The sequence below is a fragment of the Haliotis rubra genome, unplaced genomic scaffold (genome assembly GCF_003918875.1).
Source record: "Haliotis rubra isolate DU_JTF1 unplaced genomic scaffold, ASM391887v1 Scf567, whole genome shotgun sequence".
NCBI lineage: Eukaryota > Metazoa > Mollusca > Gastropoda > Lepetellida > Haliotidae > Haliotis > Haliotis rubra.
Window position 1 is genome coordinate 560,284 of NW_025767265.1, and position 144,179 is coordinate 704,462.

Genomic DNA, 144,179 nt, shown 5'->3' on the forward strand with positions numbered 1-144,179 from the left:
CAAAATAATTTAACACCAACAAATACTTGTGACAAATGTCTTAACAAGAATATTAAAAATAGAAACATTTTGATATTATCACATAGCAAATCGATCGAATTCTGTTAATAACCATGAGAAAATACAACACAAAATCAACAGGAAATATTCATGTTTCCACTGGCTACTGAAGGTGTGTATTGCTCAGCCAACAGTCACTGCTGTCATGTTTCAGATGTGCTATTGTTTTCTTTTTCACATTTGTTAAATTTTTAGCAGATGGATCAATAAATAAATGAGTAATTGAGTTATATTATGTTTCAAACTGTTGATTGTGTGTGTAATACAATACTGGGTTGTTTGTGTTTAGACAAGTTGCAGCAGCTGACGGTGACACATGGCGGACATAATGTGCCCTCCCTTCCCTCAGTTGTGCTCCACACGACATCATCTCAACACGCCTTTGTGTCTGGAACAACAATTCCTGTACACCGAGACCAGTTACTGATACATGGTCTCTGCTGTACACCCTACACTGCTTGAGTCAACAAAGCGGCTGGTATATGTTGGAGTTAGACATGGATACCAGTTGTTGATAGAATGACAACCGTCAAACACACCAAACAGCCTCATGTCATTAGACATATAAACAAGTGAACAATATATCATCAAGACATGTTTCATCACAACAATAAGGAGTCACATAACTGGTAGTGTCAACTGAATCTCAGTGACCTGTCAATATCTTCCATGACTGGACAATCAGTGTGTGTCGTAGTGTGACAAAACAACAAATACACCATATTTAACATAATAAACATCATTGGAGCTAAGATGAATAAAAATGGGGCTCATAAAATATAGGCGCTTAAGGGGTTTACCACAAGCTGATAAAATTGAGAACAAATGGAAACTTTTTCCTGTTCAAAAAAAGAGAAATATACACAGGACGATACAAAGTTTGACATAAATGTTTAGTTTGAGTATCGGGAACTTACAAACACGGCTTACTGAATGGTGTAACGGATCAACGGGTGCATATCGGAGCAGGCTGCTTAATATGGCTAATACAGTAGATGAAGGTATCATCACTTGGCACATTGAAGGTGGTATCTTAAGGTGGGGCTTCTGTACAGGGGGTACATGGTCTGGGTACACTTGCTGAATCCCGCCTCATCTCCGCCACTCATGGAGTGTTGTTGATATCAATATGGTTATGGAAATACAGCTTCAATATTCGTTGTACTCAACATTATGAAGGTGTTTTGGCTGCACACAGTGTCATTGTTTTGGTTTATGCAATAAGTGCAAATGAGGTGAGAAAGCATGAAAATCATGCATAAAAAATGTTCGTATGCTATGTGATAAACCGTGCAAAGCACCTGAAAAAGAATCTACATGTGGAATGGTTTGCATTATCTGTAAAGGTGAATCCTGCGATTTGACCCTTAAGGTTTCTTAAAAACAAATCACATAACCTGTCAGAGAATATTGTTCTCCTGCACACAAAACATGAATATACACTGTACCTTGAAGAGTAGTAATTAGGACCCCAACTCTAAGCTCCTTCATCATTTGTTATCCTGTTCTTGGGAATACAACTTAAGATCAGGGTGCCGTTCCACTAACCGATCTTATCTAAGATCAATCTTAGCAAGTTACGCCAATTTTACAATCGTCTTAGCTAAAAGTTACCCCCGTTCCACTAACCGATCTTAGGCCGATCGTAGCCGGTCCCGATCTTCCGATCCGATCCGATCCAATCCAAGCTTAGATCGAGACTCTTTTGTGCGATAGATAGAGGAATCCGAGGCACGAGTTATCTCCCTTTGCATAGTCTAGCAAATGATGGAAGTAGTTTACGAACCAACTGAGTGAGTGAGTGAGTTTAGATTTACGCCGCACTCAGCAATAGTCAAGCTATATCGCGGCGGTCTGTAAATAATCTAGCTAATTAAGATGCATAGTGTTCACTAACATGAGCGTTCATGTTAGTGAACGCTATGTATCTTAGCTATAAATAATCGAGTCTGGACCAGACAATTCAGTGATCAACAGCATGAGGATCGATCTGCGCAGTTGGGAACCGATGACATGTGTCAACCAAGTCAGCAAGCCTGACCACCCGATCCCGTTAGTGGCCTCTTACGGCAAGCATGGGTTATTGAAGTTCAATATTCTAATCCGGGCCTTCATGGGTATTTTTCCAACCAAGTGTAAACGTGGAGAAAAAACCTAGAGCAAAATATTAGGGTAGTGAGCACCTTGGTTTCAGGTGCAAGTGTGTGTGAACGCTGGGTATCATGCATTATATAATAATAATAAATGTATATTTATAGTGCGCCTATTCCACATCCTGGGGCATGCTCAAAGCGCTATGTACAGATAATTTACACGAGAGTATTTACAGCCGAGATTATAAGTAATATACTGAGAACAGGTTTTAAGTCTGAACTTTAAAAATGTCAATAGTGTCAGAGCTTTTAATATGTGCCTGAATCTTGTCAATCAGAATGAACAAGCCGTGAGGAGGCTATAACGTATGTAGAATCTGTCAGTGGTCTTGAATAACACGCGGCATGCCTTTAGAATCCCCAACCAAATATGCCCAGTGAAATCAAACATATTTGTATCTTTTTTGCTTCAGAACATTGTTCACTTCACAGCTGTCCCATGACGTTGCAATATTGTTGTACAAATGTGTTACACCGACTCGCTCAGTTGTGTTCCCATGACGACAGTGGTCAGACTGGCCTGACATTTGTAAGGCTTCAGTGCAGTGTTTGTTTACATCACAGAAATATACAAATTCATTTCATGGGGGATTTTAGGGGACGCTCGCGGTGAAATGCTCGCTCTTATTTTTCACATAGAATAGGAAAGCCACCATTTTGGTTTCTCTACGATTGATTTTAGCTATCCTAAATTGGTCATGAGCAACTTAGACATTGAATCTTAACTTTACGATTGACTTAGGTAAGATTGGTTAGTGGAACGGTATGCCGATTGTAACGTCACGCTAAGATTGGGATTTTAAGGGGTTTACGATTGGCGTAGGGATAAGATCGGTTAGTGGAACGGCACCCTGGTAACTATTTGAGATCTGCACTGTTTCATATTTCAAAACAATTGGAATTTCTGGTCTTGTCTCCTGAAGATGAATGTTCACAATGAGGTTCAGTGTTCCACAGTTTGTCCTGTCATGGGGCTGGACTATTGGCTCTGATTGCCCACTGTCTGGTTCTGTCATCATGATCTAAAACCTTCCTGGAAGTCCAAACACTGTTCTGGACAATTCTAGAATTGACAGCTGATTTCCTGAGAGGGCGAGCAACCTTGAGCACACGTGGTGTGAATCTGTCTCGAGCATTTTTTAACTTCCGCTTTGGGATGGACCTGAGTGTGATTCGTCTGATGGGAAACTGGCGTGGAGTCTGTGTGGAGGATTCTGTTGAAGGCTCACATTGTGGGAAGGAAACTGTGGAATGTGGAAGTCGGGAATGTGAGGCACTTTGAAGATACCTTGTGGCGTCCGCATCAATGAGCTCTGGTTGAAAGCAGCCTGGAGCTGTGCTTGTGCTGAGAAGATTTCTTGGAGAAGAAGTCGTTCTGTTGCCATAGAGATCATCTGGAAAGGCTTCTGTGGGGAGATCTTGAGGGAAGGCTGAACTTTTGGTTTGAAACAAAGACACCAGATGTGTGTGAGATTGGGCAGAGAGTTGATTGTTTAAGTGCTGTGACACAGTGTGGAGTCCAGATGAATCACCGGTATGAGGCACTGTATGCTTGTTGAGATCAGTGAAAGACGGGATATTGTTGTTTCTGGAACTGTGTTCGGTTTGGTTGGTGACCTTGGAAGTGTTTGACTGGCTCAGACTGGACTTGACGGAGCTGGGGTCACATGACCTGTCACGTGACATGTTGATATGGATGGTGAGACAGAGGCAGGTGATGGTTGGATGATCCGAGGGGCGTGGACATGGGGGACAGTCAGGCACACAGCTGCACAATAAACACGCACGACAGAGGCCACACTGGAACCGAGAGCAGCGTCAGAATAAAGGTCAAACATGACGGACAGCAGACATGGCAAACTGGCTGAACAATGTATGGAAATGGAAATCTCTGAATCAGTAATATATACACAGTATGTCATTACTACGATTGTTTTCATGCTGCTTTTAGCCACATTCCAGTAAAAACCCTGTTTTCAGATGAAGATGATGGCTGGTTTATCTTCCCTGAATCACAGCAAATATACAAAGTGGCATATAAAATTAACAATATCATGAAGGTGAAAATAAATATAGTGCAGATGGAGAAAAAAAAAACAAGTAAGAAAGTTGAGGGTTAGGGGCTCGAAATTTTAATCTGTCAGTAAACTGCAAAAAGAAATATTGTTTTTTATCTTCTGTAATTTCAATGCAACATTTTTTTTACAGATTACACTGTCACATGCTTGCTGGATTAAAGTGCTGGAGCCTGCACTAAAATGTTGCACAGATGCAAGAAAACAGAGATTGAAAATACACATGTCCACCCTGACTTCATACAGGACAGAGAGAGATGTTTATTCTTCCACACCGTGTCGATGCTGACATGAAGACAACAGTAAGCTGTTAACCCATCGTAGCCAGTGCAGGTGCTGCTGGTGAAACAACATACAGACACTGAAGCAATAACACCACCATGCCACACCCCTCTGCTACACCCCTCTACCACAGTGTGTTACTCCCCTGTCACACACTCTGCTATACCCCTCTGTCACCTGTCACACCCCTCTGCTACCCCCTCTACCACAGTGTGTTACTCCCCTCTTACACACTCTGCTATACCCCTCTGTCACCCGTCACACCCCTCTGCTACATCCCTCTACCCACAGTGTGTTACACTCTGCTACACACTCTGTGCTCTGCTACCCCTCACACCAGTGTGTTCTCCCTCTTACACACTCTGCTATACCCTCTACCCAGTGTGTTACCCCTCCACACTCCTGCTATACCCCTCTGTCACCAGCCACACCCCTCTGCTACCCCCTCTACCACAGTGTGTTACTCCCCTCTTACACACTCTGCTATACCCCTCTGTCACCTGTCACACCCCTCTGCTACCCCCTCTACCACAGTGTGTTACTCCCCTCTTACACACTCTGCTATACCCCTCTGTCACCTGTCACACCCCTCTGCTACCCCCTCTACCACAGTGTGTTACCCCTCTGTCACCACACACACTCTGCTACATACCCCTCTGTCACCTGTCACACCTACTCTGCTGTCACCACCACACCCCTCCCTACCCACCACCCCCTCCCACACCCCACACCTCTGCTATAGTCACCCCTCTGTCACCTGTCACACACCCCTCCACAGCCATCTCCCTCACCACACTCTGCCATACCCTCTGTCACCTGTCACACCCTCTCACACCACCCTCTGCTATACCCCTCTGTCACCCACACACCCTCTGTTACCCTCTACCACAGTGTGTTGCCTCCTCACCACACACACTCCCCATACCCCTCTGTCAGCCATCCCTGTGTCACCCCTCTGCTACCCTCTGCTCCCTCTACCACAGTGTGTTAGCCCCTACACACTCTGCTGCATACCCTCTGTCACCTGTCACACCCTCTGCTTACCCTCTACCACAGTGTGTTACTCCCCTCTTACACACTCTGCTATACCCTCTGTCACCTGTCACACCCTCTGCTACCCTCCACCACAGTGTGTTACTCCCCTCACACACACTCTGCTATACCCCTCTGTCACCTGTCACACCCCTCTGTTACCCCTCCCCACCACAGTGTGTTACTGTCACCCTCTCACACTACACACTCTGCTATACACCCCTCTGTCACCTGTCACACCCTCTGCTACCCCTCTACCACAGTGTGTTACATCCCTCTTACACACTCTGCTACACCCTCTGTCACCTGTCACACCCCACTGCTACCCCCTCTACCACAGTGTGTTACTCCCTCCACACACACTCTGCCACACCCTCTGTCACCTGTCACACCCTCTGCTACACCCTCTACCACAGTGTGTTACTCCCCTCACACACTCTGCTATACCCCTCTGTCACCCGTCACACCCCCCTCTGCTACCCACTCTACCACCACAGTGTTACTCCCCTCTTACACACTCTGCTATACCCCTCTGTCACCTGTCACACCTCCCTCTTCTGCTACACCCCTCTACCACAGTGTTACTCCCCTCTTACACACACTCTGCTATACCCTCTGTCACCAGTCACACCCTCTACTGCTACACCCTCTACCCACTTACACACCCCTCAGCTACATCCTCTGCCAATGCACTTCTGCAACACCCTCTGTCACCAGTCACTGCCCTCTGCTACACCCCTCGAGCACCACCACATTCCCCTCACACACTCTGCTGCACACCTCTGTCAATGCCCACTGCCACACCCTCTGTCACACCCACTGCCGCACATTCTGTCACACTCCACTGCCACACTTCTACCACTGCAGCACCCTCTGTCGCACAGCCACTGTCACACCTTCTTTATAACCTCTGTCAATTTGTCATGACTCCTTTCTTAAAGACTCCCTATTACTAGGTAGCATTCTCTTCATTAATCTTATGGTATCTTTCTGTTACCTTTCTACTTCATAGGGGAAAGATTTCGTGAGACTTAAGAGGATTTCTTGTCAATTTGTTTACATAATTCTGTTATGATTCCTTTCATTTTCATAGGGAAAGCATTTCCTTTATACTGCATACTCTTTGTTAATACTAGTTTATGACTTTAGAGACTTTATTTATAGGAAGCATTTCCCGAGACTATACTTCTTTTCAGAGCTCCTTAGTTACTACTTTCAGAGACTTTACCTTATTAATTTACATCGCGATTGCACCTTTAAGCATTCTTTGAGATTGCTTTAGGATACCTTTGTTATGATCATTATTGTTGTGATTTTTTATTGACGCCGGATTAAGAGACTTCGAGCTGAGACGATTGCTATGACGCGAGCCATAGACGATTACATCGACTATATAATTTTTCTATTACATCGATTGTTGTGACTTTGTTACATCGACGACCTTTATGACCGATTGTATATCTTTTCTAGAGCACGATTGTTATCGATGAGATCCACAGCCTAATTCCACTGCTACAGATCTCTGCCAATGCCTTCTGCAACACCCTCTGTCACACCCACTCGCTACAAGCGCCGTCAACACCCACTGCAACACCTCTCTCTTCTGCCTCTCACTGCACACTTCTTCACCGCCTCTTTCACCGCTACAAACTCTGTCTGTTATACCCAATCTCGTAACACCCTCTGTTTCACCCTCAATCGCATCTGCCACACCTCTGCAACACCCTCTGCCTCGCAACTGTAAGACGCACCCACTGCTTAGCACCTCTGTCAACACCCCACTGATGATGAATCTCTGTCACACCCACTGCAACACCCTCTGTCACGCCCCACTGCAACACCCTCTGTCAACCTCACCGCCACACTCCTCTGTCAACGCCTGCCACTGCAACACACCTCTGTTACACCCACTGCACACCTTCTGTTACACCCACTGCTACACCCTCTGTCAACGCCCACTGCTACCACCTCTGTTACACCCACTGCACACCCTGTCTCACCTACACCGCTACACCCTCCGTCAACGCCACTGCCACACCCTCTGTCAACGCCCCACTGCAACACCCTCTGTTACACCTCCGTCTGCTACACCCCTCTGCGCCGCACACCCACCGCTACACATCCTCTGTCAACGCCCACTGCTACAAACTCTGTTAACGCACCCACCGCAACACACCTCTGTCACCCACTGCTACACCACTGCGCCACCCACCGCTACACCCTCTGTCAACGCCACTGCCACACCCTCTGCCACACCCACTGCAACACCACCCTCTGTTACACCCACTGCCACACCCTCTGTCAACGCCACTGCTACACCCTCTGTTTCGCCCCACTGCTACACCCTCTGTCACCCACTGCCACACCTACACCCTCTGTCAACGCCCCACTGCTACACCTCTGTCAACGCCCACTGCTACAAACTCTGTTACACCCACTGCAACACCTCTGTCAATGCCCACTGCCACACCCTCTGTCAACGCCACTGCTACACCCTCTGTTCTTCCACCCACTGCTACACCTCTGTCAACGCCCACTGCTACACCCTCTGTCAACGCCACTCACACCACCGCTACACCCCTCTGTCACCTTACACCACTACACCCTCTGTCAACGCCCACTGCTACACCCTCTGTCAACGCCCCACTGCAACACCCTCTGTCGCCACTGCTACACCCTTCTGTTACACCACATCGCTACACCCTCTGTCAACGCCCACTGCTACACCCTCTGTCAACGCCCACTGCCACCCTCTGCAACACCCTCTGCTACAAACTCTGTTTCACCCACTGCTACACCTCTGTCAACGCCCCACGCTACACCCTCCATGCCTACTGCTACACCCTGTTACACCCACTGCAAAAACTCTGTTACACCCACTGCTACACCCTCTGTCAACGCCCACTGCTACACCCTCTGTCAACGCCACTGCTACACCTCTGTCAACGCTTCACTGCTAACACCCTCTGTCAACGCCACTGCAAACACCCTCTGTCACGCCCCACTGCTACACCCTCTGTCAACGCCCCACTGCTACACCCTCTGTCAACCACTGCTACACCCTCTACCACACGCCTCACTGCAACACCTCTAACAACACCCACTGCAACACTCCTCTGTTAACCCCACTGCTACACCCTTTGTCCACCACCGCTACCCTCTGTCAACACCAACTGCTACACCCTCTACCACACCCCTCTGTCAACGCCCACTGCTACACCCTCTGTCACGCCCACTGCTACACCCTCTACCACACCCCTCTGTCAACACCCTCTAACACACCCACTGCTACACCCTCTACCATAACTCTCTTTTACACCTTCCACCACGTCCCTCTGTCAACACCAACTGATACACCCTCTACCACATCCCTGTCAACACCCTCTGTCACTCCTTCTGCCACACCCCTTACACCCTCTGCCACACCCGTCTGTTACAGCATGTCACACCCCCACACTCTCTGCCACACCCCTCACACCCTCCACCACACCCTCTGTCAACACCCACTGCTACACCCTCTACCACATCCCTGTCAACACCCTGTCACCCCTTCTGCCACACCCCTTACACCCTCTGCCACACCCCTCTGTTACACCATCTGCCACACCCCTCACACTCTCTGCCACACCCCTCATTCCCTCCACTACAACCCTCTGTCGCACCCACTGCCACACCCTTTGTCAAACCTTCTCCCACACCCCTCTATAACACCTTCTGCCATACCCCTCACATCCTCTTCTCCACACCCTCTGTCACACCGTCTGTGAGTAAGGGAAGGTTGTTTCAATCGATAAATAAAAGAAAACATCAGTTTTTTAAACAAATTAAAGACATAAGAACCGAATGAACAAGGTATGTTGAATGAAGATTTATAAATTTTCATAAAACAATACCAAAACCCACAAAATTATATATTTGGATACACAAGCATCTTTTACTGAAGAGTACCTCCAAGGAGAGAACAAGTGGAAAAGAGTAAAATGTACAATTTGATAGTGTGACAGGAACATACGTTCATATCTGTTTTAACAGGTACTAGTCTGCACAACTACCTGTAGATATTTGATCAGTGCCTGAAATAAAATCACACTGAGCAGATGGGCAAATTGAGAAAAAAAATAATATATATTAAAAAATGAACACCCAACTACAGTTCATTGCCATATGTAATTAAAATATATATGTTTGTCTCAATTGCAGTCTTCTTCATCTATGGATTGATCAAATTAGTAACCAAACCTTCCAACTAGATCTATCAAGTCTCCTCATACAACTAGTAATGTTGGGGATAACGAGCAGAGTGATACCAGGTGTCTTGCTGAAGAGTGACACCACAGGGCTGGGTGTTATACTTACTGCAAGGGAAGTGTGTGGACAATATTCAGGGGAGATCACTCAAGGCCCACGCTGTGTTTGGTTGCCGTACTCATAGCAGCTCTGACAACAAGAACAGGACTATATGACAGCGACGCTATCTCTAAACTCCCCACAGTGAAACAGAGGAACACACATAACTAGGACTGCCATAGAGTCGGCAGACTAGCATGACCACAACATACACCTGCAACACAAGGTCACGACATGCAGTACTTTTATATTCTTTCAAAAGAGAATAGATAATTGTTTTGTTACTCAAAGATGAGTTATTGTATAATCTTATCCAAATTGTTGTAAATGTGTCTCAAGTGCCTAAACAATGCCCACAATACACAAACGTCACATCCCAGATAAAACATGTGAGTAGCATCTTCTTGTAATTCTTGACATAAGACATCTCAAACAAACAGAACATGCCAACACAAACATGTCAGACAACACAACATCATACAGTCTGTTGCGTTTGAGGTGCAATATGACTTTGAAGATGTTATTCAATTTTTGGGAAAAATCATGCTATGGTTAACTGAGGTGCTGTGAGTGGTTACCATGGTTACCGCCACCTGTGAGGATGCAGTGTGAAGTGAGACATTCCCTGATATAGCATACAAGCCACTAGCTGGCATCATGACATTCACCTGATCACATCATGACATTCACCTGATCACATCATGACATTCACCTGATCACATCATGACATTCACCGGATCGCCGGATCACATCATGACATTCACCTGATCACATCATGACATTCACCTGATCACATCATGACATTCACCTGATCACATCATGACATTCGCCGGATCACATCATGACATTCGACGGATCACATCATGACATTCACCTGATCACATCTGATCATCTTATCAATATCATACATCTATGGGTGAAGTTCTGACTGCCCCACCACAGAAGGCTTGTGTGTGGATCTTTCACCAGACATTAGAAACTTAGCATGGATAATGACCATTGTGTGAGACCACTAGTTTTTACATAATAACCTCAATGAGGTTTTTACATTTTGTCCTGGTCGTATTCCCTTGTGGTGCATGTAGATGTTGTGCTCAGCAATAAATGTTCTAAACATTTCATTGTTGAAGATCTCATTACTAGCATTCAAACCTGACCATTTAAAAAACAATTCACATTTGCAGGTCTTAATGTTTGCTCACTTTTGAGAATGTAGAAACCATGACACTATTTGTTGACTTTACCAGTCAAGACAGCCATGGAGTCAGGTCTTCACCCAGAGATGTACAGGAATATAACATTTGACCTTAATAAGATTGACAGTCTCCACACACAATGAAGTCTGTCTGCAATGTGAACACAATTCATCAACGTAAACACAGGACTGCAAACAAATATTCCTTCAGCCGGATGTCATTATGTTATAAATTCATAGCTAGTTATCACATCTCAAGCTGCTTCCTGGAGGTGTGGAACTTAATCAGATGTATTATAGGTTTCAGAGATGTTATCTGGCTGCTGGATTTACAGTGCTGGCAGGTGCTTGCTCTGTGACAGAACCTTCAGAAACCCTTCACTGTGTTCTTACCATATGTACAAACTTTGTAAAACTAGTTTGAGTGATAGATAGTCCCACTTCCCAGTGTTCCATACTTACTGCACACACGCCTTCAGCCCCACTGCTTCCACAGCACTGGCATAGTAGAAGCTCAATACACCCCATCCTCTGTAAAACATAGAGAAACCCAGGTGAGGCCCTGACAACTCAATACACCCCATCCTCTGAAAAACATAGAGAAACCCAGGTGAGGCCCTGACAACTCAATACACCCCATCCTCTGAAAAACATAGAGAAACCCAGGTGAGGCCCTGACAACTCAATACACCCCATCCCCTGAAAAACATAGAGAAACCCAGGTGAGGCCCTGACAACTCAATACACCCCATCCCCTGAAAAACATAGAGAAACCCAGGTGAAGCCCTGACAACTCAATACACCCCATCCCCTGTAACACACACAAACAGAGAAGCCCAGGTGACCCAGGTGAGATGCAGGTGAGGCCCAGACAACTCAATACACCCCATCCCCTGTAACACATAAACAGAGAAGCCCAGGTGAGATCCAGGTGAGGCCCAGACACTCAAAACATAGAGACATGCATCCCCTGCCCTGGCAACACAGAGACCCCGCCCTGTAAAACAGGTGAGACCCAGGTGTGGCCCAGACAACTCAATACACCCCATCCCCTGTAAACATACAGAGAGAAGCCCAGGTGAGATCCAGGTGAGGGCCCAGACACTCAATACACCCCATCCCCTGTAACACATACAGAGAAGCCCAGGTGAGATCCAGGTGAGGCCCAGACACTCAATACACCCCATCCCCTGAAACACATACAGAGAGAAGCCCAGGTGAGATCCAGGTGAGGCCCAACTCAATACACCCCATCCCCTGCAACACACACAGAAGCCCAGGTGAGACCCAGGTGAGATGCAGGTGAGGCCCAGACAACTCAATACACCCCATCCCCTGTAATACACAAACAGAGAAGCCCAGGTGAGACCCAGGTGAGAGATGCAGGTGAGGCCCAGACAACTCAATACACCCCATCCCCTGTAACACATACAGAGAAGCCCAGGTGAGATCAAGGTGAGGCCCAGACAACTCAATACACCCCATCCCCTGCAACACACACAGAGAAGCCCAGGTGAGGCCCAGGTGAGGCCCAGACAACTCAATACACCCCATCCCCTGCAACAAACACACACAGAGAAGCCCAGGTGAGATCCAGGTGAGGCCCAGACACTCAATACACCCCATCCCCTGCAACACACACACAGAGAAGCCTTCCAGGTGAGACCCAGGTGAGGCCCCAGACACTCAATACACCCCATCCCCTGTAACACACAGAGAGAGAGAAGCAAAGGTGAGACCCAGGGTGAGGCCCAGACACTCAATACACCCCATCCCCTGCAACACACACAGAGAAGCCCAGGTGAGATCCAGGTGAGGCCCAGACAACTCAATACACCCCATCCCTGCAACACATACCACAGAGAGAAGCCCAAGTGAGACCCAGGTGAGGCCCCAGACACTCAATACACCCCATCCCCTGCAACACACACACAGAAGCCCAGGTGAGATCCAGGTGGAGGGCCCAGACACTCAATACACCCCATCCCCTGCAACACACACACAGAAGCCCAGGTGAGACCCAGGTGAGGCCCAGACAACTCAATACACCCCATCCCCTGCAACACATACAGAGAAGCAAAGGTGAGATCCAGGGTGAGGCCCAGACACTCAATACACCCCATCCCCTGCAGCCACACACACACAGAAGCCCAGGTGAGATCCAGGTGAGGCCCAGACACTCAATACACCCCATCCCCTGCAACACACACACAGAAGCCCAGGTGAGACCCAGGTGAGATGCAGGTGAGGCCCAGACAACTCAATACACCCCATCCCTGTAACACACAAACAGAGAAGCCCAGGTGAGACCCAGGTGAGATGCAGGTGAGGCCCAGACTCTCAATACACCCCATCCCCTGCAACACACACACAGAGAAGCCCAGTAGAGATCCAGGTGAGGCCCAGACACTCAATACACCCCATCCCCTTCAACACACACAGAGAAGCAAAGGTGGAGGACCCAGGTGAGGCCCCAGACACTCAATACACCCCATCCCCTGCAACACACACACAGAAGCCCAGGTGAGATCCAGGTGAGGCCCAGACACTCAATACACCCCATCCCCTGCAACACACACACAGAAGCCCAGGTGAGACCCAGGTGAGGCCCAGACAGCTCAATACACCCCATCCCCTGCAACACACACACAGAAGCCCAGGTGAGACCCAGGTGAGGCCCAGACAACTCAATACACCCCATCCCCTGCAACAACACACACAGAAGCCCAGGTGAGACCCAGGTGAGGCCCAGACACTCAATACACCCCATCCCCTGCAACACACACACAGAAGCCCAGGTGAGACCCAGGTGAGGCCCAGACAACTCAATACACCCCATCCCCTGTAACACACAGAGAAGCCCAGGTGAGACCCAGGTGAGGGATGCAGGTGAGGCCCAGACACTCAATACACCCCATCCCTGCAACACACACACAGAGAGAAGCAAAGGTGGAGACCCAGGTGAGGCCCAGACACTCAATACACCCCATCCCCTGCAACACACACACAGAAGCCTAGGGTGAGACCCAGGTGAGATGCAGGTGAGGCCCAGACAACTCAATACACCCCATCCCCTGTAACACACAAACAGATAAGCCCAGGTGAGACCAAGGTGAGATGCAGGTGAGGCCCAGACAACTCAATACACCCCATCCCCTGTAACACATACAGAGAGAAGCCCAGGTGAGATCCAGGTGAGGCCCAGACACTCATCACACCCCATCCCCTGCAACACACACAGAGAAGCCCAGGTGAGATCCAGGTGAGGCCCAGACAAGCTCAATACACCCCATCCCTGTAACACATACAGAGAGAAGCCCAGGTGAGATCCAGGTGGGGCCCCAGACACTCAATACACCCCATCCCCTGCAACACACACACAGAGAAGCCCAGGTGAGATCCAGGTGAGGCCCAGACAACTCAATACACCCCATCCCCTGCAAGCACATACAGAGAGAAGCAAAGGTGGAGGACCCAGGTGAGGCCCAGACACTCAATACACCCCATCCCCTGCAACACTCACAGAGAAGCCCAGGTGAGATCCAGGTGAGGCCCAGACACTCAATACACCCCATCCCCTGCAACACACACACAGAAGCCCAGGTGAGACTCCAGGTGAGATGCAGGTGAGGCCCAGACAACTCAATACACCCCATCCCCTGTAACACACAAACAGAGAAGCCCAGGTGAGACCAAGGGTGAGATGCAGGTGAGGCCCAGACAACTCAATACACCCCATCCCTGTAACACATACAGAGAGAAGCCCAGGTGAGATCCAGGTGGGGCCCAGACACTCAAAACACCCCATCCCCTGCAACACACACACAGAGACAGCCCAGGTGAGACCCAGGTGTGGCCCAGACAACTCAATACACCCCATCCCCTGTAACACATACAGAGAGAAGCCCAGGTGAGATCAGGTGAGGCCCAGACACTCCAATACACCCCATCCCCTGTAACACATACAGAGAGAAGCCCAGGTGAGATCCAGGTGAGGCCCAGACACTCAATACACCCCATCCCCTGTAACACATACAGAGAGAAGCCCAGGTGAGATCCAGGTGAGGCCCAGGACACTCAATACACCCCATCCCCTGCAACACACACACAGAAGCCCAGGTGAGACCCAGGTGAGAGGATGCAGGTGAGGCCCAGACAACTCAATACACCCCATCCCTGTAATACACAAACAGAGAAGCCCAGGTGAGACCCAGGTGAGGATGCAGGTGAGGCCCAGACAACTCAATACACCCCATCCCCTGTAACACATACAGAGAGAGCCCAGGTGAGATCAAGGTGGGAGGCCCAGACAGCTCAATCACACCCCATCCCTGCAACACACACAGAGAAGCCCAGGTGAGGATCAGGTGAGGCTCCAGACAACTCAATACACCCCATCCCCCTGCAACACACACACACAGAGAAGCCCAGGTGAGATCCAGGTGAGGGCCCAGACACTCAATACACCCCATCCCCTGCAACACACACACAGAGAAGCCCAGGTGAGACCCAGGGTGGGGCCCAGACACTCAATACACCCCATCCCCTGTAACACACAGAGAGAGAAGCAAAGGTGAGACCCAGGTGAGGCCCAGACACTCAATACACCCCATCCCCTGCAACACACACAGAGAAGCCCAGGTGAGATCCAGGTGAGGCCCAGACAACTCAATACACCCCATCCCCTACAACACATACAGAGAAGCCCAAGTGAGACCCAGGTGGGGCCCAGACACTCAATACACCCCATCCCCTGCAACACACACACACAGAAGCCCAGGTGAGATCCAGGTGAGGCCCAGAACCTCAATACACCCCATCCCCTGCAACACACACACAGAAGCCCAGGTGAGACCCAGGTGAGGCCCAGACAACTCAATACACCCCATCCCCTGCAACACATACAGAGAGAAGCAAAGGTGAGATCAGGTGAGGCCAGACACTCAATACACCCCATCCCCTGCAACACACACACAGAAGCCCAGGTGGAGATCCAGGTGAGGCCCAGACACTCAATACACACCCCATCCCCTGCAACACACACACAGAAGCCCAGGTGGGAGACCCAGGTGAGATGCAGGTGAGGCCCAGACAACTCAATACACCCCATCCCTGCTAACACACACTAAAACAAGAAGCCCAGGTGAGACCCAGGTGTGAGATGCAGGTGAGGCCCAGACACTCAATACACCCCATCCTGCAACACACACAGAGAGCCCAGGTGAGATCCAGGTGGGAGCCCAGACACTCAATACACCCCATCCCCTTCAACACACACAGAGAGAAGCAAAGGTGAGACCCAGGTGAGGCCCAGACACTCAATACACCCCATCCCCTGCAACACACACACACAAGCCCAGGTGAGGATCAGGTGAGGCCCAGACACTCAATACACCCCATCCCCTGCAACACACACACACAGAAGCCCAGGTGAGACCCAGGTGGAGGCCCAGACAGCTCAATGCACCCCATCCCTGCAACACACACACAGAAGCCCAGGTGAGACCCAGGTGAGGCCCAGACAACTCAATACACCCCATCCTGCAACACACACACACAGAAGCCCAGGTGAGACCCAGGTGAGGCCCAGACACTCAATACACCCCATCCCCTGCAACACACACACAGAAGCCCAGGTGAGACCCAGGTGAGGTCCCAGACAACTCAATACACCCCATCCCTGCTAACACACAGAGAAGCCCAGGTGAGACCCAGGCTTGAGATGCAGGTGAGGCCCCAGACACCTCAATACACCCCATCCTGCAACACACACAGAGAAGCAAGGTGAGACCCAGGTGAGGCCCAGACACTCACTACACACCCCATCCCTGCAACACACACACAGAAGCCTAGGGTGAGACCCAGGTGAGGATGCAGGTGAGGCCAGACAACTCAATACACCCCATCCCCTGTAACACACAAACAGATAAGCCCAGGTGAGGACCAAGGTGAGATGCAGGGTGAGGCTCCAGACAACTCAATACACCCCATCCCTGTAACACATACAGAGAGTAGCCCAGGTGAGATCCAGGGCCCAGACACTCAATACACCCCACCATCCCCTGCAACACACACACAGAGAAGCCCAGGTGAGATCCAGGTTGAGGCCCAGACAACTCAATACACCCCACATCCCTGTGAAAGAAGCACACATACAGAGAAGCCCAGGTGAGATCCAAGGTGAGGGCCCAGACACTCAATACACCCCATCCTGCAACACACACAGAGAAGCCCAGGTGAGATCCAGGTGGGAGGCCCAGACAACTCAATACACCCCATCCCCTGCAACACATACAGAGAAGCAAAGGTGAGACCCAGGTGAGGCCCAGACACTCGGCCACACCCCATCCCCTGCAACACTCACAGAGAAGCCCAGGTGAGATCAGGTGAGGCCCCAGACACTCAATACACCCCATCCCTGCAACACACACACAGAAGCCCAGGTGAGACCAGGTGAGATGCAGGTGAGGGCCCAGGACAACTCAATACACCCCATCCCCCTGTAACACACAAACAGAGAAGCCCAGGTGAGACCAAGGTGAGATGGCAGGTGAGGCCCAGACAACTCAATACACCCCATCCCCGTAACACATACAGAGAAGTAGCCAGGTGAGATCCAGGTGGAGGCCCAGACACTCAATACACCCCATCCCCTTCAAGCACACACACAGAGAGAAGCAAAGTGTGAGACCCAGGTGAGGCTCCAGAGACACTCAATACATCCCATCCCCTGCAACACACACACAGAAGCCCAGGTGAGGACCCAGGTGGGGCCCAGACATCTCAATACACCCCATCCCCTGCAACACAACACACACAGAAGCCCAGGTGGAGACCCAGGTGAGGCCGAGACAACTCAATACACCCCATCCCCTGCAACACATACAAGGAGAGAAGCCCAGGTGAGACCCAGGTGAGGGCCCAGACACTCAATACACCCCCATCCCCTGCAACACACACAGAGAAGCCCAGGTGAGACCCAGGTGAGGCCCTAGACACTCAATACACCCCATCCCCTGCAACACATACAGAGAAGCCCAGGTGAGACCCAGGTGACAACCCAGACACTCAATACTACCCATCCCCTGCAACACACACACAGAGAGAAGCCCAGGTGAGACTCCAGGTGAGGCCCAGACACTCAATACTACCCATCCCTCTGCAACACATACACAGAGAAGCCCAGGTGAGACCCAGGTGAGGGGCCCAGACACTCAATACACCCCATCCCCACACACAACACAGAAGAGGTGAGATCCCACCGAGATGCAGGTGAGGCCCAGACACTCAATACACCCCATCCCCTGTAAACACATACAGAGAAAGCCCAGGTGAGACCCAGGTGAGGCCCAGACAACTCAATACACCCCATCCCCTGCAACAACACACAGAGAAGCCCAGGTGAGGCCCTGACAACTCAATACACCCCATCCCCTGTAAACATACAGAGAGAAGCCCAGGTGAGACCCAGGTGAGGCCCTGACACTCAATACACCCCATCCCCTGCAAAACATAGAGAGAAGCCCAGGTGAGGAGACCCAGGTGAGGCCCAGACACTCAATACTACCCACCCTGCAACACACACAGAGAAGCCCTGTGAAACATAGGTGAGACCCAGGTGAGGCCCTGACAACTCAATACACCCCATCCCCTGTAACACATACAGAGAGAAGCCCAGGTGAGACCCAGGTGAGGCCCAAACAACTCAATACACCCCATTTCCTGCAACACACACAGAGAAGCCCAGGTGAGGCCATGGTGAGACCCAGACAGCTCAATACACCCCATCCCCTGCAAACACACAGAGAAGCCCAGGTGAGGCCCAGAAAACTCAATACACCCGATCCCCTGCAACACAAAGACACACAAGGACCACTGGACTGGGGGTATGGTGAAAAAGAGCTAACAACAACTCAATACCCATCAAGTTTACTGTGCATTAGACAATCTTTTGAATTCTGATTATTTGCATGAAAACACATACAGAGACCTAAGCCCAGGTGAGACCCAGGTGAGGCCCAGACAACTCAATACACCCCATCCCCTGAAACACACACAGAGAAGCCCAGGTGAGACCCAGGTGAGGCCCAGACACTCAATACACCCCATCCTCTGAAACACATACAGAGAAGCCCCCAGGTGAAGCCCTGACAACTCAGTACACCCCATCCCCTGCAACACACACAGAGAAGCCCAGGTGAGGCCGAGGTGAGGCCAAGACAACTCAATACACCCCAATCCCCTGCAACACACAAAAGGGATCAGCCCAGGTGAGGCCCAGACAACTCAATATACCCCATCCCCTGCAACACACAAAAGGGATCACCCCAGGTGAGGCCCAGGTGAGGCCAAGACAACTCAATACACCCCAATCACCTGCAACACACACAGAGAAGCCCAGGTGAGTCCCAGACAAATCAATATACCCCATCCCCTGCAACACACACAGAGAAGCCCAGGTGAGGCCGAGGTGAGGCCCAGAAAACTCAATACACCCCAATCCCCTGCAACACACACAGAGAAGCCCAGGTGAGGCCCCGACAACTCAATACACCCCATCCTCTGCAACACAAAGACACACAAGGACTACTGGACTGGGGTATGATGAAAGAGCTAACAATTTATCAATACCCGTTGTCAAGTTTACTGTGCATTAGACAATCTTTTGAATTCTGATTATTTGCATGAAAACACAAAAAAATAATAAAGTTCAACAGTGGTAATGAAACAGTGAACAGAAGTAAAACTGAAAACAGTATGTGTGTTTCTATTATGCAAAGAATTAAGAGAAATCCACTCTTTATGTGTAGAAGGTGCATCTGTGTTGTGTACAAGGAGCTTGTACAAATAAGATTAGAAAGAGCATCTGTTACTTGTCACATGTTGGTTAACAACTGTAAAGATACAACCAGTATGGCCTTGGGTGCCGTTGTACAAAACAACCTTAGCGCTAAGGCTACCTTAAGTCTATGTTAAAGTATGGGAGTTACGGTCACCTTAGCGCTAAGATCGCTTTATACAACGGCACCCTGGTCTCCACTGCCACTGCTGTAGGTGTTTTTGCTGAACAGTGTTCTACAGTGTCCTTGTACAGTGTTCTACATCCCAGTGTCCTTGTACAGTGTTCTACATCCCAGTGTCCTTGTACAGTGTTTCTCAGTGTTCTACATCCCAGTGTCCTTGTACTGTGTGTTCTACATCCCAGTGTCCTTGTACCTGTTCTACATCCCAGTGTCCTTGTGTTCTACATCCCAGTGTCCTTGTACAGTGTTCTACATCCCAGTGTCCTTGTACAGTGTTCTACATCCCAGTGTCCTTGTACAGTGTTCTACATCCCAGTGTCCTTGTACAGTGTTCTACATCCCAGTGTCCTTGTACAGTGTTCTACATCCCAGTGTCCTTGTACAGTGTTCTACATCCCAGTGTCCTTGTACTGTGTTCTACATCCCAGTGTCCTTGTACTGTGTTCTACATCCCAGTGTCCTTGTACAGTGTTCTACATCCCAGTGTCCTGTGTTCTACATCCCAGTGTTCCAGTGTCCTTGTACTGTGTTCTACATGTACTTGTACAGTGTTCTACATCAGTGTCCTTGTACTTGTACTGTGTTCTACATCAGTGTCCTTGTATCAGTGTCCTTGTACATCTACATCAGTGTCCTTGTACTGTGTGTTCATCACATCAGTGTCCTTGTACTGTGTTCTACACAGTGTCCTTGTACTGTGTTCTACATCCCAGTGTCCTTGTACTGTGTTCTACATCAGTGTCCTTGTACTGTGTTCTACATCCCAGTGTCCTTGTACTGTGTTCTACATCCCAGTGTCCTTGTACAGTGTTCTACATCAGTGTCCTTGTACTGTGTTCTACATCAGTGTCCTTGTACAGTGTTCTACATCGGTGTCATTGTACTGTGTTCTACATCAGTGTCCTTGTACAGTGTTCTACATCAGTGTCCTTGTACTGTGTTCTACATCCTAGTGTCCTTGTACAGTGTTCTACATCAGTGTCCTTGTACTGTGTTCTACATCAGTGTCCCTGTACAGTGTTCTACATCCCAGTGTCCTTGTACAGTGTTCTCATCAGTGTCCATGTACAGTGTTACATCCCAGTGTCCTTGTACTGTGTTCTACATCAGTGTCCTTGTACAGTGTTCAGTGTCCTTGTACTGTGTTCTATCATCCCAGTGTCCTTGTACAGTGTTCTACACACATCCCACTGTGTTCTACATCAGTGTCCTTGTACTGTGTTCTACATCAGTGTCTTGTACTGTGTACAGTGTTCGTTCTACATCCCAGTGTCCTTGTACTGTGTTCTACATCAGTGTCCTTGTACAGTGTTCTACATCAGTGTCCTTGTACTGTGTTCTACATCCTGTCCAGTGTCCTTGTACAGTGTTCTACATCAGTGTCCTTGTACTGTGTTCTACATCAGTGTCCTTGTACTGTGTTCTACATCAGTGTCCTTGTACAGTGTTCTACATCCCAGTGTCCTTGTACAGTGTTCTACATCAGTGTCCTTGTACAGTGTTCTACATCCCAGTGTCCTTGTACTGTGTTCTACATCAGTGTCCCTGTACAGTGTTCTACATCCCAGTGTCCTTGTACAGTGTTCTACATCAGTGTCCTTGTACAGTGTTTTACATCCCAGTGTCCTTGTACTGTGTTCTACGTCCTAGTGTCATTGTACAGTGTTCTACATCAGTGTCCTTGTACTGTGTTCTAAATCAGTGTCCTTGTACTGTGTTCTACATCAGTGTCCTTGTACAGTGTTCTACATCAGTGTCCTTGTACTGTTCTACATCCCAGTGTCCTTGTACAGTGTTCTACATCCCAGTGTCCTTGTACAGTGTTACAGACAGAAGTTGACATGTTGTGATTCAGTGTCAAACTTGGATAGTTGGAAGTCACACACCATGTTGTCATAATCAGATTACATAGGACCAATTGTACACTGTATTATGTAATGGCAAGGGAACACTCAATTAATATTTTCTTAAATCCTACATCCTCCAAAAAGATGACAGATTTGCAACAAAGGGGTGTGTTTTTTCATGAAAATCATATCATCAAATGTTGTAGTTACATTTCTTTTAGCTAAACTCTATTTCAACAATTTCCCCTGAATGGTATGCTTGTTCTCTCACATCACAGCCACCTTCATGCAATGAATTCTTTCCAACAGTGCCTTAGTTCTATCAATCATTTCAAATAAACTGTAAGAAGTAATACAAGTAGACAAATATTCCTAGTGTGACATTTCCAGCCTACTGCAGTTTCTCAGAATCACAACACCTCCACTAACAATCAAGTGTGGCCTGCGGACCACAACACAACAACAGAACAGACAGGTGCCCTCTGTTTTCTACCTGACAGCAAGCCTGGGCATCCTGCAACAGAGGGGATTAGCAGCAATGGGTAAGTATGGGTCATTGAAAACCAAGTCAACTTGACAGGTAAAATGGGAAGTTGTTCTAATTTGTACAAAATGGTATTACCTGCATGTATACTTCCTTGTATGTATATTTCCTCAATATATAATCTGTATGCAGATTACCTCTATGTACATTACCTCAATATATAATCTGTATGCAGATTACCTCTATGTATATAACCTCAATATATAATCTGTATGCAGATTACCTCTATGTATATAACCTCAATATATAATCTGTATGCAAATTACCTATATGTATATTACCTCAATATATAATCTGTATGCAGGTTACCACTATGTATATTACCTCAATATATAATCTGTATGCAGATTACCTCTATGTATGTTACCTCAATATATAATCTGTATGCAGATTACCCCTATGTATATTATCTCAATATATAATCTGTATGCAGATTACCTATATGTATATTACCTCAATATATAATCTGTATGCAGATTACCTCTATGTACATTACCTCAATATATAATCTGTATGCAGATTACCTGTATGTATATTATCTCAATATATAATCTGTATGCAGATTACCTATATGTATATTACCTCAATATATAATCTGTATGCAGATTACCTCTATGTACATTACCTCAATATATAATCTGTATGCAGATTACCTCTATGTATATTACCTCAATATATAATCTGTATGCAGATTACCTCCATGTATATTACCTCAATATATAATCTGTATGCAGATTACCTCTATGTATGTTACCTCAATATATAATCTGTATGCAGATTACCTCTATGTATATTACCTCAATATATAATCTGTATGCAGATTACCTCTATGTATGTTACCTCAATATATAATCTGTATGCAGATTACCTGTATGTATATTACCTCAATATATAATCTGTATGTAGATTACCTGTATGTATATTACCTCAATACATAATCTGTATTCATATTACCTGTATTTGTTACCCTTAAGATATATTTGTCGAATTCTGATTGGTCAATGGTCAAAGCATACCAAGCCATGTAGGCGGATTTGCCAGGGTGTACGAACCATACACCCCATCAACTCTGTCATGTGACCCATTACACGGGTTGTACGAATGACCTTGACCTTAGATGGAATGTAGCTGCCAAACGGCTGATTGCTTCGAAATTTTAGAGTTGGCGTACATAATTATGAGCAAAAACAGAGTAATAAAATTGTTGTCAAAATTTCTTATTTGTTTCAATAAATATATCCAAAAAATAAACTGTTTCTGTATTTAACTTGTCGTTTAACAAAACCTCAAATTCGATAAGTTTATCATAAACTAAGCTATCCTAAGTTATCTCCCTTTATGATTGTTCGGGAAAAATCATGGCGAAACGTTTCACGTCTCATTCTGCCGATGACTGAATGTTGTTGTTTAAAGATGAGCTAAATAAAAAGATCTTAAGGGTAATAAATTTGTCACACAGTGTCTTGAAATGGTGTGCGGTCCCGTACACCCTTTCAAAACACTGTGAACTAATAGTATGCATATTACCAGTAGCCTATGATCAATGATAAGTAAAAGGAATGACAAGTGTCTATGGATGATCAACTTCTTTATTGTACAATAGTGACGTTTCAGAATAGATGTTTTTCATGCTTGAAAACGTTGAAAATATCTATACCGAAACGTCGCTATTGCACAATAAAGAAGTTGATCATCCATACTTGTCATTCCTTTTACTTACAAAATGCCTCTCAAACAGTGTATAATAACACAAGTTACCGGATTGCCAGACTACAGATACATAGCTGTGATACACCACTCACTGCCAGTATGCAGTAATATGGCCACAAGCTGTAGTATACACGTCCCACTGTAGCCGTGCAGGCTGTAGGCAGCCTTTGGTCAGCATGGTCTGTGGCAGCCAATGACTGGAGTACAAGTAATATGTCCAGTGTGCTATCATGGCCAGATTATAACAGCTGTCTGTGGCAGCCAATGACTGGAGTACAAGTAATATGTCCAGTGTGCTATCATGGCCAGATTTTAACAGCTGTCTGTGGCAGCCAATGACTGGAGTACAAGTAAACTGTCCAGTGTGCTATCATGGCCAGATTATAACAGCTGTCTGTGGCAGCCAATGACTGGAGTACAAGTAATATGTCCAGTGCTATCATGGCCAGATTTTAACAGCTGTCAGCGGCAGCCAATGACTGGAGTACAAGTAATATGTCCAGTGCTATCATGGCCAGATTTTAACAGCTGTCTGTGGTAGCCAATGACTGGAGTACAAGTAATATGTCCAGTGTGCAATCATGGCCAGATTTTAACAGCTGTCAGTGGTAGCCAATGACTGGAGTACAAGTAATATGTCCAGTGTGCAATCATGGCCAGATTTTAACAGCTGTCAGTGGCAGCCAATGACTGGAGTACAAGTAATATGTCCAGTTAGCTATCATGGCCAGATTTTAACAGCTGTCTGTGGCAGCCAATGACTGGAGTACAAGTAAACTGTCTAGTTGCTATCATGGCCAGATTTTAACAGCTGTCAGTGGCAGCCAATGACTGGAGTACAAGTAATATGTCCAGTGCTATCATGGCCAGATTTTAACAGCTGTCAGTGGCAGCCAATGACTGGAGTACAAGTAATATGTCCAGCGTGCTATCATGGCCAGATTTTAACAGCTGTCAGTGGCAGCCAATGACTGGAGTACAAGAAATATGTCCAGTGCTATCATGGCCAGATTTTAACAGCTGTCAGTGGCAGCCAATGACTGGAGTACAAGTAATATGTCCAGTGTGCTATCATGGCCAGATTTTAACAGCTGTCTGTGGCAGCCAATGACTGGAGTACAAGTAATATGTCCAGTGTGCTATCATGGCCAGATTATAACAGCTGTCTGTGGCAGCCAATGACTGGAGTACAAGTAATATGTCCAGTGCTATCATGGCCAGATTTTAACAGCTGTCAGTGGCAGCCAATGACTGGAGTACAAGTAAACTGTCCAGTGTGCTATCATGGCCAGATTTTAACAGCTGTCAGTGGCAGGGAATCAGCATTTAGAGTAGCCTCCCCTGGTTGTTTAGGACTATGATTGTTCAAGGAGGTTTTTGATGGAACAGAGTTTAAATCTGCTCGTATCTCTAGAACAGTGACACAGAAGCATGTCAAGGACTTTTAGGACCTGACTCATGCCTGGTATGCTTCCAACACTCTCCCGGATTCAAGAGAGGCTGCTTCAAGTCATCTGACTGCTACAAAATTCGGAATGAGTTCTCAAACACATCACAGGGCATGTTATTTATCACTGCTGGAATCCACCTATTTAACCCAATATATTGCCTTGTTTGATTGTAAAACTAAAACTGTTGGCTACAACTATATTTCTGATAATTCATTGATCTTGTGTGATCATTCACAGACATCACACTTTAGTTCTGTATCTGCTGATTTGAGTGTTAACCTCTGCATTTCAAATTGCAAAGCCCTTGCAACAATACCTACCTTTCTGTTGGGGCAAATGGAGTCGAGACATGACGTCATGTTGGGACTCTTGCAGCAGTTACAACATTCTGCCAACTCAGCACAACACCCGCAGCTCTGTGCATCCTCATCGGTCTTGGCGCACCACGACCCACACTCACATATACCCCGCGACTGAAACACATACAAACACATGCATCTTATTCAGAAGGACATACTGCACAACTCCTAGACCAACGATATCTAAAACTGTCCCTGGACCACTGATAATCACAGCTCCAGGATCACTAATATATAAAACAACACATGGACCAATGATATATACTGTAAACGTAGTATATTTCGCGCAGGTTTTATTTTCGCGCTTTGCGCTTTTCACGTAACACAGTTCCTGGACCACTGATATAAAACAGCTCCAGGACCACTGATATAACACACATCTTCAGAACCAGTGACATATTATACAGCTCCAGGACCACTGCTATATAACACAGCTCCAGGACCACTATATATAACACAGCTCCAGGACCACTGCTATATAACACAGCTCCAGGACCACTATATATAACACAGCTCCAGGACCACTATATATAACACAGCTCCAGGACCACTATATATAACAGCTCCAGGACCACTATATATAACACAGCTCCAGGACCACATATATATAACAGCTCCAGGACCACTGATATATAACACAGCTTGAGGACCACTTATATATAACACACCGCTCAGATCACTGGTATATAACACAGCTACAGGACCACTGATATATAACACAGTTCGAGGACCACTTATATATAACACATCACTAAGATCACTGGTATATAACACAATCCAGGACCACTGATATATAACACAGCTCCAGGACCACATATATATAATACATCGCTAAGATCATTGATATATAACACAGCTCCAGGACCACTTATATATAACACAGCTCAAGGATCACTGATATATAACACAGCTCCAGGACCACATTTATATAACACAAGTCAATGTCATTAGAAGACTTAGCATTCATGCTGACCATAAGTAGCTTGGTGCAGTTATTTACTTTCAGCCTGTTCCTATGGTCTGTCACAATGACAGGGCGCTGAATATAAAGGGCAGGGCGCTGCGCCCTGCCAAATATGCCTTGGGGAAACACTACCACTGATATATAACACAGCTCCAGGACCACTGATATATAACACAGCTCCAGGACCTATAATGTAAAACACATCACTAAGATCACTGGTATATAACACAGCTCCAGGACCACTTATGTAAAACACACCGCTCAGATCACTGGTATATAACACAATCAAGGACCACTGATATATAACACAGCTCCAGGACCACTTATGTAAAACACACCGCTCAGATCACTGGTATATAACACAGCTACAGGACCACTGATATATAACACAGCTCGAGGACCACTTATATATAACACATCACTAAGATCACTGGTATATAACACAATCCAGGACCACTGATATATAACACAGCTCCAGGACCACTAATATATAACCCAGCTCCAGGACCACTTATGTAAAACACATCACTAAGATCACTGATATATAACACAGCTCTAGGACCATTTATATATAACACAGCTCCAGGACCACTTATGTAAAACACACCGCTCAGATCACTGGTATAGAACACAGCTCCAGGACCACTGATATATAACACAGCTCCAGGACCACTGATATATAACACATCACTAAGATCACTGGTATATAACACAGCTCCAGGACCATTTATATATAACACAGCTCCAGGACCACTTATGTAAAACACACCGCTCAGATCACTGGTATATAACACAGCTCCAGGACCACTGACATATAACACAGCTCCAGGACCAGTTATGTAAAACACATCACTAAGATCACTGGTATATAACACAGCTCCAGGACCACTGACATATAACACAGCTCGAGGACCACTTATGTAAAACACATCACTAAGATCACTGGTATATAACACAGCTCCAGGACCATTTATATATAACACAGCTCCAGGACCACTTATGTAAAACACACCGCTCAGATCACTGGTATAGAACACAGCTCCAGGACCACTGATATATAACACAACTCCAGGACCACTTATATATAACACATCACTAAGATCACTGGTATATAACACAGCTCCAGGACCATTTATATATAACACAGCTCCAGGACCACTTATGTAAAACAAACCGCTCAGATCACTGGTATATAACACAGCTCCAGGACCACTGATATATAACACAGCTCCAGGACCACTTATATATAACACATCACTAAGATCACTGGTATATAACACAGCTCTAGGACCATTTATATATAACACAGCTCCAGGACCACTTATATATAACACAGCTCCAGGACCACTTATATATAACACATCACTAAGATCACTGGTATATAACACAGCTCCAGGACCACTTATATATAACACAGCTCCAGGACCACTTATATATAACACAGCTCCAGGACCACTTATATATAACACATCACTAAGATCACTGGTATATAACACAGCTCCAGGACCACTTATATATAACACAGCTCCAGGACCACTTATATATAACACAGCTCCAGGACCACTTATATATAACACATCACTAAGATCACTGGTATATAACACAATCCAGGACCACTTAGTGTTTCCCCCAGGATTATGAAAGGGCAGGGTAGACTCAGAGAAAAAAGGGCACTTTAAAATTCAAAAGGGTATTCAGCAAACAAAAAAGGCACAACAATTAAGGGTTCAATAATTTACTGTGGATGACATAATTTGGGTCTGTTTGGCATGCTTTGATGCAAAGTTCATAAAATTATTCGTCCATATTCTCCGCTTCTTTCGTGCCAAGAACTTGGCCACACACTTCCTCAAGTCAATGTCATTAGAAGACTTAGCATTCATGCTGACCATAAGTAGCTTGGTGCAGTTATTTACTTTCAGCCTGTTCCTATGGTCTGTCACAATGACAGGGCGCTGAATATAAAGGGCAGGGCGCTGCGCCCTGCCAAATATGCCTTGGGGAAACACTACCACTGATATATAACACAGCTCCAGGACCACTGACATATAACACAGCTCCAGGACCTATAATGTAAAACACATCACTAAGATCACTGGTATATAACACAGCTCCAGGACCACTGATATATAACACAGCTCGAGGACCACTTATGTAAAACACACCGCTCAGATCATTGGTATATAACACAGCTCCAGGACCACTGATATATAACACAGGTCCAGGACCACTTATGTAAAACACACCGCTCAGATCACTGGTATATAACACAGCTCCAGGACCACTGATATATAACACAGCTCCAGGACCACTTATGTAAAACACACCGCTCAGATCACTGGTATATAACACAGCTCCAGGACCACATATATATAATACATCGCTAAGATCATTGATATATAACACAGCTCCAGGACCACTTATATATAACACAGCTCAAGGACCACTGATATATAACACAGCTCCAGGACCACATATATATAACACATTGCTAATATCACTGGTATATAACACAGCTCCAGGACCACTTATATATAACACATCACTAAGATCACTGATACACTGTACAACCAGAAATTATTGAGAATTTAAAGATTGTAATTTTTATAATTTATTTCACTCATTACTCACGTATTAATGTGAATATTAGCAGAACAGAACTCCAGATTCAAAGACAGGTGAACAGTTAGTATTTTGTCAAGTCACCATGGGCAGCAATGCAGGCTTCAATGCGGCGGGGTATACTACTGATCAAAGAAGTTAGAAAGTCGTGGTCCATGCTGTCCCAATATCGGACCACCTCTTCTTTCATTTCAGCAATATTTGTCCGATTTTTTTTATTGACACTTTCCTTCATAAGTCCCCAAACATTTTTTATTGGATTTAGGTCAGGGCTATAGCTTGGCCAATCTAATAATGTCATATATTGGGTCCAAAACCTGGTCCGTGAATGCTTTGAACGATGGTTTGGGTCATTGTCCTGCTGGAAAATCCAAAAATTTTCCATAGAACATGTGAATATCTGTGTACCGCTCACTGTTCATATTCCCTTCAAATACACAGAGGGGCGTTGCCCCTAACACAGATATGCCGCCCCACACATTACATTTCGGACTGTACTTTAGGCGCTGATACAAAGGTTTTTCAGTTTGTTTGGTCCAGAATTTCAGTGTATTAGGAAACAGCCACACAGAACTTTCATCTGAGAAAATCATATTGTCCCAGTTAAAATTTCTATGCTGTAAGCACCAGTTCAACCTTCGCTCCTTTTGTTCAGGTTTCATGATCGATGATGGAATTCCTCGACTTTTCCGCAAACCCATTGGATGCAGCTCAGTTCTAATTGTCTCCTTACAGACAGCCACAGTTCCTCTATCAATCATATTCAGCCTTAAGTTTTTCTAAACTCCTTCGTTTGTTTTTAGAAACAAGAATACCAAGCTGCCTCCTGTCACCGACAGTCAATTTTCTGGGCCTACCTGCGCCTCCCTGGTGCTCAATGCCATATCCATTTGCAATATTTTTCAAAACACGATAAACAGTGGACAAAGGGATGCCTGTTCTACTTGAAATCACTTTAGCTGATCTGATGTCCTTGTTAAAATACTCTAAAATCAACTTCCTCTTCTCTACATCATCCATACTGAGGATCACTGAAAATGTCGTCTGCTAGCAAGTAAACAAAGGGGGATAACTCTTCACAAACTAACGAAAAAGGATTAACGAAGTTGTCTCTCTTGAATGAAACAAAGCACTTGATAGCTGGTCAAGGTTGTTTATACTAGAAATCCAATTAAACATATTCCTAAAATTCTCAATAATTTCTGGTCATACTATATAACACAGCTCCAGGACCGCTGATATATAACACAACTCCTGGACCACTGCATCCATGAAGATCCGGGTTAGAATTGATCTTCAGTAACCCATGCTTGGCGTAAGAGGCGACTAACATGGTCAGGTGGTCAGGCTCGCTGACTTGGTTGACACGTCATCACATCCCAATTGTGTACATCGATGCTCATGCTGTTGATCACTGGATTGTCTGGTCTAGACTTCATTATTTACAGACCGCCATCATATAGCTGGAATATTGCTGAGTGTCGTGTAAAACTAAACTCACTCACTCACTGCAGGACCACTGAGATATACACAGCTCCTAGATAGCAGGTATATAAGATAACTCCAGAATCACATGAATCACTGATAAATAACACAACCTGTGAAATATGGGACTAACTTCCCACTGGGTACTGAGTCTACTGACAGTGTTTTGTACACACTACATTCTGTGGTTGCCACTTACTGACACCTACTACTCCCCTCTGGATCAGGGGAATGGTGATGTAATGTTTACAAGACACACAAGACTATGTCTCAAAATATGTCAAGCGTACATTTAAATAGAATGGCATATCTGATTATCCTAATGAATTGGTGAGCAGCATTTAATAATGAGTCTTGAAATAGAGATACACTGAATACTGCTGAGAGATACTGGATCTCACACGTAACTGACATGTCAACATGGAGACTGGAAGTAGGAAGTAGGGAGCACTGACCACGAGGAAGTATCTGACAACAACGATGATGACGATCAGCACCACGTAGCCGACGACGGCCAGACACACGATGGCGGCCACAGGGAGGGCCAGCTCACTCTCACCACCAGTAGGGGCAGGGTTCGAGCCCGACTGAAACAAACCATGACTGTATCACTTCATAAATAGAACATGGACCAAGGTGGAAACAATTCTACAACCTCACAGTAGACAAAACAGTCCAGATTGACAATAGTGTAAGGATCATTACGGAGACATCACCATAACAGTATATTAAAGGAGTTATTATCCATGTGTCTCTTTTGTCATCCATCAAAATTTCAGAAAGGCTGACAAAACAATTCAGATATACCCTCTTGTCAAAGTTACTTGACACATTCTCTAAAAACATGAAATCACTTCATATTTCAGGATAGAAGACACAGCGACTGACAGTGAAGTTTTATGTCTCTGTTATCAATGGTCCAGTCAAATCTTGGGACACCAGAAAGGGACTGAACACTTTGCAGCCACGTTGGGAAGGGAGTTCTCTAGTATGACAAGTACACATTGGTTTCTCACATTGGACATGCTGATCCTGCATACAACACATGTGGCACCTCAGTGCGGCGCTAGCATCTTGGAGAAACAGTTATAGCTGTGAGCTGTCTGTATCACCCAGACATCCTTGGTTTTGGGACACTACTGGTGGAACATAGTCAGAGCCGCTAGTATCTCGGACGGCACCTGTCACATAAAACACATGAGTTTGTTATGATTAGCAATGAAATAAAAATTATCAATAATGACATCCATTGTATGTTACCCAAGATAGATGTCTGAAGACACCCTGTTACATGACACAGATGTCTAAAGACACCTTGTTACATGACACAGATGTCTGAGGACACCCTGTTATGTGACAGATGTTTGAGGACACCCTGTTACATGACACAGATGTCTGAGGACACCCTGTAATACATGACACAGATGTCTGAAGATACCCTGTTACATGGCACAGATGTCTGAGGACACCCTGTTACATGACAGATGTTTGAGGACACCCTGTTACGTGACAGATGTTTGAGGACACCCTCGTTGTTCATCACACCAACTTCTAAATGCCACTCAAACAAGATATAAATGTTACCTGATCTTAGTGGAAATGTTACCTTATCCAATTAGCACAATACTTTTATCTGTATTTGCAATGTACGTCATCATAATGCTCAATTTGGTGTTTGTTTTGATGGACAAAGCTGGGCATGATTTACAGAAAAAGATAATTAGGGAATGATATGAATGACATACATGGACGCTTCATTCTTCACAGGAGTGATCATGCGTGTTAAAGGCCCACTGATGCAGAGCAATTTCCGTGGACTGGTTGTTGCTTTTGTTATTGTTTTCTCCCGTGAGTACCCGGATGATATCCCAGAATTCATGACTGGTTCGTTACCTCTGCTGTGCCACAACCATGCGTAATTGATAGAAAACGTATAGATGAACAAAGATGAAATCTGTTTTACTCGATAATCTTGATGTTGTTGTAAAATTATGTAGACTGTGATGAATAATTTGGTTTCTTATAAAAAAATATTCACTTTGATAAAAATGCTGATTTTGATGTAAAATTTTGATTTAATAGTAATGTTGACTTTATGAAAATGTTAACATAAATGGATGTAGAATTTGATTTAAGAAATAGTTTGACCTTGAATTTGTCGAGAAGCCTGATATAATAGCATTGTTTGAAAGTAAGGTTAACTAAGTACATGGAGAGTCTTGGGGAGAGTAGTGAGCTTGGGTTCACTACTAGTCAATCTGAATGTTGTAGTAAATGGCATTATTTTGATAACAAATGAAAACATTTTAAGTTTAACCATCTGCCAGTGGTAAAAAATGTTAGGACTGAAATAAAGAAGTCAATGTACGTCTTTATATTTTGTCTTATAATCCTAATTAGTTTCTTATCATATTTGTATGCATTTTGGAACTTAATAAAATGCACACGATCTGCTTATACTTAGTGAATTTATAACATGACTGTAATATCTAGACGTGTATCATATTTCACACACACGCCCTAAGTGCGATCTAGTGTATGTTCTCTGTCTCATTACCTTTCACGGCAAAAGAAAATGATTCTGTTGAATGCCATAACAAATAGATTAAAACAAAATGCAAATATTAAAATTAAAACAGACTAAAGTTATAGCAACAATATCAGGCTATTACCTTGTTAGGGGAATGTATCCATCAATATCCACATAAAGTAATGAGATGCCATTCATCTGCAGCTGACAAAGAATCCTGTTCCATGTCATGTGTCTTTTTACGGTCTAATATGCGAAAAAGTGATCTATCGTTTCAGGTTTTTCACATTGGTGTATCCCATTGGTCACCCAAGATAGCACACCTGGCAAGTAATTGCATGATGTCTGCCATTAGTAAGCCAATAATGAGCTACCAATCAAGGTTTTGGCGGTTAATCTTTTGAAGGAAGGATGTTATTTCTACAAAGAAACTTTATGACAGGGTGTATTCAGCATAGATTAGTGAATCTACATACATAAACACTACCTTTTGACAAATCCTCTGTGCAGGATAAAAGCAATTAATCAATCAGCGTGTTATCGGCTAATCCTTTGATCGATGTTTGTTTTGAAACTCAGCTGATGATTCCTCTTGCTGCACTTCCATGCGCATATTACATAAGATGTAATACATTTGCCACATCAGACCTCCATTTATAATGATGAGTATTTACTCCAGACACAAGGAATGCCAAATGTGAACCTTTGTCGGGTAATCTGAGTGGTGTTATCACTAATTATACCTGCTATAAATTCATTAACTGACCATCAAGTGAATGATGACAAATAACGTGCAGATTTACCACCAAACAAGGGTTACAGCAAGAGAGTAGTTATCGCTGTATTGCATGCAAGTTTGATTGTCTGAAAAAACCCTTATGGGCCGACACTGTTTTTGACGATACGAACGGATCGAACTTCATTGTTACATAAGAAATATATATAAACATTTGCTGTGTACTTTTTTAGAAACTGTATATACCTATGTACCTAAGTACAATTTCAGATTTTTTTTAGCAATGGCAAAGTGGGGTTGTTTAGTTTATGGATTCAAATATATCAAATGTGTGTTTTGATATCATAGCATACGTAACAGACATCATATTTTTACATGATTAAATATCGAGGTAAAAAACACAGAAATAGGATCAAATTGGATCAGTCACTATACCATCCAAACTACTGTAAATCTGAAAATGCCTACACTGCTGGGATACTTTATTACAATCAAACAAGAACTACCAGGGATATTTTCAAATAACGGCATCTGATGGGCATCCGCCCTTTCTAATGTCCCACTGATTAGGTTGAAGAAATTCTGCCAAGGTGGACAGTAGCCAAGTCCCTGTGTCCGTACGGTCGAGGGAGCAGGGGCTGACCAGTTTGCAGCTAGGTTTCGTAATTAGACTGTTGGCTGGAAACATTAAGCGCTCTGCATCAGTGGCCCTTTAACCCCCTTGATGCCGAGGTTTTTTTCAGGCGCACATTTTCATACGCTTTGAAAAGCGAGAATTGCGCTCGCCTGGTCCTGGATCTACGTACGGCTATAAAATTACACAGAAATGTAGAATATTAAATTTCCTATCCGTTGGTATAAATATAAGTGCAACTACCTTGGCATTGAGAAATAGACCTTGCTAAATGTTGTCCTAAGTTTGTTATGCGTTAAAAAACAGTAAATTTCTCCGCTTTTTATCGCGCGCCGATAAAAACACTGCGCTACGAATTTTTTAATGTGGCATCTTTACGGAATGTGTGAGCGAAGAAAATACAGCGTGATATCTGAACGACATAAGTGTATATGAATTGGGTTTATGTGCTTGTGCATAACGTTATACGCTCAACATTAAAAATGACTCGCAATAAATGTCAAAAATGGATTTTCTTCTATGACGTCAAACGACGACAGAGAGGTCATACACGTATAATGATAAGGGGGCATAACTCCGTTATACGTAACACTAGGTCAATGTAACTCAGATCACTTGGAGAGAATTTGTTGTGGATACGGACGCTATATTTTCGTTATTTTATGTTCATGGTGAACCAAACTATTCCAATTCAAAGTTCCCCAATGTGAGCGGATGCAGTTTGGTAGTTTCACAATTTATAAGAAAAGATGACAACGTATTACATGTGAAAGCACGTAATAGCGATTTGAATGGCCCTATCCGATATATAAGTTAGTTCTTAGATTCCCATATTCTCCTGTTTGTATAGATGTAATTTGACTAATTTTGCATCGTTATTACCAGAGTACTAGCCATATCTTCAAATGTAACGAAATTGCTGAAAATAATCCAACATTTTAGTTGACGTCATTGCTTGTTTTATGCATTTTGCAACGTCGGAAAAAGACGACATTGGTATGCTGATTAGTATATATCTCACTTAATTTCCATTAATTGTATAAAAGGTCTAGACTTCTATGTCAGAATTTAACACTCTTTAGACAAAACATAAAATGACTGATTTTTCCATTTAAATAGTGTCCTGAATATATCAACAATTAGACGGTTTGACAGGGTATCTTATTGTGAACAACAGGCGAACCTGTTTGGCATCAATTTAACGTAAATAAAAATAATATTTCACAACACCCGAATATTTTGTTTGGGATAAGAATTTTGTTTGTTTATGATTATGTAGCTATTTCTCTTCATACGTATGTAATGAAAGATGAAAAAAGATAGCTTTTTATATATGGAACTATATATTAGAATATGGATGTAAGATTTGTCCGAATTAACACATGAGATGGTATATATATTTTTCAACAATTTTCCTATAAATGTAGTTAGAGTTTGATAACCTGTCATCACACTATTATTTAATCGAATATGAATTGAATATATTATCGAAAACAATGATAGAGAATCATAAAACGTTTCCAACAAACGCGCCTTGCCGATCAATATGCATCATTCTTTTGTCTATAAAACAACACAAAATTATGCAATGAACAAGACAATTCCTTTAAATATGTGTGCATATACATTTCATACCATATATAAATCATTGTCATTAATATTATCAGTTTTACATATAAGGTTGAAATTAAATCACCGTTCATTAACCTCTTCATATGAAATTGCACTATTAGTCCAAATATATTGAATATTGTACATCATAGGAACTAAAGTAGTTGCAGTTATGGCTACGTTTGATCTTCTAACACTTGTGTAAAGGTTTAGAATATGGTGTATTGCACTAAATATGTCAATTTCTTATGTAAATATGATTCAAACAATCAAAAACTTTCAAAGAATAAAACACCGTAAACCCTATATGCACGTATGATATGATATTGAACAAGGCTAAATGTAGATACTGAAGTCAGTTTCATGAAAAAGTATTTGAACTATACGCAAAATATACACCATAATACTGACAGTGTAATCGGAAGGATATCGCGATTGTGTTTACTCTTGTTCAACCGACCTTCACCTCAAAGAAATTGCCTAATATGTAGAACAATGTTGACGTATGACATCACTACCGCTGACCGATTTCTTACAAAATGGCGGCTTTGCTGACAAGGGTACACAGGATTTTGCGAGGACCCTTCCATTGATTCAGGGATCGTTTGTACATAAATATGAGATGTAAGTAATCAGAATGATTCTGACTATCTGTGTATTGTTATATGTTTTTATCGTTTTCACTATAAGTAAGAGAAAAGGACAGAAATGCAGATAACTACTGTTGTCGTTCTGTGTGATTTGGCGTCAGTCAGGGCGTCACGCTGCACGGAAACTTTGACAATTTCTTATGAATTATCAAATCATTGCATTGTATCTATTTATAATTTCATATTTCTTGCTACGATACTCTTTCCATGCATATTCCAAAGGTATTGAGCCATCCCAGCGGGCACACAACGTTGAATCAACGTTGAATTTTGGTGGTTTGGTTGATCAACCTTTCATAAACGTTGATTCAACGTTTATCATGCGACTAAAGAAAGTTAGTCGAAATTCGTTTAGTTGTCAACGTTGTTTCAACGTAAGGAACCAACAAAATGTCAACTAATTGTTTCCTTGGCAAATTTGATACATAATTCATATTGGTAATAGGTATCCAACTTAGCAACTATCATTTCGGAACATTATTTTCATAAAAGATCAAGATCGAGCTAGTGACAGATATAATCTTATATATTATTTGATTGTGCATCGATCAACGGACGGAAATATTACGTAAATCGCAGTTTTAGGTATAAAGTCATCAGTTATCCAAATTGCATTACATTTGATATTTTCCCACAAAACTGTGAAAATTGTATAATTCCCGACAATTTGCTTTCAAACACAAGCCAGATGTTGACCTTCCGATCGCCTCGTTTGGCCATATCCGGACATGCGCACAATTATCGCGCGCGCAAAGGCAGCTGATCGTTGTCAGTTCACTTTGGCGAAGTTCAACGCAATATCGTTCTATTTTCACCATCTTCACGGCATGCTGGTGTTTATTTGGTAAGTATGTCCTTCATGTATAATGAAAACGTAGGAATGCCGTTTAAATCTGGCAGTAGCAAGAAACTCAGAATTAGGGCTCATGTTTTATCTCACAAGGTTACCGGTATGTACATGTTTCTCAAAATTTAGTGGAAGCCTGTGTTTTCCATGAACTTGTTTTGTTATTTTTCAATATATTTGCATGCATATATTTGGCATTTTATTATAGAATCGAATAAGATTTCCTTTCGTACCCATCACCTGATCTGAATTTTGCAAATATACATTTTCAAATAATCAATGAAGTACATCAATATAAGGAACCGTTCATAATTAAATATATGGCTGCTGGTGGGGTGTTGATTGTAAGGGTTGGAGGGTGGGGTGGGGTGTCACCCATTTTGTTCAGGGAGCTAAGGGGTCAGCATTTTTGTACACACGCACTATGTTTAGAAATTATGGAAGGGGAGAGGCGTCACAGATAATGTACATGACATGCAGGGTGGGCCGTCTCTTATTCTGTACATACTCATACACTTTTAGGGGGGGGGGGGGGTGTGTGTAATTCACATTGTACATGAAAATCAACATCACCCCAAAGCCATACATTATGAACGGTCCCTAAGGGCAGCTATACACTATACAAAATCGGATAGGATTAATCAACATTTTATATTGCATCCCATTATTATGAACATTTGTTCGTTTGAATAGATCTATCAGTAAATGATGCATTGAGCACGCCCTGAACCCTGTCAACATATGTATATTATTGGGGTGAGGGGGTGGTGGAGAATGGCGTAAGGAAATGCAACGAAAATTTTCACTTTAAAATGTCTTTTGAAAGTCTTTGTTAAGGATGAAATTGTATATAATTTATTTGAACATTTATTTATTTACAAAACTGTAACTTCACTAATGATTCTTTGATGGGACAATTAACAAAACTGCACCCACAGACTTTCATTCTTACACTTGTTTGGAAGGGATATGATAATTCATGTCTCTTAAAGGTTAAAATCTTACATACAAAAGAAGTAATTTTAATGTAAGGAACATTTAATTATGAAATAAGATTATTTTAATGGAATTTGCAGAAATCTCATCTTCGAAGACTGGGTGGCAGCAATTTTGTGGATCACATAAAAGGAGCAAGGCTAAGGTAACACGTTTTTAACATTTCACTTGTTTCCAGTATATCCACCACAAAGTTTAAGAGAAAGATGATAATGCTCTTTCATTACCACCTGTTTTGAATATTTGTGATAATGTTTGGTCTTTTTTGGTGATAATAGTTGGTCTTTATTTTCATTTATATATATAAGGTTTAAAATTTAAGAGAAAAAATGACAATGATTTCTCCGGAGATGTTTAGTTTAATGAGCACTCCCTTGCTTGGCCATATTGTTTTTCGCCGTAAACAGCTGGATGCAAGATAGCACTTGCGAGAGGACAGAAGTCATACATTTATAGATACAAGAGATGTTTATTGCTGGGAAACACACTCTTCGGTATTTGGTCAGCTGTAGAATTTGAATATGATGTTTTTATTATTGTCAAAGGGTAGGTTTTTCATTATTTGCAATCTAATATGTGTGCAGTGAAACATACTGAGATTTGGAAGAGTCCATTAATTAAAGTACAGGTGTTGTTAGATATCAGCGTTTTATGTACATGTTCCCTTGTTAAGATCATCTATCGAGTATATTAGAGAGAAGGTATATATTTGTAGTGTTTTAAATCAGAGTTATTTTCAGTGTATGACCTACATTTCAATATGTTTTGGCCACCTGTCACCCCTTTGGTCAAATAGAGTAGGATTTCCATTTCTTGGAATTGAGAGTCAGAGATGCACTGTTTCCAAGAATTTGCGTGTGTGCCAGCGATGTTTGTTTACGAAAGTACATTTAAGTCTTTTGAGTGTAGATTGGAGTTGTAAGAGATGTTATTCAATGTCTTATTGTTCATGGTATGATAGATAATTTCTGGCAATGTAGAGTTTAATCTCATTATTTTATTGTTCATGATTCAGAGAAGCATAGTTATGACGTCGCAGATAATACGCACACATAATTCATTATATGAGAGATTTTCTAAGCGTTCCTATAAGAGATTAAGTGTAAACATTTATGAATTATAAAAAAGTTATTTATCTGAGTTTTATGAGTGTACAAATGACAAAGAGAGAGAGAGTAGATAATAGAGAATATATTGTATACTTATGAGAGCTCATTATTGTTTTCAGAACTCCATGATCCATACTTCCTTGTGTTTGGGAACAAATGGTGTTGGGAGACCTCCCACAATAGACTTGTTCTTTGACCTGTGAACCACCACCCATTTTGTTTTCTTATCATTTAATGTAAAATGGCTTTTGTTACAATTTATGACTCCTGGTAGCAAAATTGCTACATCAGTTCAACTCCTATTAATTTGAAATAATCATTTCGAGAATCTCTAAAGAAAACTAAATCTGACAGAATGACAACAATCTTCCATTGTTTTGCAGGACAATGTCAAACAATTTGATGTCAAGAATGAATGTTGATGGGCAAAAGCGGCAAGTTTTCTTTAAGAATACAAGGTTGTATTCAATCATCTCTGGTAAGTTAATTACCAAGTGCAGCATTTTCATCATGACCATAGCAAATAATATATGACAGTAAAGCATCGTCTAATTCATCCTACCGGTAATTCATAGTCTAATTAAATAATCAACTTGCAATTGAGGATTTTCTTTGAAAATGTTTAAGAAAACTTCCATTCCTTCGGTTGAAGATATAAATTGTTTACACTTTTCTTCATATTTTGTATTGATGCTGTTCATATGTTCACATGCCAAGTTACAGTAATGAAATGAACCTTTCAAGTGATTGATTAAACAAATACTTGAATCATTTAAGACAATATATCTTCCATATAACTTATTCATGTATTTCAATATAAAATTTCAGAATGTGTCCTATCTCAAGGGAATGAGATGGGAATGCATCCGAAGCAAATTTCAAGAAAGAGTTAGGAACGTTTCTGAAGTATCCACCTGACCGCCAGGCAGGGAGTGGCAGAAAGAAGTGGAGCTGATAATTGTGTTTTTGGAGTTGTAATTGTGTTGAAAAATCTGAACTGTGGTATTGAAATTGGTGGCGTAAATGTCACTTTGATGCTATATGCAGATGATATTGTGTTATTAGCACAACAGAGATCACCTACAGACTATGTCATGTGTGATGTTTTACATTATGCATTAAACCACGTTTTCTGTGTGCGTGTGTGTTCATAAAGATTTCATGAAAAGTGACTTGTTTTATGTGCTGTCTTCAGGTATAGTTCCTGGTCATCTTGGATGCCTTTCATGGTGAAAGTAATTGCATTGTGTTTATTCAGGGGTCTGTCTAAGAGCTGAAATTCAGACAAAATGTCTTCTCGGGACAATTTTCACCTTTTCAAGGTAACAATACAACAGTAAATAGTTTTTCTTAATTTGGAATACTCTTTTTTCTTCTTTTGGAATTATACGCCCAACTGACATAAAACTTAAGTGAACATTATATTGAATGTGGAATTTTAACCAAGTATTTTATCAGGTAAATATTTTTACTGCAATTTTCTGTTTGAACACTGTTTATTGCATGTAGCTTTTGGGTATTTTAGCTGGATGCAGGAGTTTGGTGCTACTTTATTGTAGTTAAAAGATGAAGTCGCGAGTCTATTTACAGGAAAGCGTAATACCTCCCAGACACAACCACGGAACAACCCATTTTCAACGTTAATAATATGTTAGACTTCAACATTGATTCCACGCCGGATATCTACGCCAAAAAACTTTCATATACAACCTATTTTCAATCTATTTTCAACGTTGAGGATCAACCTATTCTCAACATTGATAATCGGTCAAACTTCAACGTTGATTCCACGTCGGATATCTACGTCAAAAACTTTCATATACAACCTATTTTCAATCTATTTTCAACGTTGAGGATCAACCTTTTTCAACGTTGATAATCGGTCAAACTTCAACGTTGATTCCATCGCCGGATATCTACGTCAAAAACTTTCATATACAACCTATTTTCAATCTATTTTCAACGTTGAGGATCAACCTATTCTCAACGTTGAAACAACGTTGATGTGCCTGCTGGGATCAGTGATCATAAATATGTTATTTTTCAAATTCAATACTCCCAGTAGTTATCCGATTTTCACATTTCAAAACATACAGCAAATAACGCTGTGAATCGCGATTTCGTACTGTGTCAAAAAAGGCGACATTTTCGATGAAGCCAATTTTGAAAGGTCATTTTCAGCACTTGAGCTTTGTCTAAAATACTAGTGGGTGTTATCAAGAAACAGGAAATTTCCCGCAGAATTCGAAACTGTGAAGTGTATTTGTGTGCGTGGGATATATTTTGATTTTTATTGGACTTGAAATTGAGGATTGAAGGGGAAGGACATATATGTCCCTGTGGCATCCAGGGGGTTAATGAGGTGCTAATAACTCGTGAACTGAGGACTGATCACACGTGAAGGCTCTTGTGGTCCTGTGGTAAAGCGTCGGCTAAACTCGATCGTCAATATTCTAACAAAATGTAAACCGGCGATATGTAAAACGTGCGTCTGGTAACCCTAACAGCGTACTAGATTAGTCCATAACTGACAGTTTGTAAACCACACTTATTTTACGTGCTTACGCCATTAGTAATAAGAAAATCGTTAAACTGTGGTGCCATGGAAAAAAAGACAGCACTTGAGACATCCACAACCAACCAACACACATACACGTGATGTTTTAATCAACAGCTTACCACAATTTCTTCCTCCAATTCGTGTCGGCACACGCAAATATTCACCATAAGCGCTTCTCCCTACAAAATATGTGTCACGTGACATTGTTTATGCCGTACGCGAATCTAATGTCGTGCATCATTTGCGACATATGATCACTGAGTTTATAATATCAATATGTCCTCTGCTATCGACGTTTTGTATTGCCACATATATCAGTTACCATGTCGGGCAAACTGTGTAATAATTAAATGAAACAGATACGCCTAATGTCAGTGTAGCCAGGACAACTGGGACGTATAATGAAATCGTATTCTCTTTTATCGTTAAGTACACAGTGACACACATTGTACCCGTGTGGAGAATCGAACCCGGGTCTTCGGTGTGACGAGCGAACGCCTTAACCACTGGGCTAAAACCCCCACCCCTGTGGACCAGACAATCCAGTGATCAACGGCATGAGCATCAATCTACGCAATTGGGATACGATGACATGCTTAATCCAAGTCAGCGATCCCGTTAGTCTTCTAACGGCAAGCAAGGGTTGCTGAAGAGGGTAGGACAAAATCCCACCCGGACAAAATCCCGCCCAGACAAAATGTCTGCACACTGCGGACAAGATCCCAACAGTGTGAAAAATGACATCTAATTTATTTTTTTTAGATATTTTTATTTTTTTCTCATAAATAGGCAGTATTGACCATAAGAACTAATAACATGAATTATATAGCAGTCATAGTCATTACATTTTGAAAATTTTGCTTGAGAATAAATGATTTGTACACAAAATCATCAGGTGAGAGTCCAGGTGATGAAGGAGTAAGCATACACTCCGAAACGTCGTTTTATTCACAATAATGAAGTTGACATCCATAAATCTTGCCTTTCTTATGCATTCCACTTCTAAATGTCCTTCAAAGATTTGAGTTTACACATACTTTACAGCTTCAATTGTTTTATTTATTTACGAGCTAGGTCTACTCAGCAGGGAACACTAATTAGGACTGTTCCATTTCAGCCATGGGTGTTGTCTTGATTAATCCCCGTCATTATTGTCTAAGTTATGGCTGTCTAAGGTATGGCTGTCTAAGTTATGGCTGTCTAAGGTATGGCTGTCTAAGGTATGGCTGTCTAAGTTATGGCTGTCTAAGTTATGGCTGTCTAAGGTAAGGTATGGCTGTCTAAGGTATGGCTGTCTAAGTTATGGCTGTCTAAGGTATGGCTGTCTAAGTTATGGCTGTCTAAGTTATGGCTGTCTAAGGTATGGCTGTCTAAGGTATGGCTGTCTAAGGTATGGCTGTCTAAGTTATGGCTGTCTAAGTTATGGCTGTCTAAGGTATGGCTGTCTAAGTTATGGCTGTCTAAGTTATGGCTGTCTAAGGTATGGCTGTCTAAGTTATGGCTGTCTAAGGTATGGCTGTCTAGGTTATGGCTGTCTAAGTTATGGCTGTCTAAGGTATGGCTGTCTAAGTTATGGCTGTCTAAGGTATGGCTGTCTAATGGCTGTCTAAGGTTATGGCTGTCTGCTAAGGTATGGCTGTCTAAGCTATGGCTGTCTAAGCTAGTTATGGCTGTCTAAGTTATGGCTGTCTAAGTTATGGCTGTCTAAGGTATGGCTGTCTAAGGTATGGCTGTCTAAGTTATGGCTGTCTAAGTTATGGCTGTCTAAGGTATGGCTGTCTAAGGTATGGCTGTCTAAGGTATGGCTGTCTAAGTTATGGCTGTCTAAGGTATGGCTGTCTAAGCTGTATGGCTGTCTAAGTTATGGCTGTCTATGGTGTTATGGCTGTCTAAGGTATGGCTGTCTAAGGTATGGCTGTCTAAGTTATGGCTGTCTGCTATGGCTGTCTAAGTTATGGCTGTCTATGTTATGGCTGTCTGCTATGGCTGTCTGCTATGGCTGTCTAAGGTATGGCTGTCTAAGGTATGGCTGTCTGTTATGGCTGTCTAAGGTATGGCTGTCTGGTATGGCTGTCTGTCTAAGGTATGGCTGTCTGTTATGGCTGTCTAATGGCTGTCTAAGTTATGGCTGGTCTAAGTATATGGCTGTCTAAGTTATGGCTGTCTAAGGTATGGCTGTCTAAGTTATGGCTGTCTAAGTTATATGGCTGTCTAAGGTATGGCTGTCTAAGTTATGGCTGTCTAAGCTATGGCTGTCTAAGGTATGGCTGTCTAAGTTATGGCTGTCTAAGTTATGGCTGTCTAAGGTATGGCTGTCTGTTATGTCTGTCTGTCTAAGTATAGCTGTCTAAGGTATGGCTGTCTAAGGTATGGCTGTCTAAGGTATGGCTGTCTAGCGTATGGCTGGTTATGGCTGTCTAAGGTATGGCTGTCTAAGTATGGCTGTCTAAAGCTATGGCTGTCTCTAAGGCTGTCTTCAAAGTTATGGCTGTCTAAGGTATGGCTGTCTAAGTTATGGCTGTCTAAGGTATATGGGTATGGCTGTCTAAGGTATGGCTGTCTAAGGTATGGCTGTCTAAGGTATGGCTGTCTGCTGTCTAAGGTATGGCTGTCTAAGGTATGGCTGTCTAAGGTATGGCTGTCTAAGGTATGGCTGTGTAAGGTATGGCTGTCTAAGATATCTTCTTTGAGTGGCATTTTAGAAGTTGGGAAGTACAATATAGAACAAACTTTATGGATAACAACTTCTTTTTATTCGTGAGTGCGGCGTTTTGACAGTGGTCATTCTGTTAGTCCCGATTTTCACAACGACACTTCACACCTTAACGGATCAGTGATCAAGACGCTGTCAAGATGCACAGACAGAAGCTGCAATGGACAGATGACGACCATGAACGACAGGCTGATCAGAACATCGGACCACAACCACGCTTCAACTCCCTATGCCTATGAAGTTAACGTGTTCAGGACGCGCCTCGTGGATCGAGCCAGAGAAGATACCACAGCCATCACCAAGATCTACGAGGACGAACTCTGCAACATGAGAAGAAGTGCCGGCTCCTTGCCTGACGACATCCTGCACCACATCCCCACCTTCGCCAACATCAGGACACCACTCTACCGAGAGAGAAGAAAGGATCTACCCAGACTGCCGACATCACAGCCTGAGGTCCAGATGGGGGATGAATGGACAATAACAGATTCCGGTGAAGACTTTCTGATTGCTGACATCGAAAACCAGGGAAAGAGAACTCTTATCTTCACCACCGCGGCCAACCTGGAGTTCCTGAGTAATGCAGATGTCATCTACGGCGACGGCGCATTCTACTCGGCTCCACATCTCTTCTACCAACTGTACACTCTCCATGCAGAAGTTCAAGGACATATGTTTCCCTTAGTGTACTGCATTCTTCCTGACAAGACCAAGGACACGTACGTCACCATGTTCCGCCACATCAAGGAAGCAGCAGCCGCCCATAGCTTCAACCTGCAACCCAGTGTCATTCAGATCGACTCTGAACATGCCGTTTCTAACGCAGCAATTGAAGTTTTCCCCTACAGTCCAGATCCGCGGATGCTTCTTTCATTTTGCCCAGGCCCTGTGGAAGAAGATCCAAGCACAGGGACTCGCTTCGACCTACAAAGAAGATGCCGAGTTCAGATGCCGAGAAGATGCCGAGAAGCAAGGCCCTAGCACTTGTCCCTGTAGGTGATGTTGAAGATGCGAGGCTGGACATCATGGCTGTGAGCCCTGGTGGTGAACAGGTTACCAAGTATATGGACTATGTCACGACACAGTGGATAGAAGGCGCATGGCCTCCGCCGGGAGAAGGAGAAACTACAGAGCGGTGACATCGGATTAATGGGCTACATTGATTGTATTGGACGCTTGCTCGGAGTATGGTGATCGTGCGTAACATGTGCTGAAAATGTGTCAATGTTTCATTTTATTGAATGCAGATATATACTGTATATTAGATATGATATCCTTGTATATATTTGAATCTGAATGCAATTTCAATTTTGTACAAAAGTACAAAAATAAAGAGAGTCAAACCAACACCCCTTGTGTCTTTTTTTGGTATGATCCAATGTTTTGATAACTACTTAATAGCTAAGATCACAGTGCTCATCCGTCGAGTGCATTTTACTACTCTGGAAGAAATTCGACGGATCGATACGCGACCGACACTACCACATAATGCATCATCCTGCAATGTTTCTTGAACATCCCCACCTAATACTACTCTTATTTGTAACCTTCTTTGTGTTTAAAAATTAATCTAATGCTATTTTAACTCCTCCCTTATTGCTCTTCAGTACGTCCATTTTGGAACACTGATAAATACTGTCATCATCACAGACACATTAATACTATTTAGCAATGCAGCCACTGGCCTCTGTTACGAAAACTTACTAATCAAAACATGCAAATCAAAATATGCTGATCAACTTATCTCACTGGCGTCTGTCTAGGGGTGGGCGATAAGATACCGGTAATCGAGCTTCACAATATGATATATTGGGGTACATTTTTCGCGAACCGGTTTCGTGATGTAGTCCAAACTACTAATAACATTTGTATTTCCTTTGTACTATTATACATTTATAGTTTTGAGAATGTTTATTGGTCATGTAATTGCTTTATTAAACCATATAAATATAAAAAGTATAGATTGGTACCGGCACTCGTTGTAACCATAAACAAACCAAAATAGCAGACGCCGCTGCAGACGCTTTTTCTCGAGTTCCAAACCTCAGAGCGAAGTCTTCAATTTGGAAACATTTTCAATAATTGATCTCTTGTACAATTACATCTGAGTCCTGATAGTGGCCAGAGGCATTGTTTCAAAAGAAAGGAAACAGAAATTTCATTACCTTAACCCATGTGTTACACTTTCACAATATGTTGCAATACATATTGCAATACGCCAATTCATATCACAATATATTGCAATACGAAAATTTAGCAATACCCAACCCTACTTCTGTCATGAAAACATGCAAATAAAAAACATGCTAATCAACTTATCTCACTGGCTTCTGTCTGAGTAGTATTAGGTGGGAATGTTCAACAAACAATGCAGGATGATGCATTATGTTGTGAGAGTGCGTTGAATCATGTTATTAGTGCTTATGATCAATACTGATTATTTATGAGAACAAATTAAATAAATTGTATTTCATTTTTCACACTGTTGGGATTTTGTCCGCAGTGTGCAGACATTTTGTCCAAAGAAATTTTGTACTAAGGGATTTTGTACGGTGGGGATTTTCAAATCCAAAATAACGCCAATTCTTACACGTTGTCAGTACTGTGGTCGTTTTAACCACAGAAATAGAGAAGGACTGTTTTAAGCAAGTCTTGACTCTTTTAGTTAGATCACTAATATTCATGCAAATATTTACAGATTTCCCACGCAAATTCCTTTTGTGGCAATTATTTCTTTGTTATTTCGTCTTATAAATATCTTAACATTCAAATAGTTAATATATAATTTGTGTTATTTGAAATACCTTGATGAACAAAAATTGTTGTGTGTTAGGTTCGAACCTATTTCTATCAAACAGTGGATATAAAACATTAAGATAACAATAATCAGAGTTACGTCCCCCTCTGTATCTCCAAGATGGCGACGCTTAAACTTTTTTCCGCGAGTCGGAATGGTATAACTTGTTTTTGCTTACTACTTTCATTTGTATTCATATTTGCAACATCGGCTTGTATTCACAATATGCCATTTAATATAGTGCGTATGCTTATATCCATACCGAATTTCTTTAAGAGCTATAGATGTTGCATATTCTGTAACCTCGTTTGACCTTAACGTTCTGAACATAGGCTACGCCATAGCAATAGTTTTAGTTTTCGTACACAGTGCATCTGTAAAGTGAAGTTATCTTGTGACGCATGCTTTTGTTTTTAGGCATATCAAGTCCCTATGTTTTTCATGTACACGCAAGCTGGATGTCATGTTATTTAACCCCAAGGTCCCGATATTTTACAAATGAGAAACTGAGATCACGTGTAAACAAGGACTACTTACTTGTGTAGTTCCGAGTCATGCTGTTGATCACTGGATTGTCTGGTCCAGAATAAATTATTTACAGACCCCCACCATATAGCTTGAATATTGCTGAATGCGGCGTTAAACAAAAATACAACAACATGGAATTCACGTGTTGAGCAACTGTTGATTTCTTGTTTAGCCCAGAGTCTGTTACGTCATACGCTGAGACCAACCTGTCTGGGACAGAACAGATCACACTGGAGTAAGTAGATTTTGTCAAATTTGAACTGAACTAATGTCAGCCTATAATTATAAGCCAGATTTAAGTTTTAACTGTTTGGTAGAATTGTTTATCTGTTAACCATGTTGAATAGTTTAGTTTGTTGAGCATATTCTTCTGATATTGTCGCAATGTAGTGTCTGTATCACTAAATTATAGCACTGTATTAGTTGTCAACATTATCAGCGTGTTCATTAAAACGTATATGTATCACATTTTTACTCATAAACTGTGAGATGAAACCACAGGGTATTATTAGTAGACCAGCGGTATTTTGCCTTCGGTTCGGTATATTGTAATGCAATCCAAAAATTTGGTATTTTCGGTTTTCGTACTGTCGTTTTATTAATCATTTTAAACCTTTACTAAAATGTTTAGAAATTGAATCATTTGGTAAAAATCTATGCATTTCTTTGCTTGACTGCCGCTATTTTCCTGGAAGTAAGTTCGAGAGAGCCTGAAGGCGTCTACTTACAAAGTCTGCAAGACAGCAACTGCAGATACCAGATCAGTAGCTGGGTTCCGTTTCTTTTTCAGTTATTTCAAATCAGACGAACAGCGGAACATTGTAATAACTTATAAAAGACAACTTTTTCATAAAGACACGCCATCAGCCGAGTACTTATGATGTTTGCTGTGATGCAACACACCGCATTATATAGCGCAAGTAAACACTGCCATCCGAAAACGTATGATGTCAGAAAACTCATAATAAAACAATCTTCCTCGATTTCATTTTATTTGATTGAATTTAATCCCATTTTCATTCATTAAAACTGTTTACAGTAACATCGGAGAAATCGTGCCTGAAATGACATCCCCTCATTCTATACGTGTACCATTTCCACTTACCTTGTTCATAAGGGTCCGCTTCTCGCGCCTACGGCGTTAACACCAATTTCACATTATTCTCAGCAATCATGAACAGATTACTGCCCCGTTATCCACCGACCCCAAGACCCACGTTATTGACTCATTGAAGTCATATTTCACAATTAATTGCCAACATTTTGTTTTTACAATCAAAGTGGCAGGTACCGTGGGAAGTCAACGGTGACTTGTCAAACTGTCTCCAGCCACGTAACTCAAAGTGCTGAACCTATGTTAATTATTATGTTAAATATGTTCGTAGAAAACATGCATAATACTAATACCACAGCGATATATATTATCTCTGTTAAAATTACTGCTTGAGATATAAATTATTCTGGTAATGGAATAGAAATTCTTTGATGTTATATTTTCAGATCGTTTTTAACTGAATCACCGGTAGATTAGAGCAAAACATGAGTACACAGCTGATTGCTATTTCCAGCTTAGTTGAATAACAGGTAGCATAACAGGAAGGACAACTGAATTATCATGTCTAGTGATGTTTAATTTGATTGCAGGTTTCCAATACACATATTTATTTTCATTTACAAAGTTTGTTTTTTCACCTACAACGAGGATATGATATAGTTTTGACTGGGCACAGTACACGAAATAGCAGTTCTGTTATGTCCATGGAAAATACAATTTTACTTGGCCTTTATTCGGGTTATGTATAACGCGGGTGTCTCATAACTCGGGGAGTCATCCATGGACCCCAAGACCGGCGTTATGGTGAGGGATGACTGCAATTATGGGTATGGATCTGGTGGCTTTCCCATCACAGTTCTTATGCCTTATATCTATGTCAGCTATATCAGAACAATGAACATTTAACGACCAATAAAAAGAGAAATCAGCATTTTCAAACTAAAACATATTTGTTTCAGAAAGGAGAAATACATTTCTGAGTGAACTTTAAAAGATATTTTGAATGAATCTGAAAACTGAATAAAACAAATTTCTGGAATGTGCCAAGATTGTGTAGCAGTACTTCCCAAGGACTGTGGAAAGTCTCTAAATGTTTAACCGACTGAAACGAGAGATAGACAATGATTTAGAGCAAGGACAATGATCAGTCACACAAACTGTAACGATCTTATGACAACTGTGTTGTGTTAATTAGTTTGATGTATTCATCTATGATATGTCATCAACAGAGTCACGTTCGACAAGATGGGACATGGTTATTTCACTGCAGTAAATGCTGATGTGATGTTAGTGACTTTAAATCATACTTGGCTACTTGCTATTTTGCCACACAGCTGTGAGCTCCAAGGTTCCAGTGATATTTTAATTCTTCTATCTTGTCATGAAATGACAGTTTTGTTCATTGAAAATAACAAAGATTATGATTATTTGTTTCCCATGTTATTAAACAATGTAAGGTTTGGCGCTTGTTGTCAATTTTCTGCATTATGATAATGTCTCATATACCGAACCAAAACAGACTGAACCGAAGGCCTTGTACCGCAATACGTACCGTACCGTGGTAAGAGCGTACCGTTTCACCCCTAGTTCATTGTTTTAAAAAGAGAATTATGATGAAATAAATCAGTGGTTGTTTGAAATTATTTTGTGTAGTTATTCATTATGAATGTACACTTAGTCACCTGTAACTTGTGGATGCTATGAAAAACATTTACACAAAATAAACAAGTGATTATCAACTGACCAGGTTTTGGAGTGACCCTGGGAATGATCTTCAAGGAACCGGCCACCATCAACTACCCCTTCGAGAAAGGTCCCCTCAGTCCCAGGTTTCGTGGGGAGCATGCCCTGCGGCGCTACCCCTCCGGTGAGGAGAGATGTATTGCCTGCAAACTGTGTGAAGCCATTTGTCCTGCACAGGTAACTGAACCAGCTTCTTCTGTCTTGTGTCCATGGTTATCAAAGTAACACTTCCGTGAGTTGTCCGATGCTTTGTTGTTGTCATGGAAACCCAGCTGGTAATCATCAACACTGTTTAATGTTTACTAAAGACATGATAAGGCTTGGGTATTGGCTGAGAGGTCTGGAGGGTCGAGGTAGGAAATGGTGAGTCTGATGGCAGGTAGGGTAGGTTTGTGTTTTGGCTTTGAAGTCTTGAATCTCGTCTTAAAAACTATCAAACTATCAACAAGACCCTCAAGATTCCAAAGGAAGACCCAAATTTGCTTCGTAGTTTTCTTCACCTGATGAAGGATTAATAATAACAAATACCAGTACTCTGAAACATCGTATCCCTCATATTACACAAGTTGACATGAATAAATTTTCACCTTTTATGTAGTATATTACTTCTAAATGCCATTCAAAGACCTCATGTTTAGTAATGCCCAAGGGAGGTAATCCATGTGTATATTTTGGGTTGATCTCAATTGTTAGCTGATGCTTGTTTAGGTAAAGCTGCTTTTACAAGTATATTTCATTATTTCTTTTTTGTGCTGGTTTTGCAGAGGTAGAATTGATAGAAATGTAGATCTTAAATTTAAGTAGATGGGTTGTACATGTACCTCAGATTCATTTGTAGATATGAGGAATATCACACTTCTCTGTATATTTTTATTGTTAATTATTGTAAAGTTTAAAATTGAGATGTTCTTATGAAGGCATGAGTAGATTTTATGTGTGGGTCAAGAAGTGCTGAGGAAGTTGAGCATGCCATGTTTGGTTTCAGGCCATCACTATAGAGGCGGAGGCGCGGTCTGATGGCAGCAGGCGTACGACGAGATACGACATCGACATGACAAAATGTATCTACTGTGGCTTCTGTCAGGAGGCCTGTCCTGTTGATGCCATCGTGGAGGTGAGTTATCTCCCTTGCTGGGACCATTCGGTCGTCTTCCTATAAACTGACCTTGATTGTTGTCTTCTTATAATTATGTAACAGTTGGTCAGCTGGAACTATACTTAATGATTATCTATACTGGATGCTATGTGGTTATGATATGGAGGGGGGGAAGGGGAACTCAGACAGGAGTAGTTGAGTACAGTGAGCAGGAATCTCTGGTTCAGCATGGAGAGTTATCACAAATTTCAACATTGTTATCATATGTTATGTTAGCCATGGTAACCATGGTAACCATGGTGACCGTAATGACCTTGGTGATTTATTATGTGTGCAATAATTTCTCTGGGATAAATGACCTGGTGTAATCTGGGATGCAGTTCTGTATGTGGGCATGTCAGACAGCTGTCATCTGATCAGCTGATCCCAGACTGGATGTGATACTTTTCATGGTGGCGTTGAACCCAACTCACAAGGTATTGGGAATGATGTCTGGTGTAGACATGAAACTGAGCACTTTTTGTGTGTCTGTTTGCAGGGTCCGAACTTTGAATACTCCACCGAGACCCGAGAAGAGCTGCTGTACAACAAGGAGAAACTCCTCAACAATGGGGACAAGTGGGAGGCGGAGATAGCCGCTAATCTACAGGCCGACTATTTGTATAGATAGACACGAGGTTGAGAGACATTCTGAACCATGCCAATCAGCTGACGTCACACACAGAGGCTCAAGACAACGTAGAGGTCAACCAGGAAGTCAACATTCGGGCAACACAGTGTATTGGGATGACCTGCACTTCACTACAATTGTCCAGTGTACATGTACTTTGTTTTGTGTTTTATGCCTTCATTGCCCTAAGCCTTTGTGTACAAAGTGTTGCTGGTTGCCATGGTGAAGCAGAACGAATGAGAGACTTTGCCGCCATCTTGGAGCTCCGTGTGAATACAGTTGTAGTGAGCTTATTTATGTTGAAGATTAATTGTGTCTCTCTGTTTGTACATAAAACCTGCGATGTAACTCAGACTCTTGACAGTGGTGGAGACAGCTGTGGATCGTGACTGGAGAAACACAAATAAAATATATTATGTTCGGAATGCCTCATTTTTTCATACCACAGAAAATTGTTGACATCGACCTGAGGTCTTATCACAGCTACTGCAGCTATATAGTATCCATGTATTTCCTTGGAAGTGAAGGGAATACCAACAATGTCTGCACCATGCCAATCTGAAAATATTCTCATGTATAGTTCTCGACACACCATTCTGAAGAATTCTCACTGATAGCATTCACCACACCATTATGAAGAATTCTCAATACTAAAGTACTGTCCGAAATAGAAAAAAACTGGTGTTTTTTTTCACATTTATATCTACAATTGTTGTAGTTAATATGTGAAATATCTGTTAAACTAAGTTCGGTCTAACTACAGTCTCAGTGGTAGGGAGATAGGAAACGTAAAAAATGGACTTTACTGAGGAGAGATTAGTGCAGAAATTAGCAATACAGTTTTTTACTAAGTCCAAAGTTTGGAACAGACCATGGCTTTATGCGAATCAATGTGCGATGATATGGTATTACCAAGGCCACTTTTTAAATGCCCAATTTGAAATTAGACTTAGTTTCATTATTAACGATAGTTGGCGTAATGGTGATAACTTGAATGCTGAAACTATTAAGGATGTAGCTACTCTGGAGTGACTATCACCATAAAAAGGAACAGGTAGGAGGGATCGTCTCAAACCCCAACAATGACTGGTGTCGCAGACGGTGGTTAGGGTCGGGCTGGGTAGATATCTGGATAGAGATACCAGCTAAGATAAGATAATACTTTAGGATTAAACTGGGGAAGTACACGGCATGTCATAACAATTTACAAATAATATCCAGTCTATCTATCTTCGTGTGGTCATGCCACCTATATATTTTGAGACATTCAGTACGATGGCTGATTTAAGCTTTTCTTTGGGTACCATACTCTTTCCCATAAACCTTATGAAAGAAAGACGCACAAGATGTTAATCAATAGATGAGGCTTATTCAACACACATGAAAAAGCATAAATATCTTTGAGATGGTCCCTTGTACCTCATGCATTAATGCCAGGTGAGTCGATGGTCTGACGTCATACCTGCCTGAACGACCTAATTGCCATCTATAGTCTGATCTATTGTTTCTGATCGAAGTTTTGCCCGATTTTACGAGTAAACATGCTTTTCTGGATATCCTATTAAGCATCCCACTGAAGCCAAGTTAGGCTGATGTGGGTTAATTGACATATGCTTTTTGCAATTGTGTAAATTTTAGGGACACAGAGTAACAGCCTAAAAACTGTTTTTTTCCATTTCCAACAGTAATTTAGCATTCAGGACACCATTCTACTACAGCTATTTAGTACCCATTTATTTCTGTGGTAGTAAATGGGTGTGATACCATACCATTCTGAAGAATTCTCACCAACAGAATATACCATACCATTCTGAAAAATTCTCACCAACAGAATATACCAAACCATTCTGAAGAATTCTCACAAATAGAATATACCATACCATTCTGAAGAATTCTCACCAACAGAATATACCAAACCATTCTGAAGAATTCTCACCAATAGAATATACCATACCATTCTGAGAATTCTCACCAACAGAATATACTATACCATTCTGAAGAATTCTCACCAATAGAATATACCATACCAATCTAAAGAATTCTCACCAATAGAATATACCATACCATTCTGAAGAATTCTCACCAATAGAATATACCATACCATTCTGAAGAATTCTCACCAATAGAATATACCATACCATTCTGAAGAATTCTCACCAATAGAATATACCATACCATTCTGAAGAATTCTCACCAATAGAATATACCATACCATTCTGAAGAATTCTCACCAATAGAATATACCATACCATTCTGAAGAATTCTCAACACTGGCATTTACCACACCATTCTGAAGAATTCTCACCAATAGAACATACCATACCATTCTGAAGAATTCTCACCAATAGAATATACCATACCATTCTGAAGAATTCTCACCAATAGAATATACCATACCATTCTGAAGAATTCTCACCAATAGAATATACCATACCATTCTGAAGAATTCTCAACACTGGCATTTACCACACCATTCTGAAGAATTCTCACCAATAGAATATACCATACCATTCTGAAGAATTCTCACCAATAGAATATACCATACCATTCTGAAGAATTCTCACCAATAGAATATACCATACCAATCTAAAGAATTCTCACCAATAAAGGGATTGAGTGAGTTGGGTTTTACGTTGCTTTTTACAATATTCCAGCAATATCACGACGGGGACACCAGGAATGGGCTTCACAAATTGTGCCCTTGTGGGGAATCAAACCCAGGCCTTTGGCGTGATGAGCGAATGCTTTAACCACAAGGCTACCCCACCACCCCTTCACCAATAGAATATACCATACCATTCTGAAGAATTCTCACCAATAGAATATACCATACCATTCTGAAGAATTCTCACCAATAGAATATACCATACCATTCTGAAGAATTCTCACCAATAGAATATACCATACCATTCTGAAGAATTCTCACCAATAGAATATACCATACCATTCTGAAGAATTCTCACCAATAAAATATACCATACCATTCTGAAGAATTCTCACCAATAGAATATACCATACCATTCTGAAGAATTCTCAACACTGGCATTTACCACACCATTCTGAAGAATTCTCACCAATAGAATATACCATACCATTCTGAAGAATTCTCACCAATAGAATATACCATACCATTCTGAAGAATTCTCACCAATAGAATATACCATACCATTCTGAAGAATTCTCACCAATAGAATATACCATACCATTCTGAAGAATTCACACCAATAGAATATACCATAGCATTCTGAAGAATTCTCACCAACAGAATATACCATACCATTCTGAAGAATTCTCACCAATAGAATATACCATACCATTCTGAAGAATTCTCACCAATAGAATATACCATACCATTCTGAAGAATTCTCACCAATAGAATATACCATACCATTCTGAAGAATTCTCACCAATAGAATATACCATACCATTCTGAAGAATTCTCACCAATAGAATATACCATACCATTCTGAAGAATTCTCACCAATAGAATATACCATACCATTCTGAAGAATTCTCACCAATAGAATATACCATACCATTCTGAAGAATTCTCACCAATAGAATATACCATACCATTCTGAAGAGTTCTCACCAATAGAATATACCATACCATTCTGAAGAATTCTCACCAATAGAATATACCATACCATTCTGAAGAATTCTCAACACTGGCATTTACCACACCATTCTAAAGAATTCCCAACAATATGCACCACAACATTCTCAAGAATCCCCAACAATATCATGCACCACACCATTCTGTAAAATTCCTAACAATATCATGCACCACACCATTCTGAAGAAATCCCAACAATAGCACGCACCACACCATTCTGAAGAATTCCTAACAATAGCATGCACCACACCATTCTGAAGAATTCCTAACAATATCATGCACCACACCATTCTGAAGAATTCCTAACAATAGCATGCACCACGCCATTCTGAAGAAATCCCAACAATAGCACGCACCACACCATTCTGAAGAATTCCTAACAATAGCATGCACCACACCATTCTGAAGAATTCCCAACAATATCATGCACCACACCATTCTGAAGAATTCCTAACAATAGCACGCACCACACCATTCTGAAGTATTCCTAAAAATAGCATCCATCACACCATTCTAAAGAATTCCCAACCAATATCATGCACCACACCATTCTGAAGAATTCCTAAAATTAGCATCCATCACACCATTCTAAAGAATTCCTAAAAATAGCATCCATCACACCAATCTGAAGAATTCCCAACAATATCATGCACGACGCCATTCTGAAGAATTCCTAACAATATCATGCACCACACCATTCTGAAGAATTCCTAACAATAGCACGCATCACACCATTCTGAAGAATTCCTAAAATTAGCATCCATCACACCATTCTGAAGAATTCCTAAAAATAGCATCCATCACACCAATCTGAAGAATTCTCACCAATAGAATATACCATACCATTCTGAAGAATTCTCAACACTGGCATTTACCACACCATTCTAAAGAACTCCCAACAATATGCACCACAACATTCTCAAGAATCCCCAACAATATCATGCACCACACCATTCTGTAGAATTCCTCACAATATCATGCACCACATCATTCTGAAGAAATCCCAACAATAGCATGCACCACACCATTCTGAAGAATTCCTAACAATAGCATGCACCACACCATTCTGAAGAACTCCTAACAATATCATACACCACACCATTCTGAAGAATTCCCAACAATATCATGCACCACACCATTCTGAAGAATTCCTAACAATAGCACGCACCACACCATTCTGAAGAATTCCTAACAATACCATGCACCACACTATTCTGAAGAATTCCTAAAAATAGCATCCATCACACCATTCTAAAGAATTCCCAACAATATCATGCACCACACCATTCTGAAGAATTCCTAACAACAGCACGCATCACACCATTCTGAAGAATTCCTAAAATTAGCATCCATCACACCATTCTGAAGAATTCCTAAAAATAGCATCCATCACACCAATCTGAAGAATTCTCACCAATAGAATGTACCATACCATTCTGAAGAATTCTCAACACTGGCATTTACCACACCATTCTAAAGAATTCCCAACAATATGCACCACAACATTCTCAAGAATCCCCAACAATATCATGCACCACACCATTCTGTAAAATTCCTAACAATAGCATGCACCACACCATTCTGAAGAAATCCCAACAATAGCACGCACCACACCATTCTGAAGAATTCCTAACAATAGCACGCACCACACCATTCTGAAGAAATCCCAACAATATCATGCACCACACCATTCTGAAGAACTCCTAACAATATCATGCACCACACCATTCTGAAGAAATCCCAACAATATCATGCACCACACCATTCTGAAGAACTCCTAACAATAGCATGCACCACACCATTCTGAAGAAATCCCAACAATAGCATGCACCACACCATTCTGAAGAAATCCCAACAATATCATGCACCACACCATTCTGAAGAACTCCTAACAATATCATGCACCACACCATTCTGAAGAATTCCCAACAATATCATGCACCACACCATTCTGAAGAATTCCTAACAATAGCACGCACCACACCATTCTGAAGAATTCCTAACAATACCATGCACCACACCATTCTGAAGAATTCCTAACAATAGCATCCATCACACCATTCTGAAGAATTCCCAACAATAGCATGCACCACACCATTCTGAAGAATTCCCAACAATATCATGCACCACACCATTCTGAAGAATTCCTAACAATATCATGCACCACACCATTCTGAAGAATTCCCAACAATATCATGCACCACACCATTCTGAAGAATTCCTAACAATAGCACGCACCACACCATTCTGAAGAATTCCTAACAATACCATGCACCACACCATTCTGAAGAATTAACAATAGCATCCACACCATCTAAAGCATTCCCAACATATCATGCACCACACCATTCTGAAGAATTCCTAACAATAGCATGCACCACACCATTCTAAAAAAGAATCACACCAACAATATCAGCATCCATCACACCATTCTGAAGAATTCTCCAATAAATGCACCATACCATTCTGAAGAATTCTCAAATTCCCACCAATTCATGCACCATTTACCACACCATTCTAAAGAATTCCCAACAATATATACCACAACATTCTCAAGAATCCCCAACAATAGCATGCACCACACCATTCTGAAGAATTCCCAACAATATCATGCACCACACCATTCTGTAAAATTCCTAACAATATCATGCACCACATCATTCTGAAGAAATCCCAACAAAGAACGCACCACACCAATTCCTAACAATAGCATGCACCACACCATTCTGAAGAATTCCTAACAATATCATGCACCACACCATTCTGAAGAATTCCCAACAATATCATGCACCACAATTCTGAAGAATTCCATCATGCACCACATCATTCTGAAGAAATCCCAACAATAGCACGCACCACACCATTCTGAAGAATTCCTAACAATAGCATGCACCACACCATTCTGAAGAATTCCTAACAATATCATGCACCACACCATTCTGAAGAATTCCTAACAATAGCATGCACCACACCATTCTGAAGAAATCCCAACAATAGCACGCACCACACCATTCTGAAGAATTCCTAACAATATCATGCACCACACCATTCTGAAGAATTCCTAACAATATCATGCACCACATCATTCTGAAGAATTCCTAACAATATCATGCACCACACCATTCTGAAGAATTCCCAACAATATCATGCACCACACCATTCTGAAGAATTCCTAAAAATAGCATCCATCACACCATTCTAAAGAATTCCCAACAATATCATGTACGACACCATTCTGAAGAATTGCTAACAATATCATGCACCACACCATTCTGAAGAATTCCCAACAATATCATGCACCACACCATTCTGAAGAATTCCTAACAATAGCACGCACCACACCATTCTGAAGAATTCCTAGAAATAGCATCCATCACACCATTCTGAAGAATTCCCAACAATATCATGCACCACACCATTCTGAAGAATTCCTAAAATTAGCATCCATCACACCATTCTAAAGAATTTCTAAAAATAGCATCCATCACACCAATCTGAAGAATTCCCAACAATATCATGCACGACGCCATTCTAAAGAATTCCCAACAATATCATGCACCACACCATTCTGAAGAATTCCCAACAATAGCACGCACCACACCATTCTGAAGAATTCCTAACAATATCATGCACCACACCATTCTGAAGAATTCCTAACAATAGCACGCATCACACCATTCTGAAGAATTCCTAAATTAGCATCCATCACACCATTCTGAAGAATTCCTAAAAATAGCATCCATCACACCAATCTGAAGAATTCCCAACAATATCATGCACGACGCCATTCTGAAGAATTCCCAACAATATCATGCACCACACCATTCTGAAGAATTCCCAACAATAGCACGCACCACACCATTCTGAAGAATTCCTAACAATATCATGCACAACACCATTCTGAAGAATTCCTAACAATAGCACGCATCACACCATTCTGAAGAATTCCTAAAATTAGCATCCATCACACCATTCTGAAGAATTCCTTAAAATAGCATCCATCACACCAATCTGAAGAATTCCCAACAATATCATGCACGACGCCATTCTGAAGAATTCCCAACAATATCATGCACCACACCATTCTGAAGAATTCCTAACAATAGCATCCATTACACCAATGTGAAGAATTCCTAACAATAGCACGCACCACACCATTCTGAAGAATTCCCAACAATATCATGCACCACACCATTCTGAAGAATTCCTAACAATAGCACGCACCACACCATTCTGAAGAATTCCTAACAATATCATGCACCACACCATTCTGAAGAATTCCTAACAATAGCACGCATCACACCATTCTGAAGAATTCCTAAAATTAGCATCCATCACACCATTCTGAAGAATTCCTAAAAATAGCATCCATCACACCAATCTGAAGAATTCCCAACAATATCATGCACGACGCCATTCTGAAGAATTCCCAACAATATCATGCACCACACCATTCTGAAGAATTCCTAACAATAGCATCCATCACACCAATGTGAAGAATTCCTAACAATAGCACGCACCACACCATTCTGAAGAATTCCTAAAAATAGCATCCATCACACCATTCTGAAGAATTCCCAACAATATCATGCACCACACCATTCTGCAGAATTCTTAACAATAGCACGCACCACACCATTCTGAAGAATTCCTAAAAATAGCATCCATCACACCATTCTAAAGAATTCCCAACAATATCATGCACCACACCATTCTGAAGAATTCCTAAAATTAGCATCCATCACACCATTCTGAAGAATTCCTAAAAATAGCATCCATCACACCAATCTGAAGAATTCCCAACAATATCATGCACGACGCCATTCTGAAGAATTCCCAACAATATCATGCACCACACCATTCTGAAGAATTCCCAGCAATAGCACGCACCACACCATTCTGAAGAATTCCTAACAATAGCATCCATCACACCATTCTAAAGAATTCCCAACAATATCATGCACCACACCATTCTGAAGAATTCCTAAAAATAGCATCCATCACACCATTCTAAAGAATTCCCAACAATATCATGCACCACACCATTCTGCAGAATTCCCAACAATATCATGAGCAACAAGGTCAAAACATCAAACAGGTTCCTGCCTGAAGATCTCTGTAAGTATTTCATCCCAAACAAAGCGAGGCGTGTAGGTATAACTTTGTGTTGTCAGCGAAATGAAGCCGCTCACTGACTACAGCGCCGTATTCTTACACATCACAGATGTCCGAATGATCGAATCTGGGTTAAGCAAACCTGTGATTGATATTATGATCAATTATCACGGTCTTGGGGTGCGATGACTTGCAAACAACCAAGTCACGGACCCCGACTTACTGATCCAATAAGTCGCCGTTACGACCACCACAGGTTGCTGGGTACCAATTCAAACCCGGACTCCCAGCAGGCTAAATGACTACTAGTAAGCACTGATTGAGACGCTGTCTATGTTTATTTAGAAACGTTCATACATGTATGTACCAGTCAACAATGTTACACGAGGCCGTGTGGCCATTTTAGATGTTGCCCGCTTATGTAATAGAAGTAAAACTGTTTTTAACATTAGTGTACAAAACACACCAGATATATAACTACTCAGTACATACTTAACTTCTCTGGGTGATGGATGTAGGAAATAAAATACTTATCTGCAACATTGATGACTAGAACACCTATGGAATCAAGCTGAAACAAGCATCGCAATCTACAAATGACTGACCTCAGGTAATATAGAGATTCAGCGACCCGATTCAGAAATAATTCATTTCATCTTCTGTGTTACTCGAGCGTCATATAGAACTCCGAGGATATAAACAGTCATTAGCTAACGTCACGTGATAACGTAAGAGTATTTGTACTATGGAGGTCATTGACCCATCTCCCGGACACTCACAACTTCCAAATTACCGCCACGATGACCACTGCAGGAATAGCTGCCAAAATGTCACGGAAGTATATGTGTATATCCGTTTTGAATTCCACTGATATACACAGTCGACCGTTCTGCCTTGCCATGTCGGGTTCCGCCATTGTCAGCCTGTCACCGATGTACTTGAGTCTCGCAGCCACAGTACACACCTGGCGTCTGTCCATGGAGCCGGATGTATGTCTGGAGCCGATCTGGAGAGCACCTGTCACCTGACGACGGAGCCAATCTACAGAGCACCTGTCACGTGACGTCAGAGCCGTGTGTATACCTGGAGCCGATATGGAGAGCACCTGTCACGTGACGACAGAGTCGTGTGTATATCTGGAGAGCACCTGTCACCTGACGACGGAGCCAATCTACAGAGCACCTGTCACGTGACGTCAGAACCGTGCGTATACCTAGAGCCGATCTGGAGAGCACCTGTCGCCTGACGACGGAGCTATGTATATATCTGGAGCCGATCTGGAGATCACCTGTCGCCTGACGACGGAGCCGTGTGTATACCTAGAGCCGATCTGGAGATCACCTGTCACCTGACGACGGAGCTATGTATATATCTGGAGCCGATCTGGAGAGCACCTGTCACCTGACGACGGAGCTATGTATATATCTGGAGCCGATCTGGAGAGCACCTGTCACCTGAAGATGTAGCTGATCTTGAGAGCAGGTGTCACGTATCCATAGATTTCACAAAGGCGGTATTCAGAGGAATGTTGTAGTGTCTTCAGTGTCATCAGATAATATTTCCTGTCTCAACCAGCATGTTGCAACGTTATTACCAGCTTGTGGAAAGACAGATTATTTCTTTACTTCTTCACCATTAAGCTCACATTCCATGGAATTCCGTAGTGTGTAAATACTTGCCAGGTTTACGATAATCCTCGACCAAGAACACCCACTCATCACAGTTACGTCATCTGGTGCCACGTAAACAGTCGTTACAGATGTGTCTATAGGAATCTATACAAGATTCCATATACCCAGCTGTATCCGTGACCCGGTCTTCTGTGGCGGCCGAGTGCCACCAGGTATGCCGTGCGAGTGTGGACAGTTTACGTCTTGTCCCATGTACAACGCGGGGTGGAATATTCAAACTTGGAGGCGTTGTTTCTGGTGTCCGACTGAAGGTAGTCCCGTGGCGCCAGGTGGTCTCGAGCGTCCTCCTCATTCTGCTGCGGACGAGAGATTACACTGAGCGGAGACAGAGAAGGGGCACCTGTATCATTCCATCTGATGTCTCTGTGATTGGGCAGTGCTGGCGTATAGGATGTGTGCTTTAGGCTGAAGGGGGCGTATTAAAGCTGTACTCCATAGGGGTTCTTACAGTCAAACTGTTGTGTTTTCATTACAGTTGAAAGATAATCCCGGAAACTGATTGAAGTATGTTGAAATGATAAATAATCAATTGTAGTGCAGTTTGAAAATGACGATATTTTATCAAGTCTTTCATGTGTCGAGTAGTGGAGTGTTTCATGTGTCGAGTAGTGGAGTGTTTCATGTGTCGAGTAGTGGAGCGTTTCATGAGTCGAGTAGTGGAGTGTGTCATGTGTCGAGTAGTGGAGTGTTTCATGAGTCGAGTAGTGGAGTGTTTCATGAGTCGAGTAGTGGAGTGTGTCATGTGTCGAGTAGTGGAGTGTTTCATGAGTCGAGTAGTGGAGTGTGTCATGTGTCGAGTAGTGGAGTGCGTCATGTGTCGAGTAGTGGAGTGTTTCATGTGTCGAGTAGTGGAGTGTGTCATGTGTCGAGTAGTGGAGTGTGTCATGTGTCGAGTAGTGTTTCACAAGTCGAGTAGTGGAGTGTGTCATGTGTCGAGTAGTGTTTCACGAGTCGAGTAGTGGAGTGTGTGTCATGTGTCGAGTAGTGGAGTGTGTCATGTGCCGAGTAGTGGAGTGTTTCACGAGTCGAGTAGTTGAGCGTATCATTTGTCGAGTAGTGTTTCACGAGTCGAGAGTGTATGCGCAGAGCGAACTTCAAAGTGATCCTTCATCGTGTTCGATATTCCGTTTTCGCAGTTGTTGTCGAATGTTCCGGGTGGAACCGAAGATCACACTGATTATGGCGCTGTTTTGTCAGCTCCAGACAAAGTGGTAAACGACATAGACCTGGGCTTTCAGTTTAAACATTTTATGATATTTTAACTTCGCTGTTGAGTCTTTACATAACGTTTCTCGGAGACAACATTTTAGAGTTATTTATTGTATAATGATCTTGTTCAGTACATCATCTAGTCTGTCTCGCTGCAAGTCTAGCTTTCCTCGGGTGAATCTCCCATCTCACTACGGCTCCTTTTCAATGTAAATGTGTTTGTTTGTTACTTTAAAAAAATAATACATATTCAGAGATCAAGTGTTAGTCTATACAACATCGTCTGTGTTCGTTACCCAGGCATTCTGTAAAAGGTACACGTTATTCTAGTCACGATGTGGCTGGAATACTGCCGATGTGCTGAGTGAAATACGCTCCCATCGCTCTCTCTCCCCCAAACAGGAATTAAGGAGCTCAATGCAGCGTCTTGTCCGAGTGTGTGCAGATCGATGCTAGTCGATGAAGCGATCCCTATCTGATGGTGGAGAGAGACAAGGAGTGAGGTTTTAGAGGTCTGAGGCGACAGTGTGGCGGCTACAGTTTGTACTGCAATGCACTGACAGGAAGCTTCAAACCTTCTCAACGTCTTCCACAATGTCCAATCTACTTTAATTGGCTCCGTGTTGGTCGGTGCTAAATACACATGCTGGAGGCGGCGGTTTTTGTAACACTGTTACAGAGTTTGCACTTCCTTAAAGCTCCATGGTACCCCTGCATTTCTCTGACAGCTAATGTTGTTTTATGCCGCTTGAAGCAGTATCCTAGCCATATAACTAAAGGCGGACATCAAACTGATCTCTCTTAGTGTCTGAGAGGTTTACTTCAAAGCTCTGGTATATTTCATACGTAAACGAGGACCCATTCATGTTCTGGTTCAGAACATGTTACGATTGTCCATGCTTGTATTAAGGACCGAAGTAAAGGTTGTACATGTGTTCTTCCTGTAACCAAGGTCCCGTTCCACAAACCTGTCTTAGCATTACGATAGGGCGTAAGTCCTTGTTAGGACTGTAATTACGATCGTTTGGTGAAACAAGCCCTTTTTGATTGTGTAGAACTGTACCTACGTGTAGAACTGTACCCGCCGCGACAAAGTGAGTGAGTGAATATGTTTTTTTGCCGCTTTTAGCAATATTCCAGCAATATCACGGCGGGGGACACCAGAAATGGGCTTAACACATTGTACACACGTGGGGAATCGAAACTGGGTCTTCGACGAATGCCAAAACCATTAGGCTACCCCAGTGGCACGACCGAGATTTATTTACCCAAGAATGTCCGGGTTAGGATTGATCTTCAGTATGTCATGCTTGTCAAGAGGCGACTAACGGGATCGGGTGGTCAGGCTCACTGACTTGGTTGACACAGATCGATGCTCATGATGTTGATCACTGGATTGTCTGGTCCAGACTCGATTAGTTACAGACAGCCGCCATATAGCTGGAATATTGCTGAGTGCGGCGTAAAACAAAACTCGCTCAGTATTTAGCAGCTGCGAAAATTATAGGTTAGTTAGATCTTACATGGAACTGTACATTATTTGATCACAAATGATCTTGCTGGTGCCCGCCGCGTGAAACCAGGGGTGAACAACTCTTGAAGAAAACACTCTCAAACCACGTCCCCTCCACGAATGCAAACAGCAACAATATTGGAGGCTTACGGTGTACATATGATCTACTGCATATATATTTGAACATGATATAATCATTAATCTTTATATCAAGAACGCTGAATATAATCAAACTGTATGTACAGGGCCTGCATGCATTACATGATCACACCATGCAGTATAACCATGTAGTATAACCATGCAGTATAACCATGTAGTATAACCATGCAGTAAAACCATGTAGTATAACCATGCAGTATAACCATGTAGTATAACCATGCAGTATAACCATGTAGTATAACCATGCAGTATAACCATGTAGTATAACCATGCAGTATAACCATGTAGTATATCGAACCGGGTCTTCGGTGTGACAAACGCCTAACCACTACCCCACCCCGACCGCCGCGACAAAGCAGTAACAGTGCTGTAGTATCGAACGTCTGTGTGCTGGTTGAAAACGAAACACGGCCCACTACGCCAATGGCCAGTATCACTAAGTGGTCGTTGTTATATTCTTTTCTCAAGAGCCTTGCAGGGAGGTAGGACTGAGTCGGTTTACTAAACGTATCAACACCAGAACTTTTATTCTCATTTGTTAGATGTTTAAGGCGGTGCTCAACAACATTGTCTATATGGCGGCGTTTGGTAAATAATCGTGTGTTGACCAGACAATCCAGTGATTGACGTTATGAGCATCTGTCTTCCAGAATCAAGTCGCCAAACGTTCTACTCATCACCTCACCCAACCAGCAGCGCTGCTGGGGACCTGTTCCCCACTGGATTTCCTAAAACATGTATGGATTAGTAAAGTGAATTAGTGAGTTTAGTTTTACACCGCTTGTACCAATATTCCAGCAATATCATGGCGGGAGACACCAGAAATTGGATTCAAAAGGATTAGCCATGTTGATGTACAGTAAGGTCAGGGTCGGACTACCAGTTGAAAAACCTTGTGCTCATGACAACATTATGAAACTGAAAAATGGACGTCTATTAAAAAGCATGAATGGTATACTTTGGTAGGTGATGGTAAAAGCTTCCAACACACCCTGAACCTGAACACTTGGTTGTCCATGCAAATACCACACTTACAACTGTAAATGTGGGTAAAACATCAGAGCCACACTGCTAATGTAGCCTTGGAACTAAAGATGCGACGTTTTCGAAAACTTTTACATTAAAGGCACAACTCCTCCAGAATGTAACATATGTCATATTTGGGATTACACTTAGTAAGATGAGTGCAAGCAGGGAGTCAGACAGCAGGGTAGAAGCCAAGTGCTGATGTCATCCGGCTTTAACAAATCCTGTAGTATAACATGTCTGCTGTGACAAGACATCAAATGAATGCAAGTGGTAAAACAGTTGGGTCAACCCATCATCACCTGTGTGGGTACCCTGAGGACTATAGTTTGGGTGGGAACACAGCAGGTCACGCCTCTAAGGGAGGCAACTCTATACAGCTAGAACATGAAGTCAGTGCTTGAAGTATAGCACCAAATGTTCTCTATAGATGACACACGCAGCTGATACATGTAGACATTTATTGTACAGTATAATACAGTTTCAACAGCAGTATGTACATCCTTGTAGTCTCGTCTCAGGTAGACTATCTATCCAAGAAGTCAGTAGGAGACTATAGGCTCCTGGGTTTAACACACACACACTCTCACAAACACTGCCAGTGACAGGCCCTAACCTTGATACTGTGGTCTCTCCCACTGTTTTATAAACTACATACATGCTAAAATCGTGGACATACAACAAAATACTTGCTGTTGCTAAAATATTATTTAAAACATAACCTTCACACCTGACCATCTCCAGGTGTGTTCGTGAGTATGATTGTGTAATCTGGTGGAATCCTGGTACTAGTTGGTTGGCACCTGGTCACATCTGTCACTCATGAGTCAGGGGCCATAATAACAATAACAAAAATCATTTAAGAGAATAAAAAGAGATACAAAATACACATCTCTAAATTTGTACAGTGTAGAACATACTGTATTCACTAGGGCTATCCCAAAGTTAAAAAACTCTTGTAAAACAAATTCCTGAACATTAAATACAGGTAATCGTGAATGACGAATAGAGTTCATAAGGGATGCAGTTTGATTCTTTGAACATGTGAGTGAATCGTAGTTTGCCTTGTATTCACACACATGCACATACTCACACGCAGACACACTTATATAAAGTTGTATAAAACAGCAGTGTATATACTGAAGATAGGTGCCCTGCTGGTTGACAGAGTAGGGCATTTCGACTTGTACAGCACTGCCAAGCTCATGTGCTTGTTACGGAGTATAAACTCAGTAGTTCATATTGAATCATACAGCACAGCCAGGCGGATGTTGTACTTGTCAATATGTTTTATATATTCCCACACAGCAGTTCATATAGAATCGTAGGGCACAGCCAGGCGGATGTTGTACTTGTCAATATGTTTTATATATAGTCCCACACAGCAGTTCATATAGAATCACAGGGCACAGCCAGGCGGATGTTGTACTTGTTAATATGTTTTATATATAGTCCCACACAGCAGTTCATATAGAATCATAGGGCACAGCCAGGCAGATGTTGTACTTGTCGATATGTTGTATATACATTCCCACACAGTTCATATAGTATCGTAGGGCACAGCCAGGCGGATGTTGTAGTTGTAGGTTTCAGGCTGGTCATACGAGGAGTGGCAGATCTCGGGCAGTCCCTGAGTCGTCTGGTCAGCAGAGAAGTCATACACCTGTAACGATCCTCGGAACCTGGAAACAAAGCAGTGCAGTCATCACACTTTCTGTCTGGTGTAAAATGGCTAACTATACCATGACATTGTTCCAAGATTTATTACAACACTTCAACAAGAGGTCACAATTAAACAGAATCAGGTGCTAACAATGCAAGTAGTTCAGGTTACGTCCCAAGTGTTTCGATGACAGACAAAGATGGTGGAAGGTACCAAATTTGTCTTAAATTCATTGATAAGAATTTGTGCTTAATGTCATTTGGTTTGATCCTTATTTTCAAATGATCTTCCATCTTATGTGTGATAGTTTAGTTTGTTTCTTGTTGAAGTCAATAGTATACCAACCATATGAGAGCTGTCATATAGTAATATACCTGCAAATTATCAAGTCTGAGCCAGATTATTCAGTGATTGACATCATTAGAATCGATCCAGGCAGCTGGGATAAATTACATACAAGCATCCATGTGTTTGAGCCTGACCACCTGAACCAGGAAGTTGGGATAAATTACATACAACCATCCATGTGTTTGAACCTGACCACCTGAACCAGGAAGTTGGGATAAATTACATACAACCATCCATGTGTTTGAGCCTGACCACCTGAACCAGGAAGTTGGGATAAATTACATACAACCATCCATGTGTTTGAACCTGACCACCTGAACCAGGAAGTTGGGATAAATTACATACAAGCATCCATGTGTTTGAGTCTGACCACCTGAACCAGGAAGTAGGGATAAATTACATACAAGCATCCATGTGTTTGAACCTGACCACCTGAACCAGGAAGTTGGGATACATTACATACAACCATCCATGTGTTTGAACCTGACCACCTGAACCAGGAAGTTGGGATAAATTACATACAAGCATCCATGTGTTTGAGTCTGACTACCTGAACCAGGAAGTTGGGATAAATTACATACAACCATCCATGTGTTTGAACCTGACCACCTGAACCAGGAAGTTGGGATACATTACATACAACCATCCATGTGTTTGAACCTGACCACCTGAACCAGGAAGTTGGGATAAATTACATACAACCATCCATGTGTTTGAACCTGACCACCTGAACCAGGAAGTTGGGATAAATTACATACAAGCATCCATGTGTTTGAGTCTGACCACCTGAACCAGGAAGTTGGGATAAATTACATACAAGCATCCATGTGTTTGAACCTGACCACCTGAACCAGGAAGTTGGCAGTGTAGGAAAGATAGCCCGTCCCAACGTCCGAGACGGGTAAAATTTTGTGGAGGACGGTTTAAAAAAATATCTAGTCGGTCCTCATGTCGGGTCAATTTTAGCAAACCAATGACATATATATAATGATTATAACCTTTTTGAATATTTACTGCCAAAGGTGTTTTATTTATATTTGGAGGACAGGCTAGATTTTGGCAGGACTGGTAAAAAATTTGACCTGCCAGTCCTGTGGACAGGCTAGATTTTCTACATCTTTCCTACACTGAAGTTGGGATAAATTACATACAACCATCCATGTGTTTGAGCCTGACCACCTGAACCAGGAAGTTGGGATAAATTACATACAAGCATCCATGTCTTTGAACCTGACCACCTGAACCAGGAAGTAGGGATACATTACATACAAGCATCCATGTGTTTGAGCCTGACCACCTGAACCAGGAAGTTGGGATAAATTGCATACAACCATCCATGTCTTTGAACCTGACCACCTGAACCAGGAAGTAGGGATAAATTGCATACAACCATCCATGTGTTTGAACCTGACCACCTGAACCAGGAAGTTGGGATAAATTACATACAACCATCCATGTGTTTGAACCTGACCACCTGAACCAGGAAGTTGGGATATATTACATACAACCATCCTTGTGTTTGAACCTGACCACCTGAACCAGGAAGTTGGGATATATTACATACAACCATCCATGTGTTTGAACCTGACCACCTGAACCAGGAAGTTGGGATATATTACATACAACCATCCATGTGTTTGAACCTGACCACCTGAACCAGGAAGTTGGGATATATTACATACAACCATCCTTGTGTTTGAACCTGACTACCTGAACCAGGAAGTTGGGATATATTACATACAACCATCCTTGTGTTTGAACCTGACCACCTGAACCAGGAAGTAGGGATAAATTACATACAAGCATCCATGTGTTTGAGCCTGACCACCTGAACCAGGAAGTAGGGATACATTACATACAACCATCCATGTGTTTGAACCTGACCACCTGAACCAGGAAGTAGGGATACATTACATACAAGCATCCATGTGTTTGAGCCTGACCACCTGAACCAGGAAGTTGGGATAAATTACATACAACCATCCATGTCTTTGAACCTGACCACCTGAACCAGGAAGTAGGGATACATTACATACAAGCATCCATGTGTTTGAACCTGACCACCTGAACCAGGAAGTTGGGATAAATTACATACAAGCATCCATGTGTTTGAGCCTGACCACCTGAACCAGGAAGTAGGGATACATTACATACAACCATCCATGTCTTTGAACCTGACCACCTGAACCAGGAAGTAGGGATACATTACATACAAGCATCCATGTGTTTGAGCCTGACCACCTGAACCAGGAAGTTGGGATAAATTACATACAACCATCCATGTCTTTGAACCTGACCACCTGAACCAGGAAGTAGGGATACATTACATACAAGCATCCATGTGTTTGAACCTGACCACCTGAACCAGGAAGTAGGGATACATTACATACAAGCATCCATGTGTTTGAGCCTGACCACCTGAACCAGGAAGTTGGGATAAATTACATACAACCATCCATGTCTTTGAACCTGACCACCTGAACCAGGAAGTAGGGATACATTACATACAAGCATCCATGTCTTTGAACCTGACCACCTGAACCAGGAAGTTGCCTCGGATGAAGAGCATTGGCTGCTGGGGAACCAGTCTTACTAACAATTGTCAGGGATCAATAATTATTTATAGCTTAAAGTGAGAGAGTTTAGTTTTACACCACACTCAGCAATATTCCAGCTATATGGCGGCGGTCTGGACCAGACAATCCAGTGATCAACAGCATGAGCATCAATCTGCACAATTGGGAACCGGTGACATGAGTCAACCAAGTCAGCGATCCTAACCCGGACCTTCACGGGTTTAAAGCTTAAACATAACTTCACAAGTAGCACGTCAACTACATACTTTGGCTGGGAAATTCTGTCCAGTTGGTCGTCCACAGGGAACTTGTCGTAGGGAATATTGCCGACAATGAGGCGACCTTCACTGAAGTGTATATAGGAGACCGGATTCCTGGAACAGACAGGTGCTTGTGTATCGACAGACACACAATGCTGCATTGGTAGGAGTCACTAACAAGCTTAAACATATGTCTTAGTTTCTGAACATGTATAAGTGTTCATCTCTAAAATCTCAACAAGTGTTTTAATAAGCATACATTTTAAAAAAACATGCTGCGGTCTGGTTTTCTGGAACTGCATTTTGTGAAGTCACCTCTCTTTGATCATAAACAGTTTTACGGCTCTATGTCCTGCTGCCAAGTATAGATGGATCTGACAATCACAACCATTCTTGTTTCTGATACTGTGACCATATACAGAAGAATATTCCACCTTTTCCCAACATATGACCCATGTATAAGTGACAATTAAGAATGTACCACGTATTTCACAACATATGTATATGTGTATAAGTGACCTACCTATTGTGCCACTCCCAGAGTTTGGTTCTCATCCTTTGATCCCAGACCCGGACAAATCCTCCCTCGTCCCCCGACACCACCTTCCACTCATCCATCTGGACGCATGTTATTTTCCCAGAATGCCCCAGTAGCGTCTTCGCTGGCCATGTAGACTGTCGGGTGTCATAAATGCGGACTCTGAAGTAGGTTAGACAACATCAGTATCACAGGGCTACTGGACAGTCCAAAATACATGCATTATGTATCATGCAAGAAGAGGAGGGAATGGATATGCTGCTGTCAGCAATATTCTGGTCATATCACAACAGCTTTGGCATAATCATGTCAATCCCAGACACACCATGGACATTCTGCAGATCTTGCCTCCAAGGACAAGCATGGGATCAGAGGTATCTGCTTCTGCCTTAACTTGCCAACAAGGGTAACTGTTTGAGAAATGCCTTACATTCCATTATTGCTCCGATACTTTCTATTGTTCACAAAATTAACTATTGAATGAATACTTAAGAACTGGGCGGAGTGGATAAGTAATTATCCAATTAGATAAAAGATGTCAAGTGAAAGTGGATAATCAAATATCAAACCAGACATATTTATATACTTGTCCATGTCTTATTTCTACTTTATCAACAGTCTGTTTCCATTCAGTGTTCACCGCTGTCTTTGTATGTTTCCCCTTACTTGCGGTCTCCGCAGCCTGTGATGAGGTGGTGGGCGGGGCTGTCGGCCATGTTGAGGCACGTTACCATCCACGTGTGACCCTGTAGGGAGTTCAGGAGCTGTGCGGTGGCAAGGTTATACAGGTGAACCTACAACACGAGTGGTTTAGAGAAGATTTTGAAAATGCACAAGAGGAACAGACAACTGACAATGCAAACTAAATCTTTGGTAAGCTTTAACACTAGGCTATCCCAGCACCCCCTACCTACAGAGAGATGTTATCCTATCAGCTATACCTTATGTCCCTCAGTGGGCCCGTACCCCACCACCCCCTACCTACAGGGAGATCTTATCCTATCAGCTATACCTTATGTCCCTCAGTGGACCCGTACCCCACCACCCCCTACCTACACAGATGTTATCCTATCAGCTATGCCTTATGTCCCTCAGTGGGCCCGTACCCAACCACCCCCTACCTACAGAGAGATCTTATCCTAGCAGCTATACCTTATGTCCCTCAGTGGGCCCGTACCCCACCACCCCCTACCTACAGAGATGTTATCCTATCAGCTATACCTTATGTCCCTCAGTGGGCCTGTACCCACCACCCCCTACCTACAGAGACATGTTATCCTATCAGCTATACCTTATGTCTCTCAGTGGGCCCCTACTCCACCACCCCCTACCTACAGAGAGATCTTATCCTATCAGCTATACCTTATGTCCCTCAGTTGGCCCGTACCCCACCACCCTCTACCTACAGAGAGATGCTATCCTATCAGCTATACCTTATGTCCCTCTGTGGGCCCGTACCCCACCACCACCTACCTACAGAGAGATGCTATGCTATCAGCTATACCTTATGTCCCTCTGTGGGCCCGTACCCCACCACCCCCTACCTACAGAGAGATGCTATCCTATCAGCTATACCTTATGTCCCTCTGTGGGCCCGTACATGCCACACCCAACACCCATCTGACCGTGGTCGCTGCACATGTCGAGGCATGAGATGGGGCTGTCGATCATGTTGTGGATCTCACTGCGTTGCTCCATCCCTGGTCGGTACAGGCTGATGATGTTGTGGGTGGCGATGGCGAGGGCGTAGTCCGGGTTGTACTGCAGGGTGGTCGGCTCCAGCCATTGGATGTGACACACCTGCAGAGAAGGTTCAAACTGAGAGTGAGTGACCATGGTTTCACGCCGCTTTTAGCAATATTCCAGCAATATCACCGGCGGGGACCCCAGAAATGGGCTTCACACATTCTACCCATGTAGGGAATCGAACCTGTGTCTTCGGCATAACGGCTACCCTACCCCGACCAAGCAGTAACACTGTTGGGTATTGAACATCTAGGTGCTGCGGTGTGACGAGTGAACCCTTTAACCACTAGGCTACCCTACCCCGACCAAGCAGTAACACTGCTGGTTATCGAACATCTAGGTGCTTCAGTGTGACGAGTGAACCCTTTAACCACTAGGCTACCCTACCCCGACCAAGCAGTAACACTGTTGGGTATTGAACATCTAGGTGCTTCGGTGTGACGAGTGAACCCTTTAACCATTAGGCTACCCTACCCCGACCAAGCAGTAACACTGTTGGGTATTGAACATCTAGGTGCTTCGGTGTGACGAGTGAACCCTTTAACCATTAGGCTACCCTACCCCGACCAAGCAGTAACACTGCTGGGTATCGAACATCTAGGTGCTTCAGTGTGACGAGTGAACCCTTTAACCACTAGGCTACCCTAATGCAAGTTATTGGGTTAAACCTGCTGTGGGACCTTTTATATGTAATAGTGCAGTAAATATTACTGTGTTTTGTAAAATGGTGACACTATATTTTTACGCGTCCATTTTATAAATGTGTGCTTTGTGGATAAACATTAATGTGTGGTTTTAGACCCTTTGCTACTTACCATCTTGCTGAGGTCCAGTTTATCAATCATAGAGAACTCTGGGTTGTTATCAGATCTGTACACACGCACGTAGTAGCCCTGGACAAGGGCAAACAGAGGAGACAACTGTGCTAGCTTGAGAGCCGATATGTCCCATCCACCTTCACACTGGAAGGAGCTGACAGGACTCACTCCTTGGTCATTCTGCCACACGTCCACCATTCCTAGATCACATTTAAATATAGTGGAGAGTGATCGTAACGTAACCCTGGAGATTATCGAGGATGTTAGTCAGATAAATAGCAGATATATCCACCAGCCCTTAGTCAGAAAAATATAAGATACATCTAGTAGCCCTTAGTCAGATAAATATAAGATACATCTAGTAGCCCTTAGTCAGATAAATATAAGATACATCTAGTAGCCCTCAGTCAGATAAATATAAGATACATCTAGTAGCCCTCAGTCAGATAAATATAAGATACATCTAGTAGCCCTTAGTCTGATAAATATAAGATACATCTAGTAGCCCTTAGTCAGAATAATATAAGATACATCTAGTAGCCCTTAGTCAGATAAATATAAGATACATCTAGTAGCCCTTAGTCAGATAAATATAAGATATATCCACCAGCCCTTAGTGACATCCTCGATAATCTCCAGGGTATACATTGATCACTCTCCACTATACCCTGGATGCATCAACGGCTTGGCCCGATGATTTTATTACCTCCCTTGGTTGGCTTTTTATCCAATCAGGTGTCTACGTTGGAAAGTTGAGCGAACCAATCACAACTCACTTTCGCTTCTATTATCTAACCGTTTAAACTTTAAACACAATTGATGCAGAGGGTATTCTGAAAGATGTGGAAGGAGTTCTTTTAATTTTTTTGGAAAGTTTCAGATCTGTCAATTTGTCTGTATTATTTCTCCAAAAATCTGAGTGGTACTGCGAACAAACCTTCGCGACTGCGACCGCTATCTTTGTTGACACTGGCAAGCTTGGATGTAACGGCGGCTTAGCTGATTGGCTACTGTGAGAATGCGAAGCCAACCAAGGGAGGTAATATAATTATCAGGCCAAGCCGTGGATGCATCCAGAGTATAGTGGAGAGTGATCGTAACGTATACCCTGGAGATTATCGAGGATGTTAGTCAGATAAATATCAGATATATCCACCAGCCCTTAGTCAGATAATATATCAGATATATCCACCAGCCCTTAGTCACATAAATAACAAATATCTCATTACAAAAATATTACTGATTTCACATATAACATTTTACTTACGGTGTTTGTAGCTGGCCACTGTATATTGTGAGGATGTTTGTACGTGGAGGACATAGTTCGGCACCGTTCCCTCATCCTGCCGCTCATCAATCCTCAGTGCTGTACTGCTAGGTTGGAATACACAGGTGTCCCCATTACTCAGGTCCCACATCTTCACCTCACCGTTGCTGTATCTGGAACACATTGGTGTCAATATTACACAGGTGGCTACATTACACAGGTGGCCACACTACACAGGTCGCTACATTACACAAGTGGTCACACTACACAGGTGGCTACATTACACAGGTGGCCACACTACACAGGTGGCCACACTACACAGGTGGCGGCGTGTGGTCCTGGGCACAGAGCTCAGGTCACAAATCAGTTGAAGTTATGCAACGTCGAGCTCGGACATTCCCTGGGTGGGTGACCGTGTTTGGCAGCTTGACTCCTGAGAGTTTTTAGGACTTCAGTCCTGCCCCACAACGAAACACGTTTGTTCCAAATTGCCTCTGTTCACCCTGCAGAAAATGGGTACCCGGTTGGATAAAGTCATGTGACTATAACCTTCCAGCGTCTAACAGGCAGCTTGGGTTATCCGTAATAAGAATCACATTCTGATTAAGCACCACGAGCAATCACTTGGTGTTTGGAGACTGTGCGCTATAGAAGATGACATATTATTATTATCATAACACAGGTTACCATACTACAGAGGTGGCCATTCTACACAGGTGACCACACTACACAGGTAGTCACACTACAGAGGTGGTCACACTAAACAGGTGGCTACATTACACAGGTGGTCAGACTACACAGGTGGCTACATTACACAAGTGGTCACACTACACTGGTGACCACACTACACAGGTGGCTACATTACAAAGGTTGTCACACTATACAGGTGGCTATACTACACAAGTGACCACACTACACAGGTGGTCAAACTACAGAGGTGGCTACACTACACTGGTGACCACACTACACAGGTGTTTACAGTACACAGGTGGTCACACTATACAGGTGGCTATACTACACAGGTGACCACACTACACAGGTGGTCAAACTACAGAGATGGCTACATTACACAGGTGGTCACACTACACAGGTGGTCACACTACAGAATGGCCACACTACACAGGTGGCCACAATACACAGGTGACCACACTACACTGGTAGCTACATTACACAGGTGGTCACACTACAGAGATGACCATACTACACAGGTGGCCACACTACAAAGGTGGCCACACTACACAGGTGACCACACTACACAGATGGTCAAACTACAGAGGTGGCTACATTACACAGGTGACCACACTACACAGGTGGCCACATTACACAGGTGGTCAAACTACAGAGATGGCTACATTACACAGGTGGCTACACTACACAGGTGGCCACACTACACAGGTAGCCACACTACAAAGGTGGCTACATTACGCAGGTGGCCACACTACAGAGGTGGCCACACTACACAGGTGGTCACACTACAGAGGTGGCCAGACTACACAGGTGGTCACACTACAGAGATGGCCACACTACACAGGTGGCCGAACTACAAAGGTGGCTACATTACGCAGGTGGTCACACTACAGAGGTGGCCACACTACACAGGTGACCACACTGCATGTGTCACACATCTTCCCTGTTGCTGGCAGCTGTAATACACAGGTATCCTTATTACTCAAACAAGGTTCATACTGGCTGGAAACAAGAAAATTCAAGGCTTTTCAAAACTTTCAAATGTCATTTTCATGGCTTTTTAGATGGGTTGTTAGCCTTAGTCTGTTAATATATTCATACATCCCACATACAATCTATTAGTCTAAATACCTGAAAAAAACCCCACAACAAACATAACAAATACTCGAAATAGATATATTTTTGGTGATTGAGTGAGTGATTATGGTTCTATGCTGCTTTCAGCAATATTCCAGCAATATCACAGTCGGTAACACAAAAATGGGCTTAACACATTGGATCCAAGATGGGATTCAAACCCGGGTCCTTGTCCGGACGAGTGAACACTTTAAGCACTAGGCTATCCCACTGCCAATTTCAAAGCTTTTCAAGGCTGACACTAAAATTCAAGCTGTACGAGCCCTGTCAGAAAGTGTGTCTAATGGATGGAAAAGATATGAACAAAGACTGTGGCGGATCTCACCCTGCGGTAACGATGGAGTCGGAGGAGTGGGTGGCACACATCACACCTCCCTGTGGATGCTGGAGTTGATACAACTTGCCTAGTCGACCCTGCAATACACAAAGGACACTAACGGTTTCCACACAACATGTATTTAGTCACGACATATCAGTTTACTTGTTGGTGTTTCTGAGTAAGTGTGTTAAGTTTATAGATAAAACTGAACGTGTGATTAATAATGTTCAAACATTTAAGAATTGAATGTCACTTTGTGTGTTTGCACTGAAAAATGAACGATGTCAAAGCGTTGTTCAAGCTCGTGTGAACGAGCGAGTTCACACGAGAGTTTGAACAATGCTTTGACATCGTTCATTTTTCAGTGCAAACACACAAAGTGACATTCAATTCTTATAATTTCGCACTTTGATGTTTACACATACGTTTTTTACCCACTTCTACATGATCATTGTTTACAGTGATGTGTTTTAATACCTGTAAAATGATGTAATATCATTCTGTTCAAGAGCGTATTGTAGCGATGTTTGTATACTTGGCGATTTTTTTAAAAATGTATCCCAACCCTTGAAGAAATAGTTCTCAAAGTATTCCTTAACATATTACAACAAATTTGTCAATAGTTTTGAAACTGCTTTAATAAACATAACATCAATAAAATTATCAAACAGAAACAAATATCAATAACAATATCATTTTAACAAACTGTCATTGTACCTATAAAACTATGACGGATTCGTTTGACCGCGTAATAATACACTGACCGACTTCGAAGTTGTGCTGCGTGGCGAATAGGAAGCAGATCTCGTTGGTGTATTCTATTTATATGTGATTGTTTATTGTGAAATTTAATGAGCAGTTTTCAAACAGATCAGGGTGCAGAACCCGCAAACCGCAAGAGATTAAACTCTTGTGATAAGGAACAATGCTCAGCAATTGGAAATCTGTTTGGTCGTGAAGAAGCGACATTTCCAAAATTGGGGTGACTTGAAACAGGATCGCTCCCTAAATTGTCATCACCAAATGCAGCAAGATCATTGGGGTTCCTTGAAACCGTAGCGGAAATTTGAAAATTAGGTCGCACTGGCTGGGACTTGTTGTCGGACGCGTTGTCGGTCAAATTTTTGCAAAACTGTGCTCAGTTGGTGCTTTTTGTTACATATAAAAACAAGTAAGAGATATGTATAAATTAAAAGGAGTGTGAATGCAAATGATTTATTTTGTTTACATCAAGCTGGACAGCGAGTATCCTGGGGAAAACCCGGAACGTAGTTCCGGCAAAAGTTCACATGACCCAGATCGGCTCGAAAACGTTCACACACATGAATGAGCGATTTGAAGGGTTCAAGGGAAATGAACCTTGAAATTTAGATCACATGACCGCTCTCTCAACCAACCAACGTTCGGGAATCTGTGTAAACTTCAAAGTACGAAATTATAATATAGTAATTAACAACATCTTAACCTCTCACAATCTACCCTGGCTCTCCATCTTGTACTTCGGAAATATGTTCAGATATTTGTACACACTGACCAACAGGTTCCGGTACGCTGATATACTGCACATGTTGGGTTATATCACATAATTATGCTCTAGTTTCACTGTTTCTGTTTGATATTTGAACACACTGACAACAGGTTCCGGTACGCTGATATACTGCACGTTGGGTTATATCACATAATTATGCTCTAGTTTCACTGTTTCTGTTTGAAATTTGGATTTGTTTTCATTCAACATTCATTCAGAAACACAGGTGGTATATGTTCTCAGTTCTGTTGATAGTCAGTCCATCATTTGGATGCTGTGTCTCCACACTGCAATATACTGACACTGCACCCACCTGTACACTGAAATATTACAGGAGAATATTACATCTGTAAAGAACGTGCGAAAACTGACAAAATATAATAACTGTAGTGAGTGAGTTTAGTTTTACGCCGCTTTTTGTCACTGCGGCGGACACCAGAAATGGGCTTCACACATTGTACCCATGTGGGGAATCGAACCCGGGTCATTAGCGTGACGGGCGGACGCTTTAACCACTAGGCTACCCCACCGCCCCTACAATAACTGTAAAACAGGAAGTAAGCTGCATATATAACATACTGTGATAATGTCTCTGTGTGTAAGGATTATTAAAGCACAATTTGTGAGTGTACATTTTAAGTTTTATTAAAATACTGTACAAGACACTTGACATATTATGAAACACGTTCATGAGGCCTTGACCTTGACCTTTAAACATTTTCATGTCCATGTAAATACTTGAGTTGTATGTTATACAAGCATCCACTAAAATATAAACATCATATTTACAGTGATAAGAACATTAAGTGTTCTGTTCCTGTTTGGTTCCTGCTTTTAAACTCCACCACAACATTCATGTCCTGAAAATACATACTAAATATGGTTTCCCTATCTATAACTGTTACTGGGAAAATCTGTTCCTGTTTGGGATAATGTGCACCAAGTCAAGAAACGCATGACAAGGGCCATAACTCTGTGAAGAATCGTAGCCCAGTTTCCATCTTAAAACTCCATCAAGGCATTTGTGTCCTGAAAATAGTTACCACATTTGGTTTCCCTATCTATAACGGTTTCAAACCTATATCTCCCTCACTTCGTGGCGGGGTATAATAATACAGCCAATGGGATTAACAGAAGAGAGAACAAGTCACAAGTTTATCAAATTGGTTTATCTCTTCAATAACACAAGCTATAAGCTGACTACTAAAACAAACATCTGTTTCATCATGTGTGTCTCTAGAGGGGCTTCTCTAGACTTCGTGGCCTTAGTTAATCACCTGAGTGGAGGTCAGGTAGGCTAAACGACAGCTGATTACTGAACTTACTTTCCAGTTTGTGATGAGAGTGTGGCGCTGTTGGACATGACTCCGGACCACATTCTTCCAGTTGGTTTTCTCCAGGGCACATACTTCCTGGTTGTATCCCATCTGGTGGCATATCTGGCACCACAGTAGCTCATCATCGGCCAGGCTGCGCCAACTCTTGCTCACCTGCATAATGGATGGCACGTGAGTGAGGGAGACAGTGTGTGAGTGAGTGAACGTGAATGAGTGAGTGAGAGAGTGAGTTTGGTTTTACGTCGCTTTTAGCAATATTTCAGCAATATCACAGTGGGGGACATCATAAATGGGCTTCACATATTGTACCAATGTGGGGAATCATACCCAGGTCTTCCGTGTGACGAGAGAACGCTTTAACCACTAGGCTACCCCTAGTCTAGTCAAATTTCTAAGAAATGTGGATTTTAAGGATGCATGAGGCATTTTTGAGATAAAGCAAGCAAACAACATTTTCTGGGGTAGTTTTTCGTGCTGAATACGAATCTTTTGTTGGTTAAGGTCAAAAATGCCTAATTAGGTCACAAATTGGGTTCAAAGGTCAATGAGTGCAAAATTCAAAATTTTTAAAAAGGGTTTTATTTATCATTCTCCATCCATACAATGAACTCATTTTACAATATATTTAAGAAATACACTTCGCTCTACCACCATGTATAGTGTAATAAAACACACTTTTGCCCTGAACTATTATAGTTAAAGCACAAAGACGCTTGCGTCCGAGTGCTTTAACGCTATAATAGTTCAGGGCTTAAAGTGTGTTTTATTACACTATACATGGTGGTAGGGCTTAACTGTATTTCTTTTCTAAAGTGCCAAATTTAATACTTTCTAAAGATAATTACGATTAATTTAAGGCAGAAAACAAACGACGGTGTCGGTGACCTAAATTAAGAATCCTCTCACAGGGCTAACTGGCGCGCTGTTCTATTGATGTGTCTGCCCCCTATGTTAAGACAAACGTTACCAGAAAAAAACAAATGATAACAGTTTGATGACGGTTTACGTTCGGATTAAATATCTTCTCTGAATTATTTTAATTACATCTGTCATTAACGTAAACCATATGGGGCAATATGAACGTTGCATTTCTACTACCAGCGTAAGTTTAGATCAGTACATCCAGAAGAAGTTGAGTAGTCAAGCGACATTCCATAATTGCATTGTGGGAATGTAAACATTACTTAACGTTACGTGTCGTTGAAAACATGTGAGTCGAAATGACACATTTTAACCGTCGTAAAACATAAACGTAATGTTTCCACCAGTGATGTTAGCTGCGTGAAGCAACAGCAAACCAAGAAGCTGGATGCAACGGTGTAGTTTACTGTAGGAGGCCGTACGAGGCGATGACAACTGACATGCATTGTGACGTCGCTTACATTGTGACATAATGTAAAATGGTTCGATTACGAGGGGGCACACTAGAATGGCGCAGTGACGGGAAAACGTCATTCAATTGTTACGTCATCAAAAAACTATACCTTTATTGTCTGATAATGTATTTTTTTTTCGATTGTTCTAACCACTAGGCATCTTAGAATGATTAATAATGTTACCACAGGATTTCAAAATGTTGGATTTATGGAAATGCTGAAGGAAAAATTTCGTATTTTTGCAATTATCTCCCTTATGGAGCGACTTCTAGTTTTTGCGTGAAGAGCTACTTTTTACAAGCATTTTTGCCCAAAATGCAAAGCAAGGCTGAATCTTTTCCTTTTGTTGGCAGAATTACATGGTTACTATTAGCTTACATTTCTGCAAGATGACATCCTTGAATATTGACAAAAACTCTATTTTCAGCAACTATTTACTCATTGCATGTATCCCTCTGAAGCGAGGTGAAATTGGGTTTTATGTCGTGCTTGAGAATATTTCGCTCATATGACGACGTGCATGCGTGTGTATGTGTATGTGTGGCTGCTTGTACTAGCCCAGACTTAAGCTGGTTCTATTGTGCTAGCCCACTGAGATACCATGCTGCAGTGAAGCATGAATACCCCACTCAGACACATTATACTGACTCCCGAGCCGACCAGTCCTTGTTGTACCCATTAATGCCGAGGGCCAGGCAGGTACCAACAAGTATCATATTTTAACGTCTTTTGGTATGACGCGGTCGGGGATCGAATCCACGACCTTCCGCTCTCCGGGCGGACGCTCTAACCACTACACCACGGAAGCGGTTATCGTGGGGAATGGTTCAAACGGCATGTGTGAATGATAACTTTCACGATTTTGTAAGCTGTGTTCTGATTGGTCAGTCCAAAAGGGTAGCTGACGCGACCTTCTACTAGGGTTTGTTAGACTCAGTATAGCAGTGTAACGAATAACTCAGTTTCGGGTGCTGTAACTTCAGACTCGCAGTGGAATGTGGCCATCATACAAACACCCCGTATAATGAACGTCTCTGCCTCTTTTGTCATGCTGCTGGCCTTGATTACATCGAAGATGAACTCCATATTTTATTAATATGTCCAAAATATTCCCAAAAAAGATCTGATTGTTTTTCAATACATCTGACTCAACCACCGACAATTGAAACCTTCAACCGACTGATGTCATCGGACAAAATACATATTTTAAAATCATTGAGTAAATATCTTTCACAAGTCCGCCGTAGAAGGAATGAATAACTGTAAAACAAATTAATACTAAACTTTACTTAGCTTTACTCAGTATGTATTTACTTTTGCCTTGTATTATGGGCCTTGGGCCTAATTTACCGAATATACCTGTCTGTCTGTAACGAATAATACTGAGCCTAAGGTTACTTAGACTGCATCTTTACCCTGACACAGCTAAGGGAAGCAACTGCAGAAAGAAGGTTGCTGTGTCTTATTCTACTGGGAGGAAATCCCACTTTTCATTGTATGTAAAAGTATGGGTACCGGATCCTAGAACCCCTAAGGGAAGCAACTGCATAGTAAATTATGTGCTTCGGACTGCTACATCTGTGGACTATACACCAAGAGCAGTTGTTATGGATACAGCCTCAACACTTCAGGATCATCACCAGTTTGATCAGAAAGGCAACAACTTGCTGTACTACAGACACCAGGCCATGTTATTATTGTCATGGTAACGGGCCCCGTTCTCGCCTGAACATTAGTATGACCATTGATGGGACAAATTGTCTCAGTTCTAGGAATTAAAAACTGATTTATACCCTTTTTGGATTTTATTGATCTTGATTTTGTAAAATATATATATTTTCAAAAAGGACAATGTCATATCTGGGAGACTGGGGCTAACGATCGGTGTACTGGACAGAAAGCATGGACTGGTCTTCATACTGCAGGCTACATTCACAGACAGATGCTTCACCTGCTCTATAACACATACACTGAAAGAGGAGATAAATTAAGGAAGTAAGAATACTGTTACCATAGTTACCTGAGCACAATGACATAGGTCTTCCATGTCCAAATGCTTGAATATCTGTACAGCCACTTCTCGGGGTAATGACACGTCAAAGAAAGGAATTTCATTTATGTCATCCTGTAAATGACAAATGGATGAAGTGAGAGAGGGTGATTATACTAAAGCAGTTGAACAACGACCATCTCTAATGATAATAAAATATAAGGGAACATGTAATAGTTTTGCATTCATATCTCTACAGGGTCACAGTATACACACAAATTCATACTGGATGCAAACAGTCTTCATTGCAAGTCCTTTGTGTTGAAAACAAATATGGTTGTGTAAATCATAACATATATTCAAATCGTTGATCGCATTTTAAATATATCAAACATTTCTGTTCTGATAAGAAATGCACTCAAAGTTCAAGGTATTAGAGGTTGGTTTTCTCAATACTAACAATGAAATCCTTGTCTTAAGGAGGCTAAGAACTTCTAGTGAGTGAGGAGTTACGACACTTTTAGCAATATTCCAATGAAATGGGAACATTACAGTGTCAGAGTTAGTTCAATTTGTGTGCCATTACAGATCACAGGTCAGTTTGTGTGGCTCTACACGAATATACAGGCTACAGTTCAGTCTGTGTGTCAATAAAGATTACAGGTCAGTCTATGTGTCAATAAAGGTTACAGGTCAGTTTGTGTGTCATTACAGATCACAGGTCAGTTTGTGTCAGTACAGGTCACAGGTCAGTTTGTGTGCCCCCCTTGCTTGACCCAGCTTGACCACTGCTGTGACTATCAGGTTCACATTCCGACATCAGAAATGGGCTTCACACATTGTACCCATGTGGGAATCAAACCCGGGTCTCACCATGACGAGCAGACACTTCAACCAGTACGCTATCCCACCTCCCCCTAAGAACTTCTATGCATGTACAGTGTTATCATGTCCATCAAAGTGAAGGACACCCAACTTAAAGCATGCAGAACCTGCAATATGCATTTCAGAGACCATATGATAAATATTACTATGTGGTCTCTGGTATTATTAAGAATCACCTGCATAGAGCTTCAGAGCTTCTACAGTGCCAACATTGAGACTGGACATGGACACATGCCATTGAAGCACTGTCCAACTTTCATATGTTTTATCAAATGGTTTTCTCAACATTGCTCCAATATTGGCCGTTTACGCGCCGTCTGTCATGATCATGGGATAGTGACAGAATGAGTATGCCACTATGGTTTTATGCCACCTTTAGCAATTTTCCAGTACTATCGCAGTAGAGACAACAGAAATAGGCATCACACAATTTACTTGTGTTGGGAATCCGTCAGGATTGAACCTTTTAACCATGATGCCCACCCTGATCATGTGAATCCCATCATGTAATACGTGATTGCAAAGAAAATGAGGCAACCTGTGTATATTTACCAGGTCTGCTATAAATAAATCCAAATATCGTTCACTTGTTTGCGCAGGAGTTTTAGTGTGAGATTGGGCAACTTTTGGTATGTGAGGACCTTTCTGGCCAGCAGAATTGGTCAAATCACAATGCCTCTTCTTTAAAGTCACATTTCCGTCATTTTTGCCTATTTCTTCCACAAAATATTTTCTTTTGCGTTCAGATTTACTGACATCTTCAGGATCCTCTGTTGTGTTAGAAACCTCATTTAATAACTTCCCCAAAATTCTAAATGGATAGTATGTTTGTTCTTCAGTTTCTTGTTGGTCTGAACCTCCCCCGTGGTCAGGGGCCTCTTCAGCTGGTTCATACAAATGTGGTTTTGACTTCTGCAACAGTATTCCAGCAGACGGAAGTGCTGTATTAGATTTCTCAGATTGGTTAGAGTGACTCTGTAGTGGTCCGTCGTTCTTTGATTTTCCTGAAATACTGGATCCCGACAATTCATGTTTCCACTCATTCCTAAACTTGGCTAATTCGCCGTCATCTGCCATGTCTTTTCGTGATTAAGACATTACAGATACTCTTTCATAAGAAACATTTTAGGAAACATCAACAAAACGTTTAACAACGTATGTCATGCTCCACGCAGTGATATAGTTTGGTCAGTATCACACTGTTGTCACTGAGCATGAAGTAAAGCTATGTTCAGAGCTGACGTTGTACTCTGAAGAGTGTTTCCGGGGAGATAACTCTAACGGAATGTGAAGGCATGCTACCACATATCAATTGTGAGGGATAAGCTAGCTGTCTAGTGTAGGGTCTGTCTAGTTGCTACCTGGTCGAGAATCAAGATGAATATATTTTCTCTTGATGTGCTCGTTGAGTATTTTTTTAAAAACCCATCCATAGTGGTATGGCTGTTTCTTATATATGTCTTCATATATATTTTATCGGTGATGTTTGGCGGTGCCAAACCAGGAAGAAATCCCCTCGCTTCAGATGTCCGTCGACGACGGGAGCCGCTTATGCTGGACCACAAGGCAAGAGACGCAGTCCTCAAACAGAGTAAGTTGAAGTAGCTGAACGTAGTGCAGCCTCGGGTGCTCCTCTCCTTATTATATTCACATCAGCACTTGTGCAGGTTCCCACTGTTATTGATCTCACAAATGACGGTCCTGGTGGTATGTAGTGTTTAGCGTAAGACAGAATATCTTTTGAAAACACAAGACGAGTTAAAAGATTATGGTATTAATTTGGTTAAGAAAAAATTCTTTGCAAGGTAAAGACTCCAGTTGGTAAGACTTCTGCCGATATCACTAAATTATTATATTGATGAGGAAATATTTCTTTGAGTGGCATGACTAGAAGCTGGATGTCTAGTATTAGTAGGCTGAACAAAGGAAAGAGCAACAGGTTATTGTGATCGAGCTAATACTTTGTTATGGTCTCATATAACTAGATCAAATGAAACAACAAAAAAATCGGTCAGTGTTTGATAAAATTCTTTACACAAATTACAGTGAATGAGTGATGAAACAAAAGCAAGCCAACTCCGTACCCATGATTCCCTGACTGATGATCTGTTGTTTCATAGAGTGATTTCCTAGTTTTGATGTTTTCGCTGATTAAGTATGAGGTGAGCATTTTCACAAGATTTTTACTGAACTGAAGATTTACAGATTAATGTCCAAGGCCTGCAAGTTTGTCTGTACAGACTTATGACTGTTATCATGGTTATTGCTGAATATTAACAGAAATAGTGTGATGCAAGTAGAACATAGGACACTTTGTAGTTTCTCAGTCAGTTCTTGCTGAATCCATACAACTCATTTCAGAATTTTATACATGCAGGTAAAGGTGACACATTTTTATCAAGATTTCCTGGGTCATAATAATTCCAAAAGAAGGTTTTCATGCTTGTCACATTGTTCAATGCCGCCCAAAGTACCGTGGAACAAAGGAAAGAGCAATGCTATGTGTAACTTGGTTAATGCTTTATGGAATCCGTTTTACTGACAGTCATCTTGGAAACCTTGCACTGGTAATTTAAAACAATATATGAATGTCGGTATTGTGTTGTAGATATAGGGAGCCAAAATTCTGAGGTTTAAACGCTGGCTTTGTCATACCAAAAGATGTTAAAATGTGGTTTCTGCTGCACCCCAACGGGTATTTGACATTAAGATTACAACCCAAAAGTCTGACTCTTCAGCTTTGAATCGGTATACAGTAGTGAAGTGGGGTATCCATGTTACAGCTCAGCATGGTATCTCAGTGGGCTATCAGTATAGAACTGACGTCACTCTTATCTAGAATACATAGTATAAGCAGCCACATGCACACAAGGTCACACACAAGCCTATCACTGCCACCTCTGAAAAATATGTTAAAGAACCACTAAACTTTGTTTTTTGTTACTCTTTTAACCATTACATATGAAAGATTTGTGGTTAGTCTTATGCGGAACACCAAATTTATTCTTTTAAAACTTGTGGTTAATTAATACCGAGCGATTAAAAGTGTCCAAAAAGTCGCCTGCTTCCCTCTCGCCCGCCAACGAAACCACAGACAGGTTACGTAACTCTGTCGCCAGAGCACTGCAGTGACGTCATATGAGGAACGATTTTCAGTTAGTTGTATAGAAAATGTGTAGCACGCTCATCATTTTGATGATTTCTCGACATCAACGACAACATGCCGAATCGTTGCTTTGTCGTCAATTGCTCCTAGGGGTCGAGGCGATGGTGTCCCCATGCACAGATTTCCACAGGACCCGCGGTTAGATGCGAAATGGGTTATGTTTGTGAGTGCGGCTTGGCGTTGTGGAAGCCTGAAGCGATATCTTACTTGTGTTCAGATCGCTTCACGGAAGTTAAAGAATCAAAACTACTTACTAGTTGTAGTAAAATATGCATATGATTGATGACCATAAAGATTTTCTATGACACAACTTGTAACTTAACGATTTCTTCCTCGAAGTGAGGTTGTGGTCGAAGTAACAATAATACTGTAAGTAGTATTATATTGACACCCACCTCGCTGCCAGGAGAGAAATTGTCATGTTATACGCTATGTCATGCAAAATCCTATTGGCCATCAATAAAATACATATTTTACTACCAGTAGAAAGTAGTTTTGATTTTGTAACTTTCGGTGAAAACAAACCTAAATAGCATTTATCCTCAGACTGGCGGATGTTCCCGACGAAGCGCCGCCATTTAAAAAAATAAAAATCTGTTAGAATTAAGGAGATTATAGTTTGTTTACATGAAGTTAGAAAATCAAGACTACTTTCTACTCGTTGTTAAATATGTATTGGAATCATAACCAAACGGATTTTGCATGACACAACTTATAACATAACGATTTCTTCCACGAAGCGAGGTGGGGTCGAAGTGACAATACTCTTGCCGATAAATTTCTTGCTACATTCCAATGGTTAATGTCCACTCACTAGTATGTAGATACTAGTCAATGTGCGTCTTTATATTTGGTCTTATAATCCTCATTAGTTTATTATCAAACTTGTATGCATTTTGAAACTAAATAAAAAGCAGACGATCTGCTGATACTTATAGTGAATTTATAACAGAACTGTAATATCTAGACATTTTATAGTTTGCCAATGTGAATCATAATTCGCACACCCACCCTAGTGCATGTTGTCTGTCTCATTACACTTCACGGAGAAAACAATGATTCTGTTGAATGCTACGACAAATGAATAAAAACAAAATGCAAATATTAAAATTAAAACAGATTAAAGTTATAGGAACAATATCAGGCCATTACCTTGTTCGAGGAATTTATCCATCAATATCCACAAAACTGTTCCAAATTATGTGTCTTTTAACAGTTTAATATACGAAAAAGGGATAAATCTTTTCAGGTATTGGTGTATAGTCTCATTGGTCACCCAAGATAGCACATCTGGCAACTAATTGCATAATGTCCGCCTTTCTTTAAAAACAGTAATTTAGTTAGCCAATAATGGGCAATCAATCAATGTATTGCCGGTTAATCCTTTGAAAGAAGGACGTTGTTTTTACGAGACACCGACCACGACAGAGTGTATTCAGTATAGATTAGTAAATCTACATACATAAACACTACCTTTTGACAATTCGCTGTGTAAGATAAAAGTAATTAATCAATCAGCGTGTTATCGGTTAATCCTTTGATCGATGTTTATAATGTTGAATATTTACTCCAGACACAAGAAATGCCAAATGGGAACCTTTGTCGGTAATCTAAGTGGTGTTACCACTAATTATACCTGTTATAAATTCATTAACTGACCATCAAGTGAATGATGACAAATAACATGTGTAGGTTTATACCACCTAACACGGGTTACAACGAGGAGTATTAATTGCTGTATTGCATGTGAAAACTTATGGGCCGACACTGTTTTGAGAATACAAACAGATTTTTACATGACATGATTAAATATCGAGGTAAAACAACACAGAAATGGGATCAATTTGGATCAGTCATTATACAAATAGGGCCTAACGACACCAATCGATTTTGACAGAATCGTCTATGAAAACAAGTTGTAACTCGAAACTAGGGCAAAGCAGGAGACAAAATTAAATGACAGTAGATTGTGAGAACATATAGCTTTCATTTTCCACAACAATTGTCACGATTTCAGGTTTATACAAGCCTGTAAACACGATAATTTACCCCCTAAAATGTAGATGAATTCTGCATCGGCTCTCAAAGCTATTCCTCATATGACGTCACAGAGGCGCGCCGCTCTGATTGGTTGAAATTTCGTTCGCGGGTGAGAATTGTGCACTGTTGTCAAAAAGGTCGATTTAAGTCAATTAAAGGTCGAAATGAGTAGTTTTAATGACGGGGTTTCATTTATAACGATGCCAGTTAGTGATTTATGTATTTGTACCCCCTAGGGTTTATGTGACCTTTAAATTTATAGCATCATCGTTATAATGATGATTATTATTTTAAAGAAAATGGTTTATAATCTGGTAATTTTGACCTTAGGTGACCAACATTGTTCTAGTGAAGTGTAAACAAACAAGGCTTGTTCCAGCCGGTTTCTCCACCCATTCAAAGTATACTGCAGTTTATCTGCAAAACGTGAACAGCCGACGACAGGCCTGGGTTATAGGTTATCAACACTACCCATGTTTCTGAAACGTGAACCTGATAGTAACCTGACTGACCTGTCATACTTTAATGTCATACAAACTGACCTAGGTTAGCGTGATATTATTCCCCCTAACCTCTCATACTGTAATGTTATTCACACTGACCTCTGACACTATAATGTTATTCACACTGACCTCTGAGACTGGGGCTGTAATGTGACATAACAACTTATGGTATGGATTCTTTATTATTTACAAGATGATGTTTCTGGGCTACTTCTTGCCCCTTCATCAAGTTATATGGCAGAATATGATCACAAGCTACATATATACCATAATATAGTATGTTCAGGAGGCCACTGAGATGGATTAAAGATTGAGATGTACAGAGATCAAGGGGATTAAGTGGTATGTTTTGATATGTACAGAGATCAAGGGGATTATGTGGTATATTTTGATTGAGATGTACAGAGTTGAAAGAGATTATGTGGTATGTTTTGATTGAGATGTACAGAGTTGAAAGAGATTAAGTGGTATGTTTTGATTGAGATGTACAGAGTTGAAAGAGATTAAGTGGTATGTCTATGCAATTTCAAGCATCTGTAGTGTGACGGTCAGTTACATGAGATATCTCCGGCTCCAACATCCACATCTGAGTCTGTGACAGATGTAATAATGGGTAATGCTAGACAAAGTTACCTGGAACCCAGACCACCCAGGACAAATTCATCAGTTCATTAAATCATTACCGGTATATCCATTACGTGTGTTAGATAACATGGTGGAGTAAATATCCTTCCCTAGGTTGGATTACCTTGTTACTCTTGATGGTTCTGATTACCTTATTCAGGGATATGTCCCGTATTTCACCCCAAATCAAGCAAAAGTCATTTATAATTCACACACAGAAATTTAAAGTTCAACTAACCAATGCTAACTAAGAATTGATTGGTTGTGAAGAGATAGCCAGTGCTCTACTGACCATGTCAATACCAGGAGCTGTGGGGGATGAGCTTAGTTCTATATTCTTACATTGGAATGAATATCAATACGATGAAAGTGCAATGTTAAAATATCATAGAATTGATTGAAATATGGACTAAAAAAACACCAATTTTTAACCAAATGTGGAAGTTTCCTAGATAGGATCCTTGCTAATTTTCTGTCATATACCAGGCAGGAATAGCAGATCACATAACATAACAGTGACATTGTTTCTAGACTCTTGTACTTCGCTAATCTGCTAATGTGTTGTATTGTGGCTTTCCACACACAACTGGAGTGAAACACACCTTCATCTGTTTCCTTAACTGTATTTCTTGTTCTAATCTTTCAATCCTCTGTCCAGTGATTTCTGAATGTATAATTGGAGAAATCTTTAGTTTCTTAAGAAAACAAGTTGAAGAGGAACTGTGATGTGTTTAATTACTCACTGATACTGGATGGCCCATTGGTTGTAACATTGTTGATATGGTTCCATTACAATGTAACATTGTTGATATGATTCCATTCCAATGTAACAGTGTTGAGATACGATATTGAGCTATGGATGTATAGTTTGACATGTTTTATTTACAAGGTTGTGTTATAGTGTTGAATGTTGCAAATATGGAATACAGTGTTGAGTGATGTGTGTGATATGATGTCTCTTTTAGGATTTAAGACGACCAAAGTTCCGGAGAAGTTAGACGCAGTGATCATCGGCAGCGGTGTTGGCGGGTTGTCTGCGGCGGTGCTGTTGGTGAAGGCGGGGAAGCGGGTGTTGGTGCTGGAGCAGCATGACCAGGCTGGGGGATGCTGTCACACGTTCAGGGAGAAGGGGTTCGAGTTCGATACAGGTCAGTTTACATGTGCTTGTGTGTGTGTGCTTGTGTGTGTGTGCTAGTGGTTACATGGGGACAGAGAGACAGACAGATCATGTTTAACTGTTTGAATATTTTGTGTTTTAGATTGGGCATGAATCAGTATTCTAGGTTAGTATATAATGGTTTACAGTTTTCCCTGTAATTTATGTGGATCAATAGATTCCAATGTTGTACTGATTACATGTTAATGCAGGTGACAAAAGAAATGTGAGTTTGGACTTTGGACCTGTCAGCTACAACCTCGGAGTAGCGATAAACAACTTGTGATGTACAGGCGGACTTTGGACGGTTTTGACACCACAACACAGAAGTTGTTTACATAACCGTGCTTGAGCAGTCCCACCTAACCTCAGCTCTATAAACCATTCATGAATGTATTGCCATAAGGTTGGGCACCTTATCTTCAGTAGCTATTGTGAATGGTGTGTAGCTGACGGAGTTTAATAATAATATTACTCAAGGAAAGTCATGAAGTGTCTGAATCAATGCTGCAGTCATACCCCAGCAGCCTCACATGGAAGATTTCATCTGAATATTGTTTTGTTCACACGGATCAGTAGCCTTGTAGTTATAGTGTTTGCTTGTCTCAGAAGAAGTTTCTGCTTTGATATCTCTCACCCGGAACAATGTGGTGTCTCACACCATGAAGTTGCTGGAATGATGCTTATAGCAGCGTAAAACCTCACTCACTCTCTGTCTCACTGACTGACTGACTCACTAACTCACTCTTGCACTCACTCACTCACTCACTCACTCATGCAGTCACGCACTCACTCACTCTCTGACTCACTGACTGAGTCACTGTAAACATTTACAAGGTGGATGTGGTGTGTTGGGGGATGTGGTGTGTTGGGGGAGGGGATTGCTGGAGTGAGTAGGGCAATTTTTTGCTTGCCCATTTTAGGCGCTACAATTCACTGTTAGAGTTGTGTCCCTTGGACTGGGTAATAACGTGCTGGTTTGAAGTTCACCCTAATTTGTATACCGTACATGTGTTCCAATCTCCCATGTTTTACCAAAGTCGTGAGGTCAAGCCCAACTCACTCACATACAACTGATATCTGCCTCTAGAAACCTCCACACTTCAGATTGTAGCTGGTGCTGATTTTATGTGTTTTATCATGAACTAAAGAGTGAGTGAGTCTAGTTTTACGCTGCACTCGGCAATATTCCAGTTATATGGTAGCGGTCTGTAAATAATTGTGTCTGGACCAGACAATCCAGTGATCAACAGCATGAGCATTGATCTGCGCAGTTGGGAACCGATGACATGTGTCAGTCAGCAAGCCTGACCACCCGATCCCGTTAGTCGCCTCTTACGACAAGCATGGGTTGTTGAACAGGGCCATAGTTAGGGGTGGGGTGGGGTGTGGGGAGCAGATATAACACTCTTTTAACCTTGATAGTGCCCCCATTATTAAGAAAAGTTAACTACGGCCCTGCTGAAGATCAATATTCTAACCCGAACCTTCACGGCACTAAGAACCAGCTTGTCTCCAATGTCCCCTATGTTGTCATGTTCAGGTTGTAACACCGTGTTTCTTGTCTGTGTGTAGGTATCCATTATGTAGGGGACATGGACGGGCACAGCATGTTCTCCACCATCCAGCTTGTCTCCAATATCCCCTATGTTGTCATGTTCCGGTTGAAACACCGTGTTTCTTGTCTGTGTGTAGGTATCCATTATGTGGGGGACATGGACGGGCACAGCATGTTCTCCACCATCCAGCTTGTCTCCAATATCCCCTATGTTGTCATGATCCGGTTGAAACACCGTGTTTCTTGTCTGTGTGTAGGTATCCATTATGTGGGGGACATGGACGGGCACAGCATGTTCTCCACCATCCAGCTTGTCTCCAATATCCCCTATGTTGTTATGTTCCGGTTGAAACACCGTGTTTCTTGTCTGTGTGTAGGTATCCATTATGTGGGGGACATGGACGGGCACAGCATGTTCTCCACCATCGTTGACCAGCTGACTGAGGGACAGCTGTTGTGGGTGCCGCTGGACGATGAATTTGATGTGGTGAGTTGGAGTCAGACGTGGCCGTGGTGTGTGTCAGGGAGTCGGTAAACTCAGAATTGGTTTATCTGCGTCTTAGAGAGCCCTATAATATTGGCAGTTGGACGGCATTCCAAGGACAATGTGCAGGTGGGAAAAGACAAAGTGGACAGGACTTTGGCTAAATGTGTGTTTCATCCTGACCTGGTCGACATCGGTTTCCGATGCCCATCACAGCCTATGTGGACATCAGCAACATGTGTTCATCAAAGTGGAAAATGTCTCAGACTTGCATCATATTTTACTTTCTTCTCATACTGACATGTTGTGATATAATAATGTTGAACGAGTCATTAAACGCTTATACTTTCTCGGTTAGATAGAGATTCCTAAAAGGACTTAAATAGAATGCAGTACCACTTGCTCTGAAGGCAATATCTGGTACGGTGTCGGTATACCGTGTCAAAATGTCCTCCCAAATATTCTGTATGTTTCTCAAACACAACCTTTCATGTTGAAGTTTCCTGATTGTACAGAGATGCTGTATTTCAGTGTGCTAGAAATGTTGGTGGGTTTGGTACCTGGTTAGCCCTCGTTATACATATGTATCAATCTAGCACAGTGCTAATACTAGAGTACAGTTCATTTCAGCATTAAGTCTCTGTCTGTGTGTGTTGTCTACAGGTGGCGCTAGGTCCGCCCGGGAAGCAAAAGACGTACCCCATGAAGACGGGACGTGAGCAGTACTACAACAACCTACATGCTCTGTTCCCTGAAGAGAAGGAAGCCATTAACAAGTACCGGGCTGCCGTTAAGGTAATAAACTGTATGACAGTGTACCGGGCTGCCGTCAAGGTAATAAACTGTATGACACTGTATGACAGTATACAGGGCAGCCATGAAGGTAATTAACTGTATGACACTGTATGACCGTATACAGGGCTGCAGTCAATGTAATAAAGTGTATGACACTGTATGACAGTATACAGGGCAGCCATCAAGATAATACATTGTATGACACTGTATGACAGTATACAATGCAGTATACAGGGTCGCCATCAAAGTAATACATTGTACGACACTGTATGACAGTATACAGGGTCGCCATCAAGGTAATTAACTGTATGACATTATACAGGGCAGTCATCAAGGTGTATTACCTTGTACAACACTATTCAACTCTGTACAGGAAGACCAATTAGCATGTTTAGGTAATGAACCTGAAATAATGAATCTCATGAACTTGTTATGTCAGTAATTTGCTGTTTCTCCAGGCAGCACAGAAAGGGAATGCCGGGCCAGTAGTTCTGAAGATGCTGCCAAAGTGGCTTGCACGGTTACTAGTGGCAACAGGACTATTCAACTTGTTCTTCGGTGGCTTCTTCAAGTATGCGAGCCGATCCCTGAAGAGCGTCCTTGATGGTATAACGTCGAACAAGGAGCTGCAGGCCGTCCTGTCCTATATCCTCGGAGACTACGGTAAAGTCGCCTTCTCTCCTGTGGTGGAGATTTACTTTGAGTCATTGTTATCATGACAATTCATTTGTCAGTAGAGAGAAAAATGTTTTATTCTGGATTTGTGAATTTAATTTTGAACTTGTGCTGAGTGAGGTCCCCTTTGTCTGATTTGTCTTTGTGTGCAGGACTTGTGCCGAGTGAGGCCCCCTTTGCTATGCACGCCATGCTTGTGGACCATTATCGCAAAGGGGCGTACTACCCCGAGGGCGGCACCAGTGAGATCTCTCTTCACATGGTCCGAGCTATTGAGAGGTATGGCAGCAAGGTTCTGGTCAACGCTCCGGTCACTAACATCCTCTTCAATGACAAAGGCAGAGCTATTGGTAAGATTTCACATGCAAATTCCGCATGTTTGTCTAGTATTTACCTATAAAGGTGATTATGATTTGGGTCAGTTAGTTTATAGGATCAAACCTGTGTAGGGGGAGTCTGCAGAGTTGTCTCCCTTGGATGATACTGAAACTCCATGCAGAGTTGGTTGGTTCAGTGAGTACAGAAGGTTTGCAGTAGATAAGGATGGCTAATATTTGCCCAAGTGGAAATGATATTTTGTCACTTTATGGAAAGCATTGTGATACTATTTTTCAACTTCTCAAGATCAGTGAAATGGCTGACATCACCTTTTTTCTTTCTCGTCCTTGCGATTGTGGACAAAGTCAATACGGCTAACTGCCACAGAAATGTAAAGCTTCAAGAACATTTAATTTTGAAAAGGTCCTTGATCCACGGTGGCATAAATAAGTTTGGGCTGTCTGATCATCTGAGAGAAACAGCTACGGTCAAGTACTTGTTCATCTTAACATATTTGATTCTTGATTTTCGTCTTGGACACTCACTCATGTGCTCGCTTCGTTATTTCTATGAAGGTGTTCGTGTCAAGAGCAGTGCATCGGGAGACGTGGACATATATGCCAGACAGGTGATCTCTGACGCTGGAGCACGCAACACGTTCAAGACGCTGATCCCTAAAGAGATTGCAGAGAAATCCTGTAAGTGATGAAAAACAGAAATGTCAGGAATGAAACTAATGCTGCTAACCCGTGAAGATCTGGGTTAGAATTGGTCTTCAGCTTCCCATGCTTGTTGTAAGACGGGATTGGGTTGTCAGGCTCGCTGACTTGGTTGACACATGTCATTGTATCACAATTGCGTCGATCGATGCTCGTGCTATTGATGACTGGTTTGTCTAGTCCGGACCTGATTATTTACAGACAGCCGCCATTGGGCTGGAATATTGCTGAGTGCGGCGTAAAACAACAAACCAATCATATGGAAATGTCAGTGAAGTATTTTATCTCAAGTTTCTTCAACCATCAACATGATAAGAACTCTGTCCAACTTCCTTGGCACAAACAGCATATCATGGCATGGCTCGTTGCTTTTACTACTGTTCACCGCCATGCCTGTGGCTTTGACTCCGAGGCCCACCCATGGTACGACCCTGAACATGTCCAGGGCGTTAGTAGCTACACCAAAATGCTAATAATAAAGATGTTATATATCCATAAATCTCTCCCCGTCATTCAAATGATATAGCATATTAGAATGATTAGTGATTATTCAAATGAGAGAGAGTGAGTGAGTTTAGTTTTATGCCACTTTTAGCAATATTCCAGCAATATCATGGCGGATGATACCACATCAGTCTGTCTTCTCTCACAAGTGGATTTAGATCGGAAAACTCATTTCTCCATCAAGTATTTGATCAAAACAAAGACAATAGTGTAAGGGTTTAATATTGATCAAAACAAAGACAGTAGTGTAAGGGTTGAATGTTGATCAAAACAAAAGACTGTCGTATAAGGGTTGAATGTTGATCAAAACAAAGTCAGTAGTATAAGGGTTGAATGTTGATCAAAACAAAGACAGTAGCATAAGGATTTAATATTGATCAAAACAAAAGACTGTAGTATAAGGGTTGAATGTTGATCAAAACAAAGTCAGTAGTATAAGGGTTGAATGTTGATCAAAACAAAGACAGTAGTGTAAGGGTTGAATATCTCACACAGCACATAATTGTGTGGATGTGACTGATTGGCACGTGTGTTCCGCAGGTTTCTATAACATGGTGGACCAGCTTGGGCCAGGAGTGTCCTGTATCACAACCTTCTGTGGCCTGTCAGGCAGCCCCTCCGACCTAAAGATGAAGGCCAGCAACTACTGGGCGTACACAAGGTCAGCCACTGTCCTTCACATTGTAGGTCAAGGTCATTTGATAGTTATATCAATGCAGCGTTAATGGTGCTCGTGTCCTTGACATTTTCTTTGATGGTATTTGCATTTGAGTGAATGAGTTAATATTTAACATCACTTCGACAATATTTAAGCCATACCGTGACGTATTTGAGGATCATCCAACTGTTGACTGTTAACATCAGTCAGACCCCCTGACTTTCTGCTTAAATTATGTTTTGTTAATTCAGACTTATCCCCTTGCCCATATATGGATCCATAGCCGAGTACATGTGACCATAACAATATCCATGCTATCACAGCACTGACATAGACGGCTCAATCAAAGACTTCGTGAATCAGAGTGTTGAAGATGCTGTAAATTCTGAAGTGCCCCTCATCTACATCTCCTTCCCAGCAGCTAAAGACCCCTCGTGGGATACACGGTTTCCAGGTGAGTCTGCCGATCTCACATTCCAGGTGAGTCTGACATCAGGTGAGTCTGCCTGTCCCACATTCCAGGTGAGTCTGCCCGTCCCACATTCCAGATGAGTCTGCCCCTCCCACATTCCAGGTGAGTCTGACATCAGGTGAGTCTGCCCCTACCACATTCCAGGTGAGTCTGACATCAGGTGAGTCTGCCCCTTCCACATTCCAGGTGAGTCTGACATCAGGTGAGTCTGCCCCTCCCACATTCCAGCTGAGTTTGCCCCTCCCAGGTTTCAGGTTCACAGAGTTTAACATTGACAAGATCTTCTCCAGTTACCTGTGTAAAGGGAGGTAACCCTATCAAGTACCTATCTTCGTACATGTTATTATATCAGTGTGTCATGACTGATGATGTTTGTCCAGGTAAGAGTGTGGTGCTGCTGATCACCATCGCCAAGTGGGAGTGGTTCTCCGAGTGGAAGGATGAGCGTTTGCGTCACCGCGGCGAGCGATACGAGGACTTGAAGATGACCATTGGACGAAAGATGTGGGAGCAGACTGTCTCCCTCTTCCCACAGCTGGATGGCCAGGTGAGTGGGTGTTTGTGTGTGTGTGTGTGTGCGTTGTGTTTGTATGAGTAGTAATAGAGGGGGGGTACTACCGCAGATGCGGCTTAGAGGTTTATTTGTGGGAATTAAACCCCCCAGCCCCCCTTAAAAAAATATTGAGAGCCATCCTTCGATGTGCAAGTTCAAATAAAAAAAAATAGCAAAAGCCCTCTGTGGCCACAACCCACGGAGGGAGAAATTGGTGTTTTGACCAGAGACCCGCTTGGTCCCTGGTCTGATCATGTTTGTGGTGCACTGGTATTTTCTCCCGGGTTGTGGTCGACTGCGCTCTCCCATGAGAGCTCCGTGTCTTTGTTTTTCGAACGGTAGGCTTCGAACCTCGGTGACAGAGATGCGCAACTCTGTACCTTGATCGTACCCAGCAGTCGTTCGACTGAGCCACAGAGGACCTGATAGCCGAGTGCTCGGTTTAACAGGTCTGTCCTGAGATTGCATCATCCTCTTAAACCGGGCTCCGTCTATAGTAGCACAAAGGATGTCTGAAACCCGTCATTCCACTTCGTGCACGTTTGGTGGCTATTTCACGTCGAATCCATGTCTCATAACATACAAACACGATGACCGCAGGTAGTTTGAAGAACGCTGAATACGATACATTAGTCGACGAACGGTGAAAAAAATTGTAGAAGCCACAATCCAGTATTTATCTTGAGCTGGGCTCCGTCTATACTAGCTACAGTAGCGCAGAACCAGTTTTGCTCGCCTCATGGTGGTTTTTCACCTCGAATCAAGGTGTAATAAAATACAATCACGATGCTCTTAGGTAGTCTAGACCACGCTGATCACGATGCATGCGTCGATGGACGCTGAAAACATGTTTAGAAGCCACAATCGGCTAATTTAGAATCCGGCTACATAAGCTCGCAAAGCGTATGAGCTATATATAGCTTGAATGCACCGTCCCTGACAGAGTGAGACTGCCGGTCTGAAGGGAACGTGCCGGACTTCAGACCTAGAGTTTTAGCGTTCGAATCCCAGACAGAACATTTTTTATTTTATTTTATTTTGGGGGTAATACCGTGTCGTGAGGGACAATTTGTAATTCCTCTCGGACGAATCCCCTACCCAGTCTGTCTTGCAAGTAATACAGCTTCGGTTCGTTGTCTTTGATGTCCACTTGGTCGACGTGGTATCCCCTCCTTCGAGTTCACGGGGCTGGTACAGATACCTCACGACGTCCCGGTCTGGTAATTTTTTCTCTTGACCGTGACGCGATGGCGCAGCCATTTCGATCGTCACGGATTTAATTCAAATGGCTTCGACGGGTCTTTTATCGAGGAGTCGAGTGACTTCTTTGTTGATCGGTTTAGCGTATGACCCATTCCGTCGATCGTTTTTCTGGGTTGGCCATCTCTTGGGCATACTGATATCCGAACAATCGCTCGGCTAAAGTCCTGTTGAATCTTTCGACAGTGGCTTGGCTTCGGTGAGCTCCGGCCATGCCTCGTCTCACCTGGACTTTATGCTTCGATAACAGCCTTGACACGGCTCCCATGAACTTTCGCGCCCGGGATCGACTTGTAATTCGGTCGGCCAGGTCAAGCGACTGCGTTTGTAGATACGTTCTAAGGCCTTAGCGACTTGACTCGAATCTTTGGTCGTTAACGGCTCTGCTTCCTTGTAGCGACTGGCAACGTCCACGACGGTCAGGGCGTACTTGTACGTTTTGTTTCTCAACCTGTCGTATGAGAGAAACAGGAGGTCGGCTTGATAGGTACGATTGGGTATGGAAATGTCAAACTTTCTTCTCGGGATGTATCAGGGAGCAAGCAGGTACACTTGCCAGATGGCGAGCGGCTTTGGCTAGCTCCGGGATGGTGCTCACACCTTTCCAGTAACCCCGAGGGCTGTAGTAAACCTTCTCCATGATGTATACATGCTATCGTTCATTCAATTGTCTCGACGCATCAAGTGGAATTTCCTTTATTGGGGGTCTCAGAAACCCCAACGTGTCGAGGTCAACTGTTGGTATTCATAGCTATAAGTGTGGATGCCATCGTTCGCAAGCCATCGTTTGGTATCCATGGGCGACAGCGACGTTTTGTTGAGAGTGATGCTGTAGATGTTGTGTTTGTCGCTTCTCAATGCGTTCATGGGGTGTTTGGACGTGCGTTTATCGAAGAGAGCCTGTTTGAAGAGGGTGTGTTGATGTGGTATTTCTTGTCCCCTTTCGCCATGTCCTCGTACACGTCCTCGGTACAAATTTCCATGTGCAGTGAATCCGTGTCCGTGTACAGCACTTCACATCAATCGCCGTATTGATTTTTTAACTCGTTGTAGTAGAAATTGTACATGAGATGTTTGGAGAGGTCGAGAACGCTCATCCCCACGTAGACAGGTCGGTTGAGCTTGATGTGGCTTTTGTTCATGTGTTGCGCTACCAAGTCGTTATCAAATAGCTTGCTCCGGTTGAATGCCGGGCTGGCTGTGAGTTTCCTGAGTTTTTCTTCCTCGTGAGATCGCATGAGTTTGACCGTCTCCCGTTTTCTCAAGTTTTCCATGGTTTTGCCGAACACCGAATTGTTCATCAGTTTGTAGAGGTTTTTCTCGAAATCCCTGGTGGCCTTTTTTCACAGCTCTGTGTTCAGCCGAATGTACGGTTCCATCCAGGGACTTTGATCGAATTGCAGCACCCGACGTATTTTGGTCAGCTTCATGCCCAGCGACAAGTACAGTTGCAGATTCCGATCGATAGTGCAGCATGTACTTGGTCTTGCGCATCAAGTTCGGAACGACTTTTTCCACGTTGGCCAGCTTATTTTTCCCGAGCAACGTTTGTTGATAGTCCGACATCCAGTCTCGGTTCACCGCCACCCGTTCGGGAGCCAGCGGATAGCCGCAGTCCACTCCGAGGATGTAGCCTTCGTTTGAATCCGGCGCGATGCTCATGATATGGATCTCATCGTCCAACCATGCCAACCCGCCCGTAGGTAGAGACTGGCTCATGGCCCAGCCGTACAGGTTGTTGGCATCGAGATACAGGAGGTGGTTTGTGGGCTTGCTCGAGTTGTAGCTTTCCACGTATTTGTTGTTGGCTTTCGCGTACCATTTGGAGACCATAGAAATCCCACCATGCATGCCTTTCTCGACGAACAGGTGCATATCGTAATCCGTGAGCAATTCCAGTTTAACTCTGGTTTTCTTCAAGAGCGCATCCCATGAGAGACCGGGGCTGGTGTAGTACCAGGCAGGGTCGAGTTGATACTGTTTCAAACACGTTGTTCTGAACGTCTCGAACACGTCGGCCTGTAGCAGGACATCCGTTTTCAAGTAGAGGTTGTGATAATCACCCAAATGTCGACAGCCCAGTTTCTCCCACACGTTCTGGGCGTGGTCGTAATCGTCCTGGGAGATGGTGGACTTGGTTAAGCCACTGTAAAAGCAGTCGATGGGGAGTAGTTGGGTCTCATCGAACTTGGGCCAATCGTCCATGTACTCGTATACGGGTACATGCCCTTCCGTAGCATCAGAGGTCAAGTCACCGCATAGGTGTATCGATCGGTGATGGCGAAGGTATCGTTGGCTTTGACCAAACTATCGAGCGATGGCAGGAGGAACTGAGCACTATCGATAAATCTCAGACCGTTGAGCGAGAACGAGATGTATTTTTCCATGTTGTTGGGGATGCACATTAACTTGCCCTCGATGTTCGAGATGGCCTGCATGATCAAGTGAGCATCGTACCCTCTCAAATTGTGAAACACTACAGGGATGTGGAGGGTTTTGGTTATCGATTCTAAGCTGGCGGTTGCATGTCTTATGGATGGCACCTCGGTATCGACTGGTGATGTGGCAATGATCTCTCACGACATCCACATTCAGGGGTTAGTCGCATACGTAGCAATCCTGAGCCTTTTCGTGTGCGAGTTTATCCTCCAGCGTCATATCCATGGGGGCAGGGTCCGGCAAAGCTTCCCTGATGTTTCTCTCTTCGCGTTGTAAGAACGTGAGAAACTTTTCGGCCGCGTTTCGGTAGATGGTATCGATTTTGTCCACCACCCATCCGGAGCCTCTATGGGTAAATTTTTCCAATGATTCTTGTACGTGTTGCAACAACGTATCGAGGGTCGAAGGGATAGAGTCGGTCGGAAGTACGACTTCCTGCTTGCCTTGGAAATAGGCTCGAGGTGCTCGATGCTACCGTCCGTCTGAGGTTTTTGAAGCAACATTTTAAGGGTCAACTGGTATTTGATGCTTTTCAAATAATTTAATTCTTCGTGAAGTTTACTGTCTATTAAGAGTTTGATTTTATGGGTATCGATATTAGAATCGATCACCATTTTCCAGCCTCTCAGATACTTACCCACGGCGTGGTCCGTCGACACAAATCTCAACTCGACCGGCTCGGTGTCTTCCAGCAAGGTGGCCAGTTGGGCTTTCCTCGTGCGTGAATAACCCACCAATCCACGTTTTTTGCCATCGCTTTGAGTTCGCCGACGGTTGTCATGATTGCTATATCAATGTGCGACGTCCTTGAACATTCGAAGGGCGTGGTTTTCGTGTCGGCTTGTGCGGCTTGTAATTTCTCCACGGCCACATCGTGCCGTTTCCGTTCCGCTTCAATTTCGGCCGTGTTGGACGTTCGTAATAGGGAAAAAAGGTAATTGCTGGAAAAGGCCAGGGCGTTGATGATAGCCCCGCCGACCATGATCGCGATCGTGGCCATCTTTATAAGTAAGTTATTGTTTTTTTATTTCAATATGTTTTCCGGAATGATGCCTTGCTTGACGAGCATCGCTTTGGTGGCCATCGCCAGTCCCAAGTCGAACACGAGCATGCCCATGTCTTGCAGGTTGAAATCGAGTTTGGGTGCCGGTTGTTTGGTGATCATTTTGCTCAATCGAGCATAGCCTATGGCCAGCCCGCTGATCAAGGCGGCGTGATAGGCGTCGTTGACGAACGTTTTTCCATCGGGGTTGGACATTGTGTGTATATATTTTTTATTTATTTAAAAAAATAAAATTATATAATGATATGAGGATTTACTTCTAATTGAGGTGCTGCCAGTGTTACTGCCGGTCTTGCTGCTGCCGGTTTGAATTCGTACAGCCATGCGGTCATTCACGTTTTTTTTCTGCTGTTTCGCCAGCCCGCCTTTGCGATAGGCGGCTACTTTTTGGGGATTCTTTTTTCGGGTGACAGTCTTAATCGGTTCCTCCTCCGTCGTTGGTGGTTGTTCTGGGACAGGTTCCGTTGGTGGTGGTTGTTGTTCCTCCATCTTGTATAGTATGGTTTATGTTTTTTTCTTTAACTCGGCAATGCTTCGCCGTGATGATGGCCGCGGTCAGTGGAGCCAGCAGCATCCCGTATCGATGAAACATTTCGCAGCTGACGGTGCTCAAAGCGTTGTCGATGAACGGATCTTTCTCGAGGTCTTCCCACATGTACGGGCGACGTTGGGGTAGACGCTGTCATATTTATGTACAACTAGGAACAGCTTCCACCACAAGCCTCGAGGGAGTTGAGGTTTTTATTGGAGATAAAATTTATGCACCCGAACACGTGTACCTCATCAGCTTAAAGTATATTCATCAACGATTGACGGAGGACCAATTAAATATTATTTTGTAAACTATATATATATAGTGCAAGATGGGTTTCAGACATCCTTTGTGCTACTATAGACGGAGCCTGGTTTAAGAGGATGATGCAATCTCAGGACAGACCCGTTAAACCGAGCACTCGGCTATCAGGTCCTCTGTGGCTCAGTCGAACGACTGCTGGGTACGATCAAGGTACAGAGTTGCGCATCTCTGTCACCGAGGTTCGAAGCGAAGTCGACCACAACCCCACGGGAGAAAATACCAGTGCACCACAAACATGATCAGACCAGGGACCAGGCGGGTCTCTGGTCAAAACACCAATTTCTCCCTCCGTGAGTTGTGGCCAAAGAGGGCTTTTGCTGTTTTTTTATTTGAACTTGGCGATTGAGGGATGGTTCTCGATATTTTTTTAAGGGGGGCTGGGGGGTTTAATTTCCACAAATAAGCCTCTAAGCCGCATCTGCTGTAGTACCCCCCCTCTATTACTACTGTATGTTGTGTTTGTGTGTTGTGTGTGTTTGTGTGTCGTGTGTGTTTGTGAGGTGTGTTTTGTGTGTGTTGTGTTTTGTGTGTGTGTTGTGTGTGTTTGTTTCCGTTTTGTTGTGTTGTGTGTGTGTGTTTGTTTCTGTGTCGTGTGTTTGTGAGGTGTGTGTGCTGTGTGTTTGTTTCTGTGTCGTGTGTGTTCATGTGTGTATAGACAGGAGAGTTACACACATTAACCCCTACGCAAACAAATGGATGGATGGATGGATGGATGGATGGATGGATGGATGATGGGTGGGTGGGTGGATGGATGGATGGATGGATGGATCGATGGGTGGGTGGGTGGATGGATGGATGGGTGGGTGGGTGGATGGATGGATGGATGGATGGGTGCGTGGATGGATGGATGGATGGATGGATGGATGGATGGATGGATGGGTGGATGGATGGATGGGTGGGTGGGTGGGTGGATGGATGGATGGGTGGGTGGGTGGGTGGATGGATGGATGGATGGATGGATGGATGGATGGGTAATATATACGTCAAACAATACAAAAGTGGTTTTCAGGTTTATGTCTTCTTAACTCACAGTGATGTGTTTAAATATTTTTATTACAATGAGAGAGTTTCCACTAATTCTGCCTGTGTGTGTGTCCAGCTAGAGTACATGGAGGTGGGAACCCCAGTGAGCAACCTGCACTACCTCGGAGCTCCCCTTGGGGAGATGTACGGCATGGATCACAGGAGTGAGCGCCTCTCTGCAGACACGTCAATCAACATGCGGCCAGCCACGGGAATACCAGGCCTCTATATGACAGGTACACATCACTCAGTGTCATGCAGGAGGAGACAAGATGTCATGTAGAAGTCATGTTGGCAGTTACTAGATGTCATGTAGATGTAGGCTAGCTGTCATGTAGATGTAGGCTAGATGACATGTAGATGTAGGCTAGGTGTCAAGTAGATGTAGGCTAGATGTCAAGTAGATGTAGGCTAGATGTCAAGTAGATGTAGGCTAGATGTCATGTAGATGTAGGCTAGATGTGATGTAGATGTCATGTTGGCAGTTACTAGATGTCATGTAGATGTAGGCTAGATGTCATGTAGATTTAGGCTAGATTCATGTAGATGTAGGCTAGGTGTCATGTAGATGTAGGCTAGGTGTCATGTAGATGTAGGCTAGATGTCTTGTAGATGTAGTTCAGATGTCATGTAGATGTCAGCTAGATGTAGGCTAGATGTGTAGATGTAGGCTAGGTGTCATGTAGATGTAGGCTAGACATAGACAAGATGTCATGCAGATGTAGGCTAGATGTCATGTAGATGTAGGCTAGACATCATGCAGATGTAGGCTAGATGTCATGTAGATGTAGGCTAGATGTCATGTAGATGTAGGCTAGATGTAGACTAGATGTCATGTAGATGTAGGCTAAATGTCATGTAGATGTAGTCTAGATGTCGGCTAGATGTCATGTACATGTAGGCTAGATACTATGTAGATGTCGGCTATATGTCATGTACATGTAGGCTAGATGTCCTGTTGATGTAGGCTGGATGTTGTGTAGATGTAGACTAGGTGTTGTGTAGATGTAGTCCAGATGTGGGCTAGATGTCATGTAGATGTAGGCTGGATGTCATGTAGATGTAGTCCAGATGTGGGCTAGATGTCATGTAGATGTAGGCTAGATGTAATGTTGATGTAGGATGGATGTCATGTAGATGTAGGCTAGATGTGGGCTAGATGCCATGTAGATGTAGTCCAGATGTGAGCTAGATGTCATGTAGATGTAGGCTGGATGTCATGTAGATGTAGTCCAGATGTGGGCTAGATGTCATGTAGATGTAGGCTGGATGTCATGTAGATGTAGTCCAGATGTGGGCTAGATGTCATGTAGATGTAGGCTAGATGTCATGTAGATGTAGTCCAGATGTCGTCCAGATGTTATGTAGATTTAGGCTAGATGTCATGTAGATGTAGGCTAGATGTCATGTAGATGTAGTCCAGATGTGGGCTAGATGTCATATAGATTTAGGCTAGATGTAATGTTGATGTAGGATGGATGTCATGTAGATGTAGGCTCGATGCTAGACACTCTATAGCAGGTTGTATCTGGTGAACTTATCAGCCATTTAGCGTAGATTCTTGTTTGATCAATCTTTCCATGTGAATAGGTAGTAGTAATACTGAAGTTGTTTGTTGTGCAGGCCAAGATGTGTACATGTGCGGCTTCGTCAGTGCCGTCCTCGGGGGAATGTTGTGCGCAGGCACCATCCTCAACCGCAACCTCATCAACGATGTGGAGCGTCTTCGCAAGACACTCAACAAGCAGCCGCAGAAGAAAGTGAATTAGATCATGAACAATGTTTCATGTCAAAGTGAGTTTCCTGTGATTTTATCCATTGTGAAAGAACTCTACGTCATGGTCCCAAAGACAGCTATGGTATTGCTGATGTCACAAACATCGCTTGTGTTGGGGATAACATAATAATTCTACTCAATGACTTGCCCAATGAATTATACCTGATGACCAAACCCTTGTCAAGTTTTATACAGACTTGATTAAAGTTGACTATTTATACCTCATTTTGTAACATTAATCTAACAATAAATGTGCATTAGGATTTACAATTTCATCTTTACAAATATAATTTTGCTAGCAGTATGTAACACTAAACAGACATTGCTGGGTGAAAATTTGCATATAAAATTGTTGATTGGATGTACAATGTTATAAGTAAAGACTGTTATAACTTCAATTGTTTTTTGTGGCTTTTGCTTCTTTCATTTAACTTTTTCTGAAATATTTCTCACAATTTTACAATGGATTCTCCTGAAGATTTAACTGAATTGAACTACCTTAAGAGTTTCAAGTAATAGAAGGACCATCTGAATTCTGGAGTTTTATTGAAACAAAGTGTGCCGACTGGTTTCCAACCACTCATGATAACTACAAGTGTTGAGTCCTGTATCCGGTAGCAATAAGTAGGTTGTACTGTATACTGGGAGGAACCCAGGAGGAGTTGTGTCCCTTGTTCCAACACCAGGAGATGATGTCCGCAGGGTTCACGATGCTGGGCTGATCAGTAGTTGATATATTCAGCATCACATTCCATCTGTACAATTTCCAAGAACATACATTGTACCAGTATCTTCAAAAGGGTGGCACATTTCCCCCACATTTAGTTTTAGAGTTTGCCCCCTTAGGTCTGCCAGGATATTTTTGTGGCTGCTTTCAGTCCTTTAGTTCTGTGAAAATTGGTTTCTCAGCAACTAGTGCTTGTGGTTTTACTGAAGGGGAAAGTCTAGCACCTCCATCACTGCCGCTCCGTCCATGACCAGCGCACCGAAAATTCTCTTGAAAGCCGGTTCTACCCAGACCCTTCATATTTCCTCTTTTTCTCAGTTGTATGTGAGTCCTACTTTATCCTGATTAAATTTTAGAAAATTTCAGTGCCAAAGTCCAGAACAAAATGTTTGACAATGTTGGTGCCATTTTGTAGCTGTCATTTGTATTGCTCCCTGTGTGATTGTGAGATGCAGCATCCGCTATTTAATACATGATACATGATACATGATGTACCAAGCCTTTCCAGTACCCTGAACATTGTGATCCGTGACAGTCCAACAACAAGTCCGTCTGTAGTGCCAAACATACTGTAGTGGCAGTGCCGCCATCGCCTCTGATGGTGCAGCAGTCGTGTTGGACATGTACACGTAGATGGAATGTCACATTATTTATGTTTGCTTATTTCATGTTGTCTTTGTTTCCAGTGATTTAAATCATGTTAATCACCAGTTCACCTTTTTATTTTAATAAACTAAGTACTCAGTGTTTTGTTTTCATTTGTGATGATTTGTATGATGATTGGGAATCAAACCCTGATGCTGCCTGGTAATGCACCCTGTCCGCAGGGCCACCTCTGTGGTAATGACAGCAGTATGATCATCAGTTGTGTGTCCTGGAATGTGTTTGTCAGCCCTCTGTACATCTTAATCCCTGTATAGAGTTGTTAAAGTCTAACATGTTTGTGTGTGCCACTTGTATAAACCTCCGTGGTGCAGTGGTTAGAGCGTCCGCCTGGAGAGTGGAAGGTGGCGTTCGATCCCCGACCGCGTCATACCAAAAGAAAATATGGTACTTGTTGGTCTCTGCTTGGCGCTCGGCATTACTGGGTTCAACAAGGATTGGTCGGCTCGGAGTCAGTATAATGTGTCTGAGTGGGGTATTCATGCTTCACTGCGGCTTCACTGCGGCATGGTATCTCAGTGGGCTAGCACTATTAAACCAGCTTAAGTCTGGGCTAGTACAAGCAGCCGCACATACACATACACACGCATGCACATCGTCATATGAGCGAAATATTCTCAAGAACGACGTTAAACCCAATTTCACCTCACCTCACTTGTATAAAACCATGCTTGGTAATAATAATGTTCTAGAAGTATGACTGAGGTGACAATACTGAATGGGCAGTAGATGTTGCATCACCATTTCAGAAGATTTATTTTACATCAGTTACCCAGTTGTTTCTTGCACTTGACTCGAATAAGATTTTAATTTTCTAACTTTTTGAGTGAAGGTTGTACCACGATGAAGACATTTAAGGAGCTTCAATCAGTATTTGACTGGTAATGAAGCATACGACTTAATGGATAACCACTGTTTGTGTACGCCATAGAGCGACCTTCCGGTATAGATTCATACATCTTTATCACTTAATGGATAACCACTGTTTGTGTACGCCATAGAGCGACCTTCCGGTATAGATTCATACATCGTTATCACTTAATGGATAACCACTGTTTGTGTATGCTTATAGAAGCGACCTTCGGTATAGATTCGACATCGTTATCACTTAATGGATAACCACTGTTTGTAATGCGCCATAGAGCGACCTTCGGTATAGATTCGAGACATCGTTATCCTTAATGGATAACCACTGTTTGTAATGCGCCATAGGCGACCTTCGGTATAGATTCATACATCGTTATCACTTAATGGATAACCACTGTTTGTAATGCGCCATGAGGCGACCTTCCGGTATAGATTCATACATCGTTATCACTTAATGGATAACCACTGTTTGTGTAATGCATATAGAGGCGACCTTCGGTATAGATTCATACATCGTTATCACTTAATGGATAACCACTGTTTTTTAATGCGCCATAGAAGCGACCTTCCGTATAGATTCATACATCGTTATCACTTAATGGATAACCACTGTTTGTAATGCGCCATAGAAGCGACCTTCGGTATAGATTCATACATCGTTATCACTTAATGGATAACCACTGTTTATTAATGCGCCATAGAGCGACCTTCGGTATAGATTCATACATCGTTATCACTTAATGGATAACCACTGTTTGTTATGCCATGCGACCTTCGGTAGAGATTCAGACGTCCTTCCGGTATAGATTCAGACATCGTTATCACTTAATGGATAACCACTGTTTGTTAATGCGCCATGCCATGGAGGCGACCTTTCGGTATAGATTCAGACATCGTTATCACTTAATGGATAACCACTGTTTGTAATGCGCCATAGAAGCGACCTTCGGTATAGATTCATACATCGTTATCACTTAATGGATAACCACTGTTTGTGTATGCGCCATAGAAGCGCCAATGGATAACCTTCCGGTATAGATTCATACATCGTTATCACTTAATGGATAACCACTGTTTGTGTATGCGCCATAGGCGACCTTCCGGTATAGATTCATACATCGTTATCACTTAATGGATAACCACTGTTTGTAACCATGCGCCATAGAGGCGACCTTCGGTATAGATTCAGACATCGTTATCACTTAATGGATAACCACTGTTTGGTAATGCGCCATAGAAGCGACCTTCCGGTATAGATTCATACATCGTTATCACTTAATGGATAACCACTGTTTGTGTATGCATGCATAGAAGCGACCTTCGGTATAGATTCAGACATCGTTATCACTTAATGGATAACCACTGTTTGTGTGCGCCATAGAAGCGACCTTCCGGTATAGATTCAGACATCGTTATCCTTAATGGATAACCACTGTTTGTGTAACGCGCCATAGAAGCGACCTTCGGTATAGATTCAGACATCGTTATCACTTAATGGATAACCACTGTTTGTTATGCGCCATGTACGCCGCCGGCGACCTTCCGGTATAGATTCAGACATCGTTATCACTTAATGGATAACCACTGTTTGTGTAATGCCATAGAGCGACCTTCCGGTATAGATTCAGACATCGTTATCACTTAATGGATAACCACTGTTTGGTGTATGCGCCATAGAGGCGACCTTCGGTATAGATTCAGACATCGTTATCACTTAATGGATAACCACTGTTTGTGTAAATAGAGCGCCGGTATAGATTCAGCGACCTTAACCACGGTATAGATTCAGACATCGTTATCACTTAATGGATAACCACTGTTTATTAATGCGCCATAGAAGCGACCTTCGGTATAGATTCAGACATCGTTATCACTTAATGGATAACCACTGTTTATTAGATGCGCCATAGGCGACCTTCGGTATAGATTCAGACATCGTTATCACTTAATGGATAACCACTGTTTGTAATGCGCCATAGGCGACCTTCCGGTATAGATTCAGACATCGTTATCACTTAATGGATAACCACTGTTTTGTCGCAGCCATAGAGCGACCTTCATAGATTCAGCGACCTTCATAATGGTATAGATTCAGACGGTATAGATCGTTATCACTTAATGGATAACCACTGTTTGTGTAATGCGCCATAGAAGCGACCTTCGGTATAGATTCAGACATCGTTATCACTTAATGGATAACCACTGTTTTGTGTTTGTGTACCATAGGCGACCTTCGGTAGAGATTCAGACATCGTTATCACTTAATGGATAACCACTGTTTGTAATGCATCGCATAGAGCGACCTTCCGGTATAGATTCAGACATCGTTATCACTTAATGGATAACCACTGTTTGTGTAATGCGCCATAGAGCGACCTTCCGGTATAGATTCATACATCGTTATCACTTAATGGATAACCACTGTTTGTGTAATGCGCCATAGAAGCGACCTTCGGTATAGATTCAGACATCGTTATCACTTAATGGATAACCACTGTTTGTGTAATGCACATAGGCGACCTTCGGTATAGATTCATACATCGTTATCACTTAATGGATAACCACTGTTTTGTGTGCCATAGAAGCGACCTTCGGTATAGATTCATACATCGTTATCACTTAATGGATAACCACTGTTTGTAATGCGCCATAGAGCGACCTTCCGGTATAGATTCATACATCGTTATCACTTAATGGATAACCACTGTTTGTGTATGCGCCATAGAAGCGACCTTCCGGTATAGATTCATACATCGTTATCACTTAATGGATAACCACTGTTTGTGTAATGCCATGCCGGCGACCTTCCGGTATAGATTCATACATCGTTATCACTTAATGGATAACCACTGTTTGTGTCGCCATAGATAACCAGCGACCTTCCGACCTTCGTATAGATTCATACATCGTTATCACTTAATGGATAACCACTGTTTTGTAATGCGCCATAGAAGCGACCTTCCGGTATAGATTCATACATCGTTATCACTTAATGGATAACCACTGTTTGTGTAATGTTTGTAGAAGAGCGACCTTCCGGTATAGATTCATACATCGTTATCACTTAATGGATAACCACTGTTTGTGTATGCGCCGCATACTTCCGTATAGCGACCTTCGGTATAGATTCATACACCTTCGTTATCACTTAATGGATAACCACTGTTTGTAATGCGCCATAGAGCGACCTTCCGGTATAGATTCATACATCGTTATCACTTAATGGATAACCACTGTTTGTGTACGCGATATAGAGCTGACCTTCGGTATAGATTCATACATCGTTATCACTTAATGGATAACCACTGTTTTGTAATGCATGCATACAGAGCGACCTTCCGGTATAGATTCATACATCGTTATCCTTAATGGATAACCACTGTTTCTGTAATGCGCCATAGAAGGCGACCTTCTCCGGTATAGATTCATACATCGTTATCACTTAATGGATAACCACTGTTTGTGTGCATACAGAGCCGACCTTCGGTATAGATTCATACATCGTTATCACTTAATGGATAACCACTGTTTGTGTACGCCATAGAGCGACCTTCCCGTATAGATTCATACATCGTTATCACTTAATGGATAACCACTGTTTGTATGCAGCCATAGAGCGGCGACCTTCGGTAGAGATTCAGACATCGTTATCACTTAATGGATAACCACTGTTTGTAATGCACTTATAGAGCCGACCTTCCGGTAGAGATTCATACATCGTTATCACTTAATGGATAACCACTGTTTGTGTAATGCGCCATAGAGGCGACCTTCCGGTATAGATTCAGACATCGTTATCACTTAATGGATAACCACTGTTTGTAATCGCCATATAGAGCGACCTTCCGTATAGATTCATACATCGTTATCACTTAATGGATAACCACTGTTTGTGTAATGCGCCATAGAGGCGACCTTCCGGTATAGATTCAGACATCGTTATCACTTAATGGATAACCACTGTTTGTGTACGCCATAGAGCGACCTTCCCGTATAGATTCATACATCGTTATCACTTAATGGATAACCACTGTTTGTGTACGCCATAGAGCGACCTTCCGGTATAGATTCAGACATCGTTATCACTTAATGGATAACCACTGTTTGTGTACGCCATAGAGCGACCTTCGGTAGAGATTCATACATCGTTATCACTTAATGGATAACCACTGTTTGTGTATGCGCCATAGAGCGACCTTCCGGTATAGATTCAGACATCGTTATCACTTAATGGATAACCACTGTTTGTGTACGCCATAGAGGCGACCTTCCGGTATAGATTCAGACATCGTTATCACTTAATGGATAACCACTGTTTGTGTATGCGCCATAGAGGCGACCTTCGGTATAGATTCAGACATCGTTATCACTTAATGGATAACCACTGTTTGTGTAACGCCATGCGGCGACCTTCGGTATAGATTCAGACATCGTTATCACTTAATGGATAACCACTGTTTGTGTATGCGCCATGGCGACTTTTCGGTATAGATTCAGACATCGTTATCACTTAATGGATAACCACTGTTTGTGTACGCCATAGAAGCGACCTTCGGTATAGATTCAGACATCGTTATCACTTAATGGATAACCACTGTTTGTGTCGCCATAGAAGCGACCTTCCGGTATAGATTCAGACATCGTTATCACTTAATGGATAACCACTGTTTGTGTGCGCCATAGAGCGACCTTCGGTAGAGATTCAGACATCGTTATCACTTAATGGATAACCACTGTTTGTATGCGCATATAGAGCGACCTTCGGTATAGATTCAGACATCGTTATCACTTAATGGATAACCACTGTTTGTGTACGCCATAGAAGCGACCTTCCGGTATAGATTCAGACATCGTTATCACTTAATGGATAACCACTGTTTGTGTACGCCATAGAGCGACCTTCCGGTAGAGATTCAGACATCGTTATCACTTAATGGATAACCACTTTTTGTGTACGCCATAGAAGCGACCTTCGGTAGAGATTCAGACATCGTTATCACTTAATGGATAACCACTTTTGTGTTATGCGCCATAGAAGCGACCTTCGGTATAGATTCAGACATCGTTATCACTTAATGGATAACCACTGTTTGTAATGCGCCATAGAGCGACCTTCCGGTATAGATTCAGAACATCGTTATCACTTAATGGATAACCACTGTTTGTAATGCGCCATAGAGGCGACCTTCCGGTAGAGATTCAGACATCGTTATCACTTAATGGATAACCACTTTTTTGTGTACGCCATAGAAGCGACCTTCGGTAGAGATTCAGACATCGTTATCACTTAATGGATAACCACTGTTTGTATGCGCCATAGAAGCGACCTTCGGTATAGATTCAGACATCGTTATCACTTAATGGATAACCACTGTTTTGTGTACGCCATAGAGCGACCTTCCGGTATAGATTCAGACATCGTTATCACTTAATGGATAACCACTGTTTGTAATGCGCCATAGAGCGACCTTCGGTATAGATTCAGACATCGTTATCACTTAATGGATAACCACTGTTTGTGTACGCCATAGAGCGACCTTCCGGTATAGATTCATACATCGTTATCACTTAATGGATAACCACTGTTTGTGTACGCCATAGAGCGACCTTCCGGTATAGATTCATACATCGTTATCACTTAATGGATAACCACTGTTTGTGTACGCCATAGAGCGACCTTCCGGTAGAGATTCAGACATCGTTATCACTTAATGGATAACCACTGTTTGTGTACGCCATAGAGCGACCTTCCGGTATAGATTCAGACATCGTTATCACTTAATGGATAACCACTGTTTGTGTACGCCATAGAGCGACCTTCCGGTAGAGATTCAGACATCGTTATCACTTAATGGATAACCACTGTTTGTGTACGCCATAGAGCGACCTTCCGGTATAGATTCAGACATCGTTATCACTTAATGGATAACCACTGTTTGTGTACGCCATAGAGCGACCTTCCGGTAGAGATTCAGACATCGTTATCACTTAATGGATAACCACTTTTTGTGTACGCCATAGAGCGACCTTCCGGTAGAGATTCAGACATCGTTATCACTTAATGGATAACCACTGTTTGTGTACGCCATAGAGCGACCTTCCGGTATAGATTCAGACATCGTTATCACTTAATGGATAACCACTGTTTGTGTACGCCATAGAGCGACCTTCCGGTATAGATTCAGACATCGTTATCACTTAATGGATAACCACTGTTTGTGTACGCCATAGAGCGACCTTCCGGTAGAGATTCAGACATCGTTATCACTTAATGGATAACCACTTTTTGTGTACGCCATAGAGCGACCTTCCAGTAGAGATTCAGACATCGTTATCACTTAATGGATAACCACTGTTTGTGTACGCCATAGAGCGACCTTCCGGTATAGATTCAGACATCGTTATCACTTAATGGATAACCACTGTTTGTGTACGCCATAGAGCGACCTTCCCGTATAGATTCATACATCGTTATCACTTAATGGATAACCACTGTTTGTGTACGCCATAGAGCGACCTTCCCGTATAGATTCATACATCGTTATCACTTAATGGATAACCACTGTTTGTGTACGCCATAGAGCGACCTTCCGGTATAGATTCAGACATCGTTATCACTTAATGGATAACCAGTTTTTGTGTACGCCATAGAGCGACCTTCCGGTATAGATTCATACATCGTTATCACTTAATGGATAACCACTGTTTGTGTACGCCATAGAGCGACCTTCCGGTATAGATTCATACATCGTTATCACTTAATGGATAACCACTGTTTGTGTACGCCATAGAGCGACCTTCCGGTATAGATTCATACATCGTTATCACTTAATGGATAACCACTGTTTGTGTACGCCATAGAGCGACCTTCCGGTATAGATTCATACATCGTTATCACTTAATGGATAACCACTGTTTGTGTACGCCATAGAGCGACCTTCCGGTAGAGATTCATTCATCGTTATCACTTAATGGATAACCACTGTTTGTGTACGCCATAGAGCGACCTTCCGGTAGAGATTCATACATCGTTATCACTTAATGGATAACCACTGTTTGTGTACGCCATAGAGCGACCTTCCGGTAGAGATTCATACATCGTTATCACTTAATGGATAACCAGTTTTTGTGTACGCCATAGAGCGACCTTCCGGTATAGATTCATACATCGTTATCACTTTTATCACAACTTTTAAAATCACTTATGGCTTGACAACGGTGTAAGTCGAACTCTTCAGTATTGACTAACCAAATTCCAGAATGGCAATCAAGCAATTGGTATGTGATTACTTTTGAAAAGTGGGGGCCGCGGGTAGCCCAGTGGTTACAGCGTTCGCTCGTCACGCCGAAGACCCGGGTTCGATTCCCCACATGGGTACAATGCGTGAAGCCCATTTCTGGCGTCCCCCGGCTTGATATTGATAAAGGTGTGATGTAACTTGTATAAACAAGACACTGAGTATTTTCCTTTACTCTCAGTATAACCTTGTCTTGATCCATCTCCTCCACTACTGTCTTCTATACCCCAGAGAGTGAATTAAAAATGTATACAACACAATTCTATTGTGATTTATGTTCTAACCTTGGGTTTGGCGTCCCTCTGTATTTTTATTCCATTTGTGTTAGAGATATAGTTTTAAATAACTTCACTTCTGGGACTAGATGTGGGTAAACAAACAATGGTGAGGGTCCTATTGAAATACACACGCAAGTATTTATAGAGGTGTTTACTTCAAAGATTTTACGTGTAATATTTTGGGACAAATTGAAGTTATTTTTAACACGAATTAAAGTTTATACATGGTAACTGTGTGTCTCCATTTGTCGTAATAACATTGTCAAAAATCCGTTTGATTTCTGAAATACCCGCTGTGCTTGAAAACATAACACCATCTGAAAATACGGGAAGGAAACGTTTCAAAATCGGGATGCAGCATTGACGTATTCATGGTAACTTCTTTAGGGTAAAAAAGGAGAATATAAATCGACGCAGTAAACATCATTGGCGCACACCACATTTGCAGTAATCAGAAATTATCCCACACGTTTTACATAAGGTTTCATAGATATAATATATAGTGGATTTATATGGCGCCTGGTATTCAATATGAGGATATTCAACGGCGCATATACAGTTTAGGGGGGAACAGTATTACCCCCAGATAACCCAAGCTGCCTGTTAGGCGCTAGAAGGTTATAGGCACATGACTTTGTCCAACCGGGTACCCATTTTCTGCTGGGTGAATAGAGGCAATTTTGCACAAACAACATGTGACAGATCCTAAAACCAGCTTGAGGCCCTGACTAATGTATTCGTAATACAATGAAGTACAAAAGTGAATATTTTTTAAGAGATACACGGCATAGGGCTATCACTCGGTTATTGTAAATACTGTTTGAATCACGAAGAGGAACACTTTTTTATGGATAGACAACTTCTTTATTGCAGTGGATGCGACAATAAATATAGAATAACTGCAATAAAACAACTTGTCTATCCATAGCCAAGTGGTTAAAGCGTTGGCTCGTCACGCCGAAGACCCGGGTTCGATTCCCCACATGGGCACAATGTGTGAAGCCCATTTCTGGTGTCCCCCGCCGTGATATTGCTGGAATATTGCTAAAAGCGGCGTAAAACTAAACTCAGTCAGTCTAAATGCCACTGAAGGAAGTGATTTGAATCGCCTTCCTCAGTCAAGCGAAATTAGAACACCAATTTATTTTGTTTCAGGAACGGGCCCCTAGTGAAATATGTTAAATAACAATTCTAAAAAATTTGAGAGGAGCTCGGTATTTGGAAGAACATGAATACCACATGCTTTTTATGGAAACTACTGTCATTTCTGTCACAATGATTCAGATGTATTTTTGCCCCTTTATTCCGCGTACGTGCGTGTGTGCGTGTGTAACAATATAATGCCGATGTATTCACGGGCGGGGGAGAGGGTCAGTTAGGTACAGCGATGGGAATGTGCGTTATAGCACATAGGATGGTTGATAGCAATCTAAACATTGCACAAGGATATCCGTCGAGTGTACAAAGAATAATTATTAAAAAAGACACAAGTAATTCCAGGGAATTTGTTGTACATGAAATGACGGATGCTATATCAAATACACGTTGAGAATAACTTTAGTAATTGTGTTAGAAAATCCCCATTGATATAATATGTATAATATGGTAATAACTCCAGGTAAATGTATTTACAAGACCCAACCTTAAACCCATTTTAGACGTTTTAAAAATTGTCAATATTTTCCCCTTTAAAATAGTGTTGTTACATGCAAAGAAAAATGATTTCTTCTCGTCGTGTTATATCTATCTATATCTATGTAAATTGCGATCAGTTCTCCTAAGGGCCAACATCATGTTATTTTCTGAATCTATCCAGTGCTCCACCTCTGTGTCGTCTCGACCGTCTACATTCTGTGTCCAACCGTCAACTTCAACGTCAACTTCAACGTCAACGCCTTGGATTTCAAACAAAGTCCTGTCAGGTACAATATCAGACTGACTTCACTGAAGAGTTCATATAATATGCAACTTCTAAATTTCACATCCTCTGACTCTAACAACATAACCCCGTAAAACCCGGGTTAGAATTGGTCTTCAGCAACCCATGTGTGCTTAAAAGAGCCGACTAACGGGATCGGGTGGTCAGGCTCGCTTACTTGGTTGACACATGTCATCGTATCTCAGTTGCGTAGAACTGTAATATGACGTAACAGTATAGCTGGTATGAGAGAATATTAAAACCTCTTGTTTGCTTGATCGTGCTTAAAAAAGAACTTGCGAAATAGCTGCATTTGCTGATTCCGGCTTAAAACTACATTCACACAATTGTTTAATCCCCGGATCCAGTGGCTGTAGTGTTATCGGCAGCTACAGTGACGTGAAGTGGCGGTATTCGCCCATACGTCATTCCTCATAATGTTAATAACTTGCTGTAACTGGTTCACTGGTGGTGGTGTGTGACGTGCGACGGTATGGTGATGTGTGTGTGGTGTGTGATGTGTGTATGTATGTGTGTAGGGTGATGTGTTGTGGTGGTGTGATGTGTGACGTATGGTGATGTGTGTGTGGTGGTGATGTGTGTGTGTGGTGTGTGTGATGTGTGTGATGATGTGTGGTGTATGGTGATGTGTGTATGTGTGTGGTGGTGTGTTGTGTGTGATGTGTGGTGTATGGTGATGTGTTGTGTGTGGTGGTGGTATGTATTATGGTGATGTGTTGTGTAGTATGATGTGTATGTGGTGATGTGTGTGGTGGTGTGATGTGTGTGGTGTATGTGATGTGTTGTGTGTGATGTGTGTGTGATATGGTGATGTGTTGTGTGGTGGTGTGTGTGTGATTGTGTGGTGATGTGTGTATGGTGATGTGTTGTGTAGTGGTGATGTGTATTGTGTGGTGATGTGTTGTGTATGGTGATGTGTATTGTATGGTGATGTATGTGTATGGTGATGATGTGTTGTGTATGGTGATGTGTGTGTGTATGGTGATGTGTTGTGTATGGTGATGTGTTGTGTATGGTGATGTGTATGTGTAGGGTGATGTGTGTGTATGTGTATGGTGATGTGTTGTATGGTGATGTGTATTGTGTATGGTGATGTGTATTGTATGGTGATGTGTTGTGTGTGGTGATGTGTTGTGTGTGGTGATGTGTTGTGTATGGTGTGTATGTGTGATGTGTGGTGATATGTGTATGGTGATGTGATGTGTATGGTGATGTGTTGTGTAGGGTGATGTGTATTGTATGGTGTGTGTGTGTTGTGTGTGTATGTGATGTATGTGTGTATGTGTATGGTGATGTGTGTATTGTGATATGGTGTATGGTGATGTGTTGTGTGGTGATGATGTGTGTGTATGGTGATGTGTTGTGTGTGGTGATGTGTGTATTGTGTGGTGATATGTTGTGTATGGTGATGTGTGTTGTGTATGGTGATGTGTGTGTGTGTATGGTGATATGTGTATTGTATGGTGATGTGTTGTGTAGTGGTGATGTGTTGTGTAGTGGTGATGTGTTGTGGTAGTGTGATGTGTGTGTGTATGGTGATGTGTTGTGTATGGTGATGTGTTGTGTAGGGTGATGTGTGTGTGGGTGATGTGTTGTGTATGGTGATGTGTTGTGTATGAGTGATGTGTGTTGTGTAGGGTGATGTGTGTGTTATAGTGATGTGTATTGTATGGTGATGTGTGTTGTGTGGTGATATGTGATGTGATGTATGTATGTGTGGTGATGTGTGTATGGTGATGTGTTGTGTGTGATGTATGTGTGTATGGTGATGTGTATTGTGTGGTGGTGGTGTGTATTGTGTAGGTGATGTGTATTGTATGGTGATGTGTTGTGTAGGGTGATGTGTATTGTATGGTGATGTGTATTGTAGGGTGATGTGTATTGTATGGTGATGTGTGTGTGTGTGTGTGATGTGATATGTATTGTGTGATGTGGTGTGTAGGGTGATGTGTGTGTGTAGTGTAGGGTGATGTGTTGTGTAGGGTGATGATGTTGTATAGGTGTGATGATGTATTGTATGGTGATGTGTATTGTGTAGTGGTGATGTGTTGGGTGATGTGTTGTGTGACGTGATGTGTGATGTGATGTGTGTGTATGGTGATGTGTGTGTGTGGTGGTGTGATTGTGTGGTGATGATGTATTGTATGGTGATGTGTGATGTATGTGTGGTGTGTGTGTATTGTATGGTGATGTGTTGTGTAGTGGTGATGTGTGTGTGTGGTGATGTGTATTGTATGGTGATGTATTGTGGGGTGATGTGTTGTGTAGGGTGATGTGTATTGTATGGTGATGTGTTGTGTAGGGTGATGTGTTGTGTATGGTGATGTGTATTGTATGGTGATGTGTTGTGTAGGGTGATGTGTATTGTATGGTGATGTGTTGTGGTGGTGATGTGTATTGTGTGGTGATGGTGTAGGTGATGTGTGTGTGTGATGTGTGGTGTGTGTGTATTGTGGTGATGTGTTGTATGGTGATGTGTATGTGTATGGGTGATGTGTATTGTATGGTGATGTGTTGTTGTGTGTGGTGATGTGTGTGTGTAGTGGTGTGTATGTTGTGATGTATTGTGTGGTGATGTGTTGTGTGGTGTGTGTGGTGATGTGTTGTATGTGTGGTGGTGATGTGTTGTGTAGGGTGATGTGATGTGTGGGTGATGTATGTGTGTATGAGTGATGTGTGTGTGATGATGTGTATTGTATGGTGATGTGGTGTGTATGGTGATGTGATGTGGTGATGTGATGTATTGTGTATGTGTGATGATGTGATGTGCTGTATGGTGATGTGTATGTGTGTGTGTGTGTATTGTGGTGATGTGTTGTGTGTAGGTGATGTGTGTGTGGTGTGTGTGTTGTGTGACGAGTGGTGATGTGTTGTGTGGTGGTGGGTGTGTGGTGCTAGTGTGTGTGTGTGTGTTAGTGTGTGTGTTAGTGTGTGTGTTATACGTCTCTCAGATCACTGTTAACATTACAAGGAAGTAATTGTGAAATTCACCCCCTGCGAATACAGTTCAGAAAGGACATATTGTGTCTTGTCGTTTTTTGGTATGGGACCTTGGCGCCCAGTGTTCGCCATGATATCTGAGTCCAAGTCGTGAAAGCGTACTACGCAAGGATTTCAAGGTGAAAACATCTAAATACAATTAACCTTCAATTAAAAATTCAAAAGATCTATAATGTCATATCGAGAACTATTTTCAAGAGTTCAGTCCTAGTGGAACATACCTGTACACCGTTCACCTTGGTACAGCCATACATAATTAGTCCATGAGAAGGTATATTCCCCTAAAATTCCGACATTTTCCAGACTTGTGTTTATTTAAATCTATGTTATGTTTATCATGCTCTTCGTTGTCGTTAAGTGAGAAATATATATACTTACATCTATCGCTATATATATGTTTAATTTCGGAATGTAAGTTCCGTGGAAACTTTGTATGTGTCCAAGGGCGTCCGTTATGGTGCACTCGGATTGTAGTTCATCCGGAAGACAAGTCAGGTGTGAAGTTGAAGACAGCAGCAGCCATGTTTATTATGGTTGGGGAATAATGGTAGAAATGGTACATAAGATGGAAATCACGTGACAGAACGCACATCGGGACCGAGTGGTCAATGTTCCCGATGTGGAGACCCGCTCTGTCACTTACACACATTCAGAAGTCGGACGGCGATTCTTCATTGTCGACGCAGTCGTTGGTGAGGCGACGGCCTTGGCCGACGCCCCGACTAGCCGCACAGTCCGTCCGCTTCGGTGGATGATCTGGGCCCGTCTCGTCGCCTCGTCTCTGACTGGTCTCCCTGCTTGGTCTCCCTGACTGACCATGTGAGTCCGGTTTTATGCAAAGGGACATTACGCCACGTTGTGCAAGGTCACTGACCTGTGTACATGTACATACGTAAGATCCGCCGACGTGGGGAGAAGTTAATTGACATTTACTGATGGCATTGAGAATTAAGGGTCCTGCCCTGAGGGGCGTTTATGTTAAAAGGGCTACACCGAATGATTGCTGAATACATTAAACAGACAAAGGGGATAGAATTTCGGTGCAATTTGGATATATATGGAAACAATTATGTTGTTTGAATATATGAAGTTTTACAGAAACTTATTGAAATGGTTTACTCTATGACAACACCCCTGAACGTCGTGGAGCTTTTGTCCTCAAAAGCGTTTTTTATGGGAAAATAGTGACAATATTGGATGGACAAGTATACAGTAAAATACATGGGACATTGACGGGTTGACAAATATTTGGTACAGGCATTGATCATAAGTCAAGTGATCGTAATGGCATAAGATTGGTTATACGGGAACGTCAAGGTAATACATGAATCGAATTGTCAACATTGGTCAGGTGTATACACAAAACACAAGTGAGCGGAGATTCCAGCTCGTACAAAAATACAGGTGATCGGCTGTCCAGCTCGTACAAAACAAACATAATATTGGTTGTTTCCCCCGAGAGGCAAACTCCTGCTCGCGGTCGTCCATACAGTCGGAATACCTGACTGATAAGTACACACAAAAACATAATGTGCGTAATACGTCGTCGTTTGCATATGAATGTAATATTTTCATGACAACAGTAAGATCTTTGAAACTGGGAGTCTTATATTGGTGAGCCTAGACTCGGCAAGGCTAGTAGATGTAGATGTGATCTGCACTAAAAGTAGAATTGGCATGAGAAAATAAATAAACCTAAGCAACTTCAAATGTATAACCGAAAGTTAATGAAAAATTAATTCAAGTGAAATTGGCTCGAAGATATTTTAGCGAATTGTATATTGTGTGCCAGAGACCATAAAAGTATTATGCACAAGGATACTAAATTTTCGCCGGTATCATAATTAAGCACAAAAACACGTTGGCAAATCGAAGAAGTAGGATATAGACTGGATAATCAGTCTCCACTAAATAAGCTTGGTAAGCCATAACTTATTATACTTCTACGACTACTATTACCACATGAAAAGATTTAGCCGTTTTTCACAAAGAGTAAATATGGTATTGCATAACTCGTTATAAGCTATTGTCTATAGCAATAGTTATAGAGGAACAAATTATTAGAAAAATCCTTGAAACCGGGAGTCTGATTTGAATGGGACGACTAGGAACCCGCAGATAGCGTTGATCTGCATTATATGCGTAGGGCGTAGTATATGTAGTAGAGTAAGAGCCTAACCGATTTCAAAAACTTAATCTAATAAAGATGTACGTCTCATAACATCACATACAGATTGCAATATATACTCAATAGATGAAAAATACGACAAATATAAACGCACGTGAAACAATGACTCGAGAGGATTCCACATATACCTGGCATGAACAGGAATGCCCGAGAGAAAACGTTAACACAAAAACGTTGAGAGAGTTCGAACAAAAGTTCACATACATTGTCACACACACATAATGTGAAGCACTTGCTGAAGAATCTTGAGGCTTGTTGACTTGATCTTGAAGGGGGGCGTTGAAAGTTGTTGTACTCACAATTATATGGACTTTGCTGGCTTTGGCATTCTCTTCCCACAGAGGTTACTCCTGTCATATCTTCCTACGTAACCTCTGTTCTAATACGGCCATATTTCCCGGTTCTCGTAAAATCCCCTAGCGGCAAAAGATCGCAACACGAATTATCTCCCTTCTTTCTATCCAATCAGAACACGCGTTACATCGACTTAGATTCAACTTGACTAACACAAGCAAATGTGGGGCCACAAATATCCCCCATCTGCCGGGGACTTGTGTTGATATTACACACAAGACGTTTAATGGCTAGCTTGTCCATTGTCAACGAGGGCGATGGAGACGCCACTGATCCGCCATAACATGACTGAGTTCTGTCTAGAAGAAACGTTTGCGCATCGCGCAGGGGAAGAGGTTTAGTTTTCTCGAAGCATACGGAAATTACCGAGGCCTTGCGAATGATCACTTTTGAAACAACGTCGCTGATTGCACAACTAAATCTGATTACCTCCAATCACGAGTCTTGAACGCTCACACCATGAAAGGGCCGTATTAGAACAGAGGTTACGTAGGAAGATATGACAGGAGTAACGTCTGTGGGAAGAGAATGTGGCTTTGGTTGTTGTCGATGATTTTGTGAAGTTTGCTGGCTATGGGCTGCTGTCTCGTTGATGATTGTCGGGTCGGATGAGCTGTATGTTGTGTGTTGTAAACATCGACATGCATGAATTGAGTGAATGTGACATATTAGATAATCCAATTACAGAAAGCGAAATAGCTCGTGCAGTGAAAGCGCTCAACAACAACAAGGCTTGTGGTACTGACGGTGTACACATTGAATAGATCAAAGCAACGCTTGATACTCTCATGCCTGTATATGTTAGATTGTTTAATTGTGTGTTTGATTATGGAGTTCTACCGGAATCTTGGCTACTCGGTTACATCAGGCCAGTCTATAAGAATAAAGGGTGTCCATCAAACCCTAATAGTTACAGAGGGATAACAATTGTAAGCTGCTTGGGCAAAGTTTTCACTTCCATGATTCCATACTATCGGAGAGATTACAAAACTTGTCAGATTCCATTGAACTTATAAGTAAAGCACAAGCCGGCTTCCGTAAAGCTGTTTCTACAACAGATCATGTTTATTTACTGAAATCCCTTATCGATATATATAAAGGTCTTAATAAAAAATATATTGTGCTTTCATAGATTTTAGTCAGGCCTTTGACACGGTTTGGAGAAATGGTTTATGGATTAAAATGATTAAAAGTAATATAAGCAGCAAATGTTTTAAGATAATTTACAATATGAATCAACAAATTAAATCCTGTGTAAATAATGGTGATTCTACTTCACCATTCTTCTACTGTAATATTGGCGTTAGACAGGGTGAAAATTTATCTCCATTTTTATTTGCTCTCTACCTTAATGACCTTGAAACCTTTTTATGTGAACACAATGTAAGTGGACTTGGTACTGTAAATTGTTTTATTGAGGAACAGCTTGGCATGTATATAAAATTATTAGCACTATTGTATGCAGATGATACTGTTTTGTTATCGGAAAGTGCTGAAGAATTACAATTAAGCTTAGATAATTTCTCAACATATTGTACATTGTGGAAACTTAAAGTTAACTTAGATAAAACCAAAATTGTAATCTGTTCAAAAGGCTATGTAAAGAACAAATATAGGTTTAAACATTTTGATGAGGAAATTGAAGTTGTCCGAGAATATCTATACTTGGGAATTCTATTTAAGGGCAAGTGTAAGTTTGCTAAAGCAATTAAGAGACTTGCAGAACAAGCAACACGGGCAATGTTTTCTGTTTTTAAAACTATTAGGGAACTTGAAATCCCAATTGACTGTCAGCTGAAACTTTTTGATCAATGCATTTTACCAATTTTATTATATGGGTCAGAAGTTTGGGAGTATGAAAATGCAGCTATTTTAGAAAGAACGCATCTGAAATTTTGTAAGTATATACTAAAAGGTCACATGCAACGTAAAACAGAACTTTGCAGATTCTGATACCTTTCGGTATGGACTTACCGAAACAAATCATCAAAAGTGCAAATTCTACTTATTTTAGAGTTGAAAAATAACGCGATGAAAAAATCCGCGCGAAATCGGAGTTCAAACGATTCACTAATTTTCCCCCAGCGCGTGGGGGGAATTGAAGTGGTTTCAACAGCTGGGATGCGCTCATAGAACATGCGCAGTGAAATAGGTTCGCGCAGCTTGGAAGCAGGTTGTCCGGTGAATACTCGGCGAAGGCTTTGGTGTGAGCTATTTTTCTAATGTTTTGTTGATATTTCACAGGCGCGAGCTTTTCATATGTTATTACAGTAGATAACCGATTTCACTGTTTATATAATTTCATTTGTCTATTTCACCATACGTTCTTCTTACCGAGTCACTTTCTCAGTTTTTTAATTATGGTTGATTTTGTTTGTTGCATGTGACCTTAAAGGTAAGACAATCTACTCCAAATTTTTTGGTTTATGGGGAACTCGGTAGATATCCTTTTGAAGTAATGATTAAAACAAGAATAATAGGTTACTGGTGTAAAGTCATTACTTCAATACATAAGTTTCCTCATATAGTGTATAGTGTAATGGCTATTGTGTCAACTTGTTTGGGTATTCAATTTGATCTTTTAATTGTAGTGAAAAGTATACTTGAAGTAATGATTAAAACAAGAATAAAAAAGTTATCTTATATATGGCAGTCCCAAAGGTTTCCTTCCGCATCCTGGCTGAAAACCTATGTTAAATACACACTTATAGATCAGTTTAAGCAATCACGGAATGCTGACCTTCAAAACTCATCAAAAGGTAAATACTACTCCTTATATAAGCATACTGCCAACTTAGAACCTTATTTAATCAGTCTCCCATTGAAACAACGTATCTGGTTAACAAAACTGCGAACATGCAATCACAGATTACCGATTGAAACCGGCAGATGGTATAACATAGACACAGAAAATAGAATATGTACAATTTGAGAGCTTCGAAAATATAGGCCCTGAATCCTGAGTGCTGAGTATCCCCCGTTCTTCCGCCAAGATGGCGGCCGGCATTGACACTGCCCTTGTCTACCACCATCTTTGATCTACCTGTTGATTTGCTGCCAGTAAGGGTAGGTGAATCGTGCGTGCGTCACAGCAAACTCACGCTACCCGGATTCTCCACCATCTGTCCAAGAGCGTCCGTTGTGGTGCACTCGGATGGTAGTTCAAGAGGCGGAAGACAAGTCAGGTGTGAAGTTGAAGACAGCAGCAGCCATGTTTATTATGGTTGGGGAATAATGGTAGAAATGGTACATAAGATGGAAATCACGTGACAGAACGCACATCGGGACCGAGTGGCCAATGTTCCCGATGTGGAGACCCGCTCTGTCACTTACACACATTCAGAAGTCGGACGGTGATTCTTCATCGTCGACGTAGTCGTTGGTGAGACGACGGCCTTGGCCGACGCCCCGACTAGCCGCACAGTCCGTCCGCTTCGGTGGATGATCTGGGCCCGTCTCGTCGCCTCTTCTCTGACTGGTCGCCCTGCTTGGTCTCCCTCATTGACCATGTGAGTCCGGTTTTATGCATTGGGACATTACGCCACGTTGTGCAAGGTCACTGACCTGTGTACATGTACATACGTAAGATCCGCCGACGTGGGGAGAAGTTAATTGACATTTACTGATGGCATTGAGAATTAAGGGTCCTGCCCTGAGGGGAGTTTATGATAAAAGGGCTACACCGAATGATTGCTGAATACATTAAACAGACAAAGGGGATAGAATTTCGGTGCAATTTGGATATATATGGAAACAATTATGTTGTTTGAATATATGAAGTTTTACAGAAACTTATTGAAAAGGTTTACTCTATGACATATGCAAGATTTGAACATGTCATTGGTTTGGTGTGAGTTTGTTTAGTTTCTACTACTAGATTGGCATGAGGCCAGGAATACTATACTAAAATGAAATTTCAACTTTCTCTCTTGAAATGTTAAGATAACTAGTTTCCTCGGAATACACGTGTCAATTGTACATGTTTCGTTTGTTCATTACTTTAAATTGACATTACAAACTTACTATATAGAGACTCTCAATTGTCATCTGATATAAACTTACAAATATCCGAGGTTTGCCGAGGTATTTTTACCTTTAATCAACGAGATGATAAATTTGATATCAGAAAACACGAGGGTGAGAATTTATTTATCATCCAAAATCATTCTTCATCTGAATTTATCTGAATACACGTACATAACTGCTATTAGGCTCCTTGAGCAGTGATCCCAGTGGGGTCATAACATTGTGACGTCATTAACTGTGTATTGTCAGCTGTGTTCTTAGAGATGTCAAAGCATTGTGAGGTCATAAACTGACGATGTTATAACATTATGACAATTCAGTTGTCGCGATATATACAATGTAGATATCGCTTGGTCTCACACAAGCGATATCTACAATGGGGGTCAGTTTTGGATGATAAATGGAGAATCTCACCCAAGTGTTTACTGATATCAAATATATCAACACGTGTTGATAAAAATACAAATATCGGAGGGTTGCCGAGGATTTTTTACTTTTATCAAAGAGTGTTGATATAATTGATATCTGTAGACAAGAGGGTGAGAATCTATTTATCATCAAATTCACTTTCAATGAAAAATGTACATCTCTGAACACGGTAGTAGAATAGCAGTGCAGCGATGTCATAGCATTGTGACGTCATCAAGTCCATGACGTCATAGCATTGTCAGGGCATTGTACAAAATCTACTGTCCTAGGAGATATCGTCTGATCTCACACAAGCAATATCTCCTGTAGAACAGTTTTGGATGATTAATTGGAATTTAAAAACAAATGCCCTTACACACAAAAAACAAAACAAATACCCCTCCCCCAAAACAACAACAACAACAACAACAACAAACAACAACCCAAAACCACAAAACCAAAAATACCCAAAACACAACAACACTCAATAAACAGAAAGCCAACTAAAACAAACAAAGCAAGGTGTCTAAATAAACGTCCGTAATCCCCGCCTTCATTGTGCCAGTAAGGACCCGTGAAGATCCGGGGTAGAATAGGTCTTCAGCAACCCATGTGCTTGCCATAAAAAAGGCGACTATCTTGTCGTAGGAGGCGACTAACGGGATCGGGTGGTCAGTTTCGCTGACTTGGTTGACACATGTCATCGGTTCCCAATTGCGCAGATCGATGCTCATGCTGTTGATCACTGGATTGTCTGGTCCAGACTCGATTATTTACAGACCGCCGCCATATAGCTGGAATATTGCTGAGTGCGGCGTAAAACTAAACTCACTCACTTGTGCCAGTAAGTTTCCGGGTCTGAAGCAACTAGTGCTTGTGATGAGTAGCGAGAGACGGGATCTGGTGCACTGGTCGATGCATGGTACAATACTCATCCCTGACGTCATCTTGGTGGATAACAACTCGGGATTACATAACCTACAAACAGTATTAACACACTATTGTAAACACGGTCTAAACCACTGCTCACACACTAACCCATAACCTCCTGTAACTTGCCGCAGATTTCAACAGACGGGATCCCGGACAGGGATGGTTGTGCTTTGTTCACGGACATCTTCTGTCAACAGATTCCAGCGGACGACAATCTACATCCTGTATTGCATCAATAACGATTACTTTGAAAATACTGAGGCATTGACGTAAGATTAGAATATATATGTAGATTATTATTTCGTGACACAGCTTGACCGGAAGTGACGTTTTCCCGTTGCAGGGAAAGTCCACGCAGACACTGTGTCATCACCTTGACTAGTAAACCGTCAAAAAACATCACGACGACTGGGAATGAAACCTCCCGGATTTGTCGTCTTCTGAAGTGATCAACAACATGACGAAGTGAACGATAGCCCCAGGTGTGATGCGATATGGGGTAAAACTCTCAAAGTTTGATCCGTTCGATTTCTCAAATCACCAACTGTGCTTGAAAACATAACAAACGTTTCAAAATCGGGATGCAACGTTGGCAGATTAATGGGAACTCATTTGGGTAAAAGAGGGGGATATAAATGGACGCAATAAACACCATATTTGCATTTATCAGAAATTATCCCACACTTTTTATATTTCTCTATATACAAGACATGACATTACACGTACATTGAGTTGCATAATAGAATGTTGTACAGACTGACTGACTGAGTTTGGTTTTACGCCGCTTTTAGCAATATTCCAGCAACATCACGGTTGGGGACACCAGAAATGGGCTTCACACATTGTGCCAGTGTGGGGATTCGAACCCGGGTCTTCGGCGTGACGAGCCAACACTTTAACCATTAGGCTTCCCCACCGCCCCGAATGTTATACAGAATCACACACTTTGGAACTTAAGTACAACACTTCCCATCTGTCTTCCGTGGTTAGATGTGTATACATATATGTGACCGACGTTTGAAACCCATTCCTAAAACCAGCTTGCTGACCAGAATAACGTATCTGTAATATAATGAATTACAAAAGTAAATATTTTATTAGAGATACACGTGATAGGGCTATCACTCGGTTATTATCAATACTTTTTGAATCACCTTCCTCAGGCAAGCAGAATACCAATTAGAATACCCCAAAAAATTAAAAATACATAAATAAATAATATAATTCAGCTTCTTGCTAATCGAACAGTTCCGCGTTGTGGATTCCGCCACGCAATTTAAAACTTCCGTCCGCTGTGACATGATTCAACTTACTGCGGGATTTTCAAGATGTTGTAGTTCGCTGTTAATACACTGCCGATGGGGTTGAGGAGATTGGCGGACATCACGTGACCCTACACATTACAGTACGACACATGTATATGTATATCCTGGGGAATCCCCACAATATATCGTATATAACACATCAAATCAATGCACTCTTCACTTCACTTCAAACTTTGTTTGCTGTACAGAATTTTGCTGAAGTAAAACATTTCAAAGTCGATGTCCAACATGATTTATGAGCTTTGTGTTCTGGTGTGTGTAGGGATCCTCTCTACATCCGCTCTACCTGTTGACGACGCCTGGAAACACGTGGTCAGACAACGTCGTAACGTCGCCAACTGTCAACCACCTCAAGATATCAACCAACTCTTCCAAAGTCTCAACGCCAACACCGACGTCTCCATCTTTCTTCGTAACGCTCAAGGTGCCAGACCAGGGTTATATTTACATGGAGAGCTGAACACCCTCCAGGTATTCGACAGTTCCAACCTCGACGGCATCACCTGTCCCAGCAGCGTCAGTGACGACCCTAACGACCCCCTGTGGAGGAGATCCCTCTGTCCCTGGTACTACAACGTCACCAACCTCCCCGCCGGTCACTACCCAAGTGCCATCCCCCAGGCCGTGTGTAAGTGTGACAAGTGCGTTGACAACAACCAAAACCAGTGCGAGAGAGTTTCCACTCAAATCCGAGTTTTAGAAGAAACTGGTTGTGAAAATGGTTTCTTTGTCTACAAACCCAAACTCATTACTCACTTCGTTGGGTGTACTTGTGCCAAAAGCCGGACAACAACAGTGGGTTCCAACACCGCCCCGAAAGCATCAGACGGTGGAAGCGATTGTGGGGATTATGGATGTGCCGAATAGACGGGAGACTTGTAGACGATGTCACAGATTGATGATGTCTTCTTACAGTGAAACATTTCCAGTGAGGAAATACCCAGAAAGTCAGTGTCTGACAACCGTCCCTTTAAGCTACATATTTATTGTTTAAACATTGCAATTCCGTCCCGGTATGAAATAACATGTACTTTGTGTTTTTCATACATCACCACGACATTTCCTGAATCCATTTTTATTCATAAATAAATTATAAATTATTGAATGGTTTTAATTACTGTGGTCATTTGCACTTATCATACATTGTGATATTTATTGTTTACCACTCATTGTAGTTAATATCTAATAATTATGTTTTAATGTTTTATTGATAAATGATTGTGTATATTTTATACTTATTGTGAATATGTGGATTTGTACATATACAGCGCCATATTGCTATGGGCATTAGGAGTACAACGCATCAAGTTAAATCTTGCTTGTTATTGTTATTGTTTATCATGATATACTCAATGTCATTCCATTCACCCAACATCTGTTGTACATGTATACTGTTATTTTTTTGTTAACACGTTGAATAAACATTGTTTTCTAAAAGAGAGTTTTTCCTTCTCCGCCAGTGTCAAATAATATTCAAGGATCTGGCCACTAGTCACTCGTCACAACCACACATGTTACCATATTTTGAATGTACGTGCCATACGATTGGCCAGTCGCTGTCTCTCCAAAACCAATCCTTTCATGCCCGCTTCTCCGTACGACCATTCCGACGTCATAGGGGATATCATATGAGTGCCCATGGCATACTATGTTCACGACACGAGTGCCTAAATGTTGGTATTTCCCGAGCGAGAGCGAGAGATATACCGATATTTAGGCACGAGTGTGGTAAACATAGTACGATACGGACTCGAATATGATATTCTGCTTATTACCGAAGTCGTCAAATTGAGGAAAATAACCCAAATCTACTTTCAAACATAGGCTCTCTACCCGCCGTCGCCGCATGTAGAACGCAACGTCACAGAAGAAACGTGACGTCATAGCATTGGTCATGACGTCACGTCACCATGACAAAGAGATATTTTGCTCTAGGGCATCGTTTGAAAAATATGAACCCCGATATTTGCGATCTCGTAGATAATAAATAGAGAATACTACACGAGGTCTCATTACATACGAATTATACGAAACGAGTGTCCTTCCTATGGTATGGTCCTTCGTATAATTCGTATGTAATGAGACCGAGTGTGGTATTTTATTTATTACCCACGTCTTACATGCATTAAATTGACAAAATATCGTATTTTTGTTAATATTTTGGTTTCAAACCGAAACCGGTTTCATAAAGAGGTTGTGGAAGAGTTTTGTACTGTAGTACAACATTTGCATGACGTCACACTGTAATGACGTCACTCCCTTGGTAACCGACGTCACGATGCATGGCAGTTGTCATCGCCTCGTACAGCCTCCTACAGTAAACTACTCCGTAGCACCACGTTTCTTGGTTTGCAGTTGCTTCATTCGTCTAACATCACTGGTGGAAACATTGCATCATGTTTTTCGACGAATATAATGTCTCAGTTCGACTCACAATTAAACAGCGACACGGCAACGTTCGCAATGTTTACATTCCCACAATGCATTTAGTTGTAGAATGAATGAATTCACGTGTTTGTTATGAATGAACAAATAGTTACGTCAGAATGTGACCTAATTGAGAGGTCATCGGTTATCCAATCAAATCGTTAGAATCTCAGGTCAAGTCGTTACGACACAGGTCAATGCGATACGACGCTCGTGTGACGTACGAGATTAGTATGCAACTACCCATACCTTGACCACGTGGGTAATAAACATAATTATCATCCAAAACTGTGTTCCACAGGAGATATCGCTTGTGTGAGATCAAACGATATCTCCTAGGAGATATCGTTTTGACAGTAGATTTTGTACAATGCCCTGACAATGCAATGACGTCATGTACTTGATGACGTCACAATGCTATGACATCGCTGCACTGCAAGTCTAATGGCAGTACCATGTTCAGAGATGTACATTTTGCATTGAAAATTAATGAAGAGTGATTTTGGATGATAAATAGAATCTCACCCTCGTGTCTTCTGATATCAAATATATCAACACTCGTTGATAAAGGTAAAAAACTTTATCAACTCGTGTTGATATAATTGATATCAGAAGACACTTGGGTGAGATTCTCTATTTTATCACATCCCAACAGTGTACCTGTGATCATTCTTATCTATGTCACCTACAGAATACAGCAATACAAACGTGACAAATTACATCACAATAACTTATGACGTAATTTGTGAAACTTTGTTGCCCAAAACAATGCTCTGTGACGTCAGACTGCTACAGGGTTGTCGAGTCCCTGAGCGCCTCTCTGTGTTCTTTGCTGAGAACGGCCTCACGAGAAGTTGTGGCGCTGTATTCTGAAGGTGCTCCTATCAAATAACTGATATTATCGATGAAATTTCTAACTGATCAAATTTAAATATTGTCTGTAATACTTCGCTGTTTATATTGACTGAACAATTGCAGTATGAATACCACAGATGTAGGTCAGTATGTCAGCGAGAGAGCGACAGAGAATCTTCCAAAGATGCGAAACAAATCTCTCCCTCTACATCATACATTCAGTCTCCTAAACTTAACCTGCACCATCCTCATTCTTGATCCCATTATTTGCTGAAGAAAGCGACCTAGGACTGTCATTAAACTGATAGTGAACGTCATCCACGAGATGCAGCCATACACTCTTAGCCAGACAAGGAAGTATTAGCCGCCATGATGTACAGTATATAGAGCAGGGCAGTTGATGGCCTTCCGCCTTATGAAGTGATATAATAAAACTACATCGTGAAATACACGGGCCGGGAGCTCCGTCCACATTGAGAGAGAGTAGCACGTAGCGGGGTTGGCCATGGGGGCCTTTATTGTCGAGAGCTGATTAAGGCGTAATGGGAACGAAAGAAGTGGGGTGGGGACACGGAAAGGTATCACAGCTATAGGGGGTTTATTTAACTGAAATAATTCCGAACTCTACTGAGTTACTGATCATGTATTACAGGGTAGATGGTGGGTGTATTTGTGGGTGGTGGTGTTAGCGGTGTTCGTGTGTGTGAGAGTGAATGAGTGAGTGAGTGTGAGTGTGTGTGTGTGAGAGAGAGAGAGAGAGAGAGAGAGAGAGAGAGAGAGAGAGGAGAGAGAGAGAGAGAGAGAGAGAGAGAGAGAGAGAGAGTGAACATGTTCCCTGAAAGATTAACTATTAGTCATATAAACTATGTTACAGGTCTTCGACAGCCCCTCCCTTCCCAGACTCCTTACCATTAACGATCACCCTATCAGACATTGGTAGCTGAAGACCAAGTGTAACCCGGGGCCCCCTTTTACACAGCACTAAGGTGATCGTAAGCCTAGTGCAATGTTAAAGAATGGGAGTTAAGGTTAACCTTAGTAAAGGTTTGCTTCGTGAACGGAGCCCCAGGTCTTTACGAGTTTCATCCAGATCGAGACGAAATAGCGCCATGCCACGGTATGCCGAAGCCCCGGGTTCGATTCCCCACATGGGTACACTGTGTGAATCCCATCCTGGCGTCCCCCGCCGTGATATTGCTGGAATATTACTTACATTTATCAGTTTGTACGATCTGTTATCGTTGATCTATTTACGTATGGCTGTGCCCCGTCTGGGGACCTCGGTATAACGTATTTTTGTGAGCGATACAGAAATTTACACATTTTGAAATCATAAACCCTTTTTCAACACCCTCGTACTAAAATTAGCATCTTGGAAACTAAATTATCTCTGATACTGTAGAAATGTTTGCTCACGGAGCAAACCGGATGTAGTTGCGTAGAAGCTGTATATGTTGTAAAAACTCTTCAAGAATCTCATTGGCTACTCACGGGAGGCTCACACGATGCTGATTGGCTCATTTCGCCGTGGGAATGTGGCGCTATCGAGCGAAGCACGTCAGAAACAACGTCACAATCACTTGCCACCCCCTGTCTGTACTTTTGTAAATTGAAATTAATATTGGGGAAGGACTTGACTAACATCTAGTCTCTGAAGTGACATTATTTTACATAGAAAACAGTTCCTAAATTAATATCATAAAATATAATGAAAAGGAGCCCAGAGTATTTCTTCATTTTCAGAAACCGAAACTGTGGCAATCTAGACTTGCCACATATTCTAGACTTGCCACATATTCTAGACTTGCCACATATTCTAGACTTGCATGGGCTACATGGGATATATTTATTTGAGGGTCCAGACTACAGACTAGGGGAGGACTACTAAAGAGACCTGGATCGGACAAGCCAGTAGTCGTGGCAAGTTTGGTTTAAATCATTTAAATACTCAACGCGAATATTGGACTTCTGACAACAATTTCATGCATTCGATCCAACTTATGTTCCCGCTTTACACAGGGCACTAATTACAACATTTATGTATTGTCTCCGTTCTACTACTGCTGCTGTAGTCTGTCGTACAGACCCTGAAGCAAATATATCCAAGAAAGTCCACGCAAGTCTTGAAAATGTGGCAAATCTAGATTTCCTCAGCTTCTGAAAATGAAGAAAGTCTCAGGGCTCATTTTCATTATATTATATTATTTTTACTATGAACTTTTTCCAGTAAAATATGTTCATTTCAGAGACTAGTTGTTAGTCTACTGCTGCTGCTGCTACTGTTGCTGCTACTACTACTACTGCTACTACTGTTTGAGAGGGATGCCAGGACTAGTCAACTTTTTGTTGTACAATAGCGACGTTTCGGGTTGATCAAAACGTAGTCGGCCTAACTATATTCTCGATGTCCAATGTTTGAAATGCTTCCATTTTATTTTGAAGGAATCGTTAGCAAAGCCACATCCAAAATTTCACATATGTGGGTAATGTGGTTAACGAGATATTAGTCATCATAACATATTGGGGTATAATATTTCTAAAAACCCTATTGTGTCCAGATATTCAAGCTGGCACTGTTTACAATATATTGAGAACTGACACTTGTTTGAACCCCTGACATCATATATGAATAAGTGAAAACATTAGAATAAGTTATGTCCTTATGATTACGTCATTTGAAAGGGGGTGGGTAGTGTCTCCAAAACAAGCTCTTTCAGTACACATGAATTGGGGAGTCACAAGCGACTGTAGTTTAAAATTAAATGTTTATGCACTTAAATATCTAAGTTTGATTGTTGCGGACTACCTATCTCAAACACACAAAATGTTGCTTGAATAATTTGTTTCCTAAAGTTTGTGATGCATTTATTGCAGATTTTCCGTTTTTGGGGAGTACCAAGATAAAAAGTCAAACAAAATGGGGATCGTGAGGCTGGAACATAGTAAAACCAAGTTTGCTTGAGATTGACAGATAATATGTAGAAAAATAAAACATAAAACAGCTGCATTTGTATTATTTTGTAGGTTTGGCCGACCCTCGTACGTATACCGTTTCCAAGCATGAAAAACGGTATGAGAATCTATATGCTTGAAAACGGTATACGTGAACAACGAGGAGAGTTCAATGGATATACAACTTCTTCAATATAATATGAGCGACGTTTCGGTGTAGCTACTAACATCGTTATCATTTGCTTGACCGAAACTTCGCTCATATTATATTAAAGAAGTTGTATATTCATAGAACTCTCCTCGTTGTTCATCTCACCAACTTCTAAATGCCACTCAAACAAGTTAACGGTATACGTATCTATACTGAATCGTCGCTATTGTACAATAAAGAAGTTGATCATCCATAAAGACCTGTCATTCTACTACTACTACTACTACTACTACTACTACTACTGCTACTACTACTACTTCTACTACAACAACAACTACCACTGATGCTGCAACTACTGCTATAACTACAACTGCTGCTGCTACTATTACAACTACTACTATTTTCACTGCACTATAAACTCATGGGTTACTAATACAGTGTTATTATATTCCCTGGACGCCTTCAGCACTTGGCTTCTGTTCCTATCGGGACTTCCCCGAATCATGCATTGCACAAGAGTTGTCTTCTGAACCACAAGCCGTCACTTCCGCCCTGAAGATAACGTCACAGTTGGCGCGTGTCGAATAGCCAGCCGCGTATGTATATTTCCTACACATAAAAAACATAGGATTGGGCCACAGGTTACAGGATTTCATCATATACAGCATTTCTGAGTAACACTACAAGATTTGTTTACCCGAATAATAACATGCATAATGTTCATGTAGCCGCTTAATATGCATGAGTGTTGGTTTAAATGTTTTACACAGATTATAACAATCAACTATTTAATTTAATGAAATTCCTGCTTGACAACGGTATAAGAATTTGTAAAAGTTATATAGATATGTTGTCCGATTATGTTGTCCATTAAGTTATATGGATATATAATGGACAACATAATCGGACAACATATCTATATAACTTTTATGGATAACATCATTTCGTATTTCTTAAGTGCGACGGTTCGAAACAAATACATAATATAATATATATATATATATATATATCATATGCGGAAATGTGCACACATCACTTTTGCCTAGCAAGCATTGTTTCTGTATTGCGTCTTCTTTGACGTCATTAAACAATAGTTGAGTTGAGTTGAGTTGAGTTGAGTTGGGCTTTACGTCACATCGGCATTATTCCAGCCATATAGTGACGAGAACAAGTCTGCATTAATATACATTGTAAGTACAAAGTGGTTTCGTTTCAAAGACATACATTCATTACGTTGTCATTTTAGAACAGAGAATGTCATAGCACTACTTGTTGGTCCCTGCCTTGCGCTCGGCATTAATGGGTACAACAAGGACTGGTCGGCTCGGAGTCAGTATAATGTGTCTGAGTGGGGTATTCATGCTTCACTGCGGCATGGCATCTCAGTGGGCTAGCACTATAAAACCAGCTTAAGTCTGGGCTAGTACACGCAGCCGCACATACACATACACACGCATGCACGTCGTCATATGAGCGAAATTTTCTAAACCCAATTTCACCTCACCTCACCTCCGGTCAGCTGGCTCAAGCTTACCCACGCTTATTACATTTAGCGACGCTATTGCTCTGTGGCGAGCATGTAACATGACGTCAATCACAATGACGTCACAATTGTAGGTATAGATCAAACACCCCACCCCCCCACACACACACACAAACAAACAAACACACAACACACAAACGAACGCACAAACGAACGCACACAACACACAAACACAGAACACACAAATAAACACAACACAAACCAAACACTAACACACAACACACCAACAAACACACACAACACAAACACACAACACAAACCAATTACTAACACACAACACACCAACAAACACACACAACACAAACACACAACACAACACAAACACAAACGACACAGAAACACAAACTCACAACACAAAACGCAAACACACAATTTACACACAACACAAACAAACACAACATACAAACACACAAACACAAACAAACAAACACACCACTCGTGCTGCATGTACTGGTCTATCTAAATGGACCGATCTTGAAGCCGCCCACTCCACCTCCTCATCGATGCTCATTTAGTTGCGGATCTATAGCTGTTAAGCCAGTTGGGAAAGGAGTTCCCTGTCACGCAGGGAATCTGCGATTCCCTTCATGGATACGATACGTGATAATGATGTGATTTTGCTGCAATATTGCTATAGGTTGTCTAAACCAAAGTCACTTACTCACTTGCTCACTCACTCAAATATACACCGTGTCCTGTACAGGTAATTTGATCCTCGACTAAACAGGAAGTAGGAAGGCTTCCATTTAGAAACGACATTTATTCAACTCATGAAAGACAAACAACGGTAGTGATGACAAGCTGCATCTGGATGGAATGCCATTGTGGGTTATATAATTATCTTATTAACTAAATGACAACAAATTGTCAATCAAGACAATTATATAGTCTTTCGTAATACAAAAATACACATAACAAATATGCATCCTTGTAAACATTCCTTCATATAAAATATTTTATAAAAATACGTGAAAATCAAAACAACGATATAGTCTTTCGTAATACAAAAATACAAATAAAAAATATGCAGCCTTGTAAACATTTCTTCATATAAAATATTTTATAAAAATACGTGAAGAAACAACATATCATTCTTGGACGAAAAGCGAAAATGTTTGAAATTGTGGATATCAACCTAAACGGAAGAAGCGGGAGAATTGACGCTCCTTTCCCTGTAAAGTGACGCTATCGTCAACAAGTCTCTCGTGTAGGACGCCCCAAAAGAACCTCCACACCTGCTTTCACTATCTGATACTGTCCGGGTGGTGATCAACCTACTGTCGCTATCGGTCGCTTCACACACGTACAGCCGACGGAGACAGGAACGCTTTTTGGCTTGTAGATAAAGAAACCATTTATACAACCAGTTCGTTCTAAAACTCGGATTTGAGTGGTAACTCTCTCGCACTTGGCTTGGCGATTGTCGACACATCTGTCACATCTACAGACGGCCTCTGGGATGGCACTTGGGTATCGCCGGTTGTTGTTGACGACGTTGTAGTACCAGGGACAGAGTGACCTCCTCCACAGGGGGTCGTTAGGGTCGTCACTGACGCTGCTGGGACAGGTGATTCCTTCTTGGTTAGTGGTGTTGGATACATGGTCGGTGTTCCAACTACCGAGTGACCCTTGTCTGCCATCTTGAGCGTTACGAAGAAAGATAGAGACGTTGGTGTTGGCGTTGAGACTTTGGAAGAGCTGATGGACGTCTTGAGGTGGTTGACAGTTGTCGGCGTTACGACGTTGTCTGACCACGTGCTTCCAGGCGTCGTCAACAGGTAGAGCGGACGTAGAGAGGATCCCTACACACATCAAAACGCACAACTCAAAAAGCATGTTGGAAATGTAAGTTCGTGAAACAGGCAGCTGACTGTCAGAATGTGACGAGGTGCAGAGCACAGGCTAAATGCTGAGCATGGGGATTTAAGTTGACTGTCAGACAGGGGGCTTATTTTATACACCAACAAATCCGGTTACTGGTACTATTTCCGCACTATCATGACTGCAATATCCTTTGGTGACGTGATATGTTTTTTGTTCTGATCAACAAACACACATCTACCTAAACCTAATCAACAACTAATATATATGTACCTTCAACTTTGAAGTGGTATCAACTTGGTATCCCCCGCCCTCTCCCGTGCTCATTATCACGCCTTGAGATGACGCCAAGTCGTGTGGATCCCAACAGCTGCTGCCTGTTGCTGAAGCTGACGATGCTTCCAGACCACGCACACACACTGTACGGTTTAGGTTTATTTAACGTGTAGCCCAGCTTTGGCAGAAACATGATGTAAGCGACGTTTGAGGCTAGAACTACAACTACAACTACAACTAATTAACTCAAGGGCTGGTGTAATGTTATGATATGATGTTATGATTTTTTTGCAACCAGTTGCAACATATGTATTTAAAAATTGTGAGCCTCGTGAAGCACAGGTGTAACGTGGCACCTTAATGCGCCACGACATCAAACCCCCGTTAATCTAGACTCCAGTAATGAGTGAGTGAGTGAGTTTAGTTTTACGCAGCCTTTAGCAATATTCCAGCAATATCACAGCGGGTGACACAAGAAATGGACTTCACACATTGTACCCATGTGAGGAATCGAACCCGGGTCGTTACGAGCGACCGCTTTAACCTCTAGGCTACCCCACCACCCCGAGTGCAGGGCTGTAGCCACCAGGAGTAACTCATGTCGGGTCAGTGATACCAGAATCTCCTCACATCCTCACATCTGTTTCCGAGCACATCCTTCGTGGTCCAGTGACAGCTAGGACTTACCTGTACCACCTATGCTGGTTGCTGGTTGGATACGGAGGTGGGGGAGACAAATGGGGAAACAAATTTGACATATTCTTCTTTTTATTGATTTATTCACGAATTCATCAGTTTCAATTGCAGGTGAAGGGCATATTGAGAAAGATATGGTTACTGATTAAAATTGAAAATTTGGTGATTTTTGTGTGAGAAGGGAAACTGTTTCAAAAGAAAGATGAAATAGCATTTGTAATGAAGCACTCAACTTTATGGATAACAACTTCTTGTTTATTGCATGGAGCATCGTTTCTGTGTAGATTCTTACACCGATATCAAGTTAAAAGTGACAACAGCCATGTGACGAGAAGTATATATAACCTAGTATGTTGTGACAAACAGGAGATAACATGGTATGTTGTGACTGACTGAGTTTGGTTTTACGCCGCTTTTAGCAATATTCCAGCAACATCATGGCGGGGAACACCAGAAATGGGCTTCACAAATTGTGCCCATGTGGGGATTCGAACCCGGGTCTTCGGCGTAACGAGCCAACGCTTTAACCATTAGGCTACCCCACCGCCCCACATGGTATGTTGTGACAAACAGGAGATAACA

General features: G+C 42.2%; 7 protein-coding genes across 8 annotated transcripts in view; 4 read left to right on the plus strand and 3 right to left on the minus strand.

Annotated features, from left to right (window-relative positions):
* Positions 1-3,896: 3,896 nt before the first annotated feature.
* LOC124254181 lies at positions 3,897-43,015 on the minus strand. 2 transcript variants are annotated; one of them, XM_046688063.1, is made up of 8 exons: positions 42,942-43,015; positions 32,166-32,330; positions 31,605-31,736; positions 26,040-26,192; positions 22,508-22,528; positions 11,607-11,675; positions 9,959-10,039; positions 3,897-4,013 (listed from the first exon to the last, which is right to left on the minus strand). In XM_046688063.1, the coding sequence occupies exons 2-7, from the start codon at positions 32,172-32,174 to the stop codon at positions 9,998-10,000; spliced, it is 426 nt and encodes a 141-aa protein (XP_046544019.1). In that variant the 5' UTR covers positions 32,175-32,330; positions 42,942-43,015; the 3' UTR covers positions 3,897-4,013; positions 9,959-9,997. The 2 variants fall into 2 exon arrangements, with proteins under 2 accessions (XP_046544019.1, XP_046544020.1); XM_046688064.1 differs by lacking the exon at positions 22,508-22,528.
* Positions 7,390-8,562, plus strand: LOC124254163 (mucin-2-like). Its single transcript, XM_046688036.1, has one exon. It carries the CDS (start codon positions 7,390-7,392, stop codon positions 8,560-8,562), a length of 1,173 nt encoding a protein of 390 aa, XP_046543992.1.
* An 8,617-nt stretch (positions 43,016-51,632) lies between the features above and the next one.
* LOC124254185 (NADH dehydrogenase [ubiquinone] iron-sulfur protein 8, mitochondrial) lies at positions 51,633-53,844 on the plus strand. The gene is made up of 3 exons (XM_046688071.1): positions 51,633-51,834; positions 52,643-52,771; positions 53,292-53,844. Exons 1-3 carry the CDS (start codon positions 51,682-51,684, stop codon positions 53,421-53,423), a joined length of 414 nt encoding a protein of 137 aa, XP_046544027.1. The 5' UTR covers positions 51,633-51,681; the 3' UTR covers positions 53,424-53,844.
* A 14,355-nt stretch (positions 53,845-68,199) lies between these two features.
* Positions 68,200-87,442, minus strand: LOC124254165 (F-box/WD repeat-containing protein 8-like). The gene is made up of 11 exons (XM_046688038.1): positions 86,780-87,442; positions 85,373-85,477; positions 81,965-82,129; positions 79,118-79,206; positions 76,969-77,141; positions 75,699-75,901; positions 74,713-74,937; positions 73,804-73,931; positions 73,123-73,299; positions 72,606-72,713; positions 68,200-69,434 (listed from the first exon to the last, which is right to left on the minus strand). The coding sequence occupies exons 1-11, from the start codon at positions 87,302-87,304 to the stop codon at positions 69,293-69,295; spliced, it is 2,040 nt and encodes a 679-aa protein (XP_046543994.1). The 5' UTR covers positions 87,305-87,442; the 3' UTR covers positions 68,200-69,292.
* Positions 87,443-87,503: 61 nt separating this feature from the next.
* On the plus strand, positions 87,504-110,344 carry LOC124254166 (all-trans-retinol 13,14-reductase-like). The gene is made up of 12 exons (XM_046688039.1): positions 87,504-87,818; positions 93,526-93,708; positions 95,652-95,761; positions 96,422-96,553; positions 97,012-97,216; positions 97,381-97,578; positions 98,122-98,244; positions 99,310-99,430; positions 99,751-99,881; positions 100,280-100,446; positions 107,170-107,329; positions 108,717-110,344. The coding sequence occupies exons 1-12, from the start codon at positions 87,605-87,607 to the stop codon at positions 108,860-108,862; spliced, it is 1,890 nt and encodes a 629-aa protein (XP_046543995.1). The 5' UTR covers positions 87,504-87,604; the 3' UTR covers positions 108,863-110,344.
* A 22,723-nt stretch (positions 110,345-133,067) lies between these two features.
* On the plus strand, positions 133,068-134,274 carry LOC124254184 (interleukin 17-like protein). Its single transcript, XM_046688070.1, has one exon. The coding sequence runs from the start codon at positions 133,096-133,098 to the stop codon at positions 133,741-133,743; it is 648 nt and encodes a 215-aa protein (XP_046544026.1). The 5' UTR covers positions 133,068-133,095; the 3' UTR covers positions 133,744-134,274.
* A 7,799-nt stretch (positions 134,275-142,073) lies between these two features.
* LOC124254164 (interleukin 17-like protein) overlaps positions 142,074-144,179 on the minus strand; it is a 6,299-nt gene continuing 4,193 nt past the window's right edge. Inside the window, exon 2 of the mRNA XM_046688037.1 lies at positions 142,074-142,606. Within this exon, the coding sequence (XP_046543993.1) occupies positions 142,074-142,606 (533 nt within the window). The remainder of the gene's footprint in view (positions 142,607-144,179) is intronic.

Bases quoted from the DNA above. Each gene is read 5' to 3' on its own strand.
- LOC124254181 (XM_046688063.1), bottom strand. The intron at 22,529-26,039 runs GTAGGTATTGTT...CCTCTGTTGCAG, and splicing joins CCATTTGCCCCAACAGAAAG to GATGCCCAGGCTTGCTGTCA. The intron at 11,676-22,507 runs GTAGAAAACAGA...TATGTTTTACAG, and splicing joins ATGCCCAGGCTTGCTGTCAG to AGGATGGGGTGTATTGAGCT.
- LOC124254185 (XM_046688071.1), top strand. From the start codon at position 51,682: ATGATCTTCAAGGAACCGGCCACCATCAACTACCCCTTCGAGAAAGGT. The intron at 51,835-52,642 runs GTAACTGAACCA...GTTTGGTTTCAG, and splicing joins AAGCCATTTGTCCTGCACAG to GCCATCACTATAGAGGCGGA. The intron at 52,772-53,291 runs GTGAGTTATCTC...GTCTGTTTGCAG, and splicing joins CTGTTGATGCCATCGTGGAG to GGTCCGAACTTTGAATACTC.
- LOC124254163 (XM_046688036.1), top strand. From the start codon at position 7,390: ATGAATCTCTGTCACACCCACTGCAACACCCTCTGTCACGCCCCACTG.
- LOC124254165 (XM_046688038.1), bottom strand. From the start codon at position 87,304: ATGGCAGATGACGGCGAATTAGCCAAGTTTAGGAATGAGTGGAAACAT. The intron at 77,142-79,117 runs GTGAGATCCGCC...AATGTGTTCCAG, and splicing joins GACTCCATCGTTACCGCAGG to ATACAGCAACGGTGAGGTGA. The intron at 73,300-73,803 runs GTAAGGGGAAAC...AACCTACTTCAG, and splicing joins ACAGGCTGCGGAGACCGCAA to AGTCCGCATTTATGACACCC.
- LOC124254184 (XM_046688070.1), top strand. From the start codon at position 133,096: ATGTCCAACATGATTTATGAGCTTTGTGTTCTGGTGTGTGTAGGGATC.
- LOC124254166 (XM_046688039.1), top strand. From the start codon at position 87,605: ATGAATATATTTTCTCTTGATGTGCTCGTTGAGTATTTTTTTAAAAAC. The intron at 93,709-95,651 runs GTCAGTTTACAT...GTCTGTGTGTAG, and splicing joins GGGGTTCGAGTTCGATACAG to GTATCCATTATGTGGGGGAC. The intron at 97,217-97,380 runs GTAAAGTCGCCT...CTTTGTGTGCAG, and splicing joins CTATATCCTCGGAGACTACG to GACTTGTGCCGAGTGAGGCC.